Here is a 144,179-nt window from a genome sequence, read left to right on the forward strand (position 1 = left end):
CAGAAACGTGATCTGTCCTCTGGTACCAGCTCCACCTGTTCCATGTGAATAGATCTGTCAGAAATCCAGACGACAACCAGCTTTGATTACAATTGTAAGTTGGATCTCATAGCCATGGGTACACTGAACCTGCCTCATAGAAGAATACGTAGCTGATGAAAACTAAATAACTGGAGATGGCATGATGAGTGGTTGTTCCATGAGCGGGCTTTGCTGAAAGTTGGGACTGTGTTATAGGTCACTCATCCACTATATAATGTACTATTCCAATGACAAGTGAAACAAAGCATCATTCTGAGGATGAGTGAACATTTCACACACAGACAGAGTTTTTGGCTCAGGGTCAGTATGAGCTGAACTGCAGTGTTGTCAAAAAATTATTTGCTCACTCCTCCCATGCATGCCATTTTTAAAATTGAGAGTAAAATTTACAAAAAGTCAAAAGGTTGTCTGTTTTGACCCAAACACCGGCAGGTTTGAACTTTTGGATTCACATGGCAGAACACTCATGCCTTTTCTTGACTCACCCCTCTCCTTCCGACAGTCTTAAGGAATTGCTTGATTACCGTCACGGCTCTAAAATAGTCTGAGCAGACAATCCCAGCACGATGGTGTTAAACAAGTGCTTCGAACTGCTTAGAAGGACATCAGCACCACTCCGGACTTTCATACATTCAGTTCAGTTCAATTCTATTTTATTTATAAAGCACCTTCCACAACCTTTTCAGAAGTCTAAGGTGCTGAACACCAACCAGTGTCGTGAACACAGTTGCTGAAAGGATAACAAATAAAAGTGAGTCGTCAAGCAAGACTTAATTTCTTGAAGAGATGGTGCCTGCTTAATGCTTAATGGCAGCGCATTCAATAGATTTGGAGCCAAAACTGAGAATGCATGAACCCCAACACCCCAACACACATAGTGCAGGATCTTAAATGTGACCTGGTCTTTGTCTGATTCTTTAGGCCCAAACAGGTGTGCTGCCTGTTGAATGTGACGTTTAGCCAGTCAGACAGCAAGGTGACGTTGCATGCAGCATGCTACTCCTCCTCTGTGTCCGTTTACTCTGAAGTCACACTTTATCTTTATTTTTGCATTCCTCAATAAATTAGTATTTAGAATAGACAAAAGCCCAGCTCTGAAACCACACGCTAAAACAAACAAGGTTTTACTGGTTCCAGTTAATGGTTGTTTGCCTACTCGATGTTTTAGTGTCCGTAACTGATCCAAGCATGACCAGAAAATCCTTTGTCCTTACGATCAAAATGCTTATACAGTAATTTGTTCTTACTGATCCAATTGTCTATGAAACATCCATCCATCCATTGTCTGAACCCGATTGTCCATGTAGGGTTGTTGGAGGGGTGGGGGGTGGGGGTGGGGGGCACGGATAACGGAACGAGGAAGCTAATTAGCATAAAAAGCCGGCATGAAATTATGGAAATACCTCAAAGAAAATCAACACGATCTGTTAGGTGTCCCAGAAGGCTTATATCTGAAGACAGTGACCACGAATAAGGACAGATCTCCAGTGAACCAGGGTATGAATGTTTGTTCAGTCTTTAAAAAAAAAAAATTATTTGAACAACCCTCAACTATTTGCTAATTGTAAGATTCAGCTTCATTCCAGCATTATTTATCTTTTTACAATAAATAATTATATTTGCTAAAATAAAAGTTTTTGGTATAGCAGTGCACGGTGTGCAAGAGAAGCACCCCATGGCAGTGTGAGGTGTGCAGGACTCTGCCTGCAGCTGGAGAGAAACTGCTTCAAGGTCTACCACATCAAATACAAACGCCTGAAAGTTTACAAAAATAAATGGTCCTAAAAGCTGCTAAAAAAGATACCAAGGTTCAAACTGTTTTAAGAATATATGCATTACTGTTCAAAGTTTAAATTGTTCATTCCAAATTGTTTGCCCAAGTCATTTTGAAGTTCCTGTTCAGTAATAAATGTAAGAAATTCAAATCCGTTTCTTGCTTATTTCACTTTTAAGCTGATTTTTTAAAGGCTTAAATAGAAATAAATTCTAAATACAAACCATACACTGAAAGCTGAGGTTGTTCTGAAAAAAGGAGAAGAGTTACACACACTTTGCACTTTTTATTACAAATTTACAGCCATAAGAAGAAAAAAAAACAGACGGCCCTGTTATAATTATGGTCATAAGAGGGTTATTAAGACGGCAATGCATTAACAGGAAGTCATTCCTTTCCAATCCAGTTGGTGGCGGTAATGCACCAAATTGTTGTTTGCCAAGTGCCATGAGACCACAAATAAGAATAAGAAGAGCGGCGGGTGTCATGCTCTGTGTCCCTCTGTCCCCAGTCTCCTCCTGTTCTCACTCCAGGTTCTCCTCCTGTGTCCCATTATTATCCCCAGCCCTCTCTAGACTTCCCTCAGGTGTCTTCCTATCACTCCCTATTCCTAGTCAATCTTATTTTAGTCCTCCTCATCCCTCTAGTTATTAGTTGTTTATTTTTGGCCCTCAGTCTTTAGGTTTAGTTTTGTCCGTGTTTTATAGGTTAAGGTTTATTTGCCATCCTGCTTGTTTCTTTCCCCTATTTAGATTATTGTATGCACCTGCCTTCCCTCCAGCTCTCATTACTCCCACCTGTCACCTGTTTCCCTGATTGTTTCCCTCTGTGTATATAACCCTGTCTGTGTCTTTCAGTGTGGTTGGTTCATTGTAATTGTCAGCGTGTTCTGTCCTCCTCTAGTTACCGTAGTTTATGCTCTTGAGTGAGCTTCTGTTTGTTTGTTCTGTGAGTTTGATATTAAGTCGGGTTTGTTTTTGTGCCTCTGGACTTTGGCGCATCCGCCTTTAAAATAAAGGAAGCATTCTCTCAAACCTCCCTTGCCTTGAGTCGTTCTGGGGATTCTGCATCTTGGGTCCTTACCTCTTGCTCTCACCGTGACAGCGGGAGCGTTCTTAACAAACTCAAAGCGATAGTCAAAACATGAAGCATGAAATGGAGTTATCCTAGTGGCTCCAATAAGAGAAAGAAGCAGCATGCTTCATAAAAGTTTTTATTTCCACTTCTGAAAGTGACGTTGTTTCTCGATGTAAACATCAAACGGAAGCAGAAAGGAAAGACAATGGAAAATGTTTAAAGGGACTTTACGGAGTTTTGAATTTTTATGCTCGCGATTGCCCCTTCAGGCCAAAAGCGTAACGGCAGCTTCAATAGTCGGCTCGTGCACGAGGCGTGCATGCTATACGTGCACACCCCTTAAAGAAAATACTGTGTGTGTGTGTGGCCCGGAGGACAGAGGACAGGAGAACACGCAGCTAATTAATTAAATAATTTGGTTCTGAGCCTTTCTCTTCAGCACAGCTGACAAAGGTTGATGATGGGTCAGTCCTGCATCCTCACATCATGCCCTTCCCTTGCTTGACAAACTGTTCCAAAATGAAAGTTGAACCCACATCTTTTTTACCTGTGAATTCAATGCCGTTCAGCGAGTCTCAAATAAAAATTTGGACATCTTACTGTAAAAAAATATACCATTAATGTAAAAAAGAAACTCTATAGACTATGTACACAATCAGAATCAAACCCAGGTCTCCTGCATGAGAGTCTGACGTGTAACTAGGTGAGCTACAGTGTTCTTATCCAATCTGAGGCGAGATGTCTAATAAGGTAGAACATGGAACACGAACACCAAAGCAACATCTAGTGAGTGGAGGTTGTAGTTGCAACAATAGAAAAAGGTTTCCAGCCGCCAGGATACCAGGTTCATTGCCAATATGTGAATTTTTTTATTTGGGTCCATCTGTTGTAGGTTTCACCTAAGCTCACTCTGGTTTTAGATATTTTATAGTTGCTCCTCTTCTGAGAAATATAACAACAGCTTCTGGGCTCAGAAGCAACTTCTTAGCTTGCCGACTCCACCATTTTCCACAATGCCTGCCTAGACAGTTTGGTAACCCGCAATAGTGCCCTCTTTTGGCTGGTAGATGTAAACATAAGCCCAGTGCCTTGCCTGTCAAAATAAATATTTCATAGTTTTTTAACTAAATATAGCTTTTAAAGGAAATACTGTACCTTCATTCTGCACACCTCTAAATGCTCTGGGGAGGTGTGATTTATATAAAAATAAATATTTTCGTTAAATTGTTCCATATTCAAACGTTAAGCTCTCCTCTGATGTGACATTCTGCTGGAAACAGCTGCATCTGAGCTTTTTCTCCCCTTCTGAGTACGACTTAATTTCTATTAGAAACCAATGCCTTATTTAATGAGTGTTCCACACCTTTATTGAAAAACAGCAGAAAGAAAGCAAATGGTGATTGGAGGCAGGAAATGGATTAAAAAACGGAATAAGGAGATGACAATTAGAAAAGGGAAGAGAAAAATGGATAAACATATATAGAAGAAGCTAAAGAATAGCAGCCATGTGATTGATAGCAAAAAAAAGTACAATAGACGAATAAGTAAACTATCAGAGAAATATGAAAAAGAAAAAGAGAGCAAACGATTAAAGAGGAGGAAAGGTAAAAGAAGAAAAGGTGTGGTTGAAAGGGAAAAAAGATGAACAAATCATTAATGGTCCTTTCAAGAACAACAAACATATTTTGCAGCTGTCTGTTCAGCCATCTCCTCTCAGACCCTCAGTGTCTGTGGCTCCTCTAACACAGCTCATAATCAGCCACTGCTTCAGGATGTCCACCACACCTAATCTAATGTCTTTAGTGGACTTCAAATGTGGCCTTTTGGATTTCAGCACAAAAAGGTGAACCACTGTAGGAGATATTATTTAACTCTTTGATTGAAAAAAACAAAACAAACAAAACAAAAAAACAATGAGCCTTCTGTGGGCTGACAGAAAACATTTCTGGATGAAGTCATTGATGCTGACATAGCCGCAGGGGGTTCAAATCTAGTTTGACCTGACTTTGATTTAATTTTTCATTGAAGCAGTGTCTGAACTGATCTCATACATTTGAACACAGCAACACATCTATGACCAGCAGACAAGTCAGGGAGTAAAGGAAGACAAGCTCTGACCTTGACCAGAGTCATGCAATATAAAAGACTGATACCACATCTTCTATTTCTCACCCATCTCTTTTGAGTAACCGGAGAACATTTAAAACCGGAGGATATAGCAGGTTAAAGAGTTTGAACTTTACAGATAGGGAAAGAACAATTATATCCTAAGATTGTAACTGTTTAATGAGCAGGATTAATGAAGCCCCGTGTTTAGAAACAAACCTACCATTAGGCAAATGAGTCCTGGGTTCTCAGACTTTAGATGCTCCTCACCTGATTACACTCAGCTGTCTTCAGCTGATGAGTGTTAAGCCTAATTTACACGTCTCCATCTGCATGGGTGTGGAGACACGCAACTTAAGGGCTCTCCCAAGGGCTCGCAGAAGCTGACGAAGACATATCCAGCTTTTAAACTATAAACCGTAAGCTTGTGATTGGTCAGGATGCCGCTTCCTTTAGCTTCCACAACAGCACCGCCACCACCCCCCAAAAGTAAGATATTTAGCAGCAGACATGGTTCAAATCCTGGTCGGGTCATACCAAAGACCTTGAAAAAACAGGACCCAATGCCTCCCTGCTTGGCACTCAGCATTAAGGGGTTGGATTGGGGAGGGGGGTTAAACCACCAAATGTTTCCCAAGTGCAGCTGTGTATGCAGCTCACCGCTCCCCCAGGGGATAGGTCAAGTGTGGAGAACAAATTTTGCACACAAATCAGTGTGTGTGTATGACACTCATCAACATATTTACTGGACAATGTGTTTCCATGTGCTCCAATTATATGTTTTTGAGCCAAAATGGGAGGTGGCCACCACCGCCATTTTGACCATGTCATAGGTTCCGTCAAACCTAGACAATTCCCCCCAAAAAAGGGAAAAGAGGTGAAGCTGAGGGTGGGGCTGTAAGGCTGGGAACAAATGATGACACCGGTCGAACTGAAGCGATGCAGCTACAAGCTAACCCAAAGCTAACGTGGAGGTGGGAGCTAAGCTAACGGAGATAGCTACCTAGCTACAACCGGAGTTAACTGTGCACAACACCAGAGCTTCTGAGTCAGAGATACTGCTGGGTAAAACCAGGTGGAATACAGAGGTCACCTGAGAGCTCCACAAGCCAGCAGCCGCATAGCAGACAGGCACCGCTGCGATCAGAGATGCACCGAGCTGCAGCTGGGGAGAACCGGGTGGAAAACATTGGTTTCCATCCGAGAGCTCCACAAGCCGGCAGCCCGCGCAGCAGACAACTGAGGGAAGGGGCCATACCGATAGTCGGAACCCAGCTCCACCAACATGTCATATTTCAACCAATTTTCTAAAGTGCAGCGTTATGTTAAATGCACTGGGTTTTACCCTATTACATTTAAATTTCATGGTTAAACAGTACTTGTTAAAATCTAAGCTCAGCTAGTGCAAGAGCGGCGGTGACCTAAAATACATAAATATAATTTTACTTACTGAAAAAAATTAAGTGGAGACTCCTTGGACGCTCTATTAGTGCAATTAATACCACAGCAAGTCATTTTGTCCAACAATTGCACAAATAATATCCAAAAAGAATGCACAAATGCTACAACTAATTGTCTAAGATGAGAGACAGAAAATTGTGGAACAGTTTTCAGGCGAGGCCGAGGCTCAGGCTGAGGCCTTTCGCCAGAGCTCTGCGGTCACGTGGGTCTGAGGCTCATTAAATATTCAGAATTTTAGGCATTTAATACACTTAAACAGAAGAGTGACAAATAAAATTCACCTCCCTCAGAGCTGTCATGAGTGTAAACTAGATCTAGGGTTAGGGTTAGGGTGAAATTGGTATTTTTAGCATGGGAGTCGATGAGGATTTGCTCGCATCTGACACCAACCCCCAGCGGATGAGGGCGGAACAGCAATTTTTCTCACTTCCGTGTTGGCTTCAATTTCATACCAATATCATGGGGGCTTGGTGATAACTAATGGGACTTTGACTTTGAAATACAATAAGACAATGTAAACACAATACACTATCTTGGACTGGATACATGACTGTAATGTTGGCATGATACTCCAGAAAAGACCTATGTCCTCTATTGTCCTGGTGCGGAATTGCTTTACATCACTCCCCAGGTGAAGGAGTAGTCTGAAGGGAAAACATCTTTGTCAATGTGTTTTGTGCAACCTCACACTCGAGCTGATGGAGTAGTATAAATCATGCTTTACAAGTTGCTTCATGATCTAGTGAGAGCTGAATCTGTGATCAAACATCTCACTGATCATGATTGCTGCTTCTCAGTACTGACTCACTTTCCTCCTTTTCCCCCAATTACACTAAACAACTCAGGTTCAGTAATGAACAAGATGAAGCCCTCATCTTTTTCATTAGAGGTGTTAACTCAGTTTTAGTTGGTTCTCTTGCCTGCAATGGTTCATCTCTTTTTTCCATAATTAACAACTCATTGAGACGAGATTATGCCCCATCCCATTTCAAAAGTGCAGAGGTTAGTCCTCTCTTAAAGAACCCCAATACCGATGCCAGCATTGCCTGTAAGTGTCGGCCTATTTTCAAGCTTCCTTTTCTCGGTAAATGATCAGAAAAAAGCTGTTGAATGTTGGTTCAGACCCTGGGTATCTGTCAAAAATCGCTGACCCCTTTCAGTGGGGCACTCCTTCAGGACAGTGTTACAAAAAGTCTAATGATCTTTTAATGGTTGCTGATGCAGAAAAGATGTTCTGTGGGGTATTTGATCACAGTGCACCATTTGATCAGTTGTGGAGTTAACAGTTTAGGGGCCAATCTCAGCAGACATGCCCATTTGGACTCACCATGGACTTCAGTGGGCTGTGTCTGGGGTATGCAGGGCAAACCCAAGAATTCACACACACAAGGATCTTGAGTATGGATTCATGAATGGGGCTGATATTTTTACCCACCTTGGCCCCTTTTAAATTCAGTTAAGGGCAACCCACCAATGGATCTACCTTAATTCATCACATTCAGGGCACTTGCGGATTTCCCTGTGGCAGCCCACTAGGTATTTGCACTTGTCCATTAACTGTGTTTATTTCTGCAGACACCTTCACAGTGGTATGTGGCCAAAACCTACCCGCAGTGGCTCCATGTGTGTCAGCCCTTGAGGGGAATCCAGCACTTAGGTGATCTTGTAACGCATCAGGATAGAAATACAACTAAACTATGTGATGCACATAGAGACTATGGTAAAATGTCTTAACATTTCCACAGTAATTAAATTATTTTTTATTTGTCATTAATTGAACAATTTGAAATTTATAATTTTCTTCATTGTGTGAGCTGTCTTTACCAAAATGGAAAATGTGTTCAATCTTGAACCACACCAGACAGAAACTACTGAAAACAAACATTTTTATTCCAGTGAGGACTCTAAGATTCACTCACAAGGTGTATGTTACGTCAACACTGTTTGGGGCTGAGGAGACATTCCAACTCCAGTTCCACGTGCAGCATCATGGACAGCTGAAGGCTCTGCAGCTCTGGTTCAGAACCTTGGACAGCGCCAGAGCAGAGGTCCCACACAGCTGTGATACATTGGCTGATGAGCCTCTTCCCTTTTTAAAAGCAGCCAGCTGCAGTTCATCAGTAGAAGAAGAGAATTGTTTGAGAGTTGTGTGGAAACATGTGGTTTCTTCTTCCCCTCAGTAAACTGACTTCGTCTAGTGTTTTGAATAAGCACTTGTTTGTTGATAACTCGAGTGAGTTTTGGTACTCTCATTTTATACATAGCTTTTGTTTGTTAATTCTAATGAGTTTTGTGTTCCCTTTAGCTTTGGCTTTTAGAGAAGCCTGGTGTTTGTTAGTTTAAAACAGCTGATTTAGTGAATAGTTTTTGGTTTAGTTCTTTCTATATTCCAGAGGGAGCTTGGTTTTGGTTTGGGGTTCTTCCTTTTAAACCCATTGTTAAGGATAATTTGTGTTACAGTTTTAACATTGCCTTTTAGCTGGTGGTTGGCCTTGGATTGTCCTTTAGACTTGTTGGAGCCTTTTGTCTCTTGTGTGGGTTACATTTCAGTTTAGGAGTGGAGTAACTCACAGCTGAGCTGCATTCCCCTGATCAGCCTCTTCCCCTTTAAAAGAGGCCGCTGCAGATCTTCTGGGGAGAAGATAATTGTTTGGTTATTCCAGCAGAAACTTGTGCTTCTTCCCCTTGGTTCTTGACTTTGGTCTCTGACTGTGAAAGCTTCTGGATAACATATAACTCACGAGTTTAGTGTTTTGTGGCCCATAATTTGTTTGTGATAACTTCTGGGAGTTTAGTAATTTTATTTAGTTAGGCTTTTAGAGAAGCCTTGTTTCAGTTGCTTTTTAGAAAAGCATTTTTTCAATTCAGAAACTTTTTGGGTTAATCCACGTGTCTGCTTCAGAGGGAGTTTATTTTGGGGTTGTCTTGTAAGAACCCTTGTGCTAAAGATAATTTGTTTGGTTTTGCATCTGCCCTTTTGTCATTTGGACTTAGGTTGGCATTTTTGTTTAATTTATAGCCTTTCCTCTTTTTGGGTCAATTTCAGTTAAGTGTTACTACATTTAGGTTAAGTTCAGGTTTTCAGTTTTTAGAAAGTCCTTGCCCTTAGTATGCCTTATCTCCCTTTTAGAGTAAAGTAAAAGCTGCAACTAAAACTAAAACTTCTTGTGAAACACCAGACTCATCCTTTGTTACCACCTCCTCACCTGCCTAGATGAGCCTACAGAGGGGATGTAACCAGGATCATCACCCCTGTCAGTCCAGTGGAATTGCCTTGATGTCCATGCGATATTCCAGAGCCACGTCAACTAACACAGCCCCACAACATCCAGAGCCTCAAGAAACTTTGGGTGGATCTCATCTACCCCCGGGACCTTGCCACTGAGGGGATATTTGACCACCTCAGTGACCTTGGCCCTATGAGAGTCCAACCCAATGTCCCCAGACTCTACTTCCTCACTGGAAGACGTGACAGTGAGATTGAGGTCTTGTCAGTACTCTGCCCACTGATACACAATGTCCCAAGTAGAAGTCGACAGAATATCATCACTGCTGTAAAATGTTCTGGCTCACTGCTTTCCCCTCCTAAGATGCCAGATGGCGGATCAGAATCTCATTGAAGCCATACAAAAGTCTTGCTCTATGGTCTCACCGAACTCCTCCCATGCCCTGATTTTTACCTCTGTGACCACCCGAGCTGCATTTCGCTTGGACTGCCAGTACCCATCATCTGCCTCTGGAGTCCCACAGGTCAGGACTGCATGAAACACATGGCGTAAACACACACATACATCATGCAGACCCATTTTTTTTGCCCTGAGTGTTTGCTTTGGGGGGTACAAACACACACACACATCCAGGGCCAATTTAAAACTTCTAAGGAATCCAAGCATGGATTCCTGGGAAACTGGAGCACCTAGTGCACACATGAAGCAGAATTCTAATTGGATAGCATGCTAATGCTAATCCTAGAGCTAATGCCATGCAGAAACGCCACAGCTGTGAACTTGTGACCTCACTGACCTCGTTCCAATAGTCAGATGATTTCCTCATAACTTATTTTTGTGTCTCTGTAGACATGCCGGAGTCAAACTTCTTAAACGCCTCAACAAAGAAATTTTCTGGTGTCCGTCTGTGGAGTGTCCTCTATCGGTGAGGGGTCGTTTCCATGGAGACTGTTTGCTTCCACTGAAGGGGCTTCATCAATCCTGCTTCGACTGTCTTTTCCTGATAGCTATCAGTCAGTTTGCACAGTTCTATTTCCATGACAATTCTTAAGTGTTTATGGATCTGTTTTCAGTCCCAACATCAGATTGGTCTCTTCAGATGTTTCTGGTTTCTGTGATTTTCCTTCAGAACCAGATTAGACCTTAAAGCTGAGTTCTTCTTGAAGCTGCTGGTTCAGGACCTTTAATTCCTTCTCCTGCAGCTTGTCAACTCAAACCTGGTCCAGCTGAAGGTCTACAATTATTCTGTAGCAGTCCGTTGGTACCAGAAATGCTCTTACAGACAGTACACCATCTTCTTGTCTAGATCTACTTCAACAACAGACAAATACAAGTTATGTATTATAATTGTTTTGATTGCATTTCACTCCATCCGTCCATTTTCGTCCGCCTATCCGGGGTTGGGTTTGGGGGCAGCAGCCTAAGCAGGGAGGCCCAGACTTCCCTCTCTCCAGCCATTTGGATCAGCTCCTCCATGGAAATCCTAAGGCGTTCCCTAACCAGCTGTGAGACATGGTCTCTCCAGTGTGTCCCCAGTCTTCCTTTATTGCATTTATATTAATAATTTCTCAACTTATTTCATTAAGCAATTCATCTGCATTGTGGTGTACAGAGAACTGCCTGGACTTGAAAGTCTCCACGACCAAAGAAATGGTTGTTCACTTCCATCGCGGCTCATCCTCTACCCTCACACTTACTCAACAGTCAAATTATTGAAAAGGTTCACTTTTATAAATACCTTGGCTGCATAATTGATAAACTTACATTCCAACACAACACTGAACACATTTTTGCTAAATGTCAACAACGGCTCTTTTTCTGCCATAAACTTAAGGTTCATCAATTCATTCTTGCTGTTTTATAGTTTATTGAATCCATCATTGCATTAAACATCACTGCCTGATTTGGTTCGCTCACACTTGCTCACCACAACGTGCTCAATCATCAGAATAAGCAGTCAAATCTTAGGTCAGGTGCAGCAGCCACTCACCATCACCTATAACCCCAGAGCTCTTAGGAAAGGCACACAGATCTCCAAAGATCCCTCATATGCTCTTCTCTACACCAGGTTACCATCAGGTCGTCGGTTCAGGCCCCTCACTGAAAACAAAAGGGCTTTCTCCAGCTTCCTTCCCTCCACAATCTGCCTGTTTGAATGCTACGCCACAGCCCAAGTGACTGTGGATTGGACCATGGTGATTGGAAGTTTTTATATTTTATGTTTTCCCTTTTAATCGTGTGTGTGTGTGTGTGTGTGTGTGTGCGTGTGCGTGCGTGTGTGTGTGTTGATACTGTTTTAATGGTCTGTGCTGATACGATCTTCAAACAAAGTTCATAACAGAGTGAATTTTGTATTAGAATTAATGTATTTTCTGTCTGGGTTTTGTGTTTTCAGAAATGAGCCCAGCTTTGATGTTGGGTACCAGGTCTTCTGCAAGACGATCATCCACCAGAGGTGAATTGTGAACCAGGAGGTGCTGAGAAAGAACCAGCTCACAAGGTCCTTTTCAAATCTGGTAAAACAACATGAAGGTCTTGGTGCATCAAACTACAGGTAACTGCAACATGTTCTGCTACAGACTATTACAGTACTTTTACACAGTTTTGCTGCAGTTCACACCGGTCAAAAGATTATTCATAAACCAGCGAGACACTCCCATCTGTCGGTAAATTTGCTGCCTGTTGGGGAATATTAGAAGGTTTAAATACGTATGAACTAAATTTCATTGTAAATTTAGTCTTATTTGAATCTTTAACAAGCATTTACTGTATTTTTGTTTTTCAGGCAAGACACATTGAAGAGGAGTTTGACCCATGATTTCCCTCAGCTGGTGTTTCATGCCTCTAGCAAGCACAACATCTGTGAGCTGTTTATTTATTTTTTTTGGGAGACTGTCTACAGAAAAGCTGATAGGCGGGTTATGGACAGCAGAGTATCTGACTGCCTTTACACAATTGGGTAGCAACTTTAGACGCATCCACTTTTGCAATACTCTGCAAATATGTTCGCTACCTGTATGACCAACCATCTGCTCAAAAGTAAATGAAGCCAAATACAAAGCATTCTGCATGGCATCATGAGCTATGCCAGAATTTTCCATCCTCCCTGCTAATGATGCCCTGTATCAACACTCCAAAAGGGCAAACTACCAAGCAGCCAAAATCAGGTCAGCTCTGAAAGCTAACATATGTACAAAGGCAGTAAGCTATTGTTGTAACCTTCAACCACTAAAAACAAATAAAAAGGAAACTCTCTGGTTTCCAGAACCATACAGCATAGGGAACACAGACATACTAATGTACATCGGGTATTAAACAAGTACTAATTATTGCATAGATGTAAAAAATATTTTACAAACATTACAGAGCAAACAACATGCAAGATCGCAAATAAATGTTTTTTGTGGAGCCCAAATAGTTTTACTGAGAATTCTATGCAATGTTTTACAAATGAGACCCCTGGAGCCCTGATCCCCGTAAGTGCTTCTGCTCACCTACAGGGCTTTAAATTGACAGGCACCTGGCAAACTGAATTTAAATTTACAATCATGATCCTGTTATTACAACTTTATGAAGGGTCTGGTTAATGTCTCTGATTTAAAGGCGTAGAACACTATGTAAAAATTATTAATGATCGCTCTGTGTTTTTCATGCAGGCTGAACATGAAAAAGGTCTCCTACACCTATCTCCTACATTAGCTTCTGATAGAAAATAGACAATGAAACTCTAGAATTTGAGAGAGCTACATCACACTGTCACTTAACATTCATGGACTCACCCATCTTGGGTCACGACGAGGAAGGCTGTTGCTAGTTTAGCGTCCAGAGATCATCAGAGAACGTCTCGGCTAGTAGAAGCTAATTGTTCACATTAGCAACTCCACAATACATCAAAACTTCTCCAGGCCTGTGTTTTTTGTGGAGATAAGACATCATTGTTGATGTATATTAATAAATGTTGATGTAAATTGAGTCAGTAGAGTCACATTGTTGTTAACCAATCAGAGGTGAGATGTCACAAGGGACAGAATGGCCAATTTCCATCACTTTTTGCCTCAGCTGCTGTGGTAAAGCAATGGCTTCCGTTTTACCTTTAATCTGATAAAGGACACCTTTCCTCACAGCATAGGTTGCCTCTTCCAAAATGTCTACTTTGCCATGTGTCTGTCCCTCCCCCTCTGTTACTTTATCAAACCATGGTTTTAATGTTGGGTCTGACCTCTGATGTGCAGATATATCAGAGGGAATGTCAAAGTCAAGTGAAGAGCAGGGCTGACTCTGTTCTTCCACGTCTGGTTTGGGTGACGCTAAAAACTTTTCCTTTCTACTTTGAGCTCTAGATTTCGCTGGCTTTACCGAACCCGCTTCCAATTCAACATCATAGAATGGCAAGTCCTGAAATGGGTTTTGTGCTTTCTGTGCTCTAGTAGTAACCAGACTACACAGAGGAGCAGGAGGTTCCGGATTAGCCATGGAGACTACTTTTTGTAACCCTGCAGCTTCCTGACCATCTGCAAAAGTCAGATCATCAGAATCTACACTGGACACTAAGTCAGGCAGAGTGAGAACATCTAGACCCAAAATGACAGCATAAGGCAGCCTTGGAGCTAATGCCACCGGTAATAAAAATGTTTGACCTCCTATAGTCAAATAAACCTCTGCTACCGGATACTCCATCTCATCACCATGAATGCAACTTATTTTTGTTTTAGCATCACCCCACAACTCTCTTGGCCAAACTGGAAAGGACCACAGACTTAAAGCTTCCTGTGTCTAATAAAGCTACTTCACGCTGACCATTTACTAGCACAGGTACTGTTCGGGCAGGTTCATGAACAAGGGATGGAGAAGTTGTTCTTGGGACTGAACACAAAAGGGAGGGATTACTCTGTGTAGTGGCAGGACATGTATACTGTGTATGACCTATCCTATTACATTGAAAACACCTCACATCTTGCTTTGACGATGAAAATACACGTTTAGCCAGATTTGATTTAGCTACAGGAAATGATCTGTTACTTGAATAATTCCTAGCCTGAGCTGCACCACGACCCCTTTCACCCCCATCAGACTTACTTCATCCTGCAGAGAAGTTGTCACGCCCAAAGTTGGTTCTTCTGGCACCCGTCCTCGCTGATAGAAAGACCTCAGCCAAACTTGCCACTTTTTCTGCAGACTCTGGGGCTCGTTCTCGGATCCACACTTCCAAGTCAGGATTCACCATCCTCAGAAACTGCTCCATGATCATCAGTTCAGAAATATCCTTCACTGTGGACTGCTCTGGTTTGACCCACTTGTAAAACAAGTCCTTGAGTCGAACATATAGTTCTTTTGGTGTCTCACCCTGATGAATGTCCAGGGATCGAAACCTCCTCCTGTAGGTGTCGGCGGTTATTTCATATTTGGTGAGAATGGCATCTTTAACCTTGTCGTATGTGTAAGAATCAGCAATGTCCATCAGAACGTACGCACTCCGTGCTTTCCCGGTAAGTAGAGGAACCAGTCGGACAGCCCACTCCTCTCGAGGCCAGTGGCAAACCTGAGCCATCCATTCAAAAGTTGTTAGAAAGTGCTCAGTGTCATCATCAGAGGTTAGCGGAAGCAGCTTCGGCTCCCTCTGGGTTGCTGGTGGCTGGAACATCACCTGGCTTGGTCCTTCGTCAGGGTGGTCTCCTTCCTCATCATAGCCATGAAGGTTCTCCTCCATGTTGTCACCATCATGCTGCTGTTCCTCTCTCAAATTCCTCACTTGGGTCTGGAGTTGCTGAAACTGATGTTGCATACTCTTCCATCTTTGGTCCTGGCGTGCTGATTCTTTCTCCATCTCCCAGTCCCGCGTAGTTTGAGACAGCATTAATGATTTGACAAGGTCTGCAAGTTCATCCAATTTAGCATCAGAGCTAGCTGCAGTTTTAGCTCCATCCATCGCTGCTGTACTCTCCTGACTTTCTGTGCCATTCTTATTTTTCTTCCCACCTTTCTTCATCTTTGCCTCATTATTTCTCCAAAGCCCCACTCCTGGCACCACTTGTCAGTTTTGACCGGCGGCGGCACGTGGTTTGAAGGAGAGGCAAACAAATAAATCAGGTTGAGGTGGCTTTATTGCAACATGTTTTGTCACCAACACCAACATTCACTGCCTTTTATAACTAAGTGACTGATTGGAAGAAACCAAGAAGAGGGGTAATCAAAGAAAAAATGATTAAATAATATTTACAGAACCCAACCACCAAAATAATAAATGGTACCAAACATTTACATAAATACAAATCATACTAAATAAATCCAAGTTAAATCAAACAACAGAAACTAGGTTTCACATAACTCCTCTAAGAATCACCCCTCCTTATTTAAGCAGTATGATCCAGCAGCTTAAAAGCAGCACCTGGGACACAAACTTCCCTTTGCTGCCCCGCCCTGCTGAGAAGACACTACCAGAAAGGTGAGTGAAACTTTGGAGATTAACTTAAACACAAATTGACATTTAACTAACATTTCCTCTTTACACAGGAAGGGTGGCCAGTCCCCCTGCTTCTAAAGAATCTGTTACAAATGTCAAACAAAAATAAATAACTTCAATAACGAAACATTTTGTCTATAACTCAATCAGAAACATAACATAAATCATAATGAATGGAACCCCTGGTCTCCATTACACCGATCAATTTGTTTTTCCCTCATTTACCGTCACGGAGATAACGGCGCACTGGCTCTGGTGGTAATCAAGTTAAATTTGATCTCTTTCCAACAATTTTCACAAGAAACCAAAACAGTCAAAAGCAGGGCTTGTGTTGTGTTGACCGGATAGTTCCCGTATTTGACCGTTTATTTTGACAGAGAAAGAATAGAAAGAATTACCCCGACGCAAGCAGACAAATGGACATTTTATTCGTTATGCACATTGCAGATGTAACTAAAAGATTCCCATCTGAACATCTGAGCTGGACACTGCTCAGCGCAGCTCGCTGTCAGCGCATATGTGCACATCGAGCTGAAGTTGTGGAGATTGGCTTGGAGCGCGTCACAGAACCAGAGCGCATGCGGGAAGCTTCCTCCCACTGACGCAGGGGTCGGCAACCCGCGGCTCTTCCATCCATCTGATGCGGCTCTCTGTGCTTGTAAAATAATGAATGGATATTTAAATAAAATGCTTTATATTTTACTGCATTAATTTTATATCTGTAAGTCAATTCTATGTAAAAATTGTCTGCGTAAACTTGAACAGGCCCAACCCGGTCTTACTGTGAGACCAGGTTGATGGGTCACGCTTGTGTGTAATCATATGCGCTTTCTGAGCTGAAGATATGAGATTCTGGGCTTCTCCTCAGACGGCTCCTGGATGTGTCGCCACGTTGGAGACAGGAACAAGCGCTATTCAGCCAAAGTTTCATAATTAGGGAACATTTTCTAAGTGACAAGTCTCTCTGAAAGACAGGGTTTGGAAAACACTCGCTTCTGTCAGAGGAATCTTCCCGCATGCGCTCTGGCGCTCCAAGGCCCTCTCCACATCTTCAGCTCGCTGTGGACCTTATGCAGTACACGCTGACAGTGAGCTGCGCCGAGCAGTGTCCAGCTCAGATGTTCAGATGGGAATCTGTTCTTGAGAGATTTCGTGTTTCAATTTTTTTAATGAATTCGATTAAAAATAAAGGCGCCCGGCCCGTGTCCGAGGTAATTACACAGTCATTGGCCCGAAGCCCGGCCCGAGGGCCATCGGGCCGGGCCGACCCGAGGGCCTAGGGCTTCAGTGCAGGGCTCTACAAGGGCTTGTTCCGACGCCCACACAGTTTAAAAAAAATGCAAATGATGAATTTAGTCATCATTAGCAGTGAATGGTTGGATTTAAAATGAAGACTTTTCTCGTCAATGGCAGTTAATGAGTTAAATGGGTGAACCACACCTTTAAGTCTTTCTACAACAAACAACCAATAATCCTCCCTCCTTGTCTTGTAGGCTAATCGCTTCCTGGACCGAAATTCCTCGCCTCGTATTCAGGAAAAAACGCACCATCCAACTGCTTTATCTTTCATCACATCTCCCTCTGTCTCTGATACGTGTGTTTGTTCAAATCAGAAATGTCAGCAGAGTCATCCTCATCTGATGAAGCAGGACTCTCCATCCTAATCAGCTGTTGGCTTACACAGGATGGCCTGCATGACATCATCAGGATCTGGCAACCTACCAAATATTTTTAACCATAACATCTTCAGACAATTAAGGAAGGGTGAAACAATTGGGAATACTTTTGTTTTTTTATGTTATTATGTATGATAGCATAAAGGAAAAAGAACTTGGGTCTGGACTACACCTTTAAAGTATATTTAATTTTCTTCACTAGGGTTGGTCTAATACTGGAACCAGTCCAGTGGTTCTACACTGCAGGAAAGCAAATATTCTGGTTCTGTTCTGGTGAAGCTGCTTGGTGCATCTAGACCCAGCCGGACTGAAGACCCCCTTGTGATGTGGGTGTGACCCAGTCCATGTGCTGCCTTTGAAGGGAGCTGCTCCCCTCTCTCCAGAACATAGACTGTAAATACCACAAGAACCAGCGTCTCCTCTCCCGCCTCCAAACGGCACCGACTCTCGTGCACAAGCACGCGCAAACGCAGCGTCGGCTTGTCTCACACGGAGAAAACGCTGTCAGCAGACCCGACCACCATCCCTGGACGCAGACAGACGCGGATCGGACTTTCCGAACGGGTGAGTGCTGTCTGAACCGCAGCCAGCTGTTTGTTTTCTCACCCTGTTGTTCTGAAACGAGCGTGTCAGAACGTGCTACTGTTTCAGACCCCGGAGGTTCGGTCCTTTACGCACAGGAACTAGACGGATGCAGACAGCGGCTGGTTCTGAAGTGCAGGATTTCTGAACCACACTTAGCGTAATCAGAACTTTAGAAATCCAAATGGAGGAAACTTAAGATGCGTGGTTTAATTGGTTGAACCAAACAGTTTTTCACCTGGACTGTTATCAGTATTGTGAGTTTTGCGAAAGAAGAAGAAGAAAAAAAAAAAAGAAATGCGGATTTAATGGATATTTAGAGGTTGCCTAATTTACTTAGTATCAGCTTGTCCCTATAGTTGAAACAAAAAATGGACATTATGATCCAAAACTGGATTTAAAAATGATTAAAATTCTGATTATTTATTCACAAAACCCAAGATGGAGCTTCCCTTTATTTATAATAACCAGCTAATTCTTCATTTTTTCAAAACAAGCTGCTTACACACCACACAATGTTTTTGTTGGAAATATTTGAGGACAGTTGAATAAGCTGATCAGAACATCAGAAATCATTAATCACGTTTCATTTGCTGTGAATGTGTTTGTCAGACCCGTGAGACCTCTGGAGCTCTCGAAATAGTTGTGAATGTTTTTCTGTTGTCAGTAACAAAACACTGAACACTGATCAGGAAATTCAGGCTTTCGTTGGACCTATGGCTTCTGCATGTGTGGTGCATGAAACACAACTGGTTTAAAGGTGATCTGCAGAAGTTCCATTCTTATCAGAAACTACTATCTATGTTCTGCATTCTAGAAGACAAGATTAAATATATAATTTAAATTAATGAGCAGGCTCAGCTGAAGCACTCTTGTTTTTATTAATTTGGTGGTAAAACAAAGTTTTGGACCAGTGCACCTCTATCACTGGTTGCATGTGCAGGCTTTAATCATAAACAACTTGTATAACTGCTGCTCACACAGAACCATGTTGGACCAAGTGACCATTGCTTCTCTTCACTGTTGTTAGTTTGAAGTAAACTATACTATATTAAAAACTGGAATTAAATTATTTGGAAAGGATTTTAAGGCATAAATTTAACGTCACTTGTGTTTATGTGTGTTTTAACCATTAGCACAGCATCGCTGCTTCACTAATCCACCCCTGAAAATGATTGGCATAAAATCTTGGTCATGTAGAATGTGATCATCACAAATTAGTATTAACAATAAACTGGATTTTTATCTGTATTCTACCATAAATCTATCCTAGCTGGTGAAAAACTGTAAACGCAGCGTGTTGCAACAAAGTCCCAAATTGACAACATTTACTGTGACTGCTTTTCAACAAAAATGATTTTTTTAATGAATTCATTCCAGAAAATCTGTCAAAGTATAAATTCATCTGTAGAATTATTTCATCCCTGCAGCATTCTGGCTGAATGACTTCTGTGAAAACAAACAAACATGATCTAAAACAATGTGCAGAAGGATTCATGTATGCATTTTATTTTCAGATCACACAGTGATTCAAAACTAAATAACATAAGTGAGAGTTAGGAGATTAAAACAGGAAATTGGAGCCATGTCTTTTGCCACACCCTCACTGTTTCAATAAAATAAGCAATCCAGCTATTGAAATCTCTCACTTAACCATTTATTATGTGTTCTTGGTAATTTTAATGAAATAATAATGGACAGCTGAGCTACTTTGTAATCTGAAAACAAAAAGCTTTTTTCTACATTTCAAGCAGAAAGAAGTCGCTGACAGGACAATAATCAGGACCTGTACTGTTAATTAGGTCCGAGCAGCGTAAGCGCTGCAAAGGCCTATTGTTTTTCTAATGTTTATTTTTCTTCCGCCAAGTAAATAGGCTTTTTGGAGGCCTTAACATACCATAAAACTCAGGATTTTTGGACACATGTCAGGCGTGGTGTACAATTTTGTATTTTAAAGGTCCCAAAAAAATTGCAAAGAAAATGGCTGATTCGCTATAATGTGAAAAATACCCCCCTTCATAAACCTTAGTTTATCGTACAGTTATGAAATTTTGTACACTTGTAGAACTCAACACTCAACACAGAAAAGCCTCTTGCAACCATGGCCAACATCAAACAGGAAGTCGGCCATTTTGGGTTGAAATGGCAATTTTTTACCCGTTTTGGCCGTTTTTAGGGTCCGCTTCTGATTTTTTTACTCAATCATATTTCGCACGATCGTCTCGAAATTTGTGGGAAATTGCTCAGAAGGGATGGGCGATCAAATAGAAAAAATAAAGCTTACTTTTCATATATGCTGAGGGGGCGGGGCCAGGCCTCGAAGTTCGACTACTCGCAAAAAAGTATAAATGGCTATAACTTCATAACGGAATCGAATAGAGTTACAAAAATTTCTGTGGTAATTTGTCATCCACCCACAAACTAAAATGAATGGTCGGATGATGACATCACACAAGCTCCGCCCCATCAGGACCGAAAAGGTCAAGTTTTACTGTGATAGGTCCCAAATCGCCCCATTTCACGTAATCACCACAAATTTGTAGCTTGTAACTCAAGACAAGTGGGGGTTGCTTGACGTCATTTTATGGGAGTTTTTAAAAGAGGGCAGGGCTGTGGTGGCACGGCGAAATCAGGCATACCGCCATGGCCATACGTTTGCCTCCCATTTCATCATTTCTAAAGATATCGCCACGAAACTTCTGGTGAGTGATTCTAGTCCAGCCCCTCAAAGAATCTGATGTGAAAATCCAGTGAGCGTGTCCTATTTTCTTAAATAGCGTACCCTAGGACCATTAAAACTGTCAACCCCAAACCTTGCTTTGACTGAGGATTACGAAATTTGGTACACTAATGTAGTGTCTCAAGACCCACAAAAAAGTCTCTTGGAGACGAGCGCAAAGTCGCACAGGAGGGTGGCCATTTTGGTCCAAGTACTCAATTTAGTGGTTTTTGCACACGTTGTTTGGAGAATGATGCCCCGTCGCCCTTCTCACCGGTCACCTTCAAACTTCTGCAATATACTCTTAAGGCATAGGGAAAACGGGAATACTTTTGCCTCTCATTCCCTCAGTTATCATGATAGCGCCACGAAATTTCTAGTCTGACCCCCAGTAGAAATGGATAGGAGAAGTTGGTGGGTGTGGCCTATTTTCTGAAATAGCACCCCCTAGGACCATTAAAACTGTCAGTCCAAAGCCGTGCTTTGACAGAGGAACTCTTGAGGAAGCTACTAATCTGAGTATTGTGGTTTTGACATTCGGTGACCTCACCACTCTGACCGCAACCCTCCAGACCACCGTATCTCTCAGATACAAAGAACAGTTGCTACAAGATCTAGCTTCCATCATAACACCTCACATCCACCACATCACATCTCATTATTCTTATCTTGTCATGTATCATTAGTTTAGGAAAAATAATTAAATTCATTTTATAAACTATATACTGGCTCTTTAAACATCGTTTGTACATTCTTGCTGTGTTTGTCTTCTAATTCCATTTTTGGTTCTTTTTTAAACACATAAGATTGTCCTTTACCTTGCTGACGGTTACTGACTCTGTCTGGATTAATACAAAGTGTGTTTATGGTCCCTGAATAAGCAAAGAACCCTAAACACTTCTGATTAAACATTCAAAGATCAATCAGATTGATATTTCATATTTAAATGGAATATCACATCTTATTGGTCATAGTTAATATGTAATAATAGCTACAATGAGTTAGCAAGAAGAAGGTGCTACTTGCACTGTATCAAGTTAATAAGGTCACCAATCAGACATCAACATTTGTGTTCTAAAATGCTGTACCTGTCTTAATGCATTTATTTCTGATTAATACACAACTATGATAGATATGTACATGGCAAGCCTTCCAATATATGTGAATATATAGTCTGGCAATGACCCAGTGATGAATCTCAGTTGTGGGCAGGATCTACTGTTGTCTTTCAGGCTGTCTCTGCATAATTTTGAGCAATGAACAACGTGACATACTCACCACTACAGATGTCAGCCAACGTGACATACTCACCACTACAGATGTCAGCCAACGTGACAATCTGCCATACACCTAGTACCTCTATTGCTCTTGACTCAATGGTCCAAAGTTGATGCCAAAGCTGTTTTTAATGAGCCGCCATCATCTTTGTTGTTTTGCTCAATCACCGTAACATCCCAACCACCAAACAGATTGTGCACTGTGATTGGCCCACCAAATGGATAGAGCACTGTGATTGGCCCACCAAAACAATAGAGCGCTGCTTTTGGCAAAACATAAGGCTGGTCAGAGCTGCTGAAGCTCCAGTGGCGTCTGGCTAGACCGACGTGCAGACCACTGCTTCTGCAAAGGTCTGTCCAGATTTCTAGGCTAATGATGCAGCTAGAAGAAGTGAAAGCTTTGTTTCTGAAAACTATATAGAACAAGGTTGCTCTTTTTTTCTTTCTTTTTTTACCTGGTTAAGAGCCAGAGCAAGCGAGTGCAACTGTGAAGTGACAATTAAACATCCTTTGCCAGTCACAATGCAACTTGCACATTACCGTGATGTGTTCTTTTACTTTGAACATAGCAACAGGAGTTGTAAATCCTTATTACAGTGAAATCAAATTACAGCTTTCTCAAACTTTGTTATATTACTGCAGCTAAAGTGGTGTAAATGTATTACCAACTACTTAACCCTTGAACTTTCATGCCAAAAAATATATGCAAATTTCTGAGACACAGGAAGACAGAAGGACATATTCAGCATGGATATATGTAAAGGAATGTAGAGTTGTTTGTAAATATTTTTAGGCTGTTGTCACTTTACGACGTCCGCCTGATGGCAGAAGCTGGAAGGAGTGATGATGAGGATAAAAGAGGCAATCACAGGATTACAGGCATTGTACTATTGAGAGAGGAGTTTCAGATGAATCAATATCTGATGCGTTTCTGCAGTAAAGTTTTGTGTTTGGTTTTAATATAATTTTACCAGGCAGAGGTAATGAAGGTTCAACGAGTGAGCCATAAGCCAAAGTTTAAACATTAATAGATCGTCGCTGTGTCCTGCAGAGGTGTTTTAAAGTCAGCGCAGGTAAAAATGACAGAACCCTGCAGCATTACTGCTGTGTTTTCACCTGAAGAGAAATGATAAAGGCAACATGAATCTCAGCTCATGGAATAACAGGTAGTCTGCTTAGTAATCATTACATCATATGGTTAAGCAGTTTCTTTATTAAATAGTTTAGTAATGCTTAATAATTCACTTAGTAACATTAATAAATGGAACCTTACAGTAAAAGTCAGTTAACGAGTTGCCTGTATAAAAAAAACTGTCCTCTGAGCTAACAGACCCACCCCATTAATATAGATAGCCTTATTAGTGCAGCTTCACACTAAATCTGTGTGTTTAGACTTTATTATATTCAATGTTCAAAGTGACTTCCTCTAGGTTTTTTCTTTTTCTGTGAGGAACAATCTCTTAATCAGGTTCTGTTGCAGATGGAGATTATGAGGTTGTCTAACCATAGGTGTGTTTAGTGTTTAATGGTGAAGGTTGTGTAATTATGTTTTTAAGACTGAATGGGATTATTCCTAATACCAAGGATAAATATGTTTATTAGGATCAGCAGCACTGTGCTGTTTTAACCCATCCGATACAGCTCAACCCACTGAGACACTGACGTTGGGTCAGATGTCGTCGTTGTGCCGCTTCATATCTCAGTAACATTTTCACACAATAAAACTCCATACAGACCTCCGTTTTAAATCCTGCTCTCTGTCTGTCTCACATCCCCGTGGGTCTTTTCATCGCTTTCACATGCAGGGCAGAAAGAAGCATGTCTGTTTGGGTAAAGATATTCATTCTAATTTTGTTATTTTCATTTTGGTTTTCTAAAACTGCTCGCTGTCAGACTCAGAAGGAAACATTGCATTTGTTTATGGTCTATTTTCAGCAGCATATTAAACCATATGTGGTGCTCTAGTGTGTATTTCAAGCAGCAGTATGATGTGGGTCTGAGTCAAAATAACCTGCAGCATTACATATTGATGTTAATGAAGGAACATGTCATGCAGTGCTGCAGTCTTACTCATATTCAACTTTGAGTCCCCAGTATTTTCATTTACGGCAAAAAAAGTGTCTAAATTAATTAACCCTCTCTGGCTCAAAATAAATTTTGATAAAAGGGTGAACAATTAAGTCCTTCAGGGGTACTTCTGAGTTAAAGAAATGCTCATGAAATACGTATGTGGAGTAACCAGGTAGGTAGGTTTTAACTGTTGAAAATCTGCAACGCCTGCCTCCAGAGGGTTAATTCAACGTCATTTAGCATAAACATGAGCACATCAGCCTGCAGCAGTACTTGCAGTACAGTCACAGGTGTGTTAAAAGTTCATAATGTCAGAGTTTTATGCAAGACGTTTTTTGATCCACCACTAGATATCCATCTATCTGGTTTCATGTGTTTTGAAGGGGGAATGATGGTGCTATTGATGAATTTAAAGGAAGTGGCATCCTAGCCAATCACAGGTTTGCAGTCCCTGTTACTTTTGACAAACAGTTCAAACATTGGGTATGTTAAATGGTCCAGGACAGAAAAAACAGACAGCCTTATACATGCTTGTGTTTTGTTGTTTCCAAACCTGCCATGCTCTCATGTGTTGATTCTCTAACTTGGACTTTCTGCTTCGGTCTTTTTCGTTGGAACTTTCCTGCTTCATAATATCATCATTAATTTAGTCTCTCCTACTACGGTGCAGTGTTGTCTGCCATTTCTTAACTGTCTAATGTTATCTAGCTGATTTTGTATTACTTTGGCCTAGGTTCATGAGTCTGAGTCCATCTCCAGCTGTTCAGACAATTTAATCACAACAATTTAGTCTCCAGTGAGTTCATCTTTAAACACTTCACGGTTATAATGTTCAGCTATAGCCTGTGGCCTGCAATAATAAAAGTCGCATCACTCTCCCTGCCTTGTTGACGGCATATATGACTTTGTGCTCGTTGTACTTTTCTACACTGGGTTCACAAATGCAGCTTAACAGTTTCATATTTCATTTTAGTTTCACCAGTCAGTACCTAAACCCCTCAAGTGTCTCCATTTATGCTTCACAATGAATTCACCTGACCTTCAGTTTTTGTAGAAAAGCCCTCCAAGTAATTCATACAGGTTTAGTCCTGTTAAAACATAAAATCTGTTAGTCCATGTAACACATCCTGGCCAGTCTAAAGGGTTCTGGGAGTTAAACATTGGGTTAGGGTTATATTTATTGTAAATTTGGTGTATTTTAAATGTCGTGCTCTCAAACTGCTGTGGAGCCGCATCTGATTCTCATCCACTCAGGAATGAAGAAACTGAGATTCCTTTTCATCACACTGATGTGGCAGTAACAAACCTACAAATTTTCTCCTGTTTGATTTTACTGCAGGCTCTGCTTTCCATGGGAATTTCACTGATTTCAGGGTGAAAAAGTGTTTCTATGGCAACACTTCCACTATAGGAGTTCTGGAAATTTTCTGAAAGGGAATAATGAGGGAATACATGTTGTCTCTGTTGTCTCAGGTGTTGCGTCTCCATACAACTTTGACCCTTTCAGGACTTTACCCAGATGTCAGCATTTCACGATCGGTGCCAAAAGGCCTTCTCGGACATTAATAACTTTGAAAGTTTTAATTAGCATGGCTTAATTTATTTTCCTTCCATTCGTGTACTGGTCTAATGTACTCATACTCTTGTTGTAAGTGTAATAGTAATCTTCCTTTAATCGTGAGCGACAGTAAGTGTGGTCGCTGTGAGAAGTGAGTTTAAAAACAATAGCACTCATTTGCTTTAACAGTCACAACAGTTTTATTTTAAAGATACTGGCCAGAGGCAAAATTCATTTGAATGGCATGTGTAAAGAAGTATTAAAACTTCAGATGAAAAAGGTTTTTGGATTTTCGCGGCTGGAATTTAAAGAAAATCTGATGTTTTTTAAGTGGCGCGGGAAAAACAGAAACTAACTTCCAGTCTAAGCCCTGCGCATCTGGTGACGTTTCACAAGGCGCTCTGCTGAAACAACGATAGTAAACAATGCCTGACTCCGGTGTTTTTGCGTTAGCGTTATAGCAGAGAAAAATGTGTCATCAGTCAGCTGTGGCTTCTGAAGTCTCTGCTAGTCGGTCAGATGTGTTTTTTTTTTCTTTCTCTGGGATACCGCAACAAGAACGGATATTGGATTACTGGAGACGTTAACCGAACTCCGTGCCCTGCAGCTGGATATCAGAACCGGAGGTGCAGACATGCTTTGGACCGTTTCACTCAGAAAACCCGCGGCCCGATTGGGACACCGGGGAGGATTCTGTTCATCTTCGGAACCAAAATCGGTACAGTTTGTTAAAGTTTGTAAATATTTCATGTCTGTGCTCCACCGGTAGCTTTCAGTTAAGTTCTCAGCTGATTAGCTCCATCATATAGTCCCAATATTATTCAGTAATCTACAGATGAGAAAAATAATGTGTTGCCAGCTTTACCACTGGTTGTATTTACTGATAGAACATCGGAAAATATTTATCTGATTGATTACCAGAATAAATCTTCCTGATGCTAACTCGTTAGCTCGGATCGTTGTTTTCTAATCCAGGATGACACGGAGGTTCTACCTTTAAGGTGGTGATAATATGCTGTCATTTCAACGTAATAAAATGAAAAAAAAATATTATAGGATGTGGATGGGGAAGAAAAATAGGTGATCTGAGGTACTCTGAGAAGTATTTTCATTAGAGCAAGAAAAAGCCAACGTTTTGGTCATGTACGACCTTCGTCAAAGATGCTCTGAAGAAGGTCGTACGCAACCGAAATGCGTCGGCTTTTCTTGCTCTAACAAAAATAAAAACAATAATAATATAAGAAAAATAATGTGTAAAACCCACAGATGCGCTCACTTCCACCCGTTTTTGATTAATGTTTTTTGGAGTAAATTTATATTAATTTTAATCAAGTTTTTAAAAGTTTTTAGATGTTTCCTGAATTTACCAGTCTGGCTGTTCGCTGTTTGGTATAAAGATAATCCAGTTCTGTTTTAATTGGAATCTTATCCTCATTTATCTTTATGGAGGGCGTAATTGGATGTGATTCTACTGAGAATGGACATCTAATTACATATCTGTGCCATCAGTCATCATCTAAAGCCACTTAATCTTAACTCATTTTTAACTTATGCATACTTGGTGAATCCTAATTTTGCTAAGAATAGGTCCTAACCCTCCGCCTGGAGGCAGGCGTTGCAGATTTGCAACGTTAAAACCTACCTACCTGATTACTCCACATACGTATTTCATGAGCATTTTTTAACTCAGAAGTACCCCTGAAGTACTTAGTTGGTTGTCCTTTTATCAAAACTTATTTTGAGCCTGAGAGGGTCAAGGTCTCCCCTGAAGTTTTCAAAAGAGGATTTTGTTTATTAATGATAAAACAAGCAATCAAAAAGACAGCAAAACATGCAACTCAAACATCCAATCAAAGCCTAAAAATACTCTACAAGGCATTACAAAATCCTTCAGCATTGATATAAGCCAGATTGTTTAGAAATCTAGAGACAGTTTGGTCCGGAGGGAGAGTACCCACAGAAACACAGGCATCCTTAGGTCTCGTTCACAGGGCTAAATAATTATTCTGATTTTTGAACCAATGTTTGATGATATAAAGGATGTGCACAACTCTAAAAATAGTCTTATCAGAAATTCTTTGCACGTGTGGTGTACTAAGAATGTTCTGGTCAGCTAAAACGCATGCTTATATAACTCCTATCATAAATCGGGAATATTAAACATGTTGGATTGTCTTGTCTGATTTTCAACAAGACCAAACATATGTGCTACCTGTAGAATGTGAGCATTTGATTAGCCAATCAGAAAGTGAGGTAACACAGGCACGCAGGACGCTCCTCCTTTGTGAAGTCACGTTTCACATTGAGAGATTTTCCTTCTGACCAGAGAGTGGTCGTGAGTGGAATCGGTTTGTGTGTACTATTTGCTGCACAGCCGCACTGTAGAACTAAAACTAGTTGTCATGGTCTGAGTCTGCGTCTCCCCTCATGTTTCTCCTTATGTTCTCCATCCCTCTCTAGGTTCTGCTTTTGTGTCTCCTAGCACCCTCATGTGTCCTTGTCTGTGTCTTCCTCTTGTGTCTCCTGGGTTTCCCCATTTGCCCCCAGATCTTCAGCCCTCTAGGTTTCCCTCCACAGGCTTCCCCCTCCCAGGTCCTGTGCTCCCTTGGCCCCCTTTTAGTCACGCCCCTGTAGTTTTTGTTTCTGTAGTGTTTTCCTCTAGTTTCAGCTTTCCCCCTTGAATATTAGTTATGTTTGCTGCCCTTCAGGTCTTTAGGTTTTATTCTTAGGTCATTTCCCTTAGTTACAGCTGTTCATGTTATTAGTCTCTCAAGTGTGTTTTTTCCCATCTGTGTTTGAGGTTTTTCCCCCTCCTTAGATTATTAGTTATGTCCCTGCCCTTCTTGTCTTTAGTTTTTATTCTTAGGTCATGTTTGTTTCCTCCCTAATTAGTAATTGTGTTCACCTGGTCTCTCTCTCCCCACACACCTGCAATTCATCTTCCTCTCGTCTTCCCCAGTGTATAAAACCCTGTCTGTGTCTCTATGTTGTGTTGGTCCATTGTTCCTTGACAGTCTAGTCTCGTTCTCCTCTCTAGTTTCGAGTGTTTCTAGTTCTCGAGCGTTTGTTTTGGATTTTTGGTGTTTTGGCTCCCTGCCCTCGAGGATTGCTCCAAAATAAATTATTTTTATTTTTTCTTCCACCTCTGCCCCATTCATCACGTTCTGCATTTTGGGTCCTCCTCCTCCTCCACCAACCCATATTGTGACACTAGTATAGCTGTGATTTTTTTTTTATTACCATGTGTGTGAGCTCTATCTTGAAAATCGTCCAGCGATTTTAAAATCATACTGTAAAGAAAACTTTCTTGATGAGTTTAAGAATGCTGTTTGTAACCCTTTTTATTGACGATGTCAGAAGTTAGCTTACATCCATAGATCTTTGCTGATCTGAATAAATCCCATTTGCTGCAACATTCTTTATTCCTGGACTAAAACAATGCTATATGTCTTGTCTGTGATCCTGTTTGTGGAGTTTTTGGTGGGATGTTAAACTCTAGTCATGGAGAGAATGGTGTCTAGTTTGGGAACCTTTGGGTCTCCCGTTTACATTTTTGTAGATGACATGGTTCTGTTGGCATCAAGTCGTGACCTTGCGTGCACCGGGGAGGTTTAAAGTTTAGCGTGATGCAGCCTGTATAAGAGTTATCAGGCCCAGAACTGGTTCTCATTTGGAAAACAATAGGTCACTTTAAAAGGAGGCAAATAAGAAAACAAGGGCAAAATGCAAACAAAGTGAGACATGATGAAATTGACACTTGTGACTACACTGAAACCTGTAAGTTTGTATGACCGTCACACATTTGTCACAGTTTATCCATAGATCCTCTAAATGCCCCATATGGCCCAGAGATGAATTAAATCTTGTACACACAAGCTCAGTGTGATTCCAGCTGCATCCTATCTCCCCTCTCAATCTAGGGGCCTACTGAGCTTTTGATTTTCCATAACACATTTAATCAGCTTTGGGTAAAGGATATAGTTGAATGGTTCACAGCCACTCCACGGGTATTGATGACAGTAGTTTTATGTCACAAGCTCTTTATTCTGTACTTAGCAGGAGATTTAACTTCCACAATTCAGCTTTGTGCTGCATCAGTCAGAGGACAAGGTCGATGTAATCGCTGTGTGCTTGGCTTTCCCACATTGTGTAATGATTAGCTGTCCATGCCCGATGAGTCAGGTTGTTTGCTTTCTACAAGATGAAGATCAAGACAAAGAATTACCATTCTATTACTGTCAGAGTGACCACATATGAAACATCAAAATAAAGGTTCTTCATCCACTAATTTAAATATAAACATGCTTTCAGATTTTGACTTGCCCTTTGACGTCTTCAGAAAACAGTTTAAATTACTAAACAAATTCATCAAATGTCAGTCAGCATCAAATATAGTTTACTACAATCAAGAGTTAAATTTGTATTCCAGCACAAACCGAATGTGATTATTACCAGAGGTACACACTGTTTGGGCTTCATGGTTTCTAACACGATCTAATCTGTAAGAGAGAAACCAGTGGTGTGAGTCATTTCCTCGTTGTGCTTCAGAGAGCATCATTTTACAATGATTTAAAATTTAAGCAGCTCCATTTAGTTTTTTCCATCACCACAGTTTTATTTCACTGTTCAACTTGCTAACTTGGATACTCTGGTTGCCTTTTATCAAATGTGAAATGATGAGATGAACATTCGAGCGCCATTCCGTGTGTCTGACTTCATAGAATCCGAAGGGAATAAAACCCCATACATAAACAAAATAGTGTTTGTTTTTAACAAGGATTTAACATTTTTCACTCTTAACAATGTAAGCATTCTGAAAAGCTCTCACTTCTTCCCTTTGTTTGCTGTGGAGGCCAGCTTCATGCTGTAGTGATTCATGATGGCCGTGACTCTGCCCCCTGGTCAATCTGCCGCTCAGAGCCTTGATGAAATATCTACAATTTCAGGCAATTTCATGGTCAGAGCAGCTCTGTTCTTGTATTCTTAGTGTTTTTTTTTTTTTTTTTTTTGCATTGTTTCTTCAATGAAGGTCTCATTTACGTAGCATCCTGTTGCTCAGACTTGTATTTGACTTTTCTGGGAGGTAAACACATTTTCTGGAAATAGTCTTTAAAGTGTGTGTGTGTGTGTGTGTGTGTGTGTGTGTGTGTGTGTGTGTGTGTGTGTGCGCGCGCGTGCGTGTGCGTGTGCGTGTGTGCGCGCGTGTGCGCGTGTGTGTGTGTGTTCTTATTTTCACTCAGTTGAGAGCTTCAGGGTCTATTTGAGAATAAAATTGTCACGCTTAAGGCCCTGTCCACACGTAGCCGGGGATCTGCCAAAACGTAGATATTTTTCTACGTTTTGGCCTGTCATCCACACGAAAACGGAGTTTTTTCACACGAAAACGGATCTTTTTAAAAACTCCGGCCAAAGTGAAGATCTGCGTTTTCTCCGTTTTGGGTGTCTGCGTGTGGACGGACAAAACCGGAGTTTTAAGGTCCGCAACGTCACTTTCCGCGACAAAAAATGCTGACATCATGTGTGCGACCTGTGTTTACACTAGCCGGCATCACGGAAGCCTTCAGAGCTGCGCTCTGTCACTACCCGATCCATCAATTGTCCAAGCGCTTTCTGCTCGTTTGTTTTTGCAAGCGGAATTACTGCTCCTTGTGGAAGACCACAGACGAAGGACGAGGTTAAGAACGGGGGAAGTACTGCCGCCTACAGGTCTGGCATGTCCTTAACAACGTATTTATCCGGGTACGTGTGGACAGAGTTTGTTTTTAAAACGAGGTGGTGTGGATGCAAGTTTTTGGAGGGGCGGATATTCGTTTTTAAAAACCCCGCCTACGTGTGGACTAGGCCTAAGTTTCAGAGCAACTCCCAAAAGTGCCACTCTCCACTGCTCATTACCCTGATTAGCTGCACCTGTGCTACTGTGTTTAGCTACCACGCCGGTTTCTTTTGCTCCCTGCCGACTTGCCTGTTGTCATTTATGTCTCAGAAGTCCAGACTTTCTGTGCCTAATTTTTGATCTTCTGCCTCATCTCTAAGTTAAGATTTGTTTTGCTTGTCTTGTGCCTAAACCCTGATGTTTTTCATATTTGACCTTGTGCTTGTTTTTTGTGCTCTGGACTGAATCCCACCTTCTCCTTCCTCCGATACTCATCACCTGCAAATAAACGCCCGGCTGTGAGAAAGGAAATGAAGTGTTTCCTCTTAAGCTGATTGTCAGTCTGCAATTTACCTTGATTCACAACTCACCTGCTGTTCATTCCTCCGCTGATCATCTTCAGCCCCTATTCTTCCGGATGCCTTCAGTGAAGCACAAAGAGGAAAAACAAATGGATGTAATTAACTCACAGACTGTTTCTGTTTGGAGTTATATGCTCAGATGTACTGGGAAAAACATTTTCTACTTGGTAATAGTGGTAGTAGTTTTGCCAAAACTTAACCGGTGAGTTTTTGTAACAGTTTCTTAAAAACAGAACATCAAACTGACAGAAAATGAATAAAGTGTGAAGGATTTTGTAATAGGTAATGTGACCATGTTGGTGAAGCAAAGGTGACTTAATCTCACAACTCTGCTGCAGAAATTTACAATACAGGGAAAGACGTTAGATGGTAAAACTGGTGTTTGACTGGTTTTACATAGGGGCTAACCCAGGGGCGCAGATAGGATTTTCAAACTGGGGGGGGCAAAGTTTCGATGTACCCTCCCCAAACACACACACACACACACACACACACACACACACACACACACACACACACACACACACACACACACACACACACACACACACACACACACACACACACACACAAACTATTGCAAGAGCCTTAACTAGAGCTCAGTCAGTTTGTGTAATTTCCTCCGATGGTTTACGTAAAAACTAACTATTATATACGTGTTTGAAGCCCTTATGCAGTGGAACGCTGGCAACAAAGCTCTGTCTGATCAACACTATAAATGATAAATGATCTGCACTTGTATAGCACCTCTCAGAGTAAGGACTCCAAAGTGCTTTACACTACAGTGGATCAGTCATCCATTCACACACATTCACACACTGATGGTGATGAGCTACGATGTAGCTACAGCTGCCCTGTGGCACACTGACAGAGGCGCTCCACTATTTAGTTCAGTCATTTGTTATTCTCCCAATCAAGTACTAACCAAAACCTCAAGCTTTATGCAAAACATTTAATGATTTTCAGCATACCGATCTTTACAGAAAACATAAAAGCCCTAAAACACTGCACATAAAATACATTTAAATAACAATATTCACTTATCACTTAGAGCAGTAGTTCCCAAACTTTTCAGCCTGACCAACAGATGTTCCTTCTTATTTTGTCATTCATAAATTTTCATCATATTTGGAAAGTTTTAATTTATATTTAAATATATAAATCTCTTTTTAAATTTTATATTTTACTTTTTTTATGATTATGTGGCACACTTGACTTCCATACTTAACGCATCGCCCTCTTTTTTACGGCTTTTTTTTTTACATTGTCGCTATGTCTGTCACGTTTGCGGTGTTTTACCATAGTTTCTACATCCATCACGTCCCAGAGAAGGTTAAACCAACATCAAACCCAACGTTTGGAGCATGTAAACTCCACACACCTCTCGTGCAGCACCAGCTGTCTGATGCTGCAGCAGCGTCAATCTTCCCGGCTGGATGAGTAAATTTCTTCATCAGAGTCAATATTCTGCTTCATAATCAGAGTCAGTCATTACCAGACAAACTGATCAGTCAACAAAAGACCAGACCTGCAGGCAATTATACGATTTATCTAATATTTGCGATCTTCATGCTGCACACATCTCCTCCTCTCCCCAACTGGGAGCCTCTCGGCGGGAGGCGTTTTTCAAACTCTAAAAACTCCCAAACTTTGCTCAGCCTGAAGGTTACACATCTCCACTATCATCTGGTGTAAAGTAGTAACTTCATGAGGGATCATATTTGTAGATGAGAGTTGTTAAAGTCAGCAATGAGGCTTTGGCACTTTTAACGAGTAAGTCCCAACACTGACAACAACGTACTAAAACTAGAACCAACATGCATAAACAGACAGATCGGTCCCACCTGCTTACACTGTTGGTCTTTTTTAAATACGCAGTAATCGTTGCTTGCCTTTTTCGCTTCATCCTGCATCCTAGCAGCAACCACTTAGACACCTCTGGAGTCGGTGTTTGTTTACATCATGCTGCATTCACTGTAATTGGAAAAAGGAGCTTCAAGCGCTAAACCTCAGATTTTGTTTTCTTTCTGGCCTTAGTTGGGGGGACGGATCGGGGTCGATCTGAATCTGGGGGGTCAGATCCCCCCCGTCCCCCACCCTATCTGCGCGCCTGGGCTAACCATGAAGCAAAGAGAAAATAATTTTCTGTTCAAATAGCTGACCAATAATTTTTCAGTCCTCACTACTTCATTAGTTTAAGGACAACCCAACATGAGAACATGAAAATCTTTGTTCACTCCTTTGCAAAACCATTGGTTTTCTCTGTCATTAATGTGGACAATTCCAATGTGTCCCAAACCCATTTAAAGATTTAGCATTGGATTTTTCTTAATCATGGATCTGGTCAGCTGGTCTCTAAATGCAATTGTTTTTTCCACTTTACAAATGGCAAAGGGAACGCCTTCCTGCCTTGATGGAACGCACCTAGCTGGATTCCTTATGGATTCCTGGAACAAGGGAAAGTTTACATTTATGTTGCTGCTGTCCTTGGAGGATGTTGAAGATACTTACATAAATGGATTCATGATGAACCGAAGCAGATGGGTTACTGGCATATTGGAAGATTCTGAAGCTATTGGGAGCAATTGGCAAGCTGCCCGAGCTCAAAGAAAGGATGTGTCGTGTTGTAAACATTCAGACTCATGAACTGAATTGTGCGAGTTGTATCTTCTTAGCTGCAAACTGGCTGTGGTTTCAGAATTTGTCCGCAGAATCGAAAACAGCTTTGAGAAATTCTCAGTTTGGCTTGGTGGAAACTGATGCCTGATTCAGCTGTTTACAGGTGGCTTGAGAACAGGAAAGGACAGAAGGGAGAGAAAAAATGAATCTGTAGCCTGTTCCAAAACAAGTTGCTGTTTTCTGAATTTGGCTACCCAATCTCGACCTTGACGCCTGAAAATTTTCAAAACTCCGAAGGAGGTGGATACAGAAGGATGCACTGCCCCTCCCTCCCCCATTCCTCACATGGACCTGTGAACTCCTTGGATCAGTTTTCCAGGAATTCGTATCATTACATCCTAGACGAGAGACCCACGTATCACTGATGCAACATCATTGACTGTTAAAATACTAGACAAGCCCTCTGTGACATCACCCATGGATTTCTGAAGGGCTTGCTTGAAGCCAAATGGGTGGTTTCCATCTCTGCCATCTTGGCCAAGTAACTCATGTCATCACTACCGCCAAATACAAAAATGAGCTGAGAGTGGGGCTGTAAGAGTGGGAGCAAATGATTGACACCCATCAAACTCTGAGCCGATGTAGCTACAAGCTAACCCAAAGCTAACCTGATGCTAGGAGCGAAGGGAGGTACCTACAAGCTAACTGAGCCAACCCAGATCAAACTTGATGCTAAAACGGGGCTAGGAGTCAACTATTGACCGTTAAAATACAAGCGCAGCTTCAGACCACAGCGATCAAAGCTGGGTGCCCGGGCCACATGAGCCCATGTCCCTCTCCTCCGCAGTGGTCAGAGGTCCTCTGGCCTTGTTGAGGTGGCCTAACCCTGGCTTCAAGTCTTGGTACCCAGCCCTACCAACGTCATATTTCAGCCAGTTTTGACAAAGCAGTGTTATGCTAAATGCACAAAATTGACCCCATTCAACCAGCAAAATAAAGTACAGAAACATAATTGTACTTACTAATAAAAATGAAGCATGGATTTCTTAGATGGTCTGTTAATGCAATCAATACCACAGCTTGCCATTTTTGGCCAATAATTCTATGATTAACATCCGTACATGAATATGCTGAGGACACAACGAGAATCATAATGGCTCTGTTAATGTGAGGCCAGGCGGAGGGGTTCCCCGAAGCTAGCCACTAGCTCTAGCTCTGACAGCTCATGCTACCTGTCAATCAAATCTAATTCTTCATAATTAAAAACATTTTATTACATTTAAACAGAAAAGTTACAAAAATAATTCATCACCCTTAGAGTTGTCATGACTTTAAACTTGACATATTAAACCTAAAATGTTTTGAACCAGACTGTAAATATCTTCATTCCTGCTGTGAAGTTGGCTTGTTTAACATGGGAGTGAATGGTAACTTGCTCTTTTCTGGTGCCAGCTCCTTGTGAATAAGAAGGGAACTGCAAGTGTTGTGACTTCCTGGTTGGCTTCCATTTTGGCTGGACATGTCACAGTCACACCCAGACCCCCCCATGGTTTAAATGTTCTCCGCCTTCCCCTGATTCTTCTTCCCTCCCTGAAAGCCACGCTGATAAGCTGCGAACTGTGGGTCTTGTCTTATTTCTTTGTCTTTGGTTGAGTTGGTCACTTCCTGTTATCGTTGAGTTGCATTGAGTGGAAATTTAGACCCAAGTTAATGAAACCAAAAATACAGAAAAACAAGGCAGAAATTTCTACTCAATAAATCATAAAACAACTTACAGTTTATAAAAAGCTTTTTTTTTAATATATGTAAAGATATTTCATCACACCTACCAAGTAAAAATGTATCACATCGTGACTTGTTTTAGAAGTTGCATCAGCAGGAATCAGCAGGAAACCAGAGGAAGGGCGAAGAAAACTTGGATCTTTTACTTAACATGTTTTGATGCATAAGATCTTTTCTTTTCATTTTCCCCAAGCCTCATTAAACACATCCTCAGACCACTGCTGTAGCGTTCTTGTACTCCTCGGTTCATGCCTCAGATCAGCTGCATATTGCATCATCTTTAAAGTTGTCTTCATTTCTTTTGAAATTTAAAAGTATTGTATTATTTAAGAGACTGTTGTATCTTCAGTCATATCTATTCATCTAAACTTCCAACTCACCCGTTGTTCTACATGGGTGGTTGCACTTTTCACTTTAATCTGATTCTTCAGCATTGGAGCTTGATAGTTTTCCTCAGTGTCTTAGCTGTTCCTAGAACCTCAAGCAGACATGTCTACGGTTGTTCCTGAGATCTGTTGGAGCCGCTCTCACAATTTGGAGGTCACAGCCTTGAGTGTGCTGATGACCACTAGAGTCACTGTTTGTTGACCACCATAATATCTGTTTGTTTAGTCGTTAAATGTTTGTCAGTCTGGAACTGGAAGTCTCACAATATCTTTGCCCTGTTGTTCCTCATTACCGCTGAAGGATCCTTCCACTTTGATGGTGGAACCTCTAGTCCACACTCAACACAGCTTTTCCTGGACATAACTCCAGGGACTAGGGTCATTTGTGCACACTTCACCTGCTTGTATCTTACAACCTGCTATATGAGCTGAACTGTCTCAGGGGCATATTTTGAGTCTATATCCTATATAGTGTGGTAGACCTCATATTAGGTTCTATATGGTCCCTTATTGAGTCCTTCTTGGTGTGGTAGACCTTATTGCTCTTTTACTGCCGTGATTAATACCTCTGTCCAGCCTTTTCTTGTCACTGGTAGGATTTCTGCAAATCAACCTGTTTGGAAGATCGGAACATTCTCAGTGAATTGATGTCGCATTTCGGTCATAATGTGAACAACCACACAAAAAATGAATTTACTCAACAACAAAAAAATTTTCGTAATTGAGCATCAAGGCCTGCAGTGTGAATGCAGCCTTAAGCCTGATTTATGCTTCTCCGTCTGCGTCAGTGCGGGGACACGCAACGCCATTATCCGTCCTTGCGTAGAGCTCCGGCAGGCACGCAAGTACGTACGGAGTCGAGCTCTCTCTTTTAAACATCCGTCGAACGAGACGGATTACACAAGCTTGTGATTGGTCAGGACGCCGCTGTTGTTTACAGCGCCGCCATTGCAAAGAGAGCAGAGTTTAACTAGCGGCAGACACGGAGAAGCTTGAAGAATACCTCGCGAAAAAATTCTAAAAATATGAACGTTTCATCCTCCCGTGACTGGAGGAGTGAAAAGATGCGCAGCAAGCATTTTATTTGTGGACGGAAATGACAGGAAACGTGGGTTTAGAGGTGGGGAGCGCATGAAGCGGTGGGAGAATGAGAGACAAATATGTCCGTGTTAAAAGTCTCTTATATACACAAAAAACACAATATAAACAAACGATCTTGGACTGATACATGACAGGACACCACAGAACAGCGCTATGCCCTCTGTTGTCCTGCCGGGCAATTGCTTTGCAACACTCTCCAGGAGACGTAGAAGTATGAAAGCAAAACGCTTCTGTCAATCCGTGCGTGTCTGTCCCTTGCGGAGCTGACGGAGAAGCATAAACCAGGCTTTAGTGTACAGTAACAGAGTGGCGGACTTTGTGAAACCCTCTGCATATTATGAGTAGCTTTCTTATCTTGATAAGAGTAGTATCTGATGGCTGCCAGGACATATTTGTTAATGGCTTGGACCTTGGTGTTGACCAGGTTGGTGACTAAGTCAGAAACAACTTCTTGTATTTCTGGAGTTCAGCCTTCAGATGTTTCTGACAAATAAGCAGACGGTCACTTCTCATGTGGTTTGTAGGAACACATTTTCTTTCATTTGCACTTTTCCCTGTGTGAAAAGAAAACCAAAGCATAGGACAAAAAATACCTAATAATACACTTTATGAGCTGTTTTCGACCAAAGAAACAGAACTATAGATGTGAAAAATGCTAATGTAACAAAAGAAGGCTACAAAACACATCTTTGATCACAGTGGCCTGCTTTACGTAGATGTTCCGTTGTGTCAGTATAACCTGGCAGCATATATGGGATGGTGATGTAACTCTGCCATTTTAAAGGAACCAATACCGAACAGAAACTCAGAGAGAGACACAACTGCTGTTACTTAATGATGCTCTTAAAGCCTTCTGGGACACACATGAAACGACCATCATAAAAAAGGATCAATATCTGAGCCTCAAACAACAGGTATTAAACCCTGATGATTCTCTTCCTGCTATTCTCTGGCTAATCTTCCATTAGTCCATAAAACACGAGAGAAATCCAAAGGGATCAAATGCTGACTGAATAAAAATTCTATGGGAAACTATTGATACAACAATACCTTCTCAGTGGTCTAGTGGTATGAGTGTCTGCCCTGAGACTGGAAGATCAGGGTTCAAATGCATGGTTGGATCATACGAAAGACTTTAAAAATGGGATCTGGTGCCTCCCCGCTTGACACTCATCATTAGCAGGTTGGATTGGGGGGATAAACCAGCAAAAGCTTCCAGAGCATGGCCGTGTCTCCAGCTCACCACTCCCCACAGGGATGGGTCAAATGCGGAGATGTTATTTCACCAGTGTGTGATGACTAATTGGACTTTAATAAGTGTCCTTTTCCAAATATCCTTTCCTGTTTATTTACTTTTACTAATGGCAACTTCTTATGTCTATTTAACTGACCGACACTTTTATCCAAAGCGACTTACAAATGAACTTAAAGCTTATGGAGAAGGTGATTCTTCATGTTATTTAACCTTTAAGCCAGAGATTGATAACTCCCTTCTCTGATGGCCAGTATCCAGCATGTTTTACTGTTTTCCCTGCTTCAACACACTTGGTTTTTCATCAGCATGTGATTAACAGGCTTCTGCAGAGCTTGGTGAGCTGCTAAACAGGTGATTCATGTGCACTGGAGCAGGGAAACTACTACCTGTTGGATGCTCACCCTTGGGGAAGGGAGAAGCAACCCCTGCTTTGAGCCAACTGAAGATTTTATTAACTTTTTAATTCTATTTACTATGCAGAATTGGATTCAGATGTTTTTGGCCCCAAGTTGCAGTACCGGCATGAGGCCCTCCTCCTCGTCCCTCTCTATTCAATTCAATTCAATTCAAGTTTATTTATATAGCGCCAAATCACGACAAGAGTCGTCTCAAGGCACTTCACATAATAAACATTCCAATTCACAGTTCATTAAGCCAATCAGAAATAATGTTTCCTATATAAGGAACCCAGCAAATTGCATCAAGTCACTGACTAGTGTCAGTGACTATACAGCAATCCTCATACTAAGCAAGCATGCAGCGACAGTGGAGAGGAAAACTCCCTTTTAACAGGAAGAAACCTCCAGAGAATCCTGGCTCAGTATAAGCAGCCATCCTCCACGACTCACTGGGGATCGAGAAGACAGAGCAGACACACACACACACACACACACACACACACACACACACACACACACACACACACACACACACACACACACACACACACACACACACACACACACACACACACACACACACAGAGAATGTATTAGTGGTTAGCAGCAGTGTGCTAGTCGATGGCCACCACAGCTCAGCAGAACGTCATTGCAGCTTCTTCTGGGGAGAAAAACACTCACAGAGAAAATAAAGTTAACAGCTGAAATTGTACAAAATAGTACAGTTAAAGAGCAGACTGTAGAAGAAAGCAGTAGAGTGTGAAAAGTGGTCGGTGTGTCCTCCAGCAGTCTAAGCCTATAGCAGCATAACTACAGAGTTAACTCTGGATAACCTATCCTATTTAGATGTAGGCATGTTGGAGGCAGGGCAAGGGAGAGCCGTCTTTACCGACTGTACACTCCACCTCCCTGTAATCCCCCACTTGTCCAGATTTAGGCTAACATCAGATTTTAACTATAAGCCCTATCAAATAAAAATGTTTTAAGCCTATTCTTAAAAGTAGACAAAGTGTCTGCCTCACGGACTAAAGCTGGGAGCTGGTTCCACAGGAGAGGAGCCTGATAACTAAAAGATCTGCCTCCCATCCTAAGTTTAGATATTCTTGGAACCACCAGTAGACCTGCAGTCTGAGAGCGAAGTGCTCGGTTAGGAACATATGGAACAATCAGATTACTGATGTATGATGGACCTTGATTATTAAGAGCTTTATATGTGAGAAGAAGGATCTTAAAATCTATTCTGAATTTAACAGGTAGCCAATGTAGGGAAGCTAAGACAGGAGAGATATGATCTCTCTTTTTAATTCTCATCAGAACTCTAGCTGCAGCATTTTGGACAAGCTGAAGACTTTTAACTACATTCTGTGGACTTCCTGAGAGTAATGAATTACAGTAATCCAGTCTTGATGTAATAAAAGCATGAACTAGTTTTTCAGCATCACTCCTGGAAAGTATGCTTCTAATCTTAGCAATATTCCGAAGGTGGAAAAAGGAAATCCGACAAACTTGTGAAACCTGGGATTTGAATGACATGTCCTGGTCAACGATAACACCAAGGTTCCTTGCTTTGTTCTCGGAGATTAATGTAATGCCATTAAGGTCAGGCGATTGGCTAAGCAATATCCTTTTCTGGATTTCTGGTCCAAAGATGAGAACTTCCGTCTTGTCTTGATTTAAAAGCAAGAAGTTAAGAGTCATCCAATTTTTTATGTCCTCAAGACAAGCCTGTAATCTACCCAACCGATTAGGTTCATCAGGGTTAATGGATAAATATAACTGAGTATCGTCAGCATAACAGTGGAAGTTTATCCCATGCTGTCTAATGATTTTACCAATTGGGAGCATATATATAGTAAAAAGAATTGGTCCAAGCACTGAACCCTGTGGTACTCTGCAAGTAACCCTGGAGTATGAAGAAGATTTGTCATGTACATTTACAAAATGAAATCTGTCAGACAGGTAGGATTTAAACCAGCCTAACGCTGCTCCTTTGATCCCTACAACATGTTCAAGTCTTTCTAAAAGAACATTGTGATCAACTGTGTCAAAGGCAGCACTGAGATCTAACAAGACTAGAACAGACACAAGATTCTTATCTGAGGCCATAAGAATATCATTTGTAACTCTCACTAATGCAGTTTCAGTGCTGTGATACTCTCTAAAACCAGACTGAAATTCCTCAAACAGAGCATTAGTGTTTAAATGCTGACATACTTGGATGGCCACTATTTTCTCCAGGACTTTGGATAAAAATGGAAGGTTAGATATTGGTCTGTAATTCATTGGGTCATCTGGATCCAGAGAAGGCTTCTTAAGTGAAGGTTTGATTACAGCAACCTTAAAATCTTGTGGTACATACCCATTTACTAAGGATAGATTGATTAAATCTAGAATGGGGGCAGTAACCAAAGGAAATGCATCTTTAAATAATTTGGTTGGGATTGGATCCAAAATGCAAGTTGAAAGTTTAGATGAAGCTAATATTTTTGATAACTCTGAAAGCTCAACTGGATCAAAACGGTTCAAGCACAGATGAGGTTCTAGAGTCACCTCTGAAGCTGCCTCACTTACTGAGGAAGAAGAAATCGCATTAGGAAGGATGCTTAAGATTTTGTTTCTAATAGAATTAATTTTACTTGTAAAAAATCCCATGAAGTCATTGCTGCTGAGGGCTAAGGGAATAGATGGCTCAGAGCTACGATTCTGTGTAAGTTTAGCAACTGTACTGAAAAGAAATTTAGGATTATGCTTATTCTCCTCAATTAATGCGGAAAAATAAGCAGTTCTAGTTTGTTGAAGCTTATTTTTATAAAGCACAAGACTATTTTTCCAGGACAGGTAGGCCTCCTCATGGTGCGTAGAGCGCCATGTTCTCTCCAATTTCCCAGAGTTTTGTTTTAAGGCTCGTAGATGAGAGTTAAACCAGGGAGCCATCTTCCTGTCCCTAATTACCTTCTTTTTTAAAGGGGCAACATCATCTAATGCCACACGTAAAGAGGAATTCACATGATGAACTAAGGCATCAATTTGTGAGGGGCTAGAACTGAAAATATTGCCCTCTGCTACGTTCCTCTGAGATGCTGAGGACAGTAAAGATGGAACAGTTGATTTAAAAGACGCAACAGCGTTGTCAGATAGAGACCGACTATAATGAAATTTACTTTCATGTCTCGAGAACTCAGTTATAAAAAACTCAAAGGTTATCAGAAAGTGGTCCGAGAGGACTGGATTATGTGGAAAGATTGTTATTTCCTCACACTCAATGCCATAAGTCAGAACAAGATCCAATGTATGATGGCAGGAGTGGGTGGAGCTATGTATTCTTTGAGTAAAACCAATTGAGTCTAAGATATTACTAAAGGCTACATTGAGGCAATCCACATGAATGTTGAAATCCCCCACTACAATGACCTTATCAGTATTTAGCACCAAATCAGATAAAAAATCAGAGATCTGATCCAAAAACTCAGAGTAAGGGCCTGGTGGACGATATAAAACTACAAACAAGAGTGGTTTTACAGTTTTGCAATCTGGATTAGGAAAACTAAGAATAAGATGTTCAAACGAACTGTAACTATTAATCTGTAAGGGACTGATTAATAAGTCCGAATGAAAAATGGTTGCCACTCCTCCTCCTCGCCCTGTACTTCGAGCAATGTGATGATTTAAATAATTTGAAGGAGTCGACTCGTTTAAGCTAACATAGTCCTCTTGCTGCAGCCAGGATTCTGTGAGAGAGAGCAAAGAGATCTGATTATCACAAATCAACTCATTAACTAACAAAGTCTTAGAAAAAATGGATCTAATGTTCAACAACCCACAATTAATTTTTCTAGTTTTCTGCTCAGTTGAATTTGTTCTAATATTTATGAGATTTCCATGATTTGCTTTATTAAGCCTGATATTTAATCTGTGTGATTTTGGCCGTGGGCAGGACACTGTCTCTATGGGGTAGTGGGTGGGTAACAGTACAGAAGCTGCAGAGGGGTGGGTTAAACTACGACTCTGCTTCCTGGTCTGGACCCTGGGTTGTCATGGAGGACTAATAAAACTGGCCATATTCCTAGAAAGAAGAGCTGCACCATCCAAAGAGGGATGGATGCCGTCTCTCCGCATCAGACCAGGTTTTCCCCAAAAAGTTTTCCAATTATCAATGTAGCCCACGTTGTTTTCAGGACACCACCTAGACAACCAGCGGTTGAAGGACAGCATGCGGCTAAACATGTCGTCACTGGTCCGATCAGGCAGGGGGCCAGAGAAAATTACGGAGTCCGATATTGTTTTGGCAAACTTACACACCGAAGCAACATTAATTTTAGTGACCTCCGATTGGCGTAACCGGGTGTCGTTACCGCCAGCGTGAATAACAATCTTACTGTATTTACGCTTATCCTTAGCCAGCAGTTTCAGATAAGATTTAATGTCGCCCGCTCTGGCCCCAGGTAAACATTTAACTATGGTTGCTGGAGTCTCTAATGCCACGTTTCTGACTATGGAGCTGCCAATGATCAGAGTCGGCTTGTCAGTGGGTGCGTCACTGAGCGGGGAAAATCTATTAGAAACGTGAACAGGTTGGTGGTGGCCCACGGGCTGGGTTCTATGCTTCCTGCGTACCGTCACCCAGCCGGCCTGAGGTCCCGGCTGCTCGGGTTCCGCTGGAGGGTCGCTACGGGGTTGTTCTGAGCTAGTTAGCCCCGCGCTAGCTAAGTAACTACGGCTGTTTACAGGTTTTTCAACAGCGCGGAGCCGGGACTCCAATTCAGACACCCTCGCCTCCAAAGCTACAAAAATGCTACATTTATTACACGTACCATTATCACTAATGGAGGCAGAGGAGTAACTAAACATCTGACACAGAGAGCAAGAGATAGGAGACGGAGAAGCAGAGACAGAAGTAGCCATAGCCGTGCTGAGGCTAAGCTAACTGGACGAGCAGCAAACTGTTCAGTACCAAATAAACTGCGTGCAGACTCAAATGGTTCCCTAAAAGCTAGGTGGAACAACAGAAAATGTGCGTTTTAGCGTGCTTTTGTGCTACAATAACTCAGAGATATCCAAGTACAGAGAAATTAAATCAGCTTTAGCGAGCCCCAAAGACCAAACAGCTACACGGAGTGCAACACTGAAAACAGGAAACAGGAAACGCCTTACCGCCAGGTGCAGCCAATCAGCCAATCCGTATTTATTAACGCTTTACTTCCTGACCTTTAGTACTTCGTGGAAGTCTTACCTGACAGGTTTTTACTAATGTAAAAATGTATTACAAGATGGTTTCTAGCTGTGGAAATGTACCTTTAAAATGAAAAATTTTTACAGTTAAAGTGTCAAAGATGATTGTTTATTTTCAGTTCTCATTAGGGCTGGACTGGAACGAAAAATCAGCCCGGGCATTTTGAGCACACCGGCCCACAAGCTATTGAAGTAAAAACATTGATGCCTAATTTTTTACACCAGCTCTCTAACCACGGTCCTCAATATTCCATACCCATCATGTTTTTGTTTTTACCCTGCTCCAGCACACAAACTGAGCTTAATGCAACACACAATGCAAAAAAACATCAACAGACCAGGCAAAACCGCTGATATCCATCTGCTAAGTAGTGAAGAAAAGAGTAAAAAAAAAGCAAGATATAAAATTTATAAGAAAACAAATTTGCTTTTAATTCAATTCAATTCAATTTTATTTATATAGCACCAAATCATGACAAGAGTCATCTCAAGGCACTTCACGTAATAAACATTCCAATTCAGGTCAGTTCATTAAGCCAATCAGAAAAAATGTTTCCTACATAAGGAACCCAGCAAATTGCATCAAGTCACTGACTAGTGTCAGTGACTTTACAGCAATCCTCATACTAAGCAAACATTTAGTGACAGTGGAGAGGAAAACTCCCTTTTAACAGAAAGAAACATCCAGAGGATCCTGGCTCAGTATAAGCAGCCATCCACCACGACTCACTGGGGATCGAGAGGACAGAGCACAAACACACACACACACACACACACACACACACACACACACACACACACACACACGCACACGCACACGCACACGCACACGCAGCAGCAGCAGGCTGTACAGCATTTCTTCTACGCAGCAAACATAATGATTTAAGGGAAATCCTTGTTCTGTTCTCACAGGGAAATTTTCAGATGCATCTGACGGCGCACAGACAAACCGAGCCGGAACTGCTGCAGTAACTGGATTTAAGCACAACAAATGTTTTAAAATGATAATACGGCCACCTCTGCCTTTTATTTTCTTGTGCTGTACTCCAAACATTGGCGCTAAACCAAAGGCTTGTTAGCTTCTTTCCACTAAAAAGTTAGCTTAACTAGAAGTTGTTTTATCGGTGATGACCATCGACATACATATATGGACAATGGGTTTCCATAGACTCCAATAATAAGTTTTTGTACTAAAATGGGAGGTGGCCATCATCGCCATTTTGACCGTGTCACAGGTTCCGTCAAGCCCAGACAATTCCATAAAAGGGAAGAGAGGAGGAGCTGAGGGTGGGGCTGTAAGGCTGGGATCAATTGACGACACCCGGTCGAACTAGCTACAAGCTAACCTGAAGCTAACCCAAAGCTAATGCGGAGGTGGGAGCTAAGCTAACGGAGGAAGCAACCTAGCTACAACCGGAGTTAACTGTGCACAACACCAGAGCTTCTGAGTCAGAGATATGCCGGGCTGACCGCTGGGTAAAACCGGGTGGAACACAGAGGTCTCCCGAGACCTCCACAAGCCAGCAGCCGCACAGCAGACAAGCGCCGCTGCGATCTGAGATGCGCAGAGCTGCCGCTGGGGAAAACCGGGTAGAAAGGTTTCCATCCCAGAGCTCCACAAGTCGTCAGCCCGTGCAGCACACAGAAGCCACGATCAGACAGAGATGCGCCGAGCTGCGGGGAGGCGAGAACGGGTGGAAAACATCGGTCTCCCGAGAGCTCCACAAGCCGATAGTCGGAACCCAGCTCCACCAACATGTTAAAAAAAGTGCAGCATTATGTTACATGCACTGGGGTTTACCCTATTACATTTAAATGTCATGGTTAAACAGTACATGTTAAAATCTAAGCTCAGCTCGGCAGTGACCTAAAATACATAAATATAATTTTACTCACCGAAAAAAATGAAGTGGAGACTCCTTGGACGCTCTATTAGTGCAATTAATGCCACAGCAAGTCAATTTGTCCAACAATTGCACAAATAATATCCAAAACAGAATACACAAACACAGAGACTCAAAATCCCGGAGCAGTTTCCAAGCCAGGCCGAGGCTCTACTGAGGCCTTTCCACTGAGCTAGCTCTGCGGTCACGTGGGTCTGATGCTCATTAATTATACAGAATTTTAGGCTTTTAATACACTTAAACAGAAGAGTGAGAAAAAAATCCACTCCCCTCAGAGTTGTCATGAGTGTAAACTAGATCATTTAAACAAAAAACAAGTTTTGGTACCAGGCTGTAAACATGTTTATTTCTGCTGTGAAATTGGTATTTTTAACATGGGAGTCAATGAGGATTTGCTCGCTTCTGACACCAGCCCCCAGCGGATGAGGGTGGAACTGCAATTTTTGGTACTTCCGGGTTGAGACCAATTTCTGAGCTGCATTGTTGGGGCTTGGTGATGACGTTTCTGATTAAACTAATTGGATAAGACTGATTTGATGAATAGATTTCCCAGCATGCTTTGCTTTTGTAAATGTTAAAATAAAAATAAAAAATAAAACATTCATGATTAATTTTTACTGGCCAATAATGTAACACTATCATTACTTAAATAAGAAATGAAAATATTGAAGAGATTAAAGGCTCACAACTAGCTGCAGGTGGATGGACAGCTGCACCACGACTGAGAGATGGAGTTGGCACGGCTGGTTTCATTTCATGCAATTTCTCCCCATTAGTATGAATCGAGCCTCACATTATAAACAATAATGGTACTGTACATGACAAAAGTGGACTTTTCCCTGAGGTGACAGACACTGCTGTCACAGTCCCCCCTCCTTAAGAGTCCACACCGCACCAGCGGGAAAGATAATCAGCAGTCATATTAGCCTTGCCTGGGACATGCTGTACCAAAAAGCGAAAGGGTTGACTGGTTGATGTGCACACAATCAGTCTTCTGTTTATGAATGCATGTGTTAATGTTGTACTTTTATTTGAGTTACCATCAGAGGTGGGAAGTAACGAATTACATTTACTTGCGTTACTGTAATTGAGTAGATTTTTTGCGCATTTATACTTTTTAAGTAGTTTTTAAAATCTGTAATTTTACTTTTACTTAAGTATTGTTTTTTGTAAGTATTGTACTTCGCTACATTTTTATCTTATCTGTTACCGAGTAAAAAAAATAACATTACAAAATACTGTGTCGGCACGGTTCGCACTGGATTCAGACACAACCACAGAGAAGAGAGACGAGAGTATAAACATATACATATGTAGAAGCGTCTTAACGCGCTCGAGAGTGATCCAGCGCTTAATGAAGTGTCTATGTATACATGTCTATACTGGTAAGACCCAAACATGGAAGTGCTGCCGATGCTGAAGGCGCACACCAGAAGAACTGAGTGCTTAAGTTACAAGAGTGTTACGGGGTACGAAGGAAAGGATAAGAAACACTAACTGACTACTCGGATGACTGGAGGATCACCTAAGAAGATCAAAGCTTGTGAGAAGGAATGAAGGGATGTCTGAGCGGTCAACAGGTGAGTTGAACTTCTTAGTGTGAAGCATGTGTTCAGTGACCTTACAGTGCAATGAATGGTGGGTAGGAGAAGAAAATAGGCACTAATGGTACGAGAAAGATAGCCTGGCCTGCCAGACTCCTCCTGTTTAATTCACGTCATACACGGCGATGCTCAATTTCTCATAAACAACGAAGACAGCGGCGGAGTTCCCTGCGGCTCTTTCCTCTGTTCTAAATGACACAGATGTCTTTAAAACCACAAGTAGAAGCGCTAAAAGCATTTCTTCTAAAAAATAAAAGATGTTTGCGCCATTGTCAGATGCTATTTTTTTTACTACAACTAGAAATCTACCGCGTCGTGCGGTGCAGTCGGTATTTCCTTTTTTTCTGATTGGTCATTTTTGAGCTTCCTAGTCCCGCCCCTCAAGTGATCTTCCAGCTAAAAGAAAAACTCAGCAGACTGGAGACTGTCTCCAAGATGTGTCTGCCACTCTTCAGAGCCATTCAGGATGGTGTCCAAAAGCACTTTGGTGAGATGATGGAAGACCCTGAGCTGACTGCTGCTGCAATCCTTCTTCCAAAGTTCAAGACCACCCGGACTGAAAGGCACAATATCATTGAAGCAGGTAATTTTTAATAATTTAATATCATACCTTAATCTGTTTCTTATTCATTTCAATCCTGTCAACATACTTAAAGTTCAATTATACGAGTCTGTCGACACACATTATAGTATTTGTAAGGCATGTATTACTAAAAACAATTCTTGTTGCATCTTCTATCAAAACTTAATTGCCAGATATATTAAATATGTGTTATGTATTTGTCATTCAACAGGTTTGATCAATATGAGAAGACATCTTGACCAGATGGCAGAGGCTGGGGCGGAGCAAGTCAAGCAACAGTCATCACATCCTACACTCATCTTTGTTTAAAAGTGCTTTTCAGTCCATCGGTCCCAGCATGCTCTCTATAATTAATGCTTCTCTGGTTTCTGGTCAGGTCCCTGCTTACTTTAAGAACGCTGTAATCCACCCGCTTCTTAAAAAACCGAGTCTCGACCCCTCTCTCCATAGTAGTTTCAGACCCATCTCTAAACTTCCGTTCATCTCCAAGATCTTGGAAAAGGTTGTGGCTAAACAACTCACAGCTGCTCTTGATGAACATAACATCTATGATAGCTTCCAGTCAGGTTTTCGTAGAGCTCATTCTACTGAAACAGCTCTTCTTAGGGTCTCTAATGACCTTCTGACCCACAGTGATGCAGGGGACTGATCTGTTCTGGTCCTGTTGGACCTGACTGCAGCATTTGACACTGTTGACCATCACCTGCTACTGGAGAGGCTGAGAGACTGAGTAGGCCTATCAGGTCATTCAGGGAAAAGTCATGGGCTTGTGACTATAACCTAATTTATGTTACTAGTTTGCAGTGTAACTGCCTTTGCACTTCAATATGCATATTTGTTCATTTAATAAAAAATAAAAAAACGGCCACTTTGACATTTATACCCCATTGTCTTTTTTAACTATTCAGAAGAGCCCGTCCTTGCACAGTCAAAAAAGTAACCAAGTAACTTTTACTCTGACTACATTTGAAATAAGCTACTTTTTACTTGTACTTGAGTACATTTTGAGGCAGGTAATTTTACTTGTAATTGAGTAAAATTTCATGAAAGTAATTATACTTGTACTTAAGTACAACATTTTAGTACTCTTTCCACCTCTGGTTACCAGTGACTTGGAGTTTCCCATGGAGTCTCACACCTGCAGCTCATCTCCTCAGGAAGCCTAATCAGCACTCCTGGGATCTACCAACTCCAAAGGGAGGGGAGATTCATGTTTATGCTTATGTTTAATTTAATGTGGATATTTTCTGTTATGGATAGGGAGTTTGTAATTGTGATTTAGTTATCTGAGTTACCTGAATTGATTAGACTGGTTAGTTTGTGTGTGTGAGGATGTGTGTGTTAATTGTATGTTAATTGTTCCCCTCTTGTTTGTAGAGTGGTCTGATCAGCCACTATTTAAGTTGAACCTTGTGTGTCAGAAATGTCTCTTGTTTTTCTGGATAGTGTGTCTTGTGCTGTGATTAGGTTAAAGTTCCTGTTAACTTTGAAGCTGCTCCAAAATAAAATGGAGTTTTCAGTCTCATGAGCAGTGCTTCTCTGGCTGGTTTGTGCAAGTCCCTGACAGCCATACTTCCACACTTCCCTGGGTCCTCCACTCATTACACACTCACGTGTTTAACAACAGAACACCACCGGTGTGAGAGGTTTTCCACTCAATAATATCAGACAGAGAAACAGCTGACTCCTGCCACTTTAAAACTAGGAGAACTACCAGAGTCCCAAAGAGAAAAACACCATTTGAAGTCACGGACAACAAGAGATGTTCAGATGCAGAAAACGGTGAATGCTGTTTAGTGCTATCTTGTTTTCTCTGGCAATGCAAATTTCTGGTACTGGCAGAAGCTTCTCAGGGAAGATAACCCGAGTGGAGGGGTGAGTGTTTCGTGACCGTGTTTTGCGTACTAAACCTAGCTTGTTCTGTAGATTTGCTAAAGCAGCTTTAATAGAGCTATGCAGAAAATAATGGTGATAAAGACAAAAAGGAGGAGCAATATGTTTTGGGAACACAAAGGAATGTTGAAAATAAACTGAAATAATATGTTTATATAATTGTCTTAATTTGCTCACATTGCAGTGGTTTTGAGCAAGGAAAGCCTATTTATCCCTTGCATGTCCATACCACCAAAGAAAAGATATTTCCTAGGTGAGAATTATGATAAATTTTCAGGTAATAATAATCTAAAGGTAAAATTTCTAATAAAACTAATGTAATAGTAACATAATTACATTTAACGTCTTATAGACCTATACTATGGCGCGGTTTGGGGGCCAAAATTAAGACTACTGCCCAGCAGCAGGAGGCTATATAAATTCTGAAGCAAACTACGGACCTGATTAATGATAAGCTGGCGCCGGTAACTGAGAGGCTGGTTACTGAAAAATAGCACCTTTACGGACGTTACTACTAGATACGCTAGGGACTAGCAGCCCTTGGCTGGCCAGTGACTGGTTCACACTCCCTCTGCTGTCTATTAGCATGGAAAGGCTAGCTTTAGCCTGGACGGCGAGTGTTAGCATTGTACAGGCTAGCCATTAGCGTGCCTAGGCTGGCCACTAGCTGGATTTCCTACCCCCTTGACGGACCATTAGCATGGATAGGCTGGTGTTAGCATTGGAGATGCTAGCCATTAGCGTGCCTAGGCTGGCCACTAGCTGGATTTCCTACCCCCTCGACGGACCTTTAGCATGGATAGGCTGGCGTTAGCTTCGGAGAGGCTAGCCTCTAGCATGTCTCGGAGAGTCAGTTACTCTATTAGATGTGGGGTATTTTTTTGAACATATTATATAATTTTAATAAAGATAACATCACAGTTTAAATAATTATTAACCTGTAATTATATACAAAGGATTTAAAATCCAAAGATGAAAAGTACAAACTAGTTAGCTCTGGCTTTTTCTCTGATATGTTCAAGAAAACCAAACTATATAAAAAGAGAACACCAACCTGTAATTAAGAGCAGAATGGAGTTAACGCAGCACCTAATCAATGCTAACAGGCTGTCGGCTTTACAATATGCTTAAAGTTAATGTGTATAACAACACGTTCTGTCAAAGGAACAACTGTGATTGCAGGTCTCATAGTATGTCATCCGTTTAATAAAAGTAAAAAAAAAACTCATCTAGTAGAGTAAGTGACTCTCCGAGACATGCTAATGGCTAGCTTCTCCGATGCTAATGCCAGCCTATCCATGCTAATGGTCCGCCGAGGAGGTAGGAAATTCAGCTAGTGGCATACCTAGGCACGCTAATGGCTAGCCTCTCCAATGCTAACGCCAACCTATCCATGCTAATGGTCCGCCGAGGAGGCAGGAAATTCAGCTAGTGGCCAGCCTAGGCACGCTAATGGCTAGCCTCTCCAATGCAAACACCAGCCCATCCAGGCAAACGCTAGCTTGTCCATGCTAATAGACAGCAGAGGGAGTATTTGATCCAGTCAATGGCCAGCCGAGGGCTGCTAGTCCCTAGCGTATCTAGTAATAATGCCAGTAAAGGTGCTATTCCTCAGTAAGCAGCGCCAGCCTCTCAGTTACCGGCGCCAGCTTATCATTAATCAGATCAGTAGTTTGCTTCGGAATTTATATAGCCTCCTGCTGCTGGGCAGCAGTCTTAATTTTGGCCCTCATACCGCGCCACACTATACACAGACTGTGAGAGTAATTAGCGATTACCAGTTTCTCTGTGTGACAATTCTAATGATTCAGTACACACCCCAAAGGTCAGCATGAGTCATCAGCCTTTGTTTGCTTGTTCCAGGTTTCCTCTTTTATTCCAGACTTTAGAGTTTGGAATATGGAACTTGTAACTGTTCACCTGTCAAACAGAATAGCTTGTTAACACCTGATTAAAAGCTTTGCAAAAGAGCTTATTATTATTATCACGCTTGAGCCTCTTTTGAGAGATTTCCATTTTTTCCCATTATGGATATAACAGAGGCTTAATGAAGCCGAGTAATGGATAAGTGATGGGTGAAACGTGAGTTTTAGTTGCATCCTGTGATCACTCCTGAACCATAAAAGTGATCCGTTCATGCAGCCTATACATTATGTTGCTTGATCTGTGATAGAGATACTGTGGTGGGAAGTGGCACTTCAGAACAGCCTGTCAAGCTTCTTTTTGATAATCAGCAGCATGTGGGAGGATTGTGCTAGTTACTCATCTGCTCATTTCCACTCCATTAGAGGAGGCAGTAAGCCCGGAAGAGTGAACGGCACAGCCAAAAGTGTCACTGGAGCAGCAGAGTGAGTCCAAGATGCTGCAGGAACAATACAGTGAACAAATGCAGCATCACAGGGTTTGTCGTGCTGCTCCTCCAGGCCTGTCTGGGCCCATTAGGCAAATCAGTCATCAGCAAACACTGGATTCATGAATATGGAAGAGTTTAATCACAAATGTGGCAGATGTGTGCCCATGTGTCTTTCACACATTGGTTCAGACTCTTCACCAACCGCTTCACCTGTGAACATGGGATAAGTGCAACAGTAGACTGAATTTAGTTTATTTTTCTGCCTTATCCTTTTTATATTGTATAATGGAGCTGATCATAGCAGTGAGCCGATAGGGGCAAAGTGACGAGACAGAAAGGCTTCAGCCAACCTCTAGAAGCTCTGCCTTTTGAGAATCTGTTCCAAATTAAAGGTCAAGCCGGACTCTGGGTTAAAAGCTACCACTTTTACCTCATCAGGATCCCTGAATGAGAGCTGATAACATGGCATTAGCTGGTAAAACTCTGAATCATGCTTGGGTTGAACCACCCCCCCCACCCTCCAATGACTCTCATTCATCACACTGTCATAGCAACTAACAGGGAAACAGAGTCAGGCTTTATGTAAGCTAAGGGTTTAATTAATATCTGCTTCAGATAGTAATGAGGTAAAATATTATCTGAAACGGCTTTTATCTACTGATGATGGAGTCATGATTTGGTACAAAAGTAGTGGACCGGCTAAAGCTGAAGGAGCCGGAAGAACCATCTTCAGTTAGTGAATAAAAATGTGATAAAGCCATTCATTAGTTCAATAACTGATTTTTGTTTTGGGAAGGATGACTTATTTTTCCCTTCTGTTTTTTGGAGATGGGGTCTTAAACTTTTGATCAGCTGTAAAACAGCCTGTTTCATTTTAGTGTTGTTTTCAATAAATTGCTACTCAGAAAACGTTTGGTCTCCCTCCCATTTCTTCTCAGCCCTTGCTAGAAGACACACAATGCTGGACAATATAATACTGCCGCAACGATGTGTCTTATGAAGGTGCTGGGGCGGCATGGCGTAGCGGGAGTTTTGTGGCATTCGTGCCGTAATGCTTGGTATTATAACCGCAACACCAGACTTGTGAATGCATATTACGCCTTGGCGCAACACATGGAGGTGTCATGATCACGTGGGGAGTTACTGCTGAGCTCCGGCTGGCAACTATATTGAAAATGAAAGTAAAAACGGGCTGCAAGTCTGGCTTTTTGAACAGAACCAGCTGAGATGTTAAACTGGAGCAATGCACAGCTCTAGGAGCTTCTCTCCGTTAGAGCTGGAGGTCAGATCACCAGACTGCATAGGGTCTGTGGAGGACAGACACCTTTAGGAACAGCTTGATATCTTGCCTTGATGTCTTGGTTCCTTCCAGGTTGCCCGGGAGATAGGTCATCAGGAGCCGCCAAGGCGTGTTCCAATGTTCTACCGAGGCATCTGTTCTCCCTTTGTTAGTCGTTTAGCTAGCTGAGCAAGGATACACGGGAGGTGTCTTGTAGCCTAGCCTTGGTCAAAAATTTCCCAGAAAACACTGCTGTATTTTCAAAAGGATGGAGGATCAGAAGCCGGCAGCTACTTCGGGGCCAAATTTCAAGTTTAAATGTAACCCAACTAACTGTAGCTATCGGGCTGATATCTGAAATTTTATGTTATAACCAAACAGCTATCTATGGTTGGTTAGTTGCTTAGTTGCAGCTTCGGTGACTAGCAGGTAGTAACTTATTTACATATGTAATTTAACCAGTATATACACAATTTAAAAAGTAAAAGGTACGTTATATATTTATATTGAAATTTATAAAATATAACGTTATCTCCCGTGTCACGTGACGTTACATGGCCTTCGTTGAAGCTGCGGTTATGCCATGTAAGTCTGTTTCATTTAACCATTTTCTTTGACCAAGGAAGGACATTGTCCCTGTAAGTAAGGTGCCTGGTCTCACAAGTGTAGCAATAAATATAGATTTAGCCCTATATGTATCAAATTTAACACCACAAATTAATCTGAAAGCTGAATTCTTGCCAGAATGCGCCGACTATTCTCGAGATTGCTAGAAATGATCAGACGTTATTTATGTTTTTGTGAGTTTATTACAAACATCAGTTAATACATTTGACAAAGGGATCAAACACATCTGATAGCTGCATGCATGAAATGAAGAAAAATGGTTACCCAGAGTGGGGCTGCACGGTGACGCAGTGGTTAGAGCAGTTGCCTTGCAGCAAGAAGGTCCTGGGTTTGCTTCCTGGCCTGGGAACTTTCTGCATGGAGTTTGCATGTTCTCCCTGTGCATGCATGGATTCTCTCCGGGTATTCCGGCTTCCCCCCACAGTCCAAAAACACTGTTAGGTTAATTGGTCTGTCTAAATTGTACTTGGGTGTGAGTGTGTGTGTGTATGATTGTTTGTCCTGTGTGTCTCTGTGTTGCCCTGGGATGGACTGGCTCTCTGTCCAGGGTGTACCCAACCTGATTGCCCATTGACCACATGAGATAGGCACCAGTCCCCCCGCGACCCTACGTGGACAAGCGGGTTCAGAAAGTGGATGGATGGATTACCCAGAGCTTTATAGCAGTGAAATGAAAGAACTGATCTGTAATAAAGTGGAAATTTGGTGAAGCACAGGATTATAGTAAAATGAGGAGTAATTTCTTCAGGGGAAACACATGAATTTTCATGTGAGTTTATGGGGAGTGGTGAAGTGTGTGTGTTTGTGTAAGCAAATTAGGATTTGTTGCGGCAGGAAAAGAAGGGTAGGTCTCGAGAGCTAAAGGTGAATTTGGGTCGAAATAAAACACACCATAAAAATGGGATAATCTGAATTCACGAATCGGCTTGGCAGAAAAGTCAGCCAGATGCAAATGATTCACAGACCTGTTTTCCGTCGCTGAAAGGGTGGCCTGAGGGGTTGAAGCAGCCGGTGTCCTCGCTTGAGTGAAGCCTTCTAGGGCTGTAGGACTTTTGGCACCCAGAGTAGGTCAAGGCGTCTATGGGGTGGAGGATGATGCATTCCTCTACCGTGGCTTGACTTTTGGTTCCTGCAGCTGCACTCAAAACGTAGGGTTCAGAGTGTGGGTCCAGGTTCAAAAGCGAGGCCGGATTGAATCTGCTCTAAGTAAGTTTTTCCTCTTAATGTGAAAACTCTACCGGACACAGCCGACTTCCGGTTTTACGTAGAAAGTCAAAACAAAACAAGGAGTTGCCTCTGAGTTTTACCGTAACTTTTGAGAGCTAATGACGTAACAACTTTTAGAGCGACGGTTTTTGTTAGGCCAAGATGGAAAAGCCAAGCAGAGATTCGCTTAAGGCATCTTTTGTTCTTTTTTCTGCCGACACGAGGATTGGACTGTGGCCTTTATAACTTTTCTTGGTCACACCCACATGTATTTCACTCATTAACCGCTGGATGGCACTGTGGTTCTTTCAAATAAACTACCTTTCCTACAACGAAAGGTCCGTAATCACAATTTACCAAAGTTATTCCAGATGAGGCGTCAAAGTATTACTTTAAATAGGAAAGAACTAAATTCATGTCTTAAAACTGAACAGTTCTACTGTTAGCATGAATTTTAACTGGAGAAACAAAAATTGGCAGAGGTTTAACATAAAAGCCCTGAGAAGTTTTACGAGCACCCAAGCCATGGGTGAGAGTCAAGTCTTGGCAGGTTGACACAGAACAGACCAGTTTCGTATACCGTCCTGCGTCTCCAACTGGTACAGAAGAGAAAAACTCATCACTTGGTAAAATGTATGTCCCTGGGGGAAGGTAGGAGCTAGCCAGTTTCAAATTCCCCCCATTGCTGTTAAGTGTGAGAGAAAAACTTCGTGTGAACCCGGCGAAGCTAAACTGAAGATATGAAATGTGGATTTCCGCAACACAAGACATCTCCTTGCGAGGCCTGGCGCCTTGACATTGAGAAACACCATTAATGGTTGCATCTTCGATCACAAAAAAAGCAAGTTATGTCCAAGATATACTGAAGTCCGTGGCAGCACAGAGACTGCCCCCATACCCCTTTATGCCTCCATCACCTAATCTTTTGTAAAAAAGGACACAATTGAGCCACATTACTGCCACGTTCTGACCACTTATAAATAACCTTAAGTGCCCTCATGCCAGCACGGCGTAGCGGCAGATTGACGGCATTCTTTTCTAAGAAGCACTTGTTGCATGTTGAAGCACTACCTGGTCCCTTGTTAAATGGTAAATGGCCTGTATTTTCATAGCACCTTCTTAAGTGTCTACAGCCTCTCAAGATGTTGTAGATGGTCATTCACACACTGTGGGGATGAGCTACAATGTAACAGAGGAAAGGCCTGCTATACACTGGTGCCATCGGTCCCTCCGACCACCCCTAGCAGCCAAGGCAGCTGTCTTGCCCAAGGACACAACAGCAGCATTCTATGGTGGGAGCTGGGATCGAACCTGCAATCTTCCGATTACTAGGCAACCCGCTCTACCTCCTGAGCTACTGCTGTCTCTTTGCTGAGATCCATTCATGCAAAATATGACTTCTGGCCTTACACTATTGATCAGGACTGTACTTCATCTTTCATCCAAGGATATTTTAATTCAAACAGAAAATTGTAAATTACAAAGCTTTAAGCTGAAATGAGAATTTTGTTCATTCGAGCAAGTTTGTACATCTTTTGTTCTTCAAATTCATGTTGTTTTTCTCTAGACTGAGTTTAATAAATAATTTCTGCCTTTAACAAACCCTTTCTACGTATCATTGTTCCATACCAAGCCTGGACCAGAGTCCACACGTTGTGAAAGGCTGCTGCTGTCCGACACTTACCCCGGGTTTCCACGGGAGCCGTCAGCAGCACGTTACTGCAGCAGCACGTCTTGCTCGCGTAAGCTGCTGCTTGGCCCTTCCCACGAGACGCGAAGCAGCAGGGCAGCAGCTGTCACCGACCGAGCACGAAGTCACACGAGTGACTTCGTCAGTAAACACAACAACAAGCAGGAGAAAACTACAACATGGTTTGTGTTTTATGTTCTGTCCGTTTTATAATCGCCATTACAGACCTGAAAAACAAAGGAGACCGCTAGCTAGGTGATAACTTCTCACGGGGCCGCACAGTTAGTAACTTTTTTTAAAAGTAAAGTAACCGGAAGGCAGTACGTTCTTTATTCTGAAAATCTCTGTAGCTTCGCTCCATTTCCGCGTCCGATTTCCTGTCTTTCCTTCCCCAAAAATGTCGAACTTGACCCGTTTCAGAGGCGTCGCGCGTAGAAAATAGAATCGGCGCGTAAGGGCCGCGACATGCTGCTCCTGAGACGCGGCCTACTCGCGCTGCTGACGGCTGCCGACGGCTCCAGTGGAAAAGGTTCTGTTGACCACAGCGGTTCCTATCAGCAGCTATGACGTGCTGCTGCAGTAACGTGCTGCTGACGGCTCCTGTGGAAAGCCGGGGTTAGGACTTGACGACACCTGAAACACTTCACTATGTCACTACGCTGCAGGTAACAGAACATAGGAGTTCTCAGAAGGAATGGCAACATCACCGCTCTGACTCATGTTATGAGTTACATACCTGAAATGCACACAGCACATTTTGGTCTGTCCCCTGCTCTCCCTGGATAACTTCATCAGCTCCAGAGGTATCAGCAGGGCAGAGGAAATAGTCTCTGACCCATTCCCTTGTAGACATCACAAAAATAGAAAAGAACAGCCCTAAAAACCATGTTTATTTCTGAGACTTGAGGGCTAAAAACACCTGTTTCTACTTTTGCTTTAGAAAATAACTATTGCTATTTTATTGACTTTTCCAGATCCAGTTATGTAAATTTTTATTCAGATTTTAGGTTGTAGACTTATTCTCACCTTCTGTTTTACCAGCATCAGCTATCCTATCATCTAGACAGCCTGCTGCTTTTAACAGGAACATAGTGTCCACTAGTGCTTGTTGTGAGTGGTCTCAATTTAGGTTTGCTTTAAATGTGTCATAATGCAGAACATGAGGCTCCCACATAGTTGCTCAGTACCAGTGAAATTATTCACCTTCCTGTTGTAGCCAAAATCTCTCTCTCTCTCTCTCTCTCTCTCTCTCTCTCTCTCTCTCTCTCTCTCTCTCTGTCTCTCTCTCTCTCTCTCTCTCTCTCTCTCTCTCTCTGTCTCTCTCTCTGTCTCTCTCTCTCTCTCTCTCTCTCTCTCTCTGTCTCTCTCTCTCTCTCTGTCTCTCTCTCTCTCTCTCTCTCTCTGTCTCTCTGTCTCTCTCTCTCTCTCTCTCTCTCTCTCTCTGTCTCTCTCTCTCTCTCTCTCTCTCTCTCACACACACACACACACACACACACACACACACACACACACACACACACACACACACACACACACACACACACACACACACACACACATCCTTACACTACCCAAGATTAAAAATCAAACGTTTCAGACACAACCTTATAACACTTTTACTTTGGAGTCTCTAATTGTGCTGCAGGCGATCTCAGTTCTGCTACACCTCCCACCTCTGAACAGGCTGTTTTCCTTTTCCAGAAAAAAACATTTGATTTGGAAGATAAATGATGAATGACCTGTACTAGTATAGCAACCTTCAGAGTCAGAGGACTCCAAAGAGCTTTACACTGCAGTGTATCATTCACCCATTCACACACTGAAGGTGATGAGCTACATTGTAGCCACAGCTGCCCTGGGGTGCACTGAGAGAGGCGAGGCTGCTGAGCACAGGTGCCACTGGTCCCTCCGACCACCACCAGCAGGCAAGATGGGATAAGTGTCTTGCTCAAGGACACAAGGATAAGAAGGTACCAGAAAAAGAGAAGGAGGAATAGAACTCACGCATCATTTATCATCTTTAGTCGAAGAAACTCCTGAAAAGAGCCAGAATTTGTTTTAAAAAAATGAAATAAGTGTAATTAACATGCTCCACATGACCATGTGACAACCAGAACAGGACATAGAGTTGACTGTGGGTGGGGCCATACAACTACAGCATGCTGATCCCAATGCTGAAGACATCACATACAAATTTCACCAGCAATAATAAAAAACAATATCCAAACATCTAAAAGATAGGGGCACATGGATGAGATGACCTGCATGGGATTGTAATTATTGATCTCAGAGCTGTTGGTGCAGATTAGCACTGTTTTTTTACACACAGCAGGAAATCCTAATGTTCTTTTGAGCAATGTTTTTGTTGTGATTGTTAAAACTTTTCTGAAAAGAATTATATTAAATAGCTGCATGCATGGTGATGGAGTTGGTGGCATTGTTGCTTCACAGTAGGAAGGTTGCAGGTTCAAATCCCAGCAGTGAGCTTTCTGTATGGAGTGTGAATGTTCTCCCAGTATACTTTAATGTCCTCCCAAGGGCTAAAAACATGTATGTTAGGATGTCCCTCGATGAGAGTGAGTGTGTGACTGGTTGTGTATGTGGTTTGTCTATTGTCCTGTAATGGACTAGAAACCTGTCTGTAAAAAATGAGAGAAGTCTATGGCTAATATGATATACATCACTACCAACAACCTGGTCCAGCAGGAGCAGCAAACCTCATACAGCTATTATCCCAACAAGGTGAACATGTTGAGGTTTAATGCAAACAGAACAAGTAAGCAAAAATACTAATCAAATATCAGCTAACTGGGCACCATTTCTAGCTACTGAGTAAAAAGTGGTTCATAAAACCAATTTTATTTCAAAATTCAAGAAGAAAATTTTGATATTATGCTGTTCTAGTTTTGTTTTGTTTTTAAGTCATGTTCTTTGTTTCACTGTCAGGTGCCTGTGTCACTGTTTCTTGTTTGAGTAGATGAAACCTCAGGGAGACTTTCCAACACAGCTGGCTGGAAAACCGTCAAGTGGCTTCTTCTGTCCTTAATCAGCCCAGCAGCTCATCATTCCACTAGTTGCCTGCACTTTTATAGAATTTCTTCATCCTTTATTTTTATTTATTTAAATTTGGGAGGAATTCACGGAATGCTGATCAAGAACTTTATCCCTTCATCCTTGATAATAACATACATTAAAACAAATGATGGTGTCACATTTCTGTGCATAGTGTAAAGACAGCTTAGAGTAAATATGCAAAACTCTTAATTGCTTAATGAACGAACAGGGATAGTGGTTCGAGTCAGACCCAGGCAGGCAGGTGACTTACTTTTTTAGTAATGTATTTTCACAGCTATAAATGTTAAGCATCAATTTGACCCATCAAATACAAAATTAAGGGTCATTCTGAACAGAACTGCACTTGGAGAAATATTTTCCAACTAAGGCACTTGTTCTGGCTCATCAGTAACAGTCACAGTGACTTCAACTTAAACAAAACAGGGTGCAGGTCTCAGCAACTCTGGCCATACAGGTGCAGTGGGCAGATTCACACTTGCTGGTGACACTCGCAATGACCCATGGAAGCAACACCAGTTCATTCAGCCTTTGGGAGTGCAGTACCTGCAACAGAAAAACTTTAGGTTACTGTCGTAACCCCGGTTCTCTGAGTAACATGAGTGAGATGTCTCACTATGGGATACGCCCCTCCGCGGATTCCTCAGAAGCACTTATCTCAATACGCCAATCCTGATTGGCCAGTGACCGTGACGTACGCGTCCCCCTGCTACTATAAGTAGCAAGCGTCCCAACGTACGCACTATTCAAGATAAACACCTCTTCTCGCTTCGCCCAGCAAGAAGGGTTGTCTGGTGAGACATCTCACTCATGTTACTCAGAGAACCGGGGTTACGACAGTAACCTAAAGTTCTCTTTCTTAACATTCGTTTCGATGTCTCACTATGGGATATGGAGACTCCCGTATTGCCAGACAGCTTATCCAGCGATCACCAACCTACAGGGATACGTCTTGGCCCGCCAAAGACCCCACACTCAGAATCGTGTGAGTCATTGCAGGGACCGAAACATCAAGCTTATAGAAGCGTGCAAATGCAAGTGGAGAAGCCCAACTTGCTGCAGCACAAATCTCCTGGATTGACAGCCCCCGAAAAAGGGCCCAAGAAGCAGACAGGCCCCTAGTAGAATGGGCCCTGAGCCCAACAGGAGCCTGAATGCCCTGACAGGAGTAAGCCATAGAAATAGCCTCCACAATCCAGTGGGAAAGCCTCTGCTTTGTGACGGGTTTCCCCTTACGAGGCCCACCCCATGACACAAAAAGCTGGTCCCCCCTGCGAAGGTTCTCCGTCCGATTCACATACTCCTTGAGCGCGCGAATCGGACACAGCTTGTGCCACCGCTCCTCCTCAGGAGAGGAGAAGGGTGGCGGGTAGAAAGCTGTGAGGATAATAGGAGAAAAGGAGCCCACCACCTTAGGCACAAAGGCAGGGTTGGGCTTCAGGGACACCTTCATGTCACCGGGTGCAAACTGGGTGCAGGATGGGTGCACAGAGAGAGCCTGTAAGTCACTAACTCGCTTTGCAGATACCAAAGCCAGGAGTAGCACCACCTTAAGAGACAGGATCTTAAGGTCCAGGCCGTCCATAGGTTCAAATGGAGGCCCGGAGAGGGCCGACAGCACCAAGGACAGATCCCATGAGGGCACCAGGGGTCGAGACACAGGGAGAAGCCTGCGCGCGCCCCTCATGAAGCTACACACCAGGGGGTGTTGACCTGCCAGTTTCTTCCCAAAACCCAAGTGTCGGGAGGAAATGGCTGCTAGGTACACTTTAATGGTGGAGAAAGCCTTCTTCCCATCCAACAAGTCTTGCAGGAAAGACAGAATGACGTTCACCGGGCATTGGAAGGGTGAGACCTCCCTGCCCTGACACCAGGCTTCAAACACCCTCCATTTACAGTCATATAGGGACCTAGTGGAGGGGGCCCTAGCATTCTGAATGGTTCGAATGACCGCCTGGGGCAGCTCTGCTGACACTAGCCCGCACCCCTCAGGGGCCAGGCCCACAGGGCCAGCCGTTCTGGATGAAGGTGGAAGATCGAGCCTCCCGCTTGGGACACCAGGTCCCTGCGAAGCGGAAGTTTCCAAGGTTGGCCCTCCAGGAGCTGGAAAATGTCCGCCACCCAATGCATAGCTGGCCAGTATGGGGCCACCAGAATGAGAGTGTGGAGCTGGGTTCGTACCCTCAGCAAGGTGGGTGGTATCAGGGCCACTGGGGGAAAAGCGTAAAGCAGTCCCCGTGGCCAGTCGTGCGCCAGCGCGTCCACGCCGAGTGGAGCGTCTCGGTCGCGCAGAGGACAGTGAGCATTCTCCTTGGAGGCAAAAAGATCCACTACGGCTGTGCCGAACCGGATCCAAATCTGTTCCAACACTGCTAGATGCAGGCTCCAATCCCCGTACAGGGGTGTCCCTCTGGACAACAGATACGCCCCCCGATTCAGAACACCCGGGACATGGGTGGCTCTGATTGAGAGGAGATGCCTGCTGCACCATAGGATCAGTCTGCGTGCCAGCGTGTGTAACCGCACGGAGCGCAGCCCCCCCTGGTGGTTTATATAAGCCACAGCCAAGGTGTTGTCTGTTCTCACTAGGACATGATGGCCGGAGAGAAAAGGCAGGAAGCGCCTCAGGGCTAGAAAGACCGTGAGGAGTTCCAGATAATTTATGTGTGTCCCCCAGAGCTCTCTGCTCCACACACCCCTGACAGAGCGACCCTCCAGGGGCCCCCCCCAACCTGACAGGCTCGCATCTGTCGTGACCACTCTCCTCACGAGAACCAACCCCAAAGGCACCCCCTGTGCCAAGAGGGAGGGGTGACGCCAACAGCGGAGCGCCGTGACGCACGCTGCAGAGACCGTCACCCTGCGCGCTCTGTGGCGCACTGGAGAGAGACCCAGAGAAGCCACCCAGCGTTGAGAATCTCTTATGTGTAGACGGCCGAGTGGTACCACTGAAATAGCCGACGCCATGAGACCCAAAAGCCTGAGGCATAACGCAAACCGCACCGAACTGTGTAGGCGGAAGCGCGCCAGGCAGAACGAGAGCGCGTTCACGCGCGGTGCCGAGAGATGGGCCGTGAACGCCCCTGAGTCCAGATTCAGACCTAGAAAGGTTATTTTCTGGGAGGGGAGCAAAGCGCTTTTCTGCCAGTTTATTCTGAAACCCAGACCACACAAGGGAGGGATCACAACCAGCGTGTTTGACGCTGTCTCCTCTCTGGACCGTGCCAGCAGGAGCCAGTCGTCTAAATACGTGGCCAGCCGAATGCCCCTCCCTCTCAGAGGGGCGATCGCCGCCTCCGTACACCTGACAAACACCCTCGGGCTCAGCGAGAGGCCGAATGGGAGCACGGTGTATTCGTAACACACTCCCTGAAAGGCAAACCTCAGAAATGTCCTGTGTGGAGGGTACACGGGAACATGAAAGTATGCGTCCCTCGGGTCGATTGAGGTGAGCCAGTTGCTCTGGTGAATCAGACGCAAAAGGGATGAGAGCGTGAGCATTTTGAATCTGTACTTTCTGAGGCATCGGTTCAGGGCCCTCAGATCCAGGATCGGGCGAATCCCGGTCCCTCCCCGCTTCGGGACCAGGAAGTACCTGGAGTAGAAACCGCTCTGAGACCGATCGGGAGGCACAATGCATATCGCTCCCTTCTCCAGCAGGGAGGAGATTTCTCCCTGAAGGATGTGAGCTGACGACCCCTGGGCGTGGGAGAACACTACGCCGGAGAATCGAGGAGGAACAGAAGCGAATTGGAGCCTGTAACCCCTCGAAATTGTTCTCAGCACCCAACGTGAAGCAGAAACCGCTGTCCATTCCTCCCTGTGAGTGGAGAGCGGTGACACAGCCGTGACACACGGAGCACCAGCTCCCTCCAGAGGTTGTGGGGCAGCGGTGCTCGTGGCAGCCACTGCGCATGCGCGGGGGCTTTGTGCTTTGACGGCCCAGGCTTACGGGGACGACCCGTGGCGCCGCCCCCGCCTGGTTCCGCTCATGGGTGACATTTATACTGATTTTTGCTGCGCCCTTGACATCTTGTCTGGATGCGACAGCGAACCTTTTAATGCTCCTTGAGCGTGACATGTTTGTGAAAAACAATGTGAGTGCTTGTGACGTGTGCTTTGAGCCGGCACCGCCGGCTGCACGTCCTGGCCCCACCCTGGACCGCTCGGGAACTCTGCCGGAGGGGTTCCGTGAGGGGGGGGAGAAAGCACCATGGCAACATCCAACAGGAGGAGCTGGCGAACGGGGAACCGCCAGCTGCAGCGTCGGGAGGGAAGAACTCCGACAGGCTGCCCACTTCTTCCTCCTCACCTGCTGACCGCCGTGTCTGGTGGATTGTCCCGGTGGCGGAGCAGCTTGGTTGCCGGATCCCTGAGGCCAAACTGGTCGAGGCTCTGAGCCCGAAGGAGCTGGTTGGACAGCTTGAGGCTTCGGGCGCTTTGGGATCCGGAACTGAGGCTGGGCTCGGGCAGCTGCCTGAGGCAGGTTCGGCCGAGCCGGCAGCGCCGGTGAGGGTTTACGGGGAAGGCAGAGATGAAGGGCTTCATCCTCTTTCTTTTTAGCCGCACACCGTTGCTGCATTGATGCCAGGGCAGAGCCGAAAATGCCTTCAGGCACGATTGGCATGTCCAAAATGTCCTCCTTCTCTCTCTCAGAGAGGTTGGTGAGGTTCAGCCATCGTGCACGTTCTTGAAGCACCATCATGCCCATAGCTTTAGCCGTAGCATGGACCGCGCAGCGCTGCACACGCAGGCAGATGTCGGTCAGTACGGTGATTTCCTCCCGCACCTCCGGGTCCGGCTTCGTATTCATGTCCTCACAGAGCTCGGCTTGGTACGCCGAGAGCATGGAGGAGACATTCAAAGCTCGGACCGAGATGGCGGCAGCCTTGTACGCTCTCTCGTTCAGCGCCGACTGGAAGCGGTCCGCCTTCGCAGGGAGAGCGGGAGGCCTGGAGGAAGTCGCCGAGAGCCGTGGGTGCAGGTGGGCTGCAACCAGCGGTTCCATCGGCGGCATGCGAAGCATGCCAGCCGTCTCCATCCCTTCGAAGTCCAGCGAGGAGGCTCCTTGGACAGGAGACCTGGAGCTGAACGGGTGTTTGTCCCAGGAGGACCCCACTTCTTGGAGTAGCTCCGGGAATGCGGGTTGGAGGTGGCTTTGCCGCCCTCGTGGCCTGAGGCAGCTTCTTTCCCTCGTAGCTGGATCTGATAGCCTCAGTGACCATGGTGGGCCAAGGGATGTTGAGCCTGGTCGCAGCGCGTCGGCAGACTGACTGCATGTCCAGGTGGGCGGCCGGAGAAACCGCTCCATCCCTGGGAGAGGACGGAAAGCTAGGCATGGAGGCCTGAGCGATGGGGAGAAAGACGTCGTCCTCCTCGTCCTCCTCTGAAATGAGGAGTTCCGAGGTGTCCTCGTCGTCTCCGTAGTCCAACTCCAACACATCCTCGGCGGGGTGGCTCGGACCGGCCAGTTCGAGCTGTGAGCCCCAGCTGAGTTCGGCACACGGTTCCGGCTCCGGGAGGACATGTTCGCTGGCGTCCCCAGGCGGTGGCCCAGGGGCCGGCAGGCAAGGGTCCTTCCCCGACAGGCTAGCTTGGCGCGCTAGCCGCCGGCGAAGGCTCTTCAGGGTGAAGCAAGCGCAGCTCTCACATGACCCGGGGACTTCCAATGCCAGCTGGGCGTGTTCCAGCCCGAGGCAGCTCGAGCAGACCCTGTGCGGGTCTTTGCTTGAGATTTTGTTCCCACAGGTACAGAGGCGAGCTCCTGCACCGTCGACTCCTCTGGTGGGAGGAGCGGCTTCCATGTAGGCTAACTGGTGTGTTAGCATAGAACGAACAGATGCACTGGAGTGTGAAGCTGCTCGTTATGCCCCGAGCCTATGGTGAAGGTCAGGTCAGAAGGACGGTAAGTTAACGTTCAGCGACGGAGAGAATATTAGAAGGCTCCGTCTGTGAACAGTTGAGCTAACTTACCTCAGAGATAAGCGACCACCGAAGCGAGAAGAGGTGATTGAATAGTGCGTACGTTGGGACGCTTGCTACTTATAGTAGCAGGGGGACGCGTACGTCACGGTCACTGGCCAATCAGGATTGGCGTATTGAGATAAGTGCTTCTGAGGAATCCGCGGAGGGGCGTATCCCATAGTGAGACATCGAAACGAATGTTAAGAAAGAGAACCACATTAGTGTCATGATATGAACTAGAATAAGGCCAGGGCAACACAAATGTATGCTATGTTTTTTAAAAAAAATCTATTTGCTAATGTAACAATGGACCTGTTCACAAAATTGGTATTTATACAGGGGGAAATATTGGACAGATGTAAGGATGGCAATGCTGTCAATAGAGAATAAGCATCAAGTTCTGTTTCAATTTCAGCTTTAAGTGAGTTATGATCATGTGGTTAGAAGTTTCTGCAGATCATTAATAAGTGTATAAAACTAAAATCAGAATTACGTTTTTTTTTTTATTACAGTCAGAACACAAATCATCAACAAAGTGAACAAATAGCAATTCTTTTCAGAGTGAGTGAGGTTCTCAGTTTTCTGAATTTTGATTGATTGTTACTCAATAGTAATAGTAAAAGTGACTTACCTTTGTGTGAATGATCACGTATTCACAATATGGAGGCTTAAAAATATCTAAATCATGTACAGACTTGTAATTCCTCAACTGGTTCACGGTGTAAAAAGCAGATAAAGGAGAGGGAACCAGTCTGAACAGGTGAGTCTTCAGCTGCTTTTTAAAGGAGACCACTGAGTCCACTGATCTCAGGCTCAGGGGGAGAGAGTTCCAGAGTCTGGGGGCCACAGCAGCAAATGATCTGTCACCTTTGGTCTTTAGCCTGGTGCTGCACAACCAGTAGGCTTTGGTCACTGGACCTCAGGGACCTGCTGGGGGTGTAGGGACTAAGAAGATCACCAATGTATGATGGTGCTTGTTCATGTAAGGCCCTAAAGACCAGGTGTCTAATTTATCAAACATTGCGTAGAATCCTTACTAAAACTTTACTTAAGCTCAGCAAAAAAAAAGTACTTACGCCAAGTAGGTTTATGATCTATCAAACATGGAGTACGCAGCTGCACGCAATCTCCGCTTCATGAATCAGAAACTATCTAGGAAGGTTCTCAGCTGCTTTTTAGTCACATCCCACCCTCACTACGCCCACTTATTGCCATAAATAGTCAATGCAAAGTGCCTTGTGGATCTCATGCATATACATAAGCCGGTTGTTGCAGCGCTCCGCCAATGACGATGGCGACCACAGATGAAAGCAGATCAAGGAAGTGTAATTTCACAGAAGCAGAAATTGAGGTACTTGTGGGTGAGGTGGAGAAATGAAAGGAAGTACTTTTGCAAAGCAAATAAGAGAAAATCTACAGAGTGGCACAGCGTTGCTGAAGCCGTCGATGTTGAGAATTCTTCAGAGAGATCTGTGGCGGATATTAAAAATGGTCCAATCGGGATTCAATCCCCAGACTCCCAGGTGATAGTCACGTGCGCTAACCAGTCACCCAAATGGATATCTCCCTTGTCCAAGTAGCCAGGGCGCATGATCAAACGGGTCACAGTGACAGGACACACACAGTCACAGACGCATGACATTCTGTCTCAATCTGTCCCCCTGCTGATATTCTGCACTTCAGGCTGTGTGTGTGTGTGTGTGTGTGTGTGTGTGTGTGTGTGTGTGTGTGTGTGTGCACGCGAGCATGTGTGTGTGATTGCCCGTGTGGGGGGTCTTGTTCTGTGTGAAAACGAAGCAGAGCAAGTGATAATGCTGCAGGATTTCATAATTGTATCCTTCTCAGCAGCAGCACTGCAGGTGCTCTCCATGTCCAAAATGTGCGTAAGCCAGGTCCTTAGTCAACTTAAAGTTGTGCACATTTTTACGCTACGTTTTCTTTCATAAATCCCAAAGTTTGCATGGAAAGTTGCTAATGCAGTGTGTGGGTCATGTGTGTGGGTCATTTATCATTTATCACAAAGTACATGCATGCAATTTAAGGTAGCATCAGATAGAGTGAAGATGGATATTACCTGGTAGGGGAGGCTGATGATGGGTGGCTCGTTTGATTTGAGGGAGATTATTACTTGTTTCTTACAAATGAAACAGGAAAACATAGTTTGCTGTGGAGATCCAGCATCATGGGTCATTTGTTGAGGATGTCAAACAGAGTCCTCCCACAGTTTCTGCATGTTGGGTTGACTGCTGTCAGCAGTAACTGACACAGATCCTCAGAGGTGTTGATATTGATGTTTTTTACTTAGAATTACAGATTTTATTTTAACTCACCAGCAGTTTTTCTTATTGCAAAGTAGTAGAGCTTGTGTAAAATGTCCTTAATTATTCAAAAGATGTCCTGTTATTGTCCTGCACTGTCCAGAGTGATGGACTGACACACACTTTCAATTAGAAAACGTGTAGATATGCCATCTGCGTTGCTGTGACAAGCACGCGAGTGCAGCTTTGTGGCATTTCGTCCTTGAGTTTGTCCTCTCCTTCTATTTTTTTCCTACTCATCCCTCTTGGCTCCAAATTCACTGTGTGAACAACAATCCCCGGAGCTTAAGGGGAGGAGGGCGCATTAACTTCTAGCTCACACTAAACCTGGAGGATCCTTTCTCCAACAATCTGTGTGCTGTCACATGGCAAGGGGAGACGATGCCACACGTCTGCCTGTGGGCCTCGTAACATGCCCAGAATGTGATGACAGAAAGTCAACGCGATCAGATCAGCCCCCCTGAAATTATGTGCCACATCTGGCTGAGATCAAGCTGTCCGGGGATGACCCAGCAAGTCCTTTGGAATGAGGCTCTCTCTTTCTGTCTCAATGTAAAATAAATCATGATATAATTTCATGATGATATAATTCAATGATATAATTTCATCCAAAACAGATTAGCCGCCCCGGTTCCTCTTCCAGAAAACACTGAAGTTATTCATATGTGCGGAGCCAGAACGCTCGCACTAAAACCAGAAAACAGCATTACAGCACCATTACTCCCAGAATGCACCATGTGATCACTCAGTTGCTGATAGAACAAATGCCTACAGGCCCAACTTCCCGTTTACTCAGTTCTTAGAGATTAGAAATGAACACACAGAATTCATCTTTCAGGGGCAAACTGTAAAATATCCTTCTGCTTTGCCTCAGCTCAGTAAATATTCCAGTTAACCCAGTCTGTCAGGCTGCAGCTCAGGCAAACAGATCATAATTAAACAGCTGAAAACTGTTCCAAGGTGATATTTGTCTTCATTCATTTGTCCGTCTGTCATCTGGGACATGGTTGTGATGGCAGCAGCTTAAACAGAGATCACCAGACCTCCCTCCCTGAGTCCTGAGTCTGTCTGGAGGTTTCCTACCATTGTAAAATGTTTGTCCCTCCTCACAATAAAGTTATCCAGAGAACATATTTACCAGACGGACAAACCATCCCAACTGCCTTTTCTCAATGCAGGGGAGAAGCAACTCTACTTTCAGCCCAGCTGCTTGTATTTACAATCTTATTATTTAACGTATGGCCACTGGTAGGGGTCAAAATATGGATTGATTAGTAAAAATGTCTCAACTCTCTCTTTACTATGACCAGTCTGTCTATCAGTCCCTCTTCCACCAACCCCAAGATTCTTAAAGGTACAATAAGTAAGGAGTTTAGTGTGAAATAATCACAAAACAGTCTTATGTCTCAATAAAGTTGGAAGGAAGGTTACATTAAAAAAGAATATTGTCTTTGATTACAATCTGTGAGGTTACCAAGTCTGTCGCTATATGCTGAGAAACTCTGATATCCGGGAGGGGCTTGGAGTAGAGCTGCTGCTCCTCCAGTCAGAAGCACTCATAGGTGGATCTATATAATGTACGTGACATCACAAACTGTGATTAGTTTCAGACATATACATACTAAAACCAAACACTGACAGAAAATTGATGGATTTAGAGTTTTTATAGAGGCAGTAGAGACCCACATGGCAGCACAAAAGGATGCAACATGTGAGTTTTACATCACATATCTTTTCCAGCCTAAGCAAAGGTTCACCTATGATTGACAATCCAGTGACTGAAAACAAATCTATTATCTACAGGATGAGCTGTGGTTGTACGGGGAAACCCATTGCTCCTCGTGGGGAAAGTCACATTGTTTTTAGCATCTCAAAATAAAAAAAAAACTCCTAAACAAAGAGAAAATGCACCTTTTTATATTTATCAGACAACTCAGCTGTGATTCACACTGTTGTCATGTTTTAATGTCACAACTAGATCTGCTTTAAAAATCAGAGGCATGATGTTGCATCCTAAAAATCCAATCAAATGAAGACCAAGCCCAACATCCTGGCCCAAAAGAACCAAAACAGCACTGATTGGTTCTATTAGCCTTGAGTGACATAAACTCAGAAAAGACTATGCATGTTTAATAGTTGGAAAATGAACTGATGAGACGGAATTTGCTGATGCATTTTCAGACAACAGATAGAAGATTAGATAAAAGGAGAATCTTAGCACTAGAAGGCACATTTTAATTTATGTCACTTGATTCAGTGACAAAATAAGTGTTTTATGATTCTTAAAAGAAAATGTAACTAAATCCACTGAGAAATATCTGAAATCAGCGGTAGTAGCTGAAGACGTCAGAACTGCAACCGCGAACACAAACAACATGGCGGCAGCTCAGGAACCACGTTCATTTGAAACGGCTTTGCCGTCAACATTGGACGATTTAGACTTGGGCTTTTCTTTAAAACACGAACAGAGGCACTAAAGTCCTTTATTTTGAAAAAGGATGTATTTGCTGCTTTGCCAACGGGGTACGGTAAAAGTTTAATTTACCAGCTGGCTCCGGTTGTTGCCAAACGAATGGGACTCGGTGAAAACCCACTTGTGGTTATAGTGTCACCGTTGATCGCCCTTATGGAGAACCAGGTGAAAGAGGTGGGTAAATTAGGACTCACAGCCATGCAACTTGGTGTACACACTTTGAAGGACATTCGAAAAGCCAACTGTCAGTTGACATTTGGTAGTCCAGAAGCCTGGCTCATGCAGAGTAAATGGAGTGACATGTTGTCTACAACGGCCTTCAGAGATAACCTCTTGGGAATCGTTGTGGGTGAGGTACATCTGATTTACAAATGGTGAGTAGCAACACATAATCTAGCCTGGCAAGCCATCCAAAATAATTTTGCTATAATTCAGTCTATAATTTAGGCTACATATAACCTACATTTCCAAGCAATTAAATTATGTCTGCATGATGTAGTTTACAACCAGATGTTAAGTTGTGTTCACTATAAACTCAGAATTTTGAATTTAAACAAAACCTAATTGATTTAGATTTGAATGTTGTTAGAATTTGACTTTACAATGTACTGACTTATTCCTCAGGGGAAAAGCTGATAAAGGACACAAGGCCTTCAGAGAGTGTTTTGCAAAGTTGGGTGAACTGAGGTCTATTGTCAAAGGGGTGAGTATGTAAACATTATACATTAAAATCCTAAACTGCATATAGATTTTTGATTATGTGATGATGCTATTTATGTCTGCATTCATCACTTACACACACGCACGCACGCACGCACGCACGCACGCACGCACGCACGCACACACACACACACACACACACACACACACACAGCAGCCCCTCCTTACTCTGCACCACCAATACCCTGTTATGTGTTAGAACTGTCATCCCACTTATGTGTGTAAGAAAATGGGCACTGTGCTGAAAATAGACTCAGATCTTAGCTGACAATATATACATTCACACATATCTAACACACAATCCTTAACTTATTTTTAAATGCTTACATGTTCAAAAAAGTGTAGCAATGTATAAACACATTACTCAGATGTTAATGCATTTTCCTTTTTCTTTCAGGTACACCCATTTTGGAATTGCAAAGCAAGACCTGGATTCCCGAGCCATTATCCAAAAACAGCTGCATTTTGAGGATGCTACTCACGTCACTATTAGCCCCAACCGAAAAAATATTTGTTTTGGGCTTATCAAAGTGTCTTCCCATACTTTACTCGCATCAAATCTAAATTGCTAACAGTATCATACAAAGTCCGAGATGGTACGGCTCCCATCTACCTGAATCCTCTTGCAAAGGCTCACGTCTCGGCCCGGCCGCTCCGGTCATCACAGGATTGTCGGCTAGCAGTGCCTACACCACACTCAGGACAATCCAGACTTTTCTCATGCATCATTCCACAAATGTGGAATGACCTTCCTAACACTACCAGAACTGCGGCTTCCTTTTCAATTTTCAAGAAACTCCTGAAGGCCCTGCTCTTCAGAGAGCATCTTCTTAACTAGCACCTTGCCTTCACCCGTCTCCCCTCTCTACTGTCCACTCCTTGTTCCCTCCTCTCCATGACTGATGTCAATGTGTTGTTGTTACTATTGTTGTTAGCCTCAAGGGCAAAATGCCGATTATCACTTGTAAGTCGCTTTAGACAAAAGCGTCTGCTAAATACATAAACATAAACATAAACATAAACATACTTTTGACTGCCTGGACTGGATTGTGAGAGAACTGAAAGAGCATGACACCAGTATGTTTCAAGTAATCATTTACTGTCGAACACTGAAAGCTGTCAGAAGGGTGTTCTGTTACCTGAAAGCAGAACTCAGTGAGGACTGTTGGGTTGATATAAATCCACAACGCAGGGCAGAAAATTTAAGAATTGGGATGTTTCATAGTCACACCCTTCCTCAAAACAAACGCAGAATGCTGAATTCATTTGGTGGAGATGGTCCCTGCAGAGTTGTTGTGGCAACAACTGCTCTGGGAATGGGACTAAACTTTCCTAAAATATCTCATGTTGTTATGTATGGTGTACCAGAGGATATATGGAGGCCATTCTGCAGGAAGCTGGCAGGGCCGGGAGAGATGGTTCTCTGTCACATGCCGTTATTTACAGACTCAGTTTAAACACAAATGTGGATGAGGGACTTAGAATACTACTAAAAAATAGCAGCAAAAGTTGCCTTTGAAAGGCACTTTTCTCACACTTTGAGAACAACATTGACAGTGTAGTGCCGGGACATTTGTGCTGCACACACTGCCACTCTGTTTGTTCATGTAACTAAGCAGGTTGTGACATGGCTGTACCTAAATGTGAACAGGCCCAACTGAAGGTTTCTGCACCAGTCCAAATCAGAGAGGTTACAGAGGATGAAAAAGGTCTGATTCAGAATTTGTTGCACAATTATAAGCTCAGCTTGATTCCTGAAACTCATCTGTACACAAACAGCACATATTGTACCGGTTTTAGCGATGAGCTAATCAACTCTGTTCTGGAGCACTGCGCAGAGATATTTGACTTGAAATTTATTATGATTAATCTCCCAGTGTTCAGCAAAAAGCATGCCCAAGAAATACTCAGGATATTATTTGAAGCATTTGAAGATTTTAAATTCACAGAATTAGATTTTCCTCCGGATGGCTTTGTGGTCCCAGACCCAAATTACATGGGTTACTTTGATGAGGACACCGAGGGGAATGTCTTCTCACGATGTAGCAGTTTAGAATCAGGCCTTTCTGCTTCGAGTACTGACTCTCAAAACAATTAGGTTGTAATTAATGTTTGTTAAATAGTTTTGCCTTTTAACCAGACCGTCAATGGCAAAACATGTTTCATAATGTGTAATAACTGACATTTATGATGGTTGTTTAACATTTTTTTGTTAGTGTAAGTACAATTCCAGATTTACTGTAAAAAAACCCTACAACATTCTTTTTATCATGTTTGAAACTATTATATTGTTAATGTTTGTCACTCAATGTCACTGTGTGTATTTTCAGATGGCTAGATGTAAATCAATCTGAAGAAAAATATTTTTTTCTTTGTGTTTAATTCAACATTAGTAACAAACAAAATGCTGACAAAAACATTTCCTTAAATAAATCACAGGACAGGAAACGAAATAATAAAAGGAAAATAAAAATATATATATACATACATACAACACACACACACACACACACACTGACAAAGCATTTGCAGTGCGTCTACAGACCTTACACTGCTTTAAAGTGTGCCCTTCATATTTTGAGATTTCTCCACTCCTTCAGTTTTCCGTTCATCCACTGCCAGACTTCTTTATGTTTAATCCTCAGAACATTTTGATCGAAGCCTGGGAAGGCCTGAAATTGTTTACCATGGATTTCTTTAAACAACTGCTCATCCTTGAAAACCTCTACCAATGTTAAAACATCAGTTTCTTGCTGTACAGCACGATGGGTCCCAGTTGGACTTTTGACACCCAATTTGCCATCTACTTTGTCCATCATTTCTCGAAAAACACCAATGCACTGACTGACCCGACGTGCTGCTTCTTCAGACAAATTCGGACCCAGACCCTTCAGGAAAGACTTGAGGAAGTTATTCAGGTGTTCCAGATGAAGATCAAGGGGTATGTTACCACCCTTCCCACCCCAGGTGCTCCAAAACCTGTTCCAGGTTACGTGTGTGCCATTTGGGGTGTCTAAGAGATGCATTTACCTGCAGCGTCAGTAGAAAGGTACTGTAGGCATAATGGCTGTGACCGTATGCTTTGTAATACAGTAGGGCTACCCTGTACAACCTCATTAGTCTCTCCCCATCACCCTCTTTAACAGCATCCTACATGTCCATGAGAAAGAACCCAAAGCTAAGCCGCGCCAAGGTGTGTCCTTGTTAGTGATCATGGTTGGAAGATGGTGTGTGTTCATGCAGTTCTGTCAAAGACATCTGTATGTGATGCTTTTTAAGCTCACGGTTGTCTCAGGATTTGAGATAGGTGTAACTTTGCTGACAACCGTGAGCTCTACAGGGATAATGTTTCTTATGAGTAGAGCTCAGGGGGGATTCGCTGACACCAGCAACAGCCTGTGGCACATCCCCAAGCATGATGCACTTGTCCACCACCTCGGATGTTCTTTCATGTAACCGGGCTCTCCTTAAGCCAGGTGCAGCAGATGCTATTTCCTCTGGTACAAACGAATATGGTATTTCTTTATAACACAGGGGAAATCATATGTTCAGTTGTAATGAAAAGATGATCCACAAGCTCCACAAAATAGGTAAATATTTTTAGATAACACAGCATTTACTGTCAACATATTTTAACCCAAAGAGGTCCACGGCAGCCGCTAGGAAAAGTGCAGTTGTGTCAGTAGTGAAAAAGTGCTTGTAGGCATTGTAGTCAGCATGGGGACCCTGCTTGGCATTGCTGCACCTGTGACATTCATATTTACTTTTAATACCACTACTGTGCACCACCATCTTTGTTTTTCACCTAACCCTCAGTGGGTATGCACACACACACACACACACACACACACACACACACACACACACACACACACACACCCACACACACACACACACACACACACACACACACACACACACACACACACACACACACACACACACACACACACACACACTATGCTGGTCAATACATAGACCCAAAGCATACACACGCACACAAAATTCAAATGCCATACCAGACTTGTCAATTCATAGACCTGATTCGCATGGGGTCTCTCTATAGTGGAAAGCGGTGCAATTGTTATTCAAACACATTCCAAAAGATGATGCTCAGAGCAAATGTGCGTCTTGTGTGCGTTGTCACAACTGTGAAGAACGTAGTAAATTTTTAAAAAAATGTTTATGTCATTGATAGTGCTCAAATCATGTTTTGCTGGCTGTGTAGTCAATGCTGCACTAAAATAAATACATTTATGATGACATATATTCATAACAGCTGACGTACCTCAACTTTGTCATGTTGGCACACAGCGTGCCATGGTCCTTGCCAGACTTACCACTGAAGAATACCTTGTAGTGTATCTACGACAAAGGAAAATTTAACACCATTAAAGACACACTAGATTTAAAACAGATAAAAAAAATAAAACAAAACACTCAAACCTCAAAAAGCATGCTAGTCCTCAAACTTCAACACCATGCCTTCAAGCCTCTCTTCATTGGTGTTTCCATCTGCAAAGGCACACTGTATATTTTGACAGTTTGCCTCAGTGAGCCGGTCACCTCCAACCAGTATTTTGGACACACCATCAGGGCCTTTTGGAGTATACCTGCAATGTTTACAGATATATTATGTTTACAAAGAATAATTAAAATAATCCAAATTTACCCTCCCTGCAGAAAAAAAGCTAAAAATTAGCAGCTGATTATAGCTGTTAAAACATGAACAATTAAAAGGTGTCACTTGTTTATGTTGCTTTTTTTGACAGTTTCATGTAAATCTAAAACATTCAACAAAACTAATAATCACTTTATTAAGACAGTAAATAAATAACCATGGATTAGCCAAGTGTCTCTAATTATAAACCAACAGCACAAATGTTATTTACCAAGTTTTTTTTTTCTATACAGACAGCAGTGGGACTATGACATGTGTAACATCTTTTTTGGCCACAACTCCCAAAAGACGTAAATTTCTGCAGGAAGGAAGGTTGTGGCCTGCCATAAAAGCTTAACTAAATAGATTCAGACAGGTGGGAGGGAGTGCATCAAACTATAATTTCTGTAGTGTCTCTGGTGCTCTTCTGAATCAGAAAAACTTCAAAAGTAAATGTGGAAGAAAAAGGTGATGATCTGAGGCACACCGATCTTAGCTAAATAGAATTATATAAATTGAATAATACTACAAATATAATTGCTGCCGTTACAGTTTCTCAATTTCTATGTTGGTTCTCTGTACGATAACAGCAGGCATTCTTACTGCAATAAGTTTGGGATCTGAAATAGAATAGGGTTTGCACAAAGACATGCACACACAGAAACTCATGTTGCTAACACTCGTACTTACATGTGCTGAATTTGTTGTAGTACTTCAGGCAAGTCATTGGTTTTGTTTTCATTTTTGAAAATCAATCCTAATGGATACTGTAATTAAAAATGGGGTAACAAATTAAATTTTAATACAATAATAGTTACTGGATGTTTGAGTAATTAATATAATATTAGTTCCAAATCTTACATCCGTTGATGGTTGTGCCATTTCCTCCGAGTACTGATGTGGTATGTGATGCACCACAGCATTGTGAAACGATTAGAAAACTGCCAGATACTGTGTCAAAATTCTGCTACCAAGGACAATAAACTCTATCTGCATATATGTTTATGTTTCATGTCCTGGGAGTGACATAGTGAGGTTGTACTGTTGAAGATCCAGAAGCGGTATGTCACTGGCCAGGTGATGTGTTGGAATACGTACAGCAATGTGTTGTATCCAGTGCATTGTATACCTACTGTGGAGAGTGGACTGATGGTGTGCATGCATGAATAAATCCAAATTATCCAAATATGTGTTTGGTGGAGTTGGCTGACTCTCTGGCAGAAGCACAGATATATTTTCTTCTTCAGTGGCCTTTTCTTCACTGCATTCCATCTCCTCCTCTGTTGTGAGACACCAAAAGTACAGAGACACAAAATAAATGTACACACATGTATCAAAAAGTCATCTGTGTGTGTGTGTGCGCGCGTGCGTGCGTGTGTGTGTGTGTGTGTGTGCGTGCGTGCGCGTGTGTTATACCATACCTGACAACTGAAGCTCTTCAGTGCTCAAGAAGACATCTGTGGGGATAAGTTCTGGTTTGCGCGACGGACTCATTGCCTTTTTGTCCTCTCTGAGGCCAACATTTCTATGGCGCTCAGCTTCCAGAGTCAAGAATGATTCGTTCATCCTTTTTAGCAGGGAAAGACTGGTTAGACATGCGTTTGCCACCTTCATTTGCTTTCATATTGCATTTGCGTGAGCAATTGTTATTGCAAGTGTGCTAAGTCTGTCAAAGACAGTCTTCTTTGCACCCCCATACAGAAGATCACAATTCAAATAATGGGCAAATGCTGACAGACGGGGTTATCGTCCTCTCAATGCGATAGCAGAAGCAGCACAGATGACAGGACTGGAGTTTTGGCAGATAGTAGCAAAGATAGAGAACAGAAGTGGTGACAGACGCTGTAGGTCTGATTCAAGCTTGTCAAATGAGAAGGACTTCAGATCTTCTGGTGATGACCTCCACAAAATGAAATTTTTGTTGGGGTTAAATATTGTCTTGCACTCATTCTCAAGCAGTGAATGTATGGTTTGTTTAACTTCTTGAGTTAAGTCTTTATGGTTCGTGATGAACTTGGCCGCTGCCACCCATTTCCTGTTGTTATGTTCCACTATCTTAGACTCCTCTGAGTCACACACCTTCTGCTTGGTGATGGCCTGAAAGATAGTAAAATAAGGTTAGATGTACTGATGTTTTTCTACCAACCTGAAAAGCCATGCTATATATATATATATATATATATATATATATATATATATATATATATATATATATATATACATGTGTGTGTGTGTGTGTGTGTGTGTGTGTGTGTGTGTGTGTGCACTTCATTGAATGGCTCACAAATCCCACCCTCTTAAAACACACACACACACACGCATGCATGCACGCACGGGGTTAATGTCATGTACGTTTAGATTATTTGGAATTTATGGAAGGCCAGCTCACGATGTTAGACAGAAAATGCACACACAATACAAAGTAGCCTTCTTATCAAGATGTGAAGCAGAACACATCACAGAAAGTATATTCATGGCGGCTGCATACATATTTATATATTGTATGCCAAATAAGAGATTTTAAAGGCTCCCATTGTCACTGCATTCTCATGCCTGGGTAATGGGAGCCCTCTGATTTCTGATATTGTTGTAGTTCACAGATTACATTAGCTTAGACACATTATGCAAAGTCAAAATTTCAAGGCTAACTTGCTAGCATCAGTCCCGATGATAATAATGAACTTAACTTATAAAATGAATTAAGGTAGTTCGGTAATGTTACAGATCACCTATATATACATATATATGAGAAGCAGTAGCCTAGCAAATTTACCGCATTAATACTCCTTCTCACATAATTTATTCCTGGACTTGTCGCTTTGTGGCAAAACCTTTTCAGTGCCCTTGGAGTTTTAGAAGGAGTCGGTTCTCGGTTTCTTTTTTCAGTGTTTGTCGCGCTTCCTCTTGCACAGGATTTGTTGTCCTTGTTTTCCACCCATCTCCGATATAGGGGTAGGTAGTTTTCCACTCATGATAACGTACCGACACAACCCCTACAAACACGGCTCGACTTCCCTAGTCTTTTTTTTAAATCTCCAATCCAACGTGCATAAGTCTGTCTGGTATACTTGGCGGCTTATTATTTTTATCAAACAAGGTAGTGCAATGTCCCAGTATACCTGATATTCACATGTTCTTCATACAAAAACGACAGAAATCATAGACGCCATTGCTGCCTCCCTCATCTTTTCCATCGCCGTGATTATGTCACATTGTTCGTTATTCTGATTGGTCCTGATGCTATCCAATTGTGTGCAGACAGTTTGAAAGACAACCGTAGAGTCCGCCCCACGACTGAGAGTCTTCAATTGGTCGTGGCCTGACTATACTGTATGTTCACGTATATAGTCTGTCTTGGGCCCACATTTGGGCCCACATTTGGCTACAAAACTCCCCAGGTCTTGCTGAAGTTCATGTCCTGAAGATGCCAACAGAACCTGATTATTTGCAAAAAGAAGTATTTATGTTTCAGTTGTAGTTTGTTAGTTTGATCAGCTCTGTTCCATATACTGGGGCCATAGCTAAAAACACATCAATAAGACCTATTAACCTGTGGCTCTCTGAGCTCCAGCTATAGTGCGATGATAGGATGGATCTGACAGTTGAGCAAGTGCCATAAAACTTTAAAAACTAATTAAAACAGGTTCCTGTAGTAGACAGGAAGTCTGGAGGCCTTTATTTATTTATTTATTTACCTGACCTTAAAAGTGACCGTCTCTGCTGATGGATGGTGACTTGTCCAGATTGACCTTTGGTCTACTGATTGCTGGGATGGGCACCAGCCTGTTCAGTGAGTAAAAACAGATGGAGGAAGGCACATATGCATAACTGTGTACATAAATAGAATCAAACTTATTTAGAAACAAGTGCAATGTGCATCAGTGAAGATGAAGATGTGATGCCTCCATCGTGTTTGTAGCACACAGGAATCAGGTTCCACATGTCAGTGGTGTGTTTTAGAGCTTCAAGCCTGCAAATGTTTTTATTTCAGTAAACAAACTTCTAAAAAAACGGTTGATATTTAATTGCATATTGTGCAAGATAGACAAACCAGCAGATAGCACGGTTTCTGATGAGTGTTTTCACAAGCGGGTGGAAGCAAGTGAGTCAGCGTGGAGGTGCAGTAACACCTGTCACTGTGTCTCATTCTTTGGCAGCTCCATCGCTCAGGGCCCATAACGGCTGCCAGAAGAAAAGAGAATTCTGGGCTACAGAGCTCGGCAGACTTGGAGGATGGTGGCTGATTGTTTCCATGTATTCATTCCTGTGTGAGTGTTGGTGTTTGATGGATGTTGCAATCAGCAGAAAAGCATTGTGCCAGGACGAGCAGCAGGAGATGGTGTGATATACCAGGAACAACGGTTGTTAGTAAGCTGCTCCCTAATGAAAGAGTGAACTCACAGTCAAAAGTCAATTAGCCTTTGAGGGAAAGTGGGCTGCTAATAAGAGTTGGAAGAAAAGTTTTTTTAATGGTCAAGTGGAATTAAACATCAGAAAGTGTGTTTTTCCCTTAAAGTTGTTTTGTTTTCTGATTGTTATAAGGAATAAGGATTGCTATAAGAAACAGATTCATGAAGATGTTCAGGGGTTGTTTATTTTTAACTGACTTCTTCATTTTACCACCCAAAAGAACAAAAAGCCTTCCCATGGAAATTGGTTTTGGCACCAGCGTTTAAAGACTAGAAAACAAGTAGAAATATTCTGTATTTGTTCTTATTTAATTTAAAAGTTGATGCTGCAGACAGACGCAAACAAGAAAAGGTTCATTTCTAAGTTGTCTCTTCTTGTCAGTGTTCCAGGATCTTATATTTTACGTTTAGTTTACACAATTATTACTAATTGTTGCTTGACCTGAACACTTCTTCCTGCTTCCCAACACAGTGAAATGGTGTAGCTTACAGACAGACTGCCATTTACTATAGCTGTATCTGTGTCCTGAATAGGGTCCTGAGCTGTTGTCCATCTCCAGCGGTCCCTAGGGTTGGGGGACACCCTGGACAGATCACCAGTCCATCACAGTGCTACATAGAGACAAACAAGACATACAACCCTTCACACACTCAGTCACATGCAATCCAACCTAAAATGTTTGGGAGGAAACCACAGTAGAAGGAAACACACACATGCACGGGGAATCCCCATAGAAAGCTCGCAGCTGGGTTTCGAACCTGTGACCTTCTTGTTGTGAGGCAACAGAGCCAGAAACTGCACCACCGTGCAGCCCCAAGAATGTATCTGAATGGTAACTTGTGTTGAGCAGCAAACCACCAAATAAACACTTGTATAGAATATGACTCATTCTATTAAATGTTTTTATTAACATACTATTTAACCTTTATTTTACCAGGACAAATCCCACTTAGATGTTTTTACAAAAGTGATCTGACCAAGAGGCCAGAAGACCTAGTCAAATATAAAATTATTGATGTTTGAATTTACTGGACATTTGAAACAGATTTAGATTACCCAGTGCAGTGAATAGGAATCAGAGTAACATAAGCACTGTTTAGTGGAATCATCAATTATTTAGATTAGAATAATGACACTTCGTGAGATGAGATCAGACATTTTTAGTTTGGACTGTAAAGTACTCTCGGGAGATGGGGCGACAAACCTGAATGCTTGTGTTTGGCTGGACCAGTCTGAGCTCTGGGGATCACATGATAAATGTCAGTCGAACACAAAGCATCACGAATACTAGTTGTTTGTAATAGAGAGCGTCAGAAAGCTGAGACCAGATAAACAGCCTTACGGGTCAGATAATGGATAAAACTTTGTATACTCAATTGAAGGCCACTCAACTTTGGCAAACAAACCACACTGATGGGTAAAGCATGCAGTGTGTTAATGCTTCAAGTGCAAATCTGCAAAACAAGCTAGCTTAGAGAATTTTCTTCTTCTTTATTTTTAAATGAAGAGGTTCAATTGCACATGTCTAAAAATCTCCACCAATAACACGGCTCGGACCAAAACCAACTAGTGGACCACTTCCGCATTTACCTTCCCTGGGTTATACATTCATTACGCACTTGTGTATTTAGCAACAGAACACCACTGGTGTGAGAGGTTCTCCACTCAATATTATCAGAGAAGGAGAAACCGCCAGCTGCTACCACTTCAACTTTAGGACAAACTACCAGAGTCCCCAAAAGAAAAACACCATATGAAGTCACAGACAACCAAAGACGTTTGGACCTAGAAAGCAGTGAGCAATGGTGGTTCGTCCATAGCGGGTGCTAGGACGCCACCCCACTAGTCACACATGAAGAAGAAAAAGACAGAAATCACAGAATATGAAAAACAACATGAAAATTAAGCTAAACAATCTAAAGACCATACAGTTGATGAGCTGTTGCACATGTGATTCAACCACTGAATCAAGTGACACCACTAAAACATGTCGGATACCAGCCCATGAGGCCCAGAGTTGAATAACCCTGTCATACAAACTATAAGAGCTGTGTACAATCTGCATTTGTGTAGTTTAAAATGTTATTTCACACTTTTACCACAATTGAATCATCCTGTGATGTACTTCCTGTTCCTTTTGGGCACGGCAATCTTTACCATAGACATGCACTTACTGGTGTATGCATGCTGGATCCTCCTCCAATACAAAGAAGAGGAGAGTCGTCGGGCGCAGAGGTATTGCGACTGTGAAAACATGCAGAAGAGCGGCGAGTGCATTATTGTGGAGCAGAAACTCTCTGAAAACCTGTCCTTCAGAGTGAGTTTCTGCTTGTTAAGCAAAAATAGATAGCTACAGCTTACAAGCTTGACCCTACCGTATTGACCCTTTGCACCGACGTCACCTTATCACGTGGGTCCACCATGCTGGATGGCAAAAGCATGTAAACAATGAGCGACACGATTACTAAACAAAGGGAAAAGTAGAGCCTGAAATTGTTTTTGTGATCAAAACAAAAACAAACTCCTCCAGCATTCCTTCAACTAGTTCATGCCCAGTTCAGTTATCAGAAGAAGTAGCGCATCTAGCGGGGGCTCATGGAGAGTGGTATGTTAACTAGCTTACCAACGTTAGCTCAAGTTCTCTCTGCAGCTGTTCACCGATGTAAACATGTTGCTAACTTTGCCTAAATTCACCCCTCTGGATTCATAACTTTATGTTATAAACAGCGTTTCACTTTACACCAAAGCTGATTTTTTAAAAGTCCAGATCCCTACCAGCTTCTGTTGCTGGTGGTGTTACCGCGTTCAGCTGCTGCTCTCACACCGGAATGAGAAGATCTCTGAACGCCGACACTCATATAAATTAATAACATAATTTTAACACACGTAATCATACATCGGAGCTTTAATATTGTTAATAATCGTCTCGCTTTACACTACAGTGGACGGAGTGCAGCCTCCGTGGTGAAATACCCATCCATCAGGATTATCAATAACTTGTATAAACACATCACATTTATCCCTGTCCCTGTCTTCCTCGTGAAATAAATGAACGTTAATCTTTCCCAGTAAAAACATGTTCGCTGCAAATCTGAGGGCTGCTAGTCAGCTTGATTGATTGATCGCTGCAGTTCATCTCCGTCCTCAGTCTCCATCAGTCATTAAAAAGAAAAAACGAGTTGAGTTTACATCCTTGTCTCTTAGTGCAGCCAACCACGCAGCAAGCTAAAACCATTTTACTGTCAAATCAACTAAATAAAAGTGATAAAAGGCTACAAACTGGCTTGTTTTGACTACCTTCACTGGAGTTTCTACGGGTGTAAACTGCTTTTTTGCCGTCCATCATGGCGAAGGGGGCGGTCACATGAGTGGTGTGACGTCACGTGCAAAGGGTCAATGCCAGTCCAAATTGACAAAACTCCATGGATCTTTTCACTTTTCTACCATTGTTACTGCAAAACATTGACATTTTTCTTAGTTTAAATAATTACAAAGTCATTCCCAAATTACATCTGAAGAGACAAAAGCTGGTGTTTGTAGTTGAATCAGCACACGCTTCAGCATTTCTTCAGAGACGTTCTAGCACGCCTTTGGTCTTTCACCCTCATGTTGCTGTCTGTCCACCAGTGTGAATGCTCTGCAGCTTTGAAGTGAGCGATCTCTGAGGAGGCTTCTCAGATTTTCTCTAGGGCCAACACTCACTGTGATGTTTAAGCAGGCACACATGCAGCTCAAGTCTTATTTTCTACTTCATCTACAAACGCCGAATGTCTCCCTGGTGAACTTCACTGCATAATGTGCCATTAAACCAACAATACAGTATGTTAATGAGTGTCTGTGGGGGGTGGAGAGCTGTTTGGCAGGAAGAAAAATAAAAGAGGCAGAAAATGAGAAGAACAGCATGAGATAATTTATTCAGTCATTCCCCTGCAAAGCTCCACTTCACCTTTGTTCACCTCAAACTGCCTTGCCGCCGATTGACAGCCTCCCTAATTACTTTGTGTTGTTTTCTGCCCTTTGCAGGGGGATGCTGGTGCTGAACTAGTCCTGGGATGCCAGGAGGGAAGGAAAAAACAGGACAACTTCTATATTTGAATTCCTGTTCTCGTCAGGCACCCTCCTGCAGTCTACTTCTGAAATCCTTGATGCTCTGAACCTTTTTCAGGTTTTCCTGTTCCTCTTCCTTCTCCTTCAATCTGTCAGCTCAGCTCTGCTCCCACACACACTTTGACTCTCCTGGGAGAAGTTCAGCAGCTGCCTCAGGGCTCTGGTCCTGTTGAACTCTTGACCCCTAACATCTTTCCCCGTCCCTGCTATGTTCAACGATAGCCCCATCCTCGGTGCCTGGGAGGCCCCAGACTGGGCAGACACACCACAGTGCCCACCATCGGTAGGCGGAGCCACTTTTCTGATTGTGGCATACAGTGTTGTCATAGCGATTGGGTTGTTGGGCAATGCAGGCTTAGTATTCATCATCGCCCGGCAACAGGAGTTGCGCAACGTCACCAACATCCTGATCGCCAACCTGTCATGCTCGGATATTCTCATGTGTGTGGTGTGTCTGCCGGTGACTGTGATCTACACACTGATGGACCGCTGGGTGCTAGGAGAGGCCCTGTGTAAGGTCAGTGGGTCACACCATCTCCAGACCTATCTTGTAAAAAACATTTAGTGCACAGTACAAAGTTAGCCAAATTTTCGGCAACAATTCATTGGCTACGGAGGTGTAGTTGGTCAGCTCTCTTGCATCGCAACAAGAAGGTCCCAGATTAAAACTCGGCACGGGTCTTTTTATGTGGAGTTTGCATGTTTTCCATGTTTTAATAATAACAACAGACCAGTGACTAATGGAAATTAGCACCAGGGGTTACAGAAAGCTGGTAGATCGTTTGCTTTTATTTATCAGGAATGTAAAGAAGCTACACTGCCCTTTTCTGTTTGTAACTGCAAAACTATCGATGTTAGTTAAAGCTGATGAAATCTGACCTTCCTTCAGCTGCAACAAAAATGAACTGCTGGATCCCCCTCCTCTCAATTTCGGATCTACGCAACTCAGAAACTAGCAATACTAATCAAACCCCTAAAATCTTCACATCCTAGAACTCAAACCTGATCCTGCTTTAGGTTGTTTGCCTGTTTCTACCAATGACATTTACAATTCGTATTACCTTGTAACTGAAGCCAAAGCAAGCCACACACCCCCAGTTGCAGATTCCAGTTCAAGATTTTGCCTAAAATAATAAAATGCTTGTAATTGTTTTGTCACGTGTTTAGGAGTGGCCTGACCATAACATGAGTGTGATTCATCCTCGTCAGACCGCAAGCAGCAACAATACACAAAAGAGCATTTTCTGATTATTTTGTTTGAACGGTAGCACTGGGTATGGAGATGGGTGTAACTCCAGGGTTAGGAATAGGGTTGCCTAAAACAACAAACAATTTGGGAACTGTAGCACTAATGTATACACTTAAAATCAAAATAAACCAAATGACAATATTTTATCTCACTAAATACAGGTGCAAAATTTAATCTAAATAAAGATCACATTTCATTTAAAGATCACTTATTTCAGCCTTTATTTGTTATAATTGTGTTGATTATTGATCAAAATCTCAGACAACTAGAATACTGTGAAAAGGTTCAAAAGACTCAATGTGTCACATTCTCAGAGGTGGAAATTACATTTACTCACGTTACTGTGAATGAGTAGCTTTTTTGTGTTATTAATAATTTTTAAGTCGTTTTCAAAATCTGTACTTTTACTTTTACTTTTACTTGAGTATGTTTTTAAAAAATAATTGTAATTTGCTACATTTTAAATCATATCCGTTACTGAGTAAAAATAAATTATAGGCTTACTAAATTAAAACTCTTATGTGTAGCAGTGTTGGAACAGAAAGAGACACCTGCATGAGCGCTGCGTCTAAACCGTGGGGGGGGGGGGTAACACTTTTGATAATAAGGACAAACCGCCATTTTTACCACAGTTTTGCTCAAAAACATCAGTTCAGTCCCTGTGATCCACTTGGTGATTACCTCCTCTCCTGTGGGTTGGAACCCGCACCGGTGTTACATCATCAAAATTCTGCTCAGTTCGGTAGCTGGACTCGGTTCCGTGTTTGAAACGTGTTTCTCTACCGCTCCGCACGGAAGCGGCAAAATAACGTTTAGCGCTCATAACAAGCGGATTCTCAGCGCTCTGCTCATAAAACAGAAGACCTGCAGGCCTCTGTGAGTTAAAACATCCTGATACTGTTCAGGTATAAACATTGTGCTCCATCCCTGTGTTTGAACTCAGAAGTTGCTTCTTGATGCCACAGATATGTGATGATTTAGATTGTTTCTTTAATTTTCTCCAGAATAAGAGATTAAATTATTACAAAAAGCAGTTTAATGTAGTTTAATTAGTCATTCAAATGATTCTAAAATGCTGCAGTGGGTGTGTGTGTGTGTGTGTGTGTGTGTGTGTGTGTGTGTGTGCGCGCACACACGAGCAAATTGTGATCTGGCATTGTGATTTTGCACTACTTGGATGTAGCCATCCTTACGCTGACAAAAGTGTATCTAAGTAACTTTTACTTTGAGTACATTTTATTTATGATACTTTTTACTTTTACTTGAGTAAAAATTTAGGCAACTACTTTTACTTGTACTTGAGTAAAAAAAATTATCAAAGTATTGGTACTCGTACTTAAGTAGGACATTTTAGTACTCTTTCCACCTCTGCACATTCTAATCAGCTAATTAATCCAGAACACCTGCCAAAGGCTCCTGAGCCTTTAGATGGTCTCTCAGTCTGAGTGGAATCACTGAAATAAATGCACCATATTCTAATGTTTAAAGTTTCACCTGTAAGCATAATGAGGAAAAAACTGAAGTAAAATAAAAGGCAGTTTATACATACAAACTCCTCAAGGTGTCACTTTTGTTCACATAGATGTCATAACACTGAAGGTGCGGCTGGTTGGGATGAGTTTCAGGTCCACCAATCATGGACGGGTACCTGCACGCTCAAATTTGTATCTGAAAACCAAAGACAGCACCTCATGACAGCAACCGTAACACCTGTCTTTCAGATGGCATGCAGCTCCTCCTCTTCTGAAGGCTAGACTCCACACTGGTCTAATTATAAGCAAGTACAGACAGAAGAACTACGGTAACGTGGGTTGTTAAATGACGTGCCACCATTATTCCTTAATCTTATTATTCCTTTCTGAGGCCCTTTGTGGAGCTGCATGTACGTGGTGCTTTTGTGAGGCATTGATGCTTCTTAAAAAGCAAATTATTCTAAATGGTGGGTGTTCAAACCCAGGCACAGGTGAAGGAGCAGAAGGCCGGCCCCTGAACTCCAACATTTTAAATAAAAACAAGGAACTAAAAATAATACACTCCTGTGGAAAACAAAACTAGGAAAAAGGAAAACACCTTTTCATATTTTGCTCAGCTGCCACACCTCTGGATTAATGGAAAAACCAACCAAACAAACAGACAAGAATATTGCTTAAATAACAGCTTTATCATCAGGTCTGTGTGTCAGCCCACGTCTCTCATCTTCCTGGGGCATTGAACCAGTCAAACCAGTGGATTAAATGGATTTAAATTCTTAACTACCTGCTTAAGTCTTGATTGTGGTATTTTGCCTGTGAGCCAGAGCTTTATGATGAAGTACTGAGAAATGAGTTGTCAGTTTAGCTGGTGATAAGCTGAAGTGGACTAAACTGTAGGTTTCAATGGTGCCTCATAAAATAAATGGTTGTAAAGTTGATGGCACACTTTGGCATCTTGGGTCTTGATGAGGAAAAAAAACACAAATTGGCTCATTGGAGAAAACACAGGAGACAAACATAGCAGCAGCAGCGTTCCGATTAGGTTTACAATCAAGCCAACTTAAACTTATTATTCAGTAGTGCATCTGAGACGTGAAATGTGTGCCTGTTCTGTCCCTGTGCAGGTGACTCCCTTTGTTCAGTGCATGTCTGTGACCGTGTCCATCTTCTCCTTGGTGCTGATTGCTCTGGAGCGGCACCAGCTGATCCTCCACCCCACCGGCTGGTCCCCTGCTGCGGGCCACTCCTACTTGGCCGTGGGGCTCACGTGGCTGGTGGCCTGCTTCATCTCTCTGCCCTTCCTCTCCTTTAACATCCTCACTAATGACCCCTTCCAGAACATCAGCCTGCCCGCAAACCCCTTCAGGTGAGAGTGATGCAGAATATGAACGCATGAAAAGTACGTCTGTGGGAGGTTGAGGAGGAATACATTAATTTACATGGGATTTATTATATAGTCTTCATTTCTGAGAATATACTATCAGGTGACGATAAAGCTAATGTCATGAATGTTTAAAATGTCACATTTGAATACATTTGCAAGCTGATTTGAAACACGTTTTTGTAACGATGAGACGAGTTTATGCCACCATATTCAGGTGCTGGTCAGAAAATTAGAATATCATGACAAAGTTCATTTACTTCAGTGAAACTTGGATATTGTATACATTCATTACACACAGACTGATATATTTCAAATGTTTATTTCTTTAATGTTGATGATTATAACTGACAACTAATGAGAATCCCAAATTCATTTTCTCAGAATATTAGAATATAAAGTAAGATCAATGAAAAAAATTTTTTAGAAATGTTGGCTAACATGAAAAGTATGAGCTTGTACTGCACTCAGCATTTACCGCACTCTGGAAAGGATTGTGAAACCAAACCCATTCAAAAATGTGGGGGAGATTCACAAAGAGTGGACTGCAGCTAGAGTCTGTGCTTCAAGAACCACCTCACACAGACGTATGCAAGACATAGTTTTTAGCTGTCGCATTCCCTGTGTCAAGCAACTCTTGAACAAGAGACAGTGTCAGAAGCATCAGCCTGGGCCAAAGACAAAAAGGGCTGGACTGCTGCTGAGTGGGTCCAAAGTTATGTTCTCTGATTAAAGTAAATTTTGCATTTCCTTTGGAAATCATGGTCCCAGAGTCTGGAGGAAGAGAGGAGAGGCACAGAATCCATGTTGCTTGAGGTCCAGTGTGAAGTTTCCTCAGTCAGTGATGGTTTGGGGTGCCATGTCCTCTGCTGATGTTGGACCATTGGGTTTTCTGAGATCCAAGGTCAACGCAGCTGTCTACCAGGAAGTTTTAGAGCACTTCATGCTTCCTGCTGCTGACCAACTTCATGGAGATGCAGATTTAATTTTCAGCACTTGGCACCTTCACACAGTGCCGCAGCTACCAGTACCTGGTTTGAGGGCCACAGTATCTCTGTTCTTGATTGGCCAGCAGACTCACCTGATCTTAACCCCGTAGTAAATCTATGAGGTATTGTGAAGAGGAAGAGGCATTACAACAGACCCAACAATTCAGAAGAGCTGGAGGCCACTATCAGAGCAACATGGGCTCTCATAACACCTGAGCAGAGCCACAGACTGATTGACTCCATGCCACGCTGCATTGCTGCAGTAATCCAGGCTAACGGAGCCCTAACTAAATATTGAGGGCTGGACATGTTCCTAATTTTCATGTTTATATTTATCAGTTAGCCAACATTTCTAAAATTCCCCTTTTTTGTTTGTTGGTCTTAACTGATATTCAAATATTCTGAGATACTGAATTTAGGGTTTTCATTAATTGTCAGTTAAAATCATCAACATTAAAGAAATAAGCATTTGAAATATATCAGTTTGTGTGTTTCACTTTTTGAATTGAATTACTGAAATAAATTTACCTTTTCATGATATTCAAATTTTAAGAGCAGCACCTGGAATATCATCTCTCTTCCTCTTCTTTGCGAATTTGTAGGATTCATCTTTTTAATAATTCAGGTGTTTTTATGACAGGCGGACGACAGCCAGGTTGCTTTTTCTGATAATTTTAATGAATCTAAGCTGTTCGTTTTCAAACCCTTATTTGACAAAAAAGTATTAAGACTTATTTTGCTCTGAATCCTAAATAAAACTCTTAGTCATTGATGAAAAACTTACTGTGATGAAGGACTTAGTAGGGCCAGAAAAAAGGCACATGGACTTTGGTTATATCCTCTATGTTTTCCCTCTGATCCAAGGAGCTTTCTCATTTTAAACAGAACAGTGGGGAATACCAGGCTTTTAAACTAGAGAGAGTTATGTTTATGTCAGCTAAATCTTAAATCCACTTCTACACCAAAAGAGGCAAACTGGATGTTGAGCTCTGATATCCATTCATTTGTAGTGCATGCTCCTTGAAATAAATAAAATAAATTCTTGAAGCAGCATACTGAGCTCGCGTAACAGAAAATCTTGTCACAGTCAAAAAATCTGCCTAACTGAACCTTGACCTTGGTTTAATATCACGTGCACACAAGCTAGCAGCAGACAACAATCCCCCCCCCACACACACATACACACACCCCTCCCCCACTATCTCTCTCTCTCTCACACACACACACACACACATACACACACACACACACACACACACACACACACACACACACACACACACACACACACACACACACACACACACACACACACACACACACACACACACACACACACACCTTTCAGCTTCTCCATTTTCTTCTCATGAGCTGTGGTATAGAGCTGCAGATACTTAAAATATTGAAGCTGTTGGCACCTAGCCTGGCCTGCCAGACTGGTCCTCTGTCTACACAGAGAAGAGTCTGGTAACTCACTGGCAGAAAGACACATGAGGGGCAGGACTAGCCAGCGCAAAAATAACCAATCAGAAAAAAAGGCGGAAATGCCGACTGGAACGCGCGATGCAGTAGTTTTTTAGCTGTAGTTAAAAATGGCTTCAGGCGACGACACAATCATCTTTCTTTGGAAGAAAGGCTTTTATCGCTTCTACTTGTTGTGGTTTTAAAGATATTCAAGTCATTTAGAACAGAGGAAAGGGCCACAGTGAACTCCGCTTCAGGTGCCATGTTTATGAGAAACTGCCGCTCAGCGCTGACTCGCTCAGTTAGAATTCTCAGGGAGTGGGGTTATTTGAATAGATGAGTTACCAGCCCCACGCTTCTGATAAGGAAGCGTGGGGCTGGCTGGTCAGGCTAGATGGCACCTTGAAGCTTGCCGACCTGAAGTTTTCTTTGCAAGTAAAACATGATTTCCATGACACATTTTGAGAACCCTACCAAAGCCTCAGGTAATCTGTGTGGAACAAAGGGTTCAGGTACCCTTACCTGTACCTGTATTACCCTCAGCTGTGGGTTCCTGTTGGCATATTTGTAGTTTGAACCTGTTAGACATCGGATGGCTGCCCTGATGATGATGGCTCATAAAGAGTCCCATTAATTAGTGCCAACATTTTCTACTGGATCGTGGCACCTTTGTTTTCCCAGTCACCCATTTCTTACTATAACATCTGGTATCTCAATGTCAAATGAACCCTCTCAGGCTCAACATAAGTTTTGATAAAAGGACAAACAACTAAGTTCTTCAGGGGCACTTCTGAGTTAAAAAATGCTCATGAAATACGTATGAGGAGTAACCAGGTAGGGTAGGTTTTAACTGTTGCAAATCTGCAACGTCTGCCTCCAGAGGGTTATGTGACCCCTGAATCAACCCACCTAAGTGTTTTTACCCTCCATGCTCTGGGGTTATCAGATTTGGTGAAAAGGAGCGCCGTGTAGTGGCTGTTCCCATGAGCTTCCTGTACTGTTTCTTGGTCAGATTGGGCTGTGGAGTCAAATGTTGTTGCTCCAGGATACTGGTGCAGTAACAATGAGGCTGATTCTGTACTCCCAACCTTTCAATTCAAAGTAAAGTGATGGTTTTGTCTATAAAAGTTTAGTTTCGAGGTTGTTTCAATATTACCTAACTAGACAGACTTTTGGGGATCAATATTCCGAACTGGGGGTATATTTCCAAATTATACCCTGTAGGACAACAGTATACCTGTATTTTTTGTTGTATTTCTCCTGGTGCATACAGTAGTTATCAATGAGAGTACCATGCTCAGGGCCAGAGGTGTGGTGCCTCATCTTTACAGCTTCTCCATAGACACTTTGATTCTCAACAAGGCTTGTCTGACAAATAGAAAAACAGCGGAAAGCTCACTTTCCGTCTAACCGTGAGCTCATCTCAGTAGTCTAGTGAAGAATAATTGACTGGCCTAATTACATCAGGACTTGTGATCCAGTGAAGCCTGTGGGAACACAATTTGATGCCAGCCATTTAAGTTGTTGTGGTGTACTGGTTTGTCCCCTGGAAGGCAGTGATGGTTACTGTCATGTGTACCAAGGTTTTTATAAGCAGTTAAAGAGGATTTTAAAGGCTGATAAAATCATTTTCTACCACTAGCAGCAGTTTATGCTCCACAGTTCTGAGTGCTACAACACACACAGAATTAGAGCTATGTGCTCAGTGGCTGGTGCAGCTGGTGTACTGGATGGTAATTACTGGATGGTAATGGTAGTTACGTACTAACCCTCAGTTCTGTGCTTGTAGCAGCATTTAGAGTGGGGGAGAACATGTTGTTGCTGGTAATAGGAAGTTCCACTTTATGGCTGTGCAACTGCATTATTTTTCTCTTGGGTTACATGTGATCTATCATGGGTGTTGACTGTTGAGTAAATATACAATTGTAAAATATTTACTGAATTCTGAAAACAGTGAATAGGAGTTTTTCTGTGGTGTGTTGTTTGGCACTAGAAAAGTGGTCCTCAAACTGCTGCCAACAACACAAAACCAGTAGTAAGCTAATTAAATATGATTATAAGTTAAACCAAGACCAGCATAAATTATTTTGTTAATTTAATATAATTATTAAAACTGTTATATTCTATTTTATCAAGCATCTCAATAATGCATTGTCACCAATCATCTATAGATAAAAGCTGGTTCCTGGAGATCTTTTCAAGCACCCATCTTTTGGTGTTTTACGATGAAAGCCTGAGTCCTCACCCCATGGAAAACCATTACAGGCTTTAACAGTTCAGTGATATTGTTAAAAGCTGGTGATGGTACACAAAGAAGGGTGTAGCACAAAGAAATCATGTGGGAGTAATAGCCATAAGTAAACAAGTTATTTACATGAGTTAATATATGACAGAGATTAACAGAGGGCATAAACCACTACTCATTATCTGTAGTTAGTGTAAACCTACAGCATCCAACTGTGACTCTTGGCGGGAATACCAAAAATAGGAAAAACCAATCATTAGGATACTATTACGAGTTCTGACCTTTAATGGGGAAGAAAACCACTCTAAATCAGACTAACTTAGGAGGGTTCAAAGTACTCATTAACAAAACTAGAAAACCACCATGAGGGCTTACCACTTAACAAAAACTTAAATATTGTCTGCGTTGTTCCGTAGCTGGAAATGCTACACAAACCTGGATATCCACATTACAAGGGAGTGTTTCTAAACCAACTAGCTATTCCGTTATTAAGGTAACCAGAATAAAGACTACTTGACTTGACTAGCTCCAGGCGGGTTTAAAACAAAGTAATCAGGGTCAACTCTTAGTCCCACGCAGGTCTGGCAACCTAAGCCTAAGACTCCACTGGTGATCACTAGTTGGGATCAGCTGACCATCACTCAGACAGAGTAGGAGCAGAAGTAGATGCTTTTCAGAGTGCTCTCCATGGTGCTGAAACATGGAGTGCAGAGAGCGCTGTCCATGGTGTTCAGGCAGGAACTGTAACAGATATAAAGAGGAGATTGACCATCTAGAGCCATGAGAGCTAAAGACAGGAGTTCCTCAGTTATCTGAGACATTAACACAGGAGTGACGTAAAGCTAATCTGTGGGTATGATTGGCTCTGACAGGCATTTATCAGAATTTGCAGATCACATTTTATTCACAGAAATCAGTCGCAGATTATTCTTCCAGTTGGCGGACTGGGAATGGAGAGTCCAGGAAAAACTGACAGTCCCGGTTCCAATTGATGCTCGATGCTCAATACCCAACCCTATTTGCGATGGTCTAGCAGCATTGGGAGGAACAGCATTTAAGTATAACGGTGTTACTAATGACATTGTATTTTAAATTACGGAGTTATCTAATTAATTACTTTTCCTATTGTTGCTATGTCGTTACCGTTACTATAATGTGCTTGAATGAAGCACAGCCACGCTGGCAGGATGCTGACAGCCACACCAGAGATCTGTTGGTCACGCATGATTAAAGAAACCTGTAATTCTATTGTTCCTAGTAAAAAATGTCATTTCAGATATCCATAAGAACATTCCTACTAAACTAACATTTCAGATATCTGAAATGTTAGTTAGTAGGAATGTTCTTACGGATACAGACAGATATATGAAATATTTTTTCTAGATAGTAAAAATGATTCAGTTATAAAAATCTTTGACGTTATATTGTAGAGTGAAACTGCATTATTGAACATGAAAGTAAAGTCTAAATTACTTTGCTAGGTAACTAATTTACTTGTACAATGTGGTAACTGAGTCACCAACTCAATTACTTTTTGGAGAAAGTAATTTGTACCTATAACTAATTACTTTTTTATGTAAGATGCCCAACACTGGTCTGTAGTAGGACTGAATCCCTGGGCAAATAAAGCTCTGGTGCGCCTGTTTGAGGATGCAGAAATCAGCCGGAGGAGAAAGTGGCAGCAGAGGCAGGATTTGGACTCTTATTTCCTGATATTTGGAAATCTCACCTCCGATTGGCTAACAGCAAAGCAACTCTATCACTGACTGACTGAAATATTGGTCTGCATTTAATTAAAACATGTGGGAAGAAAATAAGTATATAAATAAGTCACCATCCCCAGAGCAATATCAGCACCACTCTGTCACAGAAACTGCAGCTGAATCAGACCGTATGATACGTCTAATGGAGCCACTGTTAGTGATCAGATTCGGATTATACCAGTTCTCTGGTTCAAAACACAATAATCAGGCACCATGAACATTATTCTGAGTTAGTCTCTCAGGTTTAAGTAGGTGCAGCTAGTGCTGATGGCCCAGGGCAGTGTGGTAAACACAGGGCTTCAGTTTTTAAAAAGGGCTGCCTTCAGCAGTTTTCCAGAGAAAGGGCCTTATCTTTGAAATGGGCACACTCTGAAGTGGAAGGAAGAGGTCCTGCTGAGTAATACTCATCAATGCAGCACTGGGAATTGTGCTTCTATGGATGTAAATGTTTTGTAAAGATTTTAATTAAAACTGAAAGATAAAAATGAAAAACAAACATCAATTAAATGTTTATCTAAAACATCAAACTCCATTTAAAAGGAATAGTTCAAGCTGAAACCAACAAACCAAACCTGCTTCAGGCTTGAGGTAAACATCTTTCTTTATTATTTTATTAAACAACATGCTGGTAGTGTTGTCACCCAGAGAGACTGAGGTCTAATTAACACATTTTGAAATCACAGCTGCAAGGGTTTCTTCTGGATTTCTGAAGATTTTCTTCTGGAAAACAGGAAAGTTCAACCTTTTTAATTGTGCTAAAGTGCATCCAGTTTGTAGGAAGTGTTACCCCCCTCAGCAGAGTTTAAATGAGTCAGGCAGACTATTTTATTACTTTTATTATCTGTTGTTAACCAGGATGTTCATTCCCAGCAGCTAGCTGCTTTACTAGACTTAATTACAGAACATCAACAGAAGCGTTTTCTAAGCTGCTGTGACAAACGTAATTTTAATGGGTAAAAAAGCACACACACACACACACACACACACACACACACACACACACACACACACACACACACACACACACACACACACACACACACAATCATCAACTGGTTATTAAAAAAAATAACAGAAGCTCTTAAGGTTTTGTGCATATTTAAAATAAAGACGTAAAGTAACAGAACAGCAACTTTGTTTTTTACACTTTCATCCCATTCCAAATCTTGTTAATGAAACTGGATTTTTCAAGTCTTAATTGTTTTACAACTTGTAGTTTAATTACAATCAATGCACAACAACTATTGCTTATGTAACAGCTTGTTTCTCACTGCGTTCTGCAGCATTTATCAGTCTTTAAACATGAGCTTGCTGTTTTCTGTGTTTCTTTTTTCATTGTGATGACGCACAAACTGCATTCAAATACAAGTTTAAAATAAATCTTCACCTCTTATCTCACAGCAAATGTCTGAAAACGACCTGGTTTCTGTGTGGAAAAGTTTCAGAAACATTACGATCTACAAACCCAGAACCGCGTCTCCACTGATAATGTGCTCTTGGCCAACAGCTTAAACAACTTCTATTGTCGGCCCGATGAGCCATCAGGCAGGTCTCACACCTCAAATAGAGACACTGGTTACCCCAGTAATAGGAGGTGGAATAGCTGGTGTCCTGGAGCAGCCACAACAATCAGGTGCTAAACACCCAGAAGACAGCGGAGGTTGTTGTGGACTTTAGGAAGCACACAGCCCCACTCCCCCCATAACCCTGTCTGACACTCCCATCACGATGGTGGACTCATGTCACTTCCTGGGCACCACCATCACCCAGGACCTCAAGTGGGGGCCCACCATCACCTCCATCATAAAAAAGGCCCAGCAGAGGATGTACTTCCTGAGGCAGCTGAAGAAATTCAACCTATCAGTTTGTTGATGAGGAAGTTCTACACCACAGTCATCAAGTCCATCCTCACCTCTTCAATCAACGTGTGGCATGCTGGAGCCACCATCAGGGACAAGAAGAAGCTGCAGCGGGTTGTGCGCTCTGCTGAGAAGGTCATTGGCTGCAAACTCCCCTCCATACAGGACCAGTACTCCTCCAGGACGTTGAGGCGTGCAGGTCGAGTAACAGCTGACCCGTGTTACCTTGGACACAGTCTGTTAACTCACTCCCACCTGGCAGGAGGCTCCAATCCATACAAACCAGAACCTCTCGCCACAAGAAAAATGTCTTCCCCTCTGCGGTCGGACTCATGAATGACAATCCTAGGACTGTCTACTCCAGCTGCTTTGTTCCAGTCACCTGACCCTGTGTTGTGTTTGCACCTGAACTGATCCGTTCTGATTAGAACCTACACTTTCTTGTATATAGCAGCTGTTTCTCTAAGTATTGTCACTTTGTATTCTTATTTTATCATGATTATATTCTTACTTCCTATATTTTTTTAATCTCTTATTTTGATTTTCCTTTTTCTTGCACCAAGTACCGCAGCAGTTATCTAATGTTGTGATTCTTGCACAAATGGCAATAAAACCCTTCTGATTCTGATTTACCAAGTCTGCTAAAGGAACATCTGGACAAGACAGGTTGTAAATCAACTGAAGATTTAAAACGTGAAAATATTTCATGATGTTTAAAATATGGGAGCAAATATTGTGTTTAGCGGTTAATCAGTGTAGCTAAATTACTGCAAAGCAAACAAATGAAAAACTGATTGCATTTAATTTGATCTTTTCAGTATCAAAAGACAAACGTTCTTTGTTATTGTTTCCATGATAGCAAATTGCAGAAACTTGAATTCAGACAAATCAGCTGAATTGCAATAAAAATTAAAAGAATATTTTCTTCTTGTGAAAAATAACTAGTATTTTTTAACCATGTCCTGTCTGGCTGTGAAGCAAACAGAATTGATGTCTGAATGCTGGTAACAAGCCTTACAGATTTACTCTCAGGTGGAGCATCAAAGCGTTTGCTTTTAATGTCACGCCTGATACTTAAAACTTTATTGTTATTGTTTTTGAATGCTTTGTAATTCCGACCAGACACGGAGTCAGAGGTGAAAGAGAAAGGAAAAGACAAAAGGAGGGGAGAGAGGGGGGAAGGGGGTGGGGGTGGGGTGTCCCACAAAAATAAACAATAATGAACAAGAGTCTGCTTCTAGACCTGCAGAAAGAGAAAGGATAGAAAAAAAAAGGGACACACAACAATACATCAGGAGCAAGCTATCACTGCGTCAACCTGATGATGAAATATAAAATCAACATTGTTGACCTGAACAATCGATAATAAATCATAGTGCACACCGTACACACCCTGTTCACTCTGGTCCCGGTACTGCTGCACATTGGGTACAACCATCACCGGTAACCAGAGTTTGACCCTTTCTGCTGGGGTGCCGATGAGCAGGCGCCCCCGCCCAACGCTGAGCACAGCAACCCACCACCCCAGACCCCAACCAGACGGCCAGGTCTCCCTCCTAGCCTCCAGCCCCAGGAAGCCAAGCAACAACAGAGGTGTGCTAAGACACCTAGTCTCCCTCCGCCTGCTCCATTATAGTGTTGTGTGTTAATGAGGTGTATTCCATGGCTGTGGTGAGCGGGCAGTGTGGGCATTGTCTGGCCTATGCCAGTCGATGCCACCGCACCACCCCACTTGCACCCACAGCGCTCGGTGTCTAAGTGCAGTTTAAAATTGGAAGTGGGCACCGGCACCTGGGATGAGGCTGAGAAATCCCCCTGCCAAGTGTCGTTGAATGTGCTCACTCCCAAGGCCCTAAGTGTGTGTTTGCGTGGAACTAAAGTTATTGTGTGTGTGTGTGTGTGTGTGTGTGTGTGTGTGTGTGTGTGTGTGTGTGTGTGTGTGTGTGTGTGTGTGCGTGCGTGTGTGTGTGTGTGTGTGTGTGTGTGTGTGTGTGTGTGTGTGTGTGTGTGTGTGTGTGTGTGTGTGTGTGTGTGTGTGTGTGTGTGTGTGTGTGTGTGTGTGTGTGTGTGTGTGTGTGCTAAATAAAACTGAGAACAGGATGTTATTGGTCATTCTGGATGTAAGACTGGTATCCTTGGAATGACCAGGATCTGATTATCTGGATGGATCTGAAGGTTGTAGCTGGGTTGAATAACACTTGGAGATTTCCTGGCCCTCTGTTATTAAACCAGAACATTGTAGCCAGTTTCTGTGAGGAATAGTGGACCTTCAAGAAAGGCATTTACAGTAAAACTGGAATTTGGTTCATTAAGGGCTCTAAAGGATGAAAGGAGTTTAAAGAGATACTTTGCGACTTTTTGATATTACACATTAAATAATTTTCTTGGGCCAGTATGTGCTAACATGAGCCTTTACAGGGTTAATGAAGCCCCTATGGCCAGAATATTCCACTTGCAGCTTCACAGTTGCCGGTCCACTGTGTTGAGACTTGGAAAAAAATTGAACTTACTGTACATACCTGGCGCTGCAGTCTGGCTTCTTGCATGTTTTAGATCATGAACTCAGCTGATATTTTTCATTTAGTAATGAATTGCTCCTGTAGACACTAAGGAAGGCTGGGAAATGTTTCAACTGTTAGATTATGGTGTTAAAAAGATGAACGCACAGCGAGAAGATTGGTTTTGGTTCTAAAGACGGACACTACAGGGTGCTAAAAGCAAGCCAAAACTGCCTAGTCCCCCTTTAAATTAATGAGTCAGGGATATTAACAGAAGCAACATATCTCACCCTTCTTGAACCAGGCCTAGGGGGAATCTTGTGGAATCATCCTAATCTCCTGGGTCTTGGATGACCTCAGTTTCCTGGAGAGAATGTGGACTCTCTGCTACTCTGAGGTTTCTCAGAGGCAGCTGTAAATACTAGATGTTGGTGTACAACATGAAACGGCAGGTAATAAAGTTCTGACTGCCCTTTGTGCTCATGCATCACTGATGACATTTTTTAGAGAAATGGGCTTAGTTAAATCTGGAGGTCCACCAAGATCAGAGACAGGGATTTCAGATACAGTTGGATGAGTTGTGCCTTGCTGATGGCCAAGTTTATCAGAATACTGAAAATGCTGAATTGCATTTTACAGACAGCCATGGCAAGAGATTTGGTTTGTGTCTGAAGGCGGAGACGATGCTTTGGCTCTGATAAATCAGCTTCAGTGTTTCCTTTACATAGGCGTAGTCGTGGCTGCCCACCACGGCAGAAATCCCAGCGCCACGCCAACAAGATCCCAAGTTTTATTGATTTTTTTTGCGCCGTTTCCCAAAGAAGCAGCAGGAACTACTCTGTTGTTGCTTGTGATCACAGCTGGCAGGCAGCAATGAGGAGGATGCAGGGCAGGGTGGTTACAGCTAAGGATGAGCCGGATACTCATTTTCAGTCGAGTATCCGGTACGGATAAAGCATTTTTGATGAATACGAGCGTTAAACGAGTAAAACTCATAAATATCTGTGTTCATGCTGAAGGAAAATCCTCATTAGGTAATCGACTGTCTTCAGTTTCTGTGATTGGCCAGTCACATAGAGCGCCCGCCCCTCCCTACACACAAAACTGCAGCCGGGAGCTCAGTCCGTCCGGCCCATCCACGCACACGCACACACACACACACACACACACACACACACACACACACACACACACAGTAACGGATCTCTCTGTGCTTGCTTCACTGTTGCTCACGTTTCTTCAGTGCTCCCTATGTTTTCTTCAGCTCGCCTCTTTTTCGGTTGAATATTTAATGTTACTTTTTTCGTAACGTACGTGGTGCGTTTGACAAGACAGAGCTGAAAACGGCTCGTGCATTCGTCGGTCACTGCCTCCGCTCCGGTCGTTTTTTATTTTTTTTTATTTTTTTTTACTCTCTCCCTCTCTCTCTCACACACACACCTCAGTCAACATTGTTTTGTTTAACTGTGTGTGGGTAACATGCCAACAACGTTAGGAAAAAATCAGTTTAATCAAATTAAAATAAAATGGTTCTAGTATGTCATATTTCCTAGTTCCTACTGCATGAGTTCAGATGCATTAATTCATGTACTTAAATAATAATGTTCTGATTTTACTGAAAAACTTGTTCTGTAATAGTTCCTTTACTATTGTGATCAAAAATATTTAATCTCAATTCTGAGGCTGCTCTGTAAATAGTTTTCAAGTAAACAATACACATAGCAACTTCTGATCAATCCATATCAATTTCAGACTTAAAATAATGTATTGATGTAAACCACACCCACTAATTTCCAAATAACAAGGTACATTCATCTGTGTATCTCCTTTGATCCGCATTAGTGATGTTTTCAGCACCAGAACAATGAAGCAAAGAAACAGATTCCTGAGTTTGTTAGTAATTTTATTTATTAGGTGCATCTGATCTGTTCTATTTTTCTCTGAAATGAGATCAAATCAGTGCTTCTTGTCATGGTCTGCGTCTGCCCCTTCCTTCATGTGCCTGCTGGTGTTTCTCCATCCTCTCTAGGTGTTCCTTATGTGTCCTAGCGCCCTCATGTGTCATGTCTGCGTCTTCCTCATGTGTCTTCTGGTTTTCCCCATTTGCCCCTAGATCTCCAGCCCTCTAGGTTTCTCAGGTCATTTCCTTTAGTTACAGCCTTTCATGATTTAGTATGTTTTTTCCCATCAGTGTTTATTATTTTTCTCCCACCTCCCTTTGAATTGTAGTTATGTTTCCTGCTCTTTTGTATTAGGTTTTTTCTTAGGTCAAGTTAGTTTCTCCCCTGATTAGTCATTGCCTTCACCTGGTCCTCCTCGCACCCCACACACCTGCAGCTCATCTCCCTCTCATCCTCCCTGTGTATTTAAGCCCTGTCTTGTCTCAGTGTCTTGTCGGTCCATTGTTATGTTATTCTGTCAGTTTCGTCTCGCTTTGGATTACTAGTGTTTTTGGCCTTCTCGTGTTCACTAGTGTTTTTGGATCTCCAGATCTTTATCTGGATTTTTGGGTTTTGGCTTCCAGCCTTTTGGATTTAATTTTGTTTTTGGTTCTCCTTAAAATAAAGGATTTTACTTAATCTTCATCCCTGCCTCGTGTCATCCTGGGTTACTGCATTTTTGGGTCCAAACATCATCGAATGTGACACTTCTATGGGTTGTCTGCACTAGAAAATTTTACTTTATTATAATGTTCACTAATGCATCTTGATGTTCTTAACAAATAAATTAAATCAAAGATATTGGTCAGTAATGCCAAATATGTAAATCTGTGTTTCAGTCATTTTTATACTGGATTAACATTAAGTCTACTAAGCAGGGGTGTAGAACGTTTTTAATAGAGCTTGACCCAAAATAAAGGGGGCAGAAAGTGAAATAAAGGGGGGCAAAAGGAGATGTTTTTCCAAACGCCAAGAAAAATCAAATGCCAAATCCCCCCCCTGCAAAGTGTGTCACTGAGAGTTTAAAACAAAAATTATTCTTGTGCAGATATTGATGTATTCACCTTTAATACTAGTTATTGAAATGTAGCAGTTGCTGGATTGGTGCAGTTCAAAGTGGAGTGCATCAAATAAAACAATATTAACAAAGGTGAGATGTGTCATAATTCCCCCCTCCCTACCACCACCACCACAGCTGGAAAAATTCCTAGGGGAAACACTGAGCTTTCAGACTGATCATTGTCTAAGTCAAAGGGACCGAGGCAAAGTGAGGTCTGAGGATCGATACTAACTAGATGCCCTAATCAGAGGAGGTGTAGCCCTGCTTCTTAAAACATACACTCATCAATTAATAATTTATATCATGTTTGTAGACAAGAAAAGACATGAGAGGCACCAGCTTTAATTGCTCCAGGGGGTTGATAAAGGTTAAATGCATTTAATGAGTAAATGAATGCAAAACCTTTGAAAGAGAGATGAAAGAGCAAAAGGACATGAGCCCAAGGGAAAATCCAAAAGACGGAGACACGTTTTTTTCTGCTTTTGATACATAAAATAAAGTTGTTGTTTTTCTATTTTGTCCAAAGGGACCATCTGATCTGCATGGAGCTGTGGCCCTCAGACAAACACCGGCTTGCCTACACAACCTCACTGCTGATCTTCCAGTACTGCCTGCCTCTCATGCTGGTCTTTCTCTGCTATCTAAGAATCTTCCTCCGCCTGAGACGACGCAGGTCACATAGCTATGCTTTCCCTCATGTACTCCACATACCTCTCATTACATGTTTTTCCCATTCACTGCATCTTTCCATCTTTTCAATCTTGTGCCTCATTATAGGTGCTATTGTCATTTATTTGTTGCCTACTCCTATCTGAGGTTCGTTTTCATTTTCTATTGCCAATAGTCTGACAATAAACATGGTACTGTGTTGTGCAGGGATATGTTGGAGCGCAGCAGGAGGACTCGGGGAGCCCAGAGGATTAATGTAATGCTGTTAGCCATTGTTGTTGCCTTTGCCTTATGCTGGCTCCCACTGAATGTCTTCAACACTTTATTTGACTGGCACCACCAGGCCCTACCTGATTGTCAGCACGATGCTGTCTTCTCAGCCTGTCATCTCACAGCAATGGCTTCCACTTGCATCAATCCAGTAGTTTATGGTTTTCTCAACAGCAACTTCCAGCGAGAGCTGAGAACAACCCTGCAGCGTTGCCAATGTGGCAATCGGGCTGGGGAGAGCTATGAAAGCTTCCCTCTCTCCACCGTCGGCAGCGAGGGAGTGACCAAAGCAACATCCCTAAACAGGATGGGATCAGTATGCATTCCCTCACCCAGACTTGAGATCAGCTCAGCAGCGCTAACCAAAACATTACCAGCTAACTCCTAACTTTGAGAACTAGACTCTCCCCTGGTGAAATGATAGCTGGAGGTTTTGTCAGAAAGACTGTACAACAGATCACAAACAGCTGTACCATCCAGAAATGGTCAGTTTTCACCTACATGTTGACCTTTTCGGTGACCAGTCATCTACAGACATGAATCTGCCTCTCTGCGTCTCTTACTTCCATGCTGCAGGAAAGATTTGCCCCTGTGTGTTGTAATGATTTAAATTACATGTTATTTAATAAGCCATAAGGCGTAGGATTCCATAGGAAATATGAAATCAACCTTATGGATCTGTGAGGTTATTTTAACCAGATGATTTGAACTTTTTATTGCAGGTATTAGATAACAGCTTCGTATTCACTCAGAGACAACAGAAGAGAGAGAGTCAAGTTTAACAGTTTAAAAATTTATCACTAACATATTAAGCTAGACTGACTTTAAACACTAAATTTATGGTGTAACTAAGATGGATGAGACGGTGAATGGGGTGAGGTGTAATGTTGCTCAGAACCAGCAAATCCGAAGAAGCGATTAGTTCTGATGGGAACTGAAGGTGATGTCTTCGCATTAAGCTTTGATTAGAGATTCACAAACACATCCGACACCATTTACCGGGCTACATACCCTGAGCGGAAGTCCCCGTCTAGATCAGGAGGTGTAAAGGTCCAGCTTGACCTTATGGAGCAGGAGCCGGTAGAAGCAGCCACGTCAGCCAACCACCCGTCTTGAGATACTTCCGGGTCACGACAATGTTATTGGCGTCTGGCGAGACCCAAGCCTGAGTCTTGATGGTTCAGCTTTATTCTGACAGGAACCGTTGCAGCAGTTGGAACAGCAATGAATTTTCCAGCTTGTCGTTGGTTCTTTTGGTTGAAGAGGAAAGTTACAGATTGGCCACTCCGACAACTTCTCTAGAACGCTTTGAAATGGCGTTAAAGATGACGTGGGCATGGTTTTATACTTCGGATGTCATGGTTTATAGTTGAATGAAAAGTTGACAGACTTAACAAACACCATCAAAACCACTTCTTCGTCAGATCTGGCAGATTCTGATTGGATCAGTGAATGTAATGTGTCATGTCTTTTAACGCTACGTGAGATCAGTCCTAATGGAACATTTAAAGTCATAGTACCTTTATATTCTATAGGATTATTATAAAGCAATTACATTTTGATTTCACAGGTCGGTCACATCTTATTTATTGACTAACACTTTGCTTGATTAGCTAATTAAAATTGAGTTCTTTGATTAATTAAAAGAAAAGAGTCCATTCTTCATTCTTCTGTTGAGCTGAAAAGAAGCAGGTTAGAAGCAAATGCATGAGGCCTTGAGACCATATCTCATGCAGACTAGTCCTGTGTCAGGAGGGAGAAAACAGTCATTTCATTCTGTTACAGTGTTTACACTCTGATTGGTCTTTGAATGTTTAATCAGAAGATTCTAGGATTCTTTGCCTTTTCAGGGATCAAACACACTTCGTATCAATTCAGATAGAGTCAGGTTTATAAAAAAAGTAAGAATTTATTTTCTAAACAATTAAAAACATAAGTTAACTAAGACGACTGTGATGGATGAATTTAAGTGGATGGGATGCAATGTATGGTGATTAAATGGTGTGTGTTTATCAGAGCCTTGTATCTAGAAGAACGGAGTTCTGGGTGTGAAAAGATTTTGGTTTGCATTAAGCTATGAAGTTGGTTCTTATCAAAACGGCATCAGACGCAATCATGCTGTGTCTACCTCACCCTTTCTTTGGAGACCCTCTTCACGGATCCGGAGGTCAGGAAGGTCGGATGACCTCTGGGCACTGAGGTTCAGTAGATTAACCGCAGCACCGACGCTCCAGTCCAGAGATGTCGCCGGGCACAACAGGTTGGAACTAGTTTGCGTCTAGAGCAGCTATTTCTGAATAGCTGAAGGAACCGTTTTGCTGTGTCAGCTGTAGACAGCTTTTAGCTTGTTGACAGCTTGTCAAGAGATGCGGTGGCTAGAGAGATTTCCCCCGGTGGCCAGTCCGGAGTTCTGCTCAAACTAACAGAATGCTGAATCACTCCACAAGTGATCCTGTTTTAATATTCTCATATTATGATTTAATTGGCCAATCGGGATGTGCCATGTTAAGAGGTGTTAACAAACAAACCTCAGAACATCACTCCGTCTCCGATACAGGATGCTTTGATTTGTGGGTAAGAAAATATCTATGTGCAATGACTTTAACTTTAATTTATATCTTATGAACGTTGTGTATGAGTGTAAAAAATTATTCAATTGTTAAATCAAACATTACTGATCATAACATCAAAATGTTTCATTGTAATACTAAAATTCATTTCAACCACAGTAATTTAAGCACAGATTAATCCAGCATTAATATTATTATTCACATAACATTTTTTCATTCAACCATATTATTATTTATTGATTATTTAACTTATGAGTTGTAAAAGTTCATCTTTTGTCCTTTGAAGCAAGCGGATAGATAAGGCCACAGCTTGGCAGAGAGGAACCTTGAGGGAGGTACATGATGTTGACAATCGAGTGTAAACACGCAGGGGCGAGTCTTTCCTGCAGCTTGGAAGATTAAGAGACGCAGAGAGGCAGATTCATGTCTGTAGATGACTGGTCACCGAAAAGGTCAATATGTAGGTGAAAACTGACCATTTCTGGACGTTACACAAGTAAAAGCCAACAGGGCTTCTGCTTGGTTTAATGCCCAGCACTTTATTATTGAACACTTGTACCAGTTATGTTGATGGGACAAGTAGAGAAGAAGTCGATGCTCATCAAACCCACATAACAAGAAGAAAACTCATGGAAGCAAAGACCAAGTGGAGTACTGAGGACTATTCTCCTGTGGCCACTTTTTAAGAACTGTTGCAAGATTGTCTGTACTTATATTCTTAAACCACACGTATGGTTCTTTTTATTAATAGCTGTTAGATCTCACAAGCAGTACAAACAAAAGTCAGTTTTACATGTTGGGCAAGTAGATGAAGGCTTCTGCAGCGTTCCTACATCTGCAAACTAACTGGAATCTAAAAGGTTGTGTTCAAAAATTAGTTTTAGATCAGCTTCATCCATGTGCCCTCTTGATAGACAAAGTTACTGTAGCACACAAAAGGGTGACAGTCTGAAGGGTCATCATATTGTGCAATCCATGCTGTTTCCACCGAGGGGCTTGGTGAACCAACGTGTACCGTACATAATATAGTCTTTATGGCTGATGGCGTAAACCATGCAACAGGCCTTACTGTTTAAAATAAACTGTAAAATGTGTCCTTTGCTCTAGATTCAGCATCTTGAAATTTGTCAACAAATAGTTGTTATTCTTGATGTTTGTATTTGCATTGTGGCTGTGAGCGAGAACCTCAACTGGACTTTCGTATAAAATCTTATTTTATGTTGGTCACATTATAGAATAGGAAGAGATAAACACATTTTAAGGCAGTGTATTGCCTAGAATATTGTGCCCATTCCATGAACTCCGATGAAATACCAGAATTCTCTAATTTTTCTTGTTGAATTGATGAGTTTGAACTTTCCAATTTAATACTCAACCATGATTTGATGTGCGTGGAGCAGTTTTAGACATCTCTGGTTCAGAAAAGGAGAGTACCAACTTCAGTTACCCTTCTATGGTATAGTCCATGGATCATCAGTAGAAATAACTGACTTCTGATTTAACTCTATATGGTTCTTTAAGCAAAACTGGTAACTGGTGATTAATTGTAGAGTGAATCTATCTAGCAGACTATATTATTTTAGTCTCAATAGCAGCGTGTTTTGTTATTTGGACAACATTCTGTCACAATCTTGCAGATCTACCTTCAACATTGAACTGTCCACCTGAAATCCAAAGTGATCTGCCACTCGCAGCAGATCACGCTTGCGACAGGCACTAATCAGTCTACAGGATGGGGCCCCCACAAACTGCCCTAAATCAAAAGTAGCCATAATTGTTAAAACACTGAAAAACACAAATAATCACGCATCCAAACTTAGGATAAGGGGTACTTAATATCCCGGACGAGCCCCCATATGTTACATTTTAGGTGTCTTGGGGGCCTGGGGTAACATGGGGGATGCGTTACAGAAATTATAAGTTAACAGAGGTTTTATTTTATTTTCATTTTTGTAGCTTATTCTAGAAATAAGCCATAATTGAACAAAAGGGTCTTTTCACTAGAGATATCAACATTTAACCAAAACAAGCTGAAACACTAAAATGTAACACAAAAAGGAACTAACGACTCTAAAGAAAGCACAAAATCTCAAAAAGGTAACAGATTACCCGTAACTCTTATCTCCACTCAATATCAAAGTCTCAAGTCCTAAGTGGGAGACAACAGACCAGAGGAAAGGCAGCTCTGCACTATTGTCCCCATTGGTGAGGAGCTGCAGCAGGTCACAATTAGTGGCTGATGAGAACACGGCACAGCTGGTGCAGGGAGGAGCAAGGGTGAGCAGACAGGTCTGCTGGCATGCTCCTCAGATGCAGCATCAATGAGGCAAAAAAATGCACAGAAAAATGAAAGAACACAACGCAAAAGGCTCCAGTCATAACAATTTGAATACTGTTGTTGTAGGAGGATACACTGCAGTTATGAAGCACCAACTTCCTGATACTAACAAAAGAGAAGCCATGGTAACTATGCCAGACCTTACAGCTATGATTGTCGTGAAGCAGCTTCTGAACAGTTCAAGTAATTATCACAGATACATTTAAAGAAATTTACAAGTAACATATTCATATTTGTCACAGCGTGAAATGCATTCATGCCCACCAGAACAATCGGTTGAATGAGTAGATTCAAGTGTTTAGGATCCATTTGGTAGAAAAGGCCAAAACCTGTTGTATAGTAGCCCTTGAGGCCCAAGGTTGTTGGCCACTCATCTAATGTTTGTTGACAGAAGAGTTCAATGATTTAATTACAAAAATCATTGATGTGGTGAATCTCAAAGTACTGACTCAAATTCCAAGAGATATAGAGAAATCAAATCATGTAGACAAGTGAATTAAAATACCAGTGACTTTTTAAGCACCTCTCAAAGAGTAAATTAAAGTTAAAGTCCCGTTAGTTGTCATACACTCTGGTGTCTGGTGAAATTTGTTCCCAGTATTAGATCCTTCCTCTGGGGAAGCGGTGAGCTGTGTCTCGACTTCCACCTCCCAACCAGCCTCCAGACGGCCGGTGTCACTCTAAGACTCCCTTTTCCTTCTACCCCCTGCCGGATCTTCCATCAACCTCAGCCACGTCATCACGCAAGACCATTTCAGGAAGTGAAGCAGGCCAATTCATCATTCAGTCATTGTTCCAGTGGATCTATGATCAGAGTTGCTTGATGACCAGTTCACCCAACCTACTCACAGCAAATGAGTAAGTCAACTTCTCTTCTGGAGCATCACTGCGTTCCTGTTTGCCCTCAGTTCACGCACGGGTGTTCCTATATCAAACCCTGCGCTGGCTGCATCCCAATGCTCATACTTCCACATCTGGGCAGCCACTCACGCTACAGCTCAACTCCAGCCAGTCATCTTTTCAGCCTGACAAGCTGCAGACAAGGCCACGCTCTGGAACTAATTGGTGCATTAACCCCCTAATCAAACCCCTAATGCTGAGTGTCAAACAAGGAGGCATTGGTCCCATTATTAAAATAACATTATCATAACAATATCATAGGTATAATCTTAAATATGTTTCTGGGTTGCTAAAATGACTAGATGAAGACACAAAATTACATAATAATGCGCTATGTTTAAATCACCAGTTCTCATTAGACATTTCACACAAAACAGTTGTGAATGTCAGAAACATTTTTGTTGTCATGTAGTAACAACGTATCTTAGTCATGTCTCAACCTGGCTGCAAACCGCTCCCAAGGCTGTTTCAAATCTCTTCACTTTTGGACTCACTGTCTGGGTTCCAGACAGGTTCAGCACACATGCAACAGCTCTGACTATGGAGAACATTTGCCTTGGAAGTTGTTGAAGATGGTAAAACATTCAGTGACACCCTGTCATGCTGAGGGAGGTTTGGACCCAAACTGCAGAAACCCAGGACAACACAGAGAGAGAGATGAAGTTAATAATGAAAGGTCCTTTATTAAAGGAGGGTCACAGCAAAATTCAGACGAGGCACAAGAACCAAACTCAAAAGGCTCAGGAGCATGACAGGTAACAACAACGCTGACAAGCAACAATGAACCAACAAACACAGAAGACAAGACCAGGGCTCACGTACACAGGGCTGGGTGATGAAGGGAATTTGGGACAGGTGGGACTAATAAACTGAGAAGAAAAACCAAGCAGGGGAGGAAACCAGACTTAAAAACTTGTAAAACAAAAGCTACTGAACATAAATTAACCTAAACACTATAAAAATAAAGACACAGAAGAAACAAACTAATGACCTAAAGAGTTACAGAACCAAATACACCAAAATTAAAAAAAATACCTAATCAAAGTGAATGACACAACAAGGAGGGGAACCATGAAGGGACACTGGAGACGAGGACACGGAACGTGACACACCAGAGTGAGGCTCTTTTAATTTGCAAGTAAGTTGAGTTCCCTCCCAACTGTTTAACCCTTATATAACCCTTTAATTTTCTAACGTTTTTGTCATTTGAGCACAAAAAAATGCACTAAGGTTAAACAAGGGTTAAAATATTTTGAAAACTCCCTCATTAATGCTGTGTCACGAGCGTGCCGGGCAGCGAGGCGGTGATCAGAGGAGGATCCAAGCGCGGGGAGGAAGAAGGCAAAGAGGTAGGTATCTTTACCATAAGTTTATTAATGACGCACGCTGGACATGGGAAACAATGACACGACATGGAACACAGAACAGAAGGGGTTTAAATACACGAGGAGCGGGAGCTATGGTGATTGGGAAACAAGAGGCAGGTGGGAGCAATTAACGGAGACACAGACTAAAACCTAAGAGAAGACAGGACAGGGTGTGACATGCTGCTTAAAATTGGTTTTCCAACTGTCGCAGCCCAGAAGATTTCCTTATTCATTTAGTCAAGATTGGTTATAACAACTACCCTTCCTGAGATCCACACTATACAATCCATAAATTACATTTGCAATAATAAAGCATTAATCATTAGAACAAACAATCATAAAAACATGAAACAGAATCATCCCTGTAAACAGTCAACGTCACATGGACGTGCAGATCATGTTTATATTGAGTCCGTCGGTCCACATCACGTCTGTAGGATGTCCAAACCAGGTCTTTGCACACTGGGATCAAACATTACTACAATCATAAAGACATTATTAGTACATTACAGGTTTATAAACTGAATAATATGCTGTCACAACTAATACAAAATAGGCATTCAACTTCTGAAAAATTGCCAATGTTATTTGTTTTTAAAATAATACTGTTTATGTATCTTAAATATAAGGGCAGTTTTTTCCATATTGAAATGGCTCGGTATTTCACTGATTTCTCCAATATATTAGTTTTTGATTGAGGTGATGCATAATTAATCAAAGATATCAAAGTAAATAAATGGTGGTATCATCAGCATACATTGGCATTGATGCTTTTTCAATACATTTGGTAAGTCATTAGGAAATATTGTATAGAGATGTGGTCCTAAACAGCTTCCTTGCGGAATTCCACATTTTAATTGTTTAATGTCTGATAGAGTGTCATTAACTGCATTGTTGGTTCTTTTTTAAAATACAAAAAAGGTTTCTTTTTACCTTACTGACAGTTTTGTTTGCCGACTGCAAACCTTCCTCAGAGCTGATAGTGGCGTCACTTCCTACTCCGTTTAAGAGTGCCATTAAAAAAACACACTGCTGCCTGTCTGAGAGATACATTTCGATCCACTTGAGTCCTGACAGGTAAAAGCCATATGCTGACCATTTATTAACACGGAGCTCATGATCGATTAGGTGAAATGTCGCACAAAAATCTACCCACTATTAACAAGATACTGACTTTAAGCTTAGTGAAACATTTTTTTAAACATTTTTTTGAGTTTTGAGATCATCTTTGTTTATTAATGTACAAAGACAGATTCTCCAATTTTCCAGCATATCTAAAACTGTGAGTGCCAATTGTGATTGTCCAACGAATATATATTTACTATCTGGAACAGTTATTTCTTTTATTTTTTTTCTTTATTTGTGGAGTTTTACATTTGAAGAAAATATTTGGCAGAAGTAATTGTTTTTACCATGTTAGCCTTATTTTGAATGAAGTGAAACTTTATAGAATTGTTGTTCTGATTCTAAGAACTCAACAGAATGATGTGAAACCACTGCTTAGATTTCATTTATAAAATCATTTTTCAGCTCCTTTAAAAGACTTTTTCTATTAGAGCATGTTGATGTTCTCCAAATTGTTTTTTGATCTTTCTTTTCCAGAACAAACCCATGTCAGATCCTAAAATCAAAATGACCTGTTGTGCTAGATCGGAACTATATAGCATTTTCTAGCAAATAAAAAGTTGTATTCTTTATGTTTAATTGTGTACTATTTTTAGTTATGCAAACTATGTTTAACCTGTGACATGAGCACTTTGCATTTTGTAATTAAATAAAGCAGACTTATAAATTAAACAATTATTTTGTCATACCTTCTTAATGTGTCATGACTTGAAAATATTGTGCTTTTATTTTGAAGGTTTTTTGTGCAGTTGTCCAAATATAATTAACCTATCAGAGACAAGAAAAAGGTTTACCCTGAGCCAACATCTGGTGGAAGGAGCTTTAGATACAGAGCTGAAGCAGAGAGGGACGGAATTATGCTTTAATTCCTCATAGATTTGAGCTACCATTGCTGAATTAACTGACTGTCTTGTAACATCAAAATTTCCTGGTTTGATCGTTCTGGTCTTTCAATGCAACACTCAAAAACATGTTGCTGTAAGAACAATGATTAACACACACGTGAATGTAGAATGCTCGTATTTTGTTTAGCCTACATTTTAATAGGATATGTATTTGAAAAAAGACATTTGGCAGTGTTAATCATGCATTTTGTGATCTTATAGGACTTTGTGAACTGGGTTAAAGGGAATAATTTAACATGCATAAATATCTAAAACAAGAAAAATGTCTTTGCCTCTCCAAAATCTGCCATTAATAGCAAGCTAGAAAGCATTGGAATTATCATTAATACTAAATAGGAAAAGGCAGTTTTATTTTCATTGATTCTGTACTTGTCACTTTAAATGCACTAATTCTGTCAAAGAAGCAAACATAAGTTAATAAAGATCTCATTTCAGGCCGGTGTAGCATGGTGTTTTTGCCCTAGGTACGTCTATGTTGAGAAACAGAATGGAATAAATAAATGACTGAAAAGTTTCAATCCAAGACTATATTCAGCAAGGCTGAAGGAAAAAAGAAAAGAGTATTTTCAGATTTGGATCAACATTAAAAGGCTGTGGTGTATTCATTTTTGGGCATTGTTTTATAGTTTTTTTATCATTCAGAAACAAATAGAACCAAACTCAAAGTCCTCTGAGCAGGGTACTTGTGCTAAGAAGCATGAAAAGGCTCAATTGTCTTTCAAACTTGCCATTGCTGCTTTTAAAGACGTAATAACGGTGTTTGACTGAAGAGACTGACGTCAGGAATCTCTGGGATTTTAATGTGGGTCAAAACCTGAAAGATTTGGAAATGACTGCTCTCTGATCTTTTATTTTACGCAATGTAACAAATTATGTAACTGTTGTAATGCATGTCATCATTTCACTGAAATTTGTTGTAATTATGTATTTTCACAAACTTCTACTACAAACATCTGAATGTTTATCAGCCAAAGATGATTTAATAGTCTTGAAATCGTTGTCAGTGGGAACTTTGGAACTTTATGAAAGGTTTTGGGACAGGTGAACACAACAAATGAATGTAAGTATGTTACATATTATCTGATATGTGTCAAAATGTTCTCAGATATTCCTTTGAAAGTACTTACAATGGTAGATGTTTTAATTTATTCTGTTGCATATTTTCTTTTCATTTTTTGTAACACAGACAAAATATTTTAGACAATTTGTTATAGATGCTTTATTACATTATAAGCTTCCTGTGTAATAAATGATTTGTTCATAATGTCTAAATAAACGTCTTCACTAACTATTTTTCCTTCTCATGTGGATCTCATTTCCCCACATCGTTATGTTTACAGAGGAGTGTAAACATAAACACCAGTTTCATGATTGTAATAAACATGGTTGTTTGTTGTTTAGCATTTTTCTTTAAAAGGCTGCAAACAAACTGAAAATTGTCATTGGGTGCTTCCACCCCTTTGTACACTCACCTCATAATTACAAGATTCTCTGAAAATCTTCAGAAGATCTGAAGAACTCATTTTAATCACTGTAAAGGACATTCTTACAGTCTGTCCCCTTGGAATTAAAATATGTGGAAACCAAGTTTATGAGTTTTACCAAAGGATCAGACGTGAAGCACACCTAGAGGCAAGGCACTATATATTTACTTAAGTATGCCGCTGTCAATTAGAAAGAGAAAAGTTGAACAAATGATTCTGCTCTTTCATGCTCCAGCAGAAATGCTTGTGCTCTGAAAGCACTCTATCAAGACTCAGTCCTACCATGATATCTAAACCTGACAAGTCCTACAACCTATCTCCAGTTAAACATTCATAAAAAGCAGTTCTTGGTAGAATTGACTGACTTATGCCCAATGTGAACCATATGCTCTCTGAGTGAGACAGATCTGGCTCACATTTACAGGTTTGTAAGGAAAGAGCAGAAAGGCTGCAGTAAAAAGCTTCACTTTTTTTACATAATGCACAGTGACCACTGAGTTAAGTGGTGGGTAATTCAATGAACCACCTCGATGAGTGAGTTGGATAAATGCAAGCAATCCATAAATCCATATGGTGATTACTGAGTACAGAGCAGGCTAATGGACGCCCTTTTGTGTGATACTGATGGATTCTTAATATAAGAGCAAATGTCATATTGTGTCATGTTTTTACTGTAGGTCAAGATTGCCCTCATACATCATTTCTTTGTGTGTTAAGATGTAACCTTTGTTTGACACATTCCTCAGAGAGTTAAAATCCTGGAGCGCTTTTGTTTCATTTAGATAAAAGCTGCTTTGGAACACACATGATGTGTGAAAGAAGGTTAAATCATACCAGCCTTATAAAATAAGTGGTACTGTTGGTCACAAAATGTTTTAAAGCTATGGTTGAATGAGTTTAATTATAAAATTAATGAAGATGGATTTATAAATTTTATTATAAAAACATTTAGTTATGTAGCGACATGTAATGGCCTCATTTTTGACCCAAAGGTCACACTTCCTCAGCTGGTTCAAGCTGTCCTGGCTGCACAGATTATCCATCACAGGAGACGCAAAGTCTGCTGTAAACCACCTTTAATCTGAACTGCCTTACCATATCTTGACTTCCTTTGCCTCCACAGCAAGACAAGGATTTTATCACGTTCCAGAAGAATCATTTATAATAAACTCTTTTTACTGTTAAATCACCAAAGTTTCATTATAAATGTGTTTAATTACGGAAATGAATTATTATTCTGTGGTTAATAATTATTTATGATAATCAGTAATGTTTGATCATGACAAGTGTATTATTTGCATCCTCACACATAGTCTCCATGTTAAATGGTAACCTTGCACTCACATAACCTTTTGTCACATGACAACCCAGAACTTTCTGTCTCTGAGAGGACGTGTTCCGAGGTATGTTAAATCCTACCCTCTAACATGTCAAAATCTGATTCGATAGAATAAGATTACCGGCCGTCTCTTAAAACCTAACTCCTCAGTTCAAGTTCAGTTCTTTTCGCTCACCATATTATCTCCGTGGCAATGAGAGTCCAGAGGACCGATTCGGCCGCTCGAAACCTCTGCTAAAGCTTTTCTGTCACGCCGATAGAATTGCTTCAACAGAAACGCCATCTGCAGCACAAGCTGATGCAAAACTCCTTCAGAGTTATTTTAAGATGCAAAACCATCCACCTGTGTCACCTGCGACATCTCTAGGACCAGAGAGTCTTTACCACTGGTCTTCCCTACCGGACCGGGTACCCAGAGGCTGATCGACATCCTCCTTTGACCTCCGGATCTGAACAGAGGGTCGTCTGAACAGTGAGGTAGAACACAGATTGCATCTGAATGCCTTTTATTAAGAAATAATTTAGCTTAACTGCAAACCAAATTCTTTCACCCAGAATGTGTTTTTCTCTCTCTAGGATAAAACCTTCTGAGCACCTACATTCACACATCCAAACACACACACTTCATTTTTAGTTTCATCCAGACACGGATTGCTTTAATACTGTTTGGGTCTTGCCCTCATGAAAAAATTACTGTGCAGTATTTTCTCCAAAGGACTGTGCCATCTACGCCCTGAAGCGTAGACAATAAAGCATGTTAATATCAGCGCCAACAGGGACTCCATGTCCCATGATCCTCTGCAGCTGGCAGCAGCTTGATGACATCATCAAGCAACGCCAAGTCTGACCATCCCCCGGTGGATACCGGCCCCTACAGAGACCGCCCGCTGGACGAGTATAAAGCTGAGACGCAGAGCGGAACTCTTTCTCTCCCCTGTCCAGTTCACCTGGTGTAAGGAGACCCCCGCCTCTGCTCCTACCGCTCCGGACGGTGTGTGTGAGGCCTAGCTGCTGGGATCAACGGACCAACGCCATCTGATCTGCTCAGCCTCGTACACAGAGGGACGGCTTTTGTCCGTTCATTCAAGATTTTTCTTCTTTTTTTCTCTCTCTTTCTCTTCCGCTTCTCTAATAGTCCAAAACAAGCGGTCGACCACGTGACTGCTTTAAAATAATAGACAGTCTCTCTCTTCTGTACTAAAAACGGCAATGGACCATCTCGAAGTAAGCTCCGTTTCTCTTGTTGTTTTTAATATCTAAGTTTGTTTGCGTTGTGGCCAGGCCAGACAGACTGTTTAGATAGTTAATTTGCCTTTATGATTGATCTGTTGTTTTCTTTTCTTGAGCTTTGTAAAGCGATTTGAAGTGTTTTGATCAAGTTTACTGTGAACGTTGCTCGCACCGTCAAATACGTGTCCGATCAGGGGCCCACGCCCACTGATTACACGTGTTTTTGGAAGCCAGGCTAAATTCCACACACACACACACACACACACTTCAATCCTTTGTTCAACCAAACAAAGGATCTGCCATTTTGTTTTTCAAAACTCCCTCCAGTTTGGTAATCAGCCTATCGCTGTCTGATTACATCATCAAGCATCCCCACCTTTGCTTGATTACATCACCATCTCACCCCACCGGTCTGATTAGATTGTTTCTTCACAGTATCATTCTATTGTTTCCTTGCTTGTTGCTTGTTTGATAAAATCAGTTGGTTGACATATTGATTGGCTAGCGCCTTGGAGGAGCTGAGGTGGTTATATTAGCTAATAAATGTTATGCCAATTAAGTTTTGTCTAAAGTGAATTTGTCTGTGTTGGATAGAATATGACCGCCGCTCGTTAAAAGAATTTTACAAACTTTAGACAGCTTGATAGAGGTTTGGATTCATTTTTTCCCCTGTTAAAAGGGGTGGTGCCCTGAGGCTTATCCACGGATATCCTTATTAAGTAATAAATTGGTAAATATTTCCATATTTACAAATTTTATTGATGAATCCAAAGGGTAAGTAAAACTTACAAACTATTTTTTGGCTAATAACCACAACACTACCAAGCTTTAATGCCAAAGCCTTTTATAAATTGTCATTTATGAATTGTCTTTTAAATTGTCATCTTTAAATTGGTAGTAATAAATTCTTAATTTTTTAAACCTGACTCTTCTTTGAATAAAACACAGAGTGGTGCATTTCGTCATTGAACAAGCAAATCTCTTTAGATCTTCTGAATTAATAAAAAAACTTTTGCTATTAATTTAAATCCCTTACATTAAATATTAATCTTTTGATTAAATATAGACCAAGCCAGTTGATGTATGAACTTCTATCGATTATATAAATATCTGTATATATATATATGTATATATATATATATATATATATATATGATATAAGTTTCATTGCTAATTCGTTTGATCTTTCTCAGGGTTTAATAAATCTGAATAGCAACAGCGTTAAATTCTAGTTATGCAGATTAACAACGCTACAGTTATTTTGAAAGGTATAAAGGTTCCATGTTTTCAGGTGTTTCAAGCATTTCCCTCAGAACGGACAGATATCTGGTATTTCTGGAGTTGGAGAAAATTGTTGTTTTAAATGAGATTGTATGGTATATTAGTCTCTTATGAGCAGTAGATGTTGGTAAGAGCGAGGGATGTCCCGATACAGCTTTTCCCTTCCGATACGACACCGATATTGCAGCCTTCTGGACTGACCGATACCGATTTCAATCTGATACAATATCAGCACAAATCATGCATACATCTATCTATTTCGTAGCATGGAATGTATGAAAGGCTTGATCAAGTGATATTGCTCAATCGGAGAACAAGAGCCAATAACAGTGAGTAAGAAACAATGACAATTTTTTCTTAACCATTGGTTGCAAAAATATGAACATTAATGGACTGCTTATATCAGAGATTTTTGATGCCATCCATTGTTGATATTGATTTACTATCGATATCGGAATGGGACATCCCTAGTTAGAGCAATTCTAGACCATTTTTAAGGACATCAAGGTCTCAATAGTGAGTTCATTTTTTCCATGAGCACACCTATTCCACTTCATCTGGACTTAGGGTGGGAAATGATACATTTATATCAGTATCAATGGCATTGTCTATTCAGTCTATCAATTAAATTCTTTATCAATTCCCTTTTCAATTCCAGCACATGGCCTCCTGCTGTCATGTTGTGGGGGTGGAGATGGCAGACCATGTGTGGTGGTGGGTCTCAGGAGGCAGAAGAGCAGGCACTGATGAAAAAATAAAAATGGTTTAATGGTGGAACGGGAGAGACGGGACAAAACACGCATGAACAAACAACAATGATCCGACGAAGACAGCAACAAGGAGGGAGGTATAAATACACAGGGAAATCAGGAACACATGGGCAGAGTAATGAGGGACATGTGAGAACAATGAGGTTAATCAAGACAGGAGAGACACAGTCAGGGAGGCCAGGGCGGATCATGACACCTGCATTATAACAGTCAGTTTCTTTATTATAAATAATCAGCTGTACTTGTATCAATTGGAAAGATCTTTCCAAATGTTCTCCTTCATGCTCCCTGTGAAAGCAGAGCCATCTTCTTGTTCAGTGCAGTGGTGCTGTAGCTTTTGCAGAGTGGGAAAAATCACCACAGATCGGGCTTTAGTTGCTGGAGCCTGCTAGTGTGGAGGTGTGTATATATGTATATATATATATATATATATATATATATATATATATATATATATATATATATATATATATATAGATAGATAGATATATATAAGCTAAATAATGCTAACATATAGGCAGTGTTAGTTGAATAGTTACTTGCAGTATTAACAGGAGAGTACCGCTGCTGCTTCATTGAAACTCACTAGTCCAGAGTGGGTCAAAACTTGTCTTTAATTCTAAGTTATTGTGTATTTTGTGCCCAAATGCTTTTTCCTTCCCTTGATGAAAAATCCGCTATGGAATTATTGCAAGTTACCCTGTTGTAGTCCTTTCTTGTAAAGTATAACCAAACTTTAGAGCATTTGTGCCACTTAAACACCATGTTTTCTGCTTCCATAAGCTACGCAACGTGCATGGTGACATCATTCGCGCCAAATGGAATTGATAAGGGGAATCATTTGCAAAAGTGCCAAACATTTCCTAGGGATTGAAACAATGGGAACTGGTTCTCAGCAAAAACCGGTTATCGATTCCCAACCCTAATCTGGACCCAAACATACACGTCTGGTTTGATGGACCATTAAAATAAGCATTTAGTTTGAATGTGTGTGTATGTGTTTTTAAAATTGTAGAGGTTTCTTTTCTCCAACACACCTGATTTTGAACAGCAGGTGATTAACAGGCTTTTTGTAGAGAATGATGACCTGCTGAACAGGGGATTTAATCAAGGAATCAGGTGTGTTTGAGTAGGGAAACAAGTAAAATATCCTGGATAGTGGATCTCGAGAACCGGGGGTTGATACCCCTTCCCTTCTCTTTTTGTCTGTGTTCATGACAATCCACATATGTCTTCCAGAAATAGAATCCATGCAGAAACTTTACATAACTTCAAATCCGGATCCACACCACTCCACAGTTTAAATGAATGCTCTGCATATACTCAATGCTTTTTTTTTTTTTTGTCTTTATGGAAGCCGTAGAGAGTCCGGATTGCATCCGTTCTGAACTCAATTTGAACAAGGCATTAACCCTCATTTACACATTGCACGGAACCGAGGGATACCTGAATGCATGCAACTTCTGGACGCACTGTCATTTACACCAACTGTAATTAGTGTGTCAAACATCTGCGGGAAGCTTGCGAGTTCACCACAGCCACACTTGTCTTCTTGAACTATTGTACACTGCAAACTCACATTCCTGTCATTAATAATGTTGAACAAAGATTTTGATTCCTCCAGACCTGTGTATTAAACAAAAGCAGTTCTGGATTACCTCTCAATCTGTGTGTTAATTAAACCAGGCTGCGGGGTCAGAGAGAGGTCTGTGTGTGTAAATGTGTGTGTGTGATTTGACTCCTGATCTCCCAATATCGTAAATATTGGACGTGCTTCACTACTCTGCTGTTTTTGGTGAATATATGTTGTGGCTTTAGCCTTTTGCTGACCTCTGTGGGGTTAGCCCAGTATGCAATAAATATTCAGGGTAGACGCTGCGTCTGGGATATGTTTATGATTGGCTTAAAGCAGACCGCTGGAGTGGAGAAGAGAAGGAAGGGGGGTACCCTCTCCCTCCTTGACTGATGACCAGAAGAAATTAATGAGGTAATGCCGGAAGGACACCAAGCAAGAGACGCTGGGAGGAGTCACAAAGGCCGGCAGAGTGTTTCTTGAAGCGGGCGTTGTCGTGGAGACGAAGAGGAGACCAGAAGGAGGGGGAAGTGAAAGAATAAAAGGGGGGCCCAGGAGAAGTTGGGAGTTCTGAGTTCTGGGAGAGTTCGGTGGAGCTCGATGTTTTTGTCTGACCCGCTGCGTCGGGTGATTCTGTTTGGATTAATCTTTTTTCATCCTATTTCATCCTATTAAATAAAAAACTTGGTTTCTTATTGTAAGAAACTTAAAAGGATTTTCAGTGCCTGGGGTCTCCGTTGGTGTCGTGTAACCAAAAAGGTGAGATGCTGGTTACTTGTTATCCCACTCCAAGAGGTTTACTCCAGTCAGATTAGAGTCATTAACCTGAGCAATACATGAGTCAACCCTGAGACGTAACATCTATTAAAGAGTCAGCTAGTTTGGGAAGATGGCTTGTAACAAATAACAACAAAAGCAAAAGATGCCAGACAGAAAAATGCCACACAGGTCATGAGCCTGTTTTACAGCAAAGACAGGATGGATGAGGTCCAATTTCTGTGCAGTTTCCACTGTCACGATCTGCTCTGACCCCTCTTACTCTTTGCCCCGTCTACCCCTAATTTGTTGCTTATTGGACTCACCTGCCCCTTGTTATCCTGCCCATGTGTTCCTGATTATCCTTGTGTATTTATACCCCCTTGTGCACTTGTCCCTGGTCAGATCATTGTTGTGTCTCCACCCTGTTGCGTTGCTCCTGCTGTATCCTTCCTGCCAGTACTCATTAAACCTGTTTTATTTTTTTTTTTACCTGAGCTGCATTTCTGCCTCCTGGTCCAGCTCCTCCACACAGGGGTCCGCCTCCACCCACACCGTACCGTGACATCCACATAGACCAATGATCCAACCAACTGGACCTGTGGTGAGCTTTAACACGTGCCTGGAGGATTTATTTATTTTTGCTTTGTCTCCAGTCCAGCAGAAGGAGTTCTGTTTCTGGGGTTTTCGGTGCATCCTAGCTGTTCCCGGGTGATCAAACCCATTCTCCTCTCCTGCTGCCCACCCTGTCCTGTTTTTCCACGGAAGCTGCAGAAGTCCTGGCGTATTGGTAGAGTAAACCCCCCTACGCATGCCAACGTTCTCCGGGTGGTAGGGCTCGTCTCCCCGCTCCTCTTCTGCTTTCCTTCAACTGAGCCTCTGCCTGTGGACCCAGCGTATCCTGATGTGCACCTGCTCTCACCAACTTGTCGATTACCTGCCGCCAATCCTGGTTTCCTCGCTCTGCTCCTCTACAGTACATCAACTCTCCGGCTATCTCCAGATCTTCTCTGGATGTACATCTTCCGGTCCAGCCTGTCCAAGAGGCTCCAGTCCAGCCTGTCCTAGAGGCTCTGCCTCCGGAGTCTACGCCTGCAGGGTGTTCGTCTTCAGAGTCTCCTGTGTGTTAGTCTTCAGAGTCTCCAGTGTCTTTGTTTTCAGAGTCTCCAGTGTCTCCAGTGTCCTTGTCTTCAGAGTTTCCTGTGTGTTCGTCTTCAGAGTCTCCAGTGTGTTCATCTTCAGAGTCTCCAGTGTGTTCGTCTTCAGAGTCTCCTGTGTCTTCGTCTTCAGAGTCTCCTGTGTCTTCGTCTTCAGAGTCTCCTGTGTCTTCGTCTTCAGAGTCTCCTGTGTCTTCGTCTTCAGAGTCTCCAGTGTCATCATCTTCAGAGTCTCCAGTGTCATCATCTTCAGAGTCTCCAGTGTCATCATCTTCAGAGTCTCCAGTGTCATCATCTTCAGAGTCTCCAGTGTCATCATCTTCAGAGTCTCCAGTGTCATAGTCTTCAGAGTCTCCAGTGTCCTCGTCTTCAGAGTCTCCAGTGTCCTCACCTTCAGAGTCTTCGCTGCAGCCTCGTCCAGAGTCTTCAGAGTTCCCGAGTCTTCGTCCCGAGTCTTCAGAGTTCCAGAATCTTCGTCCCAAGACTTCAGAGTTCCTGAGGCCCCCTTGAGCCTCTATGTCCCGGATCCCTGATCCCCTTGTTTTTCGATTTATGTGTGTCTTGTGGGTGTCTGGTATCTGCCCCTTGTGTGTGTGTGTGTGTGTGTGTGTGTGTGTGTGTGTGTGTGTGTGTGTGTGTGTGTGTGTGTGTGTGTGTGTGTGTGTGTGTGTGTGTGTGTGTGTGTGTGTGTGTGTGTGTGTGTGTGTGTGTGTGTGTGTGTGTGTGTGTGTGTGTGTGTGTGTACTGTCAGGATCTGCTCTGACCCCTCTGACTCTTGGTCCTGTCCACCCCTAATTAGTTATGTAAGGGTTAATTTACATCTATTTAATGAACCATATGACATGAGATTCCATAGTGAATATGAAATCAATCTTATGGATCTTTGGGTACTTTTAACCAGAAGACTGGAACTTTTTATTGCACGGATTATGTAACACTTCATATTAACTGAGAGACAAGAAAAGAGAGAGTCACCTTGAAAATGTTTAAGATTTATTTCTAAACAATTTTAAACAAGACTAACAAAATTCTAAGTGGTGAATGGATCTTGGTGTGAATGAGGCGTGAGATGAATAGTGTATGTGTGAGTGATGTGGTCATCAGAACTCTTGTATCCGGAGAAGCAAGTCTGAGTGATGAAGTGATGTTTTGCTCTTAAGCTTTGATCAGAGTTTCATAAACACATGAGACGCCATTTTGTCGCTCCACACATACCCTTAGGATGAGACCTCCATACAGATCCAGAATGCCAGGTCCTCGGACCCCCATTTTGGTACCGAAGCCGATGAAACAGCATCAGCAGTACGACAGACTAGTCTTTGGATTGTCTCCATGTAAAAAGCGACAGTTGGTTGAGAGCGTCAGATGGACCCTGAGGGTCAGTTAGTTCAGCTTTTATTCTGAAAGGAACCGTTGCTTGGTTGGTAAAATGCAACAGATTTTATCCAGCTTGTTGGTTCTTTGCTTAAAAAGGAAGTCTGGCTGACCGGTCCGATACTTCTCTTAAAATGCAGTGAACTGAACTTAAGATGGCGTGGGACTGGTTTTATTCATCTGGATGTTTTGATTTACGGTCGAATCAAAGTTGGACGGATTTATAAACACCACAGAAACTATGCCACGCTTCAGAAAGGAAGGTTCCGACTGGATGAGTAAAATCAATGTGTCATGCGTTTACATTACTTGTATCAAGATGTCTAGTGCAGCTAGATTAAATTCATATTACTTATTAAACCTTTCTAATCATAACATTGTCATTTCACAGATTGGTCCACATTATTATTGGACTAATACTTTGTTTGATTAGCTTTATTAAAAATAGAGTTCTTTGATTTATTAAAAAAAAGAGCCCTTTGTCTTCATTCTTCTCTTGGGCTGGAAAGGAAGCAGTTTAGAAGCAAATGCGTGACCTTGAGGCAGTCTCATGTAGATTAGTTCTGTGTCAGAGAAATCTGAGGAGAGAGGGTAAATAACCTTTGGTGGAATAGCTCCGTCATCATGTTACAGTTGCTTATTGGACTCACCTGCCCCTTGTTATCCTGCTCATGTGTTCCTGATTATCCTTGTGTATTTATACCCCCGTTCTGCACTTGTCCCTGGTCGGATCATCATTGCATCTCCACCCTGTTACGTTGCTCCTGCTGTATCCTACCTGCCAGTACTCATTAAACCTGTTTTATTTTTGACCTGAGCTGCATTTCTGCCTCCTGGTCCAGCTCCTCCACACATGGGTCCGCCTCCACCCACACCGTACCACGACTTCCACATAGACCAAAAACCATTGACCATTCAGCGTATTCACACCAGTTGCAGTCTATCGGGAATCTGGTTGCGGAGCTCTGGAAAGTTTTCCGTATATTTCCGTATATTTTTTTCTGGACCGCATGCGAATTATCATGAAGTTAAAGAAATGCCATGAGACAGGAAGTAAGATATGTGCCAACAAGGTGTATTTGGTATTTTTCAAAATAAAACCCATGTTGCATTATTTTCACCAACTTTAGTATTATTAATAATGATGGGGATCTCAGGATACCAGTTCGTAGTGTATGACAGTTCACCTTAGATTTACAAGTACATTTTTAGATGTATTTTGTCAATTCAATTCAATTCAAAAATACTTTATTGATCCCAGAGGGGAAATTCAATTGTTTCAGTACAGACAATTCCAAGATCAGACATACATACATAGACACATGACAAGAATTGGTGACTGTGGTCATTTGCAAAACGAGTTGCACTACCGTTATAGATCAAGAGGGTTTATATGAGGATAGAGTCAGGGAGAGGGAAAAAAAGGCACTTCAGAGTTACCCTCAACAGAGAGGGTAGCTTTGCTATGCAAAAAAAACACCTCAGACAGAAATGCACACAGACTTCAGACGATACACAACATAAGTGTCCACTAGGTGGGGAGCAAGGGTTTGGACTTTTCTCACTTCAGAGTGTGCAGCCGCAAGAGCAGCGCCCATCACCTCCGCTTGGACAGGGGAGGGAGATAATGGGTTAAAGAGCACATTGAATCCTATATACGGTTACACGGCCTTCACCGGTCACAGTCCCGCCCAGGCTGGGATAGGGAGAAAGAGTTTCCATAGAGACAGCAGCATTCCACATTTCTTCTGAGGGAGTTTTCACTTCAGCCTCACAGGCTTCAAGGGCACCAGATTCAGATAACAAGAATTGTTTTGGGTACAGGTAGAGATAATTTCCTCCCTGCCTTAGAGTTCTGTCGGTCTTCAACCCCTCCAAGTCCCAATAATGGCATTATCAGACTATTCCAATCCATGCTGATCCATCAACTCTCTCCTTGATGGAATCAACCTTCTGTGCCAGAGCCTGAATTTCAGTCAAAGTTCCAAGCTTACAACTCATCTCAACAATTATATGAGTCTGTGAGTTTACATCACGATGCATTCCATCCCTGAGCTCCGGGATTAGGCCAATATTCCTCGAAAGCTCATAAATTTTCCGGTACCCCAGGTAACCGCTCAGGCCAAACAGCAGGAATTCCGACACCAAAACGACAAATATCCAAACATCTTCAGAATCCTCTACTGACAGTTGAGACAAGCAAATCAAGTTCCACTGTTTCCAGGAGTCCATGGTATACCCAGCTGGCTCAGTCCCAGAGGGGCATCCAGGAGCCCCTTCTCCCGTTCTCATCGTTGAAAAGATTTTGTCAATCACGTTGAGAGACCAACTGACCAGATCCTTGTTTAATAATTTCCAGTATCCAGAAAAAATGCAGAAAAGCACAGTGCATAGGCAGACAGGACAGAGAGCCTTGGGAGGAGGAGGGAGGGAGAGGAGAAAACAGCATCTGTACTCTCCAAGAGCTGGAAGAAGAAGAATTTTTAATCATTTAGCGATCTTGTGGGAGCAGATTTATGGAGAAGTTCAGCACACGAATCACAGTCAGTGTGAATGGCAGTCTGTCCGGAAGCCGTAGGGAAACTGGACCACCTCCATACTGCATAGTGTGAAACAGGCTTTTTTTTTTTAGTATACTGGTTGCACCTCACTGAAACGCATCTCACTTTCTGTCTGGCTCAAGTCATCTCTGCAACTTCATGACAATCCGCATGCAGTGTCTGGAAAAACAGAAAGGATGTGGAAACTTTCCAGAGCTTCACACCTGGATCCCCATCGCACCATCCAGTGCATGTTCTGATTGGACTCAAGGATTTTCAGTCTTTGTGGAAACTGCGTGGATTCTGATCCTATTTGTTCCGCACTCAGGTTATTGTGATCAGCTGCAGCACTACTGCGTGCTATCACAGAAGAAGAGAAATAAATGCAAATTCCCAACCCAACTCAGGTTTAATTATTGACTAAATATAATTGTGATTATGTTTTTTTTCATAATCAAGCCCCTTTGAACTGTACAGTATCCAGAGAATGCCGACTCCATCAAATTCCAAAGAAAAACTCCCAGTCGCCTGCAACCTGCGACCTGCTTGTTCTGAGACAGCAATGCTAACTGTGCTGCCCTCAAGTGAATATGATAAATATTTTTACATCTCATCACTTCTGTGTGAGATACTTGTTTACTCTGTCACAGTTTTCCCAACAGAACAAAGTCTGAGTAATTACTTGGAAGGTGGCTGCTCAGATGTAACTCAGTGTTCCATCAGTCAAATTCAAAAAGCAACAGCTCAACAACTGAATGATTAGGAGGGCTACGTTAAAATGTGTTTTGAGAATGGAGATCTGAGGCAAATTTCAGCAGACTCCTATTTTGGGTGAGTATTTTTTTCTGAGTTTGCATCTTTGGATTCCAGCTGCATGAGACGTTGAACATCTGAAGCATCCTGTTAATATGCTAGAAGACCTGAGCCTTTTCAGGATGTAAAACTACTTTGGTTTCCTCTTGCAGATTGCTTTGGTGTTGGTGAACCACTCATTGTTTAGCTATGTGCCAGCGTAACTTCCTCATTTTCACATCTCTCATACTGACACAGAAAATGGTTTTCTTAATACCATCTCATAAATCAAACAAACAGCTCTCTGCACTCAACCTCCTTTCCACCCTCCATGCAACCAGCTAGAGAATTTCTGCAAGTGGCACAACTCAGTACATCTCTGGGAGTCAGCTGTGTGGGTGGTAAAAAGGAAAGAAGACAGGACAGTCCCCTGGGGAATGAACTTATGTTCTCTCAAAATGGTCTGTTTGTCTTATAGCTGTTGATCTATGAAACAAGTGTGTAAAGGATGGGTAGTTTACATCTTACTTATGAAAATGTGAGATTCCATAGAAATATGAAGTATCAATCTGATGGATCTTTGAATATTTTAACCAAAAGATCAGAACTATTTATTGCATGATTACTTGACACTTCATATTAACTCCGAGGAAAGAAAGAGAGTCAGGTTTAAAATAGTTAAGACATTTATTTCTACGCAATTTAAACAAGACTAACTTTAACACTCTGTGTACTGATGGACTAAGGTGGAGTGAGACGTGTGATGATGGTGTGTGTGTGTGTGTGTGGAATGTTATTATCAGAACCAGCGGATCCGGAAAAACATTTTGTTCTGAGTGGGAGTGAATGTTTCGCTGTAAACTTTAGTAGGAGATTTATAACGCACATGAAATGCCATTTGTTGGTCTGCGTACCCCAGGGGAAGCTAGATCCAGAATGTCGAGGTCCTCTTGGACCCTCTTTGGAACTGAAGCCGATAGAAAAGCAGTGGTGCTGACCAAACTAGTCTTGGAATGCTTCCAGGTCACGACAGGTTCATTGGTGTCAGCGAGACCCTGAAGGGTTCATGAGGTTCAGCTTTTATTCTGAAGGAACCATTGCAGTCAGGTGTAACTTGCAACAGATTTTACCCAGCTTGTCGAGGTTCTTTTGGCTGAAGAGGAAGTCCGGATGGCCTGTCCGAGACTTCTCTAGAACGCTTTGAACTAAAGAAAAGGTGGCGTGGAATAGATTTTATAATTGTCATATTTTGGTTTACTGGTAAATCAGAATTTGACATGCAAAAGAGGGTTTATACAAACACCACAGAAAACCACGCCTCGCATCAGAAACGAAGGTTCTGATTGGATCAGACAAAAGGAAATGTGTCATGTGACTTTAGCATTACATGTCATTAGTGTCTAGTGCAAATGTCAAAGATTATAATTACTTGTAAAATACTACTGATCACAGGATTATAATATCAAGTAATAACATTGTCATTTCACAGATTCAATCAATCAATCAATCAATTATTCAATACTTTATTAATCCCAGAAGGAAATTAGAGTTTCAGTTCACACAATTCAGAGATCAGACATACATGGGCAAGACACATGACAAGAATTGGTGAATGTGGTCATTCGCAACCCGAGTCACACTACCTTAATAGAGATAAGAGGGTTACATGAGGATTGGTTCAGGTGAAGGGAAAAAAAAGGCACTTCAGAGTCACCGTCCACCGGGAGGGCAGCTTTGCTCTGCAAAAAAAAAAAAAAAAAAAACACCTCAAACATATATGCAACAGACTCCAGACAACACAACATAACATGAGACTCCAATAGGAAGGCGGGGGGGGGGGGGGGGGGGGGGGGGATCCTGTTTCCCCCAGCGAGAGCAGCCATCTATGGTGCTCATCTACTGTACAGTCACAGGTGGGAGGGAGATCTTGGGAGAAGCAAAGAGCACATTGGCTCCTCCAGTTGATGACCTCGCCAGGCTGAAGTCCACCAATCCAATTGGTCGGGTTTTCACAGCATCTGTCTGCATTGCTTCGTGGAGGTTTTAGTTGCTTGCAACTCAAGGCTACCAGGGCGTCAGATTCAGATAAGAATTTGTTTGGGTCAGGCTGAGATAATTTTCCTCTCTGCCTTCAGTCTTTAAACTGATCATTCCAGTCCTTCAGTGAAGCCAATTTTGGGTTTTAAGCTTGTCCTTACCGTCCGGTGACTCTCTCCGAGATGACATCCATTTTGCGCACTAATACCGGTATCGCAGCTAGAACATTGTCCAGCTTACGATTCACCTCGAGTAACGTCCCAGTCTGAGAAGTCTCCACATGGACAGTGCTTTCTGTGGGTGCGGGTCGCCCTCCAATCGATCCTGTCTTCCCAAATTTCCAGAAAACCAGATATCTTCCCACTCCAATCAGGAGAAATCCAGTGATCATCAGACCAAATATCCATACATCTTCGATGTCCTCAATGGACAGCTGTGAGAGGCATATGATCTTCCACTCTTTCCAGGAATCCAACATATATCCCAGCGGGTGCATCCCCTGTGGACAAGTGAGAGCCCCCTGCTCCGTACTCATTGTTGAAAAAATCTTATCGATCGCATTGAATGACCAGTTTATCAAATCCATGGTTAGTAAAAAAAAAAAAAAGAGTTTTTCTGAAGAAATGCAGAGAAGCACTCTGTGGGCAGACAGGACAAAGAGTCTTGGGAAAAAAAGATAAGGGAGCGAAAGAGGGAAGCGTCTGTTCTCCTCGAGTGCCTGAAGTGTTATCTGAGAGTTCTTCGTCTTCATCTTGAGCTGTAACAGAGGTGAAGCAGTTCACATGAGCAGAGTGCATGAAAGACCTTGGCCACTATCTCATGTAGATTAGGCCTGTGTCATAGACTTTATGTCTCTGCTCGAGCAGACGCAGCAGTTCATGACCTTTAGGTCAAAAACAGGACATTTATGACGCTACAAGTAAAATATTTAATCCAGTTTTTTAAGTTTTTTTGTCCTCTGTTGCTTCTTCTTGGCTACTCATGCCCCCACAGCCACATATAATTATATTAATAAGCATATAAGTCATTAGATGGCTATAACTTGTTCGTGTCTAGACATGTGAGGCAGATATCTTACTTTTTTATTCTGTCATGAGACTGATTTCTACTGGAATATGCTGTTAATCATTGCCTTCAGCAAATTTTATCAGCTGGAAACCTGTAAATTGTATTTTTACTGTCTTGTCATCTCCCTGTGCAGCATACAGCTCTATGTGTGTTACCCATGCTGATAGATTTTACTTAGCAGCTATTTAGCTCAGTTTATTGACAACTAACAGATAAACACAATGGTGGGAGGTGCCGGCTACTTGTCCTCCAGCCAGAGGCTGGGGGCAGGGGTATGGGAGCGCATGACGTCACGCTTCAAGGGGTCTATATAAAACGTATGCATTCTTATTGATTCTTATTATTATTATTATTATTATTATTATTATTATTATTATTATTATTATTATTATTTATCACAGAAACACCTGAAAAATCCCATGGGAAGGAAGGAAAGCTCCTTATATCTCTTTTAAGGGAGACGTGTTTTGACATTTTTTCTGAAGTTATAAAGCCTCAGATCCGTCTGCAGGGTTTGGGACGGAGCGGAGCGGGTTATTGTGAACCGGCGTGTACCGGCAAGGGTTTGTAATTTCAGGAGAGCTTTTCCATCACAGTTTGGGCACTCATTTTGACAAGCGGGGTTAAATGAAACATCATGCATGATTTTATAAATAAGTTGTGCAACTGTTCAGTATTTTTGTGCTGCAATAAATGGTCTGTATAGCTGAAGACAAACAAAATGCTTATCACAGGCTCCAGAATGCGGGTGCTGAGTCCAAGCTTGCCTTGATGCCTCAGTTTGCCAGACTGTGACAATAAATAGCATCGAGCGCGTTGTAGCACCTCCGTGTTGTTCTCCTATTTCCACTCCGGCTGTTGCTGTCCTTAAGTGTATATAGAGGCAATAGAGACTCACATGGTAGCACAAAAAGATATAAAAGCCAAACTTTGCATAATACGTTGCCTTTAATGTAGCAATTCTTGGGGTCAAAGGTTGTCCAGTATACTTGGAAAGCTGCATTGCATGTCCACTAAGCCCCACCATCTGCCAATCCTTCTCTCCATCTTCTATAGAGTGCAGTCTGCATTAGCAAAAATAAAATGGGGTGATTGTGCCACAATTATTCTTTCAAACTATATGTCTATAAGGTCCTCTTCTTAACTCTAAAATGACAATGACACCCTTTTAACTTGAGAACAATTTGACATATTGTTTCACAAGAGAAGTTGGCATATTTCAAATAGAGGTTTGTGGGAGAAATTTTAAGCAGGTATGCCCAATCAAACACTTCTTCACTCTGTGTGTGTGTGTGTGTGTGTGTGTGTGTGTGTGTGTGTGTGTGTGTGTTTGTGTGTGCGTGCGTGTGTGTGTGTGTGCGCGCGCGTGTGTGTGTGTGTGCTTGTGTGTGCGCGCGCGTGTGTGTGTGTGTGCGTGTGGGTGTGTGTGTGTGTGTGTGTGTGTGTGTGTGTGTGTGTGTGTGTGTGTGTGTGTGTGTGTGTGTGTGTGTGTGTGTGTGTGTGCGTGTGCGTGTGCGCATGCGTGACATCTCAGGTAACCAAGGAAATGGGGAATGTAAGAAGATGGCAGCACTTCCATTTTCACAGTTTGGTCACAGTCAGAAAGAAGAAGAAAGTCTATCTCCAGTCTGACTGAGATGAAATTCGCTGTACCAGTTCAATTCTCGCCGTCTGTCTCTGTTTATTTTTATAAAGCAAACTAATGCTGATGTGTGCAAAGTGAGTCACCTAGGCATAAGCTCAACAAATCTCTGTGCAGTTCTGTGTATTTTCATGCCAGCTCATGGTGTTGTGCAGTGTCAAATCTATAAGCCCACCTCCGCTGCAGTCCCCCGTTTTCAGGGACCATAAATGCTAGTGGGAAAAACCTCAATTAGCAGTGTATGTCATGTTAAATCATTAGGAAAGACTACAGCTTCCTCCTCACAGAAGCTGCACTTAGACTCAGACCAGTTGTTGTGCATTGATGCTTAACATTTTCTTGGAAAGTTGACTGCTACATTTCCAAAGAAACCATAAAAGCGAATATATATATATATATATATATATATATATATATATATATATATATATATATATATATATATATATATATATATATAATTAAAGGCTAAGAAAGATTTTTTTATTTAAACTTTATTTATCCAGATGAGTTGATTTTGAACTCATTCTCATTTACAGCAACGATCTGAGGCAGGAGCAACAGACACCTGTGTGTGTGTGTGTGTGGGGAGGGGGGGGGGGGGGCTTCACAGGTGGGTTTCTGTTAGTTTATTGTGTCCTACAGCTTACAGCTTTTTATTATTACACTGAGTCTTGCTAAATCACTGCTGATCTACAGTAACTATTTTATTACAGCCCTTTCCCCCTGAAACCTACAATAAAACATGTTTTAACCTAGATAATTTGCTTATTTGCAATAATATTGCAATTTATATTACAGCAGAAGCTATCCCCAATGCCATCCTGGGAAAATCTTAAAGGAATATTAGAATATTTCTGCTTTTATAACTATGTAATATGAAAACAACAGTGACATCATGATTTATTATATAATGTTTACACAAACAAATGTGATTTTTTTAAAGAGTGGAGTTGTTTTAAAGGTTTCGTTTGATGCTAATTTAAACTTTTGAGAGCAAAGGTAGGCACAGTATCCCACCAAACAAACATGGACGTGCAGATCAAGTCTAAATGGAGTCCGTCAGTCTAGATCAATTCTAGAAATCCGCTGGACGTGCAAACCAGGTCCATTATTCTATGTCTAAACATTACTCCACTTGGATGTCAATATGACGTAAAACATTTGCACCTTAGGTTGGGTTACTTTTTTGGATGCCATGGGCATGTCTGAAACAAGACATAACATAAAAAATATTGCGTCTCACTGCTCAGACATGTCATAGCAACGTCTTTTCCAGGTCATTTTTACACATCCAGCTTTTGTCCACTGAAGGGGCAGACTGTGACGCCAGATGACCTTGTGGACATCCGGTATTGACATCCACAACGACCTCCTTTGGACCAGGTTTAGCCCATATCTGGAGGTCATGGAGACATCAATACCAGAAGTCCACAATACATTGATGAAAGACTTCATCTGGTGTCACAGTCTGCACCTTCAGTTGACCAAACCTGGATGTGCAGAAATGACCTGGATATGACGTCATTGAGTAAGCAACAATATTTTTTTATGTTATTTCTAGCACCTGCTTTAGACATGCCCATGACGTCCAAAAAGGTTACCCAACCCAAAGTACAAATGTTTCACATAGGAGGTGTTCGGGCTGTTGCTAAATATGTGAGTTTTATCTCAAAGGAGCGCTCAGCGTAGTGCTGAAGGGCAGCGGATTGGCGAGCCCGACAACTACCGGTAGATTGTCCAACGATTGATTTCGGTCTGACACATGTTATTGGAGGAGGCTTTTAGACAAATGTGAGAGAATTACTTTATAATTGATTTTCCTTTCTTATCTCCACAATATACTTAAAGCTTTACTATGTTAGAACATTGTTGAGAAGCATGAAAAAAAATGCATATTTCTAACTGCATGGACAGCTGGATCTAGGAGCGGAGGGGTGTCACCCAGTGTACCACTGCCCTTGTGAATCAGCAGTGACTGTCAGGTAATTTGTGTTTGTGTGATGACAGAACAGAGAGCTATGCAGCAGCAGGAGGTGCCATGTCAATCTGAGCCACAGCCCGAGGCTACTTTAGCTGCCAGAGCTACAAGATTTCTACCTCAACAGGTGCTCAAACATTAAGGTAAAAACATGTGCTGGAACTACTGACATATGTTACACATGTTAGCCAGGAGAAACATTCACACATTGACTCTACAGACATGGCAGACACAAAAAGTGAATAAAAAAAGTTATTTAATGGCAAGTAATTTAAGTTTTACAACTGTGGGAGGAAAACAGGAATGTGGGGGGAAAAAATCACACTTTCATGTTGAGAAGACAGGATGTCAGGAAAGAGAACTGTACCCTGAAATCCTAAACATAGGATTACCACTGGGCTGTGTACTTGGCCCTTTAAACTTTGCAGGACTGGATAATCTATCCCTCCACTACCATAATAAAAATTGTTCATTACTACTGTGTAAGACAGGTAAAATGTTTGCTTTACATAAAACTTTTCAGGCCTGTGTTACTTAAAATCCTTTCAACTGCAATCCATAATCCCTTGTTTAACTTAACACTCATACCCCTAATTTGCATGTTGGGCGGTTATACAGCATTCAGTGTGTTGCTCAAAGACACATTAGACCAGAGGTCTGCAACCCACGGCTCTGGAGCATGCTGCATGCTTTCTGTGCTTGTAAAATAATGAATGAATATTTAATAAAAATTAATTTTATTTTACTGCATTCATTTTTTTATCTGCATGTCAATTCTAAATGTAAATAATGCCATCTTTTAAAATCTAAACAAAAATGATAAAGACCTGAAATGACAGGTCACCTGCTTCATTTTCCTCTTTTTCCCCTCTCACTGAGAACGGTGTGTCCAAGCTTCTCACGTGCAGCCACCCTACTACATGCCCACTCGACCCCATTCCGACTAAACTGCTCCAAGCTATTGCTCCTACAGTAGCCGCAGCAGTCACACATGTGACCATTGCTTCACCGACATCCGGTACATTTCTCACCTCTCTCAAGCATGCTCAGATTAAACCGCTGCCAAAATACATCTCTTCCTCCAAATCATGTGGAGAACTACCAACCTATCTCTCTCCTCCCTTTTCTGTCCAAAATCGTTGAAAGGGTGGCTTTCAAGCAGATCACAGAATACCTCTCACAAAACTGTCTGCTTGACCCTTACCAATCTGGGTTCCAAAAGGGCCACTCCACTGAAACTGCTCTGTTAGCAGTGACTGAATCCTTAAGAGAAGCTAGAGCGACTGCCAAATCCTCAGTGCTTATCCTGCTCGACTTATTGGCTGCATTTGACACTGTCAACCATGGCTTCCTTTTGTCCACACTCTCTAGCATGGGCATTAGGGTTGTCACGGTAACCGGTATAGCGGTAAACCCCGGTAAAAAAGTTGACAATAAAAATAACCGTCCAGTTTTTAAAAAGCTAAAATATCTCGGTGGGTTTACCGTGGCCGCGGTTTAGGCGCGGTGACCCTTACCAGCCACCGTTGCTTCTGCTGAAGCTCCCGCGCACACGCACTTTTTAGTTTGCAACCAAGACTTTGAAGCTGAAATAATGGCCGAAGGAGGAGACGGCAGCGACCAGGACATCCATCAGCCCTTAAAGAAGACTAAATCGGAAGTATGGGCATATTTTGGATTTCTGAAAAATGCTGAGGGACAGTTAATAGAAGACGGCTATCCCATTTGCAGAACGTGCAGGAAACAAGTGTCTGCAAAAGGCAGCAACACTTCAAATCTAATGGCACATCTGCGTGACCATCACCCACGTCTCTACAGCCAGTGCAAGGTAAGTCAACATTAGCATTTTAGCTTAAATGCATGACGTGAGGACTTTTGGTTGAGGTAGAATGCAACGAGTCACTATATACTGCAGCCGCAGCGTCCTCTGCCAGCATTTAAACCGTGTCACGGACACCCTGTTGCTGGATGAAGCATCTTATTTGTTGATGAAGAGAAATATACAATTAGTTCCTTGTCATTGATTTGTTTACTTATTCAATGCCATTTATACTTGAACATTTGGATTTGATTACATAGTGTAGTAGTTATTTTAGTAATTTGTTTAAAGTGGCTATTTATTTTAAATACATATTATTTTAAGGTTGACTTGTACAGAGCTCAAGTCAAGTGTGGACTGGAGTTTTAGATTTTCATTTTGATAATGAAGAAAACAAGTATATGAGAAAACAAGTGGTGTTTCTTTGATTTGTTTACATATTGTTTATGTTTCGAATGTTTGGATTTGTATAATTTAAACCTGCACTGTCTACTGTAACATGTTCCAGAAAAAGAAGCTATTTGTTCCTTTACTTGTGAAAAGTTGCACTTTTGCTAAGGCTTTGTGTTATTTTAGGTTTAATAAACACTGTTAAACCTTTTCAAAACTATTTCAGTTTGTGTAGAACAGGACTATCAATGCTTTCTGAACAAATGCAACACCGTTTAAAAAATACCGCGATAATACCGAAAACCGTGATAATTTTGGTCATAATAACCGTGAGGTTAAATTTTCATACCGTGACAACCCTAATGGGCATCATTGATTAAGCACACGCCTGGCTCGAATCATACCTCACAGGACGATCATTCAGTGTATCTTGGCTTGGACAATCCTCTAACGTGCACCATCTTGCCACAGGAGTCCCCCAGGGCTCTGTACTGGGACCTCTCCTCTTTGCAATATACACCACCTCACTGGGTGAGATCATTCAATCATATGGCTTCTCCTACCACTGCTATGCGGACGACACCAAGCTCTATCTGTCTGATAGACAGATCTGGACGACCACACTGTCTCTGCACGAATATCAAACTGTCTCTCTGACATATCAAAATGGATGAAATCCCACCATCTCCAACTCAGCCTCTCTAAAACTGAACTACTTGTCATCCCAGCAAAACCATCCATACAGCACAATATCTCAATCCAAAATGACTTCCTCTGGCTCCTTTAAAGGCAGTTCGAAATCTGGGTGTTGTGACTGATGAGCCCTGACCTTTAAAGATCATGTTGCCTCTGTTGCTCATTCATGCCGCTTTGCGCTGTATAACATACAAAAGATCAAACCATACCTAACACAACATGCCACCCAGCTCCTGGTACAATCTACCGTCATCTCCCACCTCAATTACTGCAATGCCTTTCTAACTGGTCTTCCAGGCTGTACTGTGAGACCTCTTCAAATGGTCCAGAACGCAATGGCCTGTCTGGTCTTCAATCAGCCAAAAAGAGCACACGTCACCCCTCTGTTCATTGAGCTCCACTGGCTACCGCTAGCTGCACGCTTCAAATTCAAATTGCTAACACTAGCACACAAAGTCCGGAATGGTACGGCTCCCATCTACCTGAATCCTCTTGCAAAGGCTTACGTCTCTGCGCGGTCGCTCCGGTCATCACAGGATCATCGGCTAGAAGTGGCTACACCACGCTCAGGACAATCTAGACTCTTGTGTTTATGTTTACTCATTTAGCAGATGCTATATATATATATATATATATATACATATATATATATATATATATATATATATATATATATATATATATATATATATATGTATATATATGTATATATATATATATATATATATATATATATATATATATATATATATATATACATACATATGTATGTATGTATATATATATATATGTGTGTGTGTGTATATATACACACACACACACACACACACACATATATATATATATATATATATATATATATATATATATATATATATATATATATACACACACACACACATATATATATATATATATATATATATATATATATGTATGTATGTATATATATCTTGTTTCCAGATTGTCTTTTTTATGAATTTTAATTCTTAGTTACGTTATTACTGGTTTCTTGGTGCAGACATTTTTTAAATATAGTTCTGTTGTTGCATCTTCAAAAATTCAACATCGGTTCATCAAGCAGAAAATATCAAATTCTGAACTAGATCTTAAAATGAATTATGCATGCAGCATGTCGATAAAGCGAAAAAAGAAAAACTTACTAGGACTCATAAAATTGTGTTCAACATCCAGTATTGTTACAGAGCTGAGACAAATAAAATGTAAATTCAAACTGTTGACTGAACAAAATCAATGAGAGTTCCAGGAGCGTTTTCTTTTTACAATAGATCAAAAGACAAATGCTGAATAGAATCTATATTTTGATTAAATATTTTGCAGACATAGACTGTTGTAACGTCATGAAATGGCCTGATTTTGAGACCCACAGGTCAGATCCACAGCCAGATCAACTTAACCTGGCTTTGACTGCAACCTACAATGTTTTCCCTCACAGGAGACTGAAAGCCTGCAGCCCTGACAGAGATAATAAAAAGATAAACAATAACATTCTCTCCTACCAAGGTCCCTTTACAGAGGAACTCATTAAATAAACTCCTCAGTTCACAGAAGATCAGAAGAAAAGAAGATTTTAAAATGAAAGATAATCATTAAATAAACGTTTGTTTATTGCTACTTATAATAATTATAAAACAATGAAATGTTTAATCAATCTGTGCTTAATGATATATATGTTTAGCATGTTTACTTGACGAGGTCAACACCATTTGCACTCACACAAGGACAAAGTTAAGTTAAACGCATGACACATAAGTAACCTTTTACCCAGTTCAGAGCCTCCAAATCAAAGTGGGCGTGTGTTTCTGAGATTCTTGGTAATATTCCTCAAACTTGTCAACTTTTGGTTGGCTATTCAATCATAACATCGACCAGTAAAACTGGATCACTCTGGTGATTCAGCAGTTTGAACAGTTCGAGAGTTCTATAGAAAAAGCTTCAGACCGGCCATCTGGAGCAGAACCTCTTTAACCAGCAAAGATTTTGACACATTGTCAAAACCTTTTAAAACCTTTTTCACACCTGCGAAGCTGATACAACAAGATAGTACCTGAAGAACAAAGCTGACGCAAAACTCCTTCAGAGTTATTTTTAAGACGCTCGGTTTCATGCATCTGTCTTGACCCAAGACATCTCTGGACTGAAAGAATCGGTACCTCGGTACTCTGCAGCCCTCCGGTGCCAGCGGCCATCCGTCCCCTCTCACTTTCGGATCCACCAAGAGGGTCTCTGAATCCGGGTAATGTAGACATGCAGATAGAGTCTGGATGTGGTTTTGATAATAACAACTTTATAGCTCAACACCAACCAAATTCTTTTACACCCAGAACTCAGCTCTTTGAGATCCGGAAGTTCTTATATTTACACATTAGTTCCAGACACCACCCTTTAGTTCGCATCCACTCATAGTAAATAATAGTTTGAACAATCTGTCAAATTTTAATTGTTTGTAAAATAAATTCTTATTTTGTTTATAAACCTGACTGTTTCTTGAATCAAAACGAAGTGTGTACGATTCCCTAATGAATAAAGAGTCCTAGAATCTTCTGACTAAAAACAAATAAAGACCAAGCAGGCCCTAACAAAAGTCCCTGGACTCTACTTCCTCACGCGCCAGTGGGATGGAGGAGGTCTTTGAAGTACTCCGCCCACCAATCAACAACATTCCAAGTTGAGATCAGAAGCAAACCATCCCCACTATAAACAGTGTAGGTAGCATACTGCCTTACCCTCTTGAGGTGCTGGATGGTGGACCAAAATCTCCTCAAAGCCATGCAGAAGTCTTGCTCAATGGTCTCACCAAACTCCTCCCATGTAATGTATTTGCCTCCATGACGACCCAAGCCGCATTCAGCTTGGACTGCCAGTACCTATTAGCTGCCTCTGGAGTCCCACAGGTCAAAAAAACCTGATAGAACTCTTTCTTCAGCTTGACAGCACCCTTCTCTTCACCCAAGTGTCCAAAACATGTGGCTGTAGATCAGATGAAAAAACAAAGTTGATCATCGAGCTGAAGCCTAAAGTATCCTAGTGTCCAAGGGTACACAAGGACACTTTTATGCTTGAACATGGTGTTCATTGTGGACAATCCATGATGAGCACAGATGTCCAATAAAAAAACACAGCTCTGATTTAGATCAGAGGGCTGTTTCTCTCAACCACACATCTCCAGGTCTGACTGTCATTGCCCATTGCCATTGTGAGTCCCTCAGCAGAACAAGGGACTCACCAGAAGGAGCACTCTGCAGCACCCTCTCCAAGGACTACAAAAAGGGGTGGGTGGTCTGAACTGCAGTTTGGTGCAAAGGCACAAACCACAGTCAGGACCCGTCGTTGTCCCGGTGACCCGCGTCTAGGTGAGGGAACACTGTTTCGATTAATATTTTTCTTCATAAGGGGTTTTTGGGCCCTTTTTGTGTTTGTAAATTGCCAGAGAATTTCTTGTAAATGACCATGTGGTGTGTAATTGAAGGCAATGTAAATATTTACAAAATATTGTTGTATGAACTGCTGCAAATATTACGAAGCTAGAGTACTTTAAAAAAGCAACATTTTGCATTGGCTTCATGCATACTAGCCATTAGCATATCAGTCCAGTCAGATGTAACCCCAGAGGCCATTCAGAAAGCCATCCACAACAGGCAGGAGTAAAATTTTGAACACTTTAATACAGAAATTACCTTTATCGTTTCTAGACAACCACTTCAAGCAAATGTTGCCTTTTTTCCCATATTTAATATCACATTTGTGTCAGAAACAAATGTATATAGATTAAAACCAACGCAGTATATTTAGTGTTAAACTAGTTTGTGCAGCTGATTAAGACCAGCTCTACGTGGATATCAAACCCTGTCACATCCCATTAGTTTGCATCTGGGCCACATAAAAGCACATGTAGTCAGTGTCTTCTTTCCTCATGCAAAGCTGTGACTTTGTGCTATGATGTAAATATTAAGTAACACAAGGCCAGATTAAAGATACCAGACTGTCAGGTCTCTGAAGGACAATGTGACATTCTGTGAAGAATCTGCTCTCCTGTTGTACTGACTGACATGTTCCTGAAATCCTCGTATTCTCTACTTTCCTCTGCATCATTAACGCAGCCTCTCTGAGGTTTACTCTGCTGTTTCATCTCTTCAGCACATTAACTGTGCTGCCAAATTTCAAGGCTCCGCCTCAAGAGAAAAAGATTAAAGAGCATCAATGATGGGTGTCAATGTGCCAAACTTCTTCTCCAGGATGAAGTCAGCAGACTGCTAAAAATCTTTGTTCCGTTTTTCAAGGACAGCCAAGAGAAGTGAGCAGAGAAGGCTGATTTAAGGATTTCCTGCTCATTTTCCATCTTATTAAAGTTCAATGATGCAGATGTCTTTGTGATATCTGATCTATAAGTCCTTCACTGCTGTTTTCTTCTGTGGGATTCTGAACGCAACTTGTGTTTGTGCTTCTAGATGTCACCAAAAAAAAAAAAACAACAACTCAGGACCACTTATTTATATTTTAGGAAGTAATCTCGTCAGAACCCTGTAATCATGTTATCCGTTGCTTTGGATTTGTTCAAAATGACCAAATTTGGTACAGACGGACAAATGTATTGATGGAAAAGAAAAGTGAAAGCAGCCCTTACAGGTATTTATAAAGAGAAAAACATGCTGTAGATCCACACACTTGACCTCCTCTCCGAGACCAGACCAGAAAATCGTCATGTTTTGGTTCAGTATTTTCCTCATTTAAAAGAATAAAATAAGAAATCAGTTTGTTTATAAATACAACATGTAGAAAATATGTTTCTTGCAGCTTTTTGAGACTGTGTGTTTGTGCTTTGCAGTTGGGCACGGGTAAATGACACTAGTTTGGAGTGAAGATCATCTCATAGAATCAGGTCAATCTGAGGATCTGAAGCACACCAGCATCAAGCCTTGCTTTCAGCATTGCTGCTTCTATTTAGAGATTTTACAGAATGAAATTATAAAAAAACCACAAATTTTCTTTTGAGTTTTCAAAGAGTCATTTCCAGATTGCTGAACTTTCCTGGTCTAGAGAATCGAACCAAACTCCTTTCATTAGACAAATGATGTATTTTTGCCTCATTCAACAGCGGTCTGCCTCGTTTACCGACATCGGTTGCGGTGAGTACGTCACGTTGTTTGTTGTCCAGTAGCATGCGGAGATCGATTGAAAGACAATGGTAGAAACTGCTCGAGTTAGGCTAGAAGCTTCCCTCATACCAACAACTCAACCAACAACCGACTCTTGTTCACTGCTGCTCATTTTGTGTTGCTGACATTCAAGCTTTTTGGTCGAGCATTTCTGACTGATCTTTCTCCCACTAAGATCCCTTGAATAATCTAGATGCACAGAAGTAACCATCTCTAGAGGAGCCAAGCCAGGCTTACTCCAACACCCATTCCTCACTATTTTTATTTTTCAGACTTAAAAACTTTAGTCTCTGTTGCGTTGGTGCCAACTTGTCAGAAACACAATCATGCAATAAAAATGAAATAAAAATGTGTTTTTCAGAAGACAGAAACATTCCTGCGTTTGGTTAATTTACTTATGTAGCATATAAATTATTTGCAGATTTTTGCATTCAGTTTTATTTTTGTGCAGCCTCTAAACTTATCTATCATCTATCTATCTATCTATCTATCTATCTATCTCTTTGCTGAAACTCTGTGTTTTTATTGTATGTTTAAATCTGAATGAAGTCTGATGCCTGAAGAACCGATCGAGAGAAATGAAGGATACAGATGATTTGTAAACAGGAAGTAGCAGCAGGGGGAGCAGCTGTCAACACATCTTCGTTGGTGAGGGGGAATAAAAAAAAACTAAATTATCTGAGACGATGCTGCAGGAACAATGCTGATTATTGATGCTCCCACAGTGACTGTAGGTCACCATGACAACAGCATTGTCAGACTGCCATCTGGTGGCTGTTTAACACACAGCGTGTCTGAATAGATCATGTGTGTTAGTTCTGGGTCAGAAAAGTTTCCTGTTCTTTAGATATTAGAGTTGTCGAAATAAAGACAAATGGATTTCAATACAATGAATACAGGAGATTTATGGTATTGTTGTATAACAATAATTAAAGTTAGAGATTAGGTAAAGCCTAATTACACCAGAGGGTAAATAAAAAGTTGTATAAACCAATATGTCATTAAAAGCCACTCAAACTATCCCTCATTTAATTTTATAATTGTAAAGATGTGTTTTTCACACAGTTTACATTAAAAAAAACTGAAATTTAAATCATGCAGCAAGGAGCTCAG

The 144,179-nt window shown here is 41.8% G+C and overlaps 1 protein-coding gene across 1 annotated transcript; it reads left to right on the forward strand.

Moving 5' to 3' along the window:
* The first annotated feature begins 17,776 nt into the window (after positions 1-17,776).
* Positions 17,777-115,253, forward strand: npy8ar (neuropeptide Y receptor Y8a). Its single transcript, XM_015976327.3, has 5 exons — positions 17,777-18,387; positions 85,813-86,413; positions 89,742-89,983; positions 104,343-104,489; positions 104,693-115,253. The coding sequence occupies exons 2-5, from the start codon at positions 86,105-86,107 to the stop codon at positions 105,141-105,143; spliced, it is 1,149 nt and encodes a 382-aa protein (XP_015831813.1). The 5' UTR covers positions 17,777-18,387; positions 85,813-86,104; the 3' UTR covers positions 105,144-115,253.
* Positions 115,254-144,179: the final 28,926 nt, after the last annotated feature.

Source organism: Nothobranchius furzeri, chromosome 6 (genome assembly GCF_043380555.1).
Source record: "Nothobranchius furzeri strain GRZ-AD chromosome 6, NfurGRZ-RIMD1, whole genome shotgun sequence".
In the NCBI taxonomy this organism is placed as follows: domain Eukaryota; kingdom Metazoa; phylum Chordata; class Actinopteri; order Cyprinodontiformes; family Nothobranchiidae; genus Nothobranchius; species Nothobranchius furzeri.

Excerpts from the sequence above, each read along its gene's own strand:
- npy8ar (XM_015976327.3), top strand. The coding sequence starts at position 86,105 with ATGTTCAACGATAGCCCCATCCTCGGTGCCTGGGAGGCCCCAGACTGG. Across the intron at positions 86,414-89,741 it reads TAGGAGAGGCCCTGTGTAAG|GTGACTCCCTTTGTTCAGTG; the intron begins GTCAGTGGGTCA and ends GTCCCTGTGCAG. Across the intron at positions 104,490-104,692 it reads CTCCGCCTGAGACGACGCAG|GGATATGTTGGAGCGCAGCA; the intron begins GTCACATAGCTA and ends TGTGTTGTGCAG.